We start from the raw sequence: 144,179 nt of genomic DNA, 5'->3' as shown, positions 1-144,179 counted from the left end.
CTGGCTTAGCGACTTTAAAAGGCCCTCCACAGGGATATTAGGCAGCGGTTCCTTAATTACTGTTCAAATGCTATTCATAGGCACAAAATACAAACTCTTAAATCTGCAAATCGAAGTCAAAGTTTTTTTTTAAGGTAGTTTCAACCGCTGAATGAGTGATTGAAGTATAAGCAGAGCGAAGACAACTTGACATGTTTGCAGGGTAAAAATCTTGCATGGTGGGTGTTCCATGGTAGCGGTTGACGGAGCTGTCAGCATCAGCCGCAGTGTCAAGGAGACGCGCCGTCAACTTGAGGGTGTGCTGATTGACAGGAAGCCCACACACTCATGCTTACCAACAAGTAGCTGTTTAGTATCCATTTGCTCAAATATATGTTTGCTTTGACCACAGGTGTAGAAGGTTTTCTGCCGCAAGTCTCAAATGGCAAAAGTACAATTGACTTAAATGTGCAACTCAAACGGAGTAAACTATTTTCCTAAAATATAGAACTTCAGAACCAAAAATGTATCCAACTTTATATACTTAATTAGTAAAGCTACAATTCAAAATATGTAGTCCGTATACTAAATCCTGCATTTTCTGGGAATTAAATACACTGAACATAAATCGGAACGCAACACTTTTGTTTTTGCTCCCATTTTTCACAAGTAGAACTCAAATATCTAAAATTTTTACCATACCGTATTTTCTTGAATTGCCGCCGGGGCGCTAATTAATTTAAAACATCTTCTCACTCCTGCGCTTACCAAAGGCATGCGGTAAAGGTAAGTATGCGATAATTATTTTAAAACCTCTTCTCACTCCGGCACTTACCAAAGGTATGCGGTAAAAAATTGAGTGTGATGTCAGCTTGGACCTTAAATCCTACTGAATAGCTCTTAATCTTCTTCCCTTTATGCAATGTCAAATTACCGGTATTGAAATCAGCCTCCTCCATTTTGAAAATGATGACAAAAGAAGTGTCACTCGTGAAGTCACAAGTTTGACCAGGCGGTAATACTAAGCATGCGCTAATTATTTTGGGAAGCGAGTTTGACCCGGCAGTAATTCAAAGCAGGCGCATACTATATGCCCTGCGGAAATTCAAGGAAATACGGCATACACAAAAGACCTTGTGGAAGGGGATTGTGATCAGTGCGCTGCAGAAGGAAAGGTCAGCGTCTTACAGTTGGTACAAAATGCGGCTGCTAGACTTTTGACAAGAACAAGAAAGTTTGATCACATTACGCCTGTACTGGCTCGCCTGCACTGGCTTCCTGTGCACTTAAGATGTGACTTTAAGGTTTTACTACTTACGTATAAAATAGTACACGGTCTAGTTCCATCCTATCTTGCCGATTGTATTGTACCATGTGTCCCGGCAAGAAATCTGCGTTCAAAGGACTCCGGCTTATTAGTGATTCCTAAAGCACAAAAAAAGTCTGCGGGCTATAGAGCGTTTTTCGTTCGGGCTCCAGTACTCTGGAATGCCCTCCCGGTAACAGTTTGAGATGCTACCTCAGTAGAAGCATTTAAGTCTCACCTTAAAACTCATTTGTATACTCTAGCTTTTGAATAGACCTCCTTTTTAGACCAGTTGATCTGCCGCTTCTTTTCTTTTTTTCCTCTGTCCCCCCCGACACGATATTATCCAACGCTGCCAGGGAAAGGGGAGCCGGCGGGGGCTTTGCAGGAGGTTTCCCTGGTTCCCCAATGGCGCCCCATGGATGATTTTCTACTCGAGCAGTCTCGAGATAACACTCTGCAGGCGACCTGGGACCAAGTGATTTCAATTGATGGACAGTGGATTCGCTCGGGGATAGCGCGGGATTTCCCTCACTTTGCATTGATTAGGGACAGATTATACAGAGTGAATCGTGACACTCAGACAGGGGAGGAAATCACTCAATTGTCAAATGCCCAAAAAATTATTTTCCAGGCGGCACATTTAAACCCAATGGCCAGCCACATGGGGTATGATAAAACACTTAATCAGATAATGGTCCGGTTCTATTGGCCAGGCATTCGGGCAGACGTGCGCCGCTGGACTGTCAACTAGTCAACCCCGCGGCCAATCCGTAGAGCCCCTTTGCGGCCATTACCACTCATAGAGGTCCCATTTGAGTGAATTGGCATGGACCTTGTCGGACGATTTCACCCGAGCACCCAGGGATATCGCTTTGCACTAGTTCTGGTGGAATATGCAACGCGCTATCCCGAAGCAGTACCGCTGCGCTTCATCTCTGCAAAGAGTGTCGCGCAGGTACTTTTATAAGTTATCTCCCGAGTTGGAATCCCGAAAGAGATTCTGACTGACCAGGGCATGTCCTTTATGTCACGCACGTTAAAGGAGCTGTACGTATTATTGGGATCAAATCCATTCGGACCAGCGGTTACCACCCACAGACTGATGGGTTGGTGGAGAGGTTGAATAGAACCTTGAAATCCATGATCCGGAAGTTCACGACGACATACCAAATTGGCATAAATGGCTGGATCCCCTGTTATTTGCAGTGCGGGATGTTCCTCAGGCCTTTACAGGGTTCTCTCTGTTTGAACTGTTGTTCGGCAGGAAGCTGCACAGGGTACTGGACCTAGTTAAAGAAAGCTGGGAGGAAGGTCCAAGCCCCAGTAAGAACCACATTCAGTACCTCATGGACTTGAAAGCAAAACTACTCACATTGGGGCACTAGTCACGTGAGAATTTGCTCCAAGCCTAAGAACGTTAGCAACGCCTGTATAACAAGGGGACGCAACTCAGACAATTTTCACCGGGAGAGAAAGTACTTGTGTTACTCCAAACATCCAGCTCCAAATTACTCGACAAGTGGCAAGGACCCTCCGTGGTCACACGACAAGTGGGTGATGTGGATTACGAGGTTAGGCGGTCTGACCGGGGCGGGCAACCCAAATATACCACCTCAACCTACTAAAAGGTTGGAGGGAAGCAAAGCCTGTCTCCATGGTGATGACGATAGCAGAGAGCGAGGAGCTGGGGCCGGAGGTTCCCCCCTCACCCCTCCCCCCGGCCCTTCCGTCTCCGCTGTGATAATCATCTGACGCCATCACAGAAAGCAGATGTGGCCAATTTGCAGCAACATTTTGCTGACGTGTTCTCCCCCTGCCAGGCCGCACGAACCTCACCCAGCATCACATAGAGACCAGCCCAGGCGTGACGGTGAGGTCTCGGCCCTATAGGCTACCTGGACACAAGTGCAAAGTAGTTCGGGATGAATTAAAAGCCATGCTGGAATTGGGGGTAGTAGAAGAGTCACACAGTGCATGGTGTAGCCCCATAGTTCTAGTAGGGAAGAAATATGGGTCTGTACGATTATGTGTGGACTACCGCAGGGTAAATGATGTGTCACGTTTTGATGCCTACCCGGTGCCCTGAGTCGACGAGCTTTTGGACCGGTTGGGCACTGCTCGTTTTTTCACGACCTTGGATTCAACCAAGGGCTACTGGCAGACTCCCTTGTCTCCAGAGTCTAAGGAAAAAACGGCATTTTCCACTACGGAAGGTTTATACCAATTGGTGACCCTTCCGTTCAGCGTGTTCTGTGCGCCTGCCACATTTCAGACACTCAAGGACCGGGTACTGCAGCCCCACACGGCATATGCTGCCGCCTATCTGGATGATTTCATCATCCAGTGGAACAACTAGGCGGAGCATATGCAGAGAGTGGGGGCGGAACTGAAGTCCCTGAGGCGGGCGGGGCTCACCGCCAACCCGGAGAAGTGCGTGGTTGGCCGAAGGGAGGTACAGTATCTAGGGTACCACTTGGGGGAAGGTCAGGTGCGGCCTCAAATATATAAAACCGCTGCAGTTGCGGCCTGCCCGACCCCGAAGACGAAAGAGGAGGTGAGGCAGTTTTTGGGGCTGGTGGGCTACTACCGGAGGTTCGTCCCCCGGTTTGAGGACCTTGACAAACCCACTAACTGACCTCACCCGAGAAGGTGCTCTAGATCTGGTCCAGTGGACAAAGCAGTGCCAGCAGGCATTTGAGAAGGTGAGGAAAGCACTTTGCGAGGAGCTGGTACTGCACATGCCTGATTTTTCCCTCCCATTTTTTCGGCAGGCGGACGCGTAGGGCAGAGGGCTGGGAGCTGTTTTATCCCAGCAGAAGGAGGGCATCGACCACCCCGTCCTGTATAGCAGCAGGAAATTGTCAGAAACAGAAAGCCGATACAGCACGGTGGAGAGGGAGTGCCTTGCCATCCGGTGGGCGGTCGGTGCCCTCCGATACTACCTGCTGGGATGCCCGTTCGGCCTATGCTTGGACCACAAACCCCACCAGTGGGTCCACCGCATGAAAGATGGCAACGCGTGGATCACCCGTTGGTATCTCGCGTTACAACCCTACCATTTCAGAGTGATCCATAGGCCGGGGGCACGGATGGCCGTGGCGGACTTCCTCTCCCGCTCTCATGCGGGGGGGGGAGTAGGTGTGGCCGGACGATGTCCCGGCCTAAGTCTGGCGGTGGAGGTATGTGGAAGGCGATTGTGATCTGCTGGAGGAAAGGTCAGCTGGAGGAAAGGTCAGCGTCTTGCAGAGCGACATCAGACGGGGGCATGGCATGTGCTCTCGAAGAGACACAGCTGGCAGATGATTAGTTTGCGCAGGTGGTACGTGTTAGAATAATCATCTGTCTTTAACATTCAGAGGCCGGGTGCAGGAGAGGAGGAAGGAGCGGAGAGACTGAAAAGTCAACACAAAAAAAAAACATATTAAAAAGCTGTAAACTCTGAGCAACTGGTTCCCAGTGTGAATCTGTGGACTGTAAGTAGAAAAGCTTACAGACCTATTCCTCTCAATTATTGTTCACATTTCTTCTTTGCCAAAATAATCCATCTCACTGCATAGGTGTGGCATATCAAGGTGCTGATTAAACATCATATTATTGGACAGGTGTGTCTTAGGCTGCAATAATAAATTTAAAAAAACCCTCTGGAATGCGCAGTTTTGCTTTGTTAGGGGCCTGGGGGCAGCAGAAATGCAGTCAGTATCTCAGAATCAGAAATACTTGATTTATCCCTGAGGGGAAATTAAGATTTTCAGCACATCCCATTCAAGATCAGACAAACATTACATGGAGACAAAACAGAATCACTGACGGTTCTACCAATTTATGGCGCCCCTTACAAAATAAGGTGAGAAACAGGTAAACGGTGGGGTGGGGAATTCAGTCAAAGTCAAGGCTGAGGCCAAGAAAAAAAACAACTCATAGCCATAGCACACATAAACGTGTGTGTACGGGGGAAACATCAAAGAACACAAAGGACATTAAAGACATTAAAATAGCAGAGCTGATGCAACCAGCTGCCACTCCAGCAGTGCCACTACTACACACAGTCACAAAAGCAAAACTAAAAAATCAACAAATAATATACATTGCGCACACAAGAATTGCACCATGCATAGACAACCAACCAAACAAAAACATAACTTCAACACCCATATACCCTGTGGTGTCCTCTGCTGTGGTCCACACCATTCTCTGCTGGGGGGGGGGAGGCGCATGCCCAGAGACAGGAGCAGACCCAAGAAAGCAACCAAGAGAGCCGACTCCACCCTTGGCCGCCCACCAACTCTCGGCCAGTGTCCAGTCCGCATGGATGAGCGAGGGTGCGTCCAGGGAGACTGAGGCGTCATATACACGCTCATTCTGCCAAGACACTGTGAAGCTCATCCGTCTCGGCTCCCAGCGACAGCTCCGCAGCCCTATCTCTTCATCCGCATCTCCTCTCCTCCAGTCTCTCCAAACGGACTCCGGTGGGACAGAGACCGAGTAGCTGGTCCGCAGGGTCAAAAGGCTCCCGGGAGGCGGATCCAGAAGCCCACAAAAAAGCACCGCAATGGTCAATGAAGTGCCCCCCCATGTCACACAGGGTCCCGAACCAAAAGGCAAAAAAAAACCCCACATGAATACAAGAAGGGAACACCAGTAACACAAAAGGATGACACAAGAGCACAGAGCTCCGTACTATAACCCCAACCTCACCATGGACCAGTAGTTTACCAATGTTGACATTAGCAAACTGCTACCCCACACGCTGTCTGCCATCTGGGATTCATCCTTGAAGATCACACCTCTCCACAGTGCCGGACGCTATTGAATGTGAGCATTTGCCCACTCAAAGTTTTGACAACGACGTGTAGTCAGGTCGAGACCTCGATGAGGACGACAAGCATTCAGATGAGATTCTCTGAGACGGTTTTTCACAGTTTGTGCTGAAATTATTTGGTTTTGCAAACCAATTGTTGCAGCAGCTGTCCCGGTGGCTTGTCCTCATGGAGGTGCACCTGCTGGATGTGGAGGTCCAGGGCTGGTGTGGTTACACGTGGTCTGCGGTTAGATGTACTGCAAAATTCTCTGAAACGCCTTTGGATATGGCTTATGGTAGAGAAATGAACATTCAATTTACGGGCAACAGCTCTAGTGGACATTCCTGCAGTCAGCATGCCGACTGCAAGCTCCCTCAAAACTTGCGACATCTGTGGCATTGTGGTGTGTGATAAAACTACACATTTCAGAGTGGCCTTTTATTGTTGGGCAGCCTAAGGCACACCTGTGCAATAACCATGCTGTTTCATCAGCATCTTGATATGCCACACCTGTGAAGTGGGATGGATTATTTTGGTAAAGAAGAAATGCTCACTAACACAGATTTAGACAAAATTGTGAACAATATTCGAGAGGAATAGGTCTTTTGTGTATACGGTAAAAGTTTTCAAGTCTTTAAGTTCATCTCATGAAAAATGGGTGCAAAAAAGGAAGTCCACCCATCCATTTTCTACCGCTTGTCCCTTTTGGGATTGCGGGGGGTCACTGGAGCCTATCTCAGCTGCATTCAGGCAGAAGACGGGGTACACCCTGGAGAAGTCGCCACCTCATCGCAGCAAAAAAGGATGTGATGGGCTTATATTTTTGTTAAGTGTATAAATAAAGTAGTACCTTGATTTACGAGTGTCCCAGCTTACGAGTTTTCCATATAAATGCTGTCTCTCGGCTATTTGTATGCTTTAGGTCGTAAGCAAAAGTTTGGGTTACGAGCCTCTCCCCTACCGAAAAGGTTGGTTTACACACCTCTGGAGGTCTTCTGCATGCTGCGGTAATGCAGCCTTGCTGGGCTTGTGGTGGCAGATCTCTGATCTCACTCGCGCAGTCAACACTTTCATGATCACTTCTTTTTGATTACTGAATAAACACATGGCGCAAGATACAATTCTCTTTCACTTGTAATATGCACCTCTACTCGCTGAGTACACCGTTTCTAAAAATGTTGATAAAATGTTGAAGTAATACCTAGTTTATTCAGTTTTTAGTCCAGATGCTTTAAAAAATGTGGGTTAAAAACTCTGAGAAATGTTTTATTTCAATCGGGGTCGGATGATTTTCCATATCACCCCACCGTAGGATCTGATAGTCAGCTTGGAATCATCACAAATGAGGAAGAAATAACACAAAAAATTATGAAGCTAATAAAAAATGTGTTTTTTTCCACATCTTTATTTACACCAATTACATATAATACCAATAAGATTACCGATAAATACTGGTATCAATAAGGAATATCAATATTGTTATCATCCATCCATCCATCTATCCATTTTCTACCTATTATTCCCTTTTGGGGTCACGGGGGGCGCTGGTGCTCAGCAAAAATCGGGTGGAAGGCATTGTACACCCTGGACAAGTCGCCAACTCATCGCAGGGTCACTGCAAAACAATTAAACAATATTCATTCAGAATTGAATCAGTTTAACAAAATGTGTTAATAGGCTGCAAATGTTTTCCTTGTTGCTCGCTTAACAATTGTGTGAGCTGCCTTCTGACATGAATCCTGGAACTAATTGGACTTAATAAGTACACGGTGGACTAATTTGATTCAATTGTGTCTGCTGTCTGTCAATATGTGCGTCCTTCAATTGCTTCCCTTTCCACATTTGGCTTGCGAGCTCTTTACCCTGAGGTCAGCTGATTGATTGGGACTGACAGAAAAGGTGTTTTTTTTCAAATACAGTAAAAAAAAAATATATATATATATACATATGTATGTATATATATGTATATATATATATATATATATATATATATATATATATATATATATATATATATATATATATATATACATATATATATATATATATATATATATATATGAAGACGACATGCATACAAAGCAGCCCAAAACTCTGTTTTAAAAGATAAAGGAGTCCTTTTACGAGTGCCAATATAGCACACACAAACACACACACACACTCACACACACACACACACAAACCCTGCAGAAATCGACTCCAATTAGCAGGTGACTGTTCTCAGCAGTGAGATCTTGATCATTAAGAGACCTGCTTAATGACGGCAGAAGTAACCCTTTGGACTGTAGACCTTCTTTGATAGTCTGGAAAAAATCTTCCATACCTTCAGTGTGCCTCAGTCCATACATCCTTTCTCTCTCTTCTTCAAATCCTCCTTGCTTTGATTGCGTATTCCCTTTTCTACACAGCCACGCATCGCGGTGACTAATATTCCTATTGCACTTTGTTAAGCGACATCTTTGGCGTTTCTCCTCTGGCTGTGATTGATTATTTATACTTCTCAGCCGCCCACATTTGACATGCGCTGCACTAACTCACATTGTTGTGTCCGTGGCAGACATAAATCACATTCTTTCCAGAGAACTTTCCAATGATCCACTGGTGCAAAACACAACGCATTCAAACTAGTTCCATATTCCTTTTTTATTACGTAAGATTGTTTGATCAAAACAAAGTTAATACTACACAAAGAAAATCATAAGCTACCAGTGGTGTCCTGATCTGATATTGATAGCCGATATAAAAAAAGAACTATCGGACGATATGGGCTCGTATGTAAAGTGTGTGAAACATAATCTCCGATACAAGCAGACCGGCAGCGTGTTTATTTGTGCAAACCAGAACAGCCAGAAATATTAATAAGAAATAAACACACAAGTTTGGCCTTTCCTTGTATTTAAGACAAGTCATTTACAAAAAATAAACATGGTAAGCTACTACAGGATATTTTACATGCAAGCCTATAATCATCCAATTTTCCTGACCACAGACTGATATCCGATATCGATACCCATTCGAGATACCCCTAATTAGCATGCCTCCAGTCAACACCTTGGAAACATTTTTAATTCAAGTACCCCCTAATCAGAGTAAGTTGGAAATAAGAGATAAAGAAGTAAGGTTGAAAATAAGGGATAAAGAAGTAAAATACAGCACTATGTCATCAGTTTCTGATTTATTAAATTGTATAACGGTGCAAAATATTGCTCATTTGTAGTGGTCTTTCTTGAACTATTTGGAAAAAAATATATAAAAATAACTAAAAACTTGTTGAAAAATAAACAAGTGATTCAATTATAAATAAAGATTTCTACACATAGAAGCAATCATCAACTTAAAGTGCCCTCTTTGGTGATTGTAATAGAGATCCATCTGGATTCATGAACTTAATTCTAAACATTTCTTCACAAAAAAATAAATATTTAACATCAATATTTATGGAACATGTCCACCTAAAAAATCTAGTTGTCAACACTGAATATTGCATTGTTGCATTTATTTTCACAGTTTATGAACTTACATTCATATTTTGTTGAAGTATTATTCAATACATATATTTATAAAGGATTTTTGAATTGTTGCTATTTTTAGAATATTTTAAAAAAATTGCACGTACCCCTTGGGATACCTTCAAGTACCCCCTGGGGTACGCGTACCCCCATTTGAGAACCACTGGCTTAAAATTCGATTGAACCCTTTCATCAAACATGAGAGCGCGACTACTCTGCTAGATGCAGTTAAAATACAATGATCCTGGGGGTTGTATTTATATAATGAGGACAGGAAGCACTGGTTTCAAAATTTTTTTAAATGTAAAGCACTTTGTGCGGCATTCTATATGTATGAAGATTGCTATAAAAATAGTTACATTTAATTACTAAAAATAGTTTATCTTATTTTGCAACAACGGATGTGATAACTATTAACTTAGGGAGCAGCTACACACTGTATGAGCATTATGTATGACCATAGCTACCAGCCACCAAAAATAAACGAATCCGCCAGAGGGGAACAGTTTTTGTGATCTACCCAGAAATGCATTGGCCGATCTTGTACTTCTTCACAAAAATTGTCCGATACTGATCAGTGGTCGATCGATCAGCGCATCCCTACCACAAATACTGTTTTTTTAAGTATTATCGTCATTTTTGGACCATGAACAGATCTATTTTCATAAATAAGGTGCATCAAAGGAGTCATCTTATTATGTATTTTTTTCTACATTCAAAACAGTCTCTTGTGGTCTACATAACATGTAATTGTGGTGCTTTCGGCAACATTTTGCATAGAATACTTGATGGACTTCCAACTGCTTTCTGATGTGTGATGGGCAGTCTTATTTACGTGCCTCCACTCTGTCAGTGTCTTCTCTAGTGCTTCCACATGTAATCTGGTGACAGATCAAGTTTAAAATAGTGACGACTTTGTATTAAAAAAGGCAACAGCAGAGGATGAATGCCCCTCAACAAGAGGACAGAGAAAAAGAACAAGCTTATTGACTACAATTTTTCGGACTTATGCAGATCCCAAATACAGGTCAGCGGGAACGAACAGGTAGGAAAAGTTGGTATTGCATAATAAGTCAAAACACCAGAACATTTGTCTCTTCACAGTAGGCTTTGGTCCAATAACACATTTTTCTTGATATATTGACCCTACATATTACTGCCGATAAACAATATTATTGCCATAATTTTTATGAGACCAAATGAACCATTTATGTAATGATAATACATAATAATAATGCATCTATGTCCTTTCGAATGCATTAAACTTGTATTTCTCATGTACTTTAACATTGTAATTGGAATAAAAACGTTTAAACATCCAAGTTAATAAAACAAACGAATAACAAAATAAACTTTGTATGTTAGCAAAATGCTGCGATGAGGTGGCGACTTGTCCAGGGTGTACTCGCCTTCCGCCCAAATGCAGCTGACGTAGGCTCCAGCACCCCCCGTGTCTCCAAAAGGGACAAGGGGTAGGAAATGGATGGATGAATGGATGTTAGAAAAATGTTACAATTGTATAAAATATACAACCAAACGCAATATAATATTTTAAGGAAGGGATGGGCTCAAATATACACAACCATAACAATAAGTAAAATAGCCAAATAAAGTATGGACAAAAGAAGTTGCGCTTCAATGTTGAACATGTGGGCAGAGGTAGTGTAATATTCACAGCCAATGAAGACCCAATTTTGGATGAGTGGCATTTTAATCAGGCATCTGTAGGCAACTACATGCTCGAGGTGGCCTGACAGGGATCCTGGCTTGGATTGAGGAAGTCAGTATGGGTTATAGCTAACGGTAGAGAAGTTGGATGGACATGACGTGTTGCAATAAAAACACAACTCAAAGCCTGAAAAAATCGTCCTGCAGTTTATTCAATACATGGGAATATTACATTGTGTCAGAATAGAGGAGCAGAACCGACACTAACATGGAACCGACAGGAGTGCCGTCGCCCCGCATGGATTTGGACTCTCTCGATTTACCGGGAGAATGGAGAAAGTTCAAGCATCATGTTGGACTGATGTTTTCCAGCCCGCCACAAAGTAAAAGTGAAGTGGAATGAAGCAGATATTTACTCCTGTGGGTAGGAGAGAAAGGGGGAGACATTTTTAATACATGGGTCCTGACTGCGGAGGAAGTAAATGTACTGACAGGGTACTACGACCGTTTTGAAGCATATGTAACACCCAAAAAGAATACAATATTTGCTAGGTATAGGTTCCAGGAAAGAGTGCAGGGACCTAGTGAATCATTTGAGCAATTTGTGACCAGATTGAAGCTGCTAGCAAAGGTTATGCGAACAGGGATGAGATGGTCAGAGGCCGCATTGTGTTTGGGATACATTCAGCTAAAGTGAGAGAAAAGCTTTTAAACGCTGGATCCGAGTTAACGCTAGACAAAGCCATAGATATAGCTAGATCACACGAGCTAACCCAGACGCAGACTAAGGCTCTCAGCTGAGTCACCAGTAGCCCGCGTGAAGAGCAGCTAGTACATGCAGTACACTGGCGCGCATCAAAAGGTGCCGCAGAGAAAACGGAAAACATGCGAGTGAGTGATAGAGGTGCAAAACGGAGAAGGAACTGTGGCTACTGTGGTAATAAATGGCATAGGAACTTAGACGACTGCCCAGCTAAAGGAAGACAGTGTGCTAAAAGCTCAAAACTAAATAATTTTAGTGCCGTTTCTAAATCTAGCCAGTACACCAGGAAGACAGTGCATGAAGTAAGCCAAAGCCCTGAGTCACATACAGACACATTCTTTGTATATGCAGTGCAGAGAGAGCGTGTTGCAGAACTAGAGCAGGCTTTTGCATGTATTTAAATGGGCAAGCAGGGAACAGAGCTAAGGTTTAAGCTAGATACTGGGGCCCAGGTGAACATAATTCCTCTGAGCGAGCACCACAGCCTGAAACAGGAGTCCAAGCTTCAACCCACCACACGCAAGCTACGGGGGAGAACAGCTAAAAGTAAAAGGCACATGATCAATAAATTGTAAATATAAAGCATGCTGCAGGATGTTGAACTTTTACATCGTAGAAACGCAAGTGCCCCCTGTGCTAGGTCTCCAAGCATGCCTGGACATGGATCTCATCAAGTTAGTGCTGTCAGTCACTGCGCCGCCGCCGCTTGAGAAAAAGACAGTGATGGAGGAATTTAGTAATGTGTTCAATGGGATCAGATTATTTCCCGGGGAATGCAAAATCCACAAGGACCCGAATGCAATACCCGTGGCGGCCCCTTCAAGAATGCTTCCACACAAGCTACGCTGTCAACTGAAAGTAGAGCTACGAGAGATGGAGAACACACACATCCTCGCCAATACAACTGAACCAACAGAGTGGGTAAATCAGCTAGTGGTCGTCGAATAACCACGGACAGGCAAGGTCAGGGTATGCCTGGACCCTAGAGAATTGAACAAGGCCATTATGCGCCCGCACTACCCACTACCAACACTGGAGGACATCATGTCTGAGCTAGCCAGAGCGCGCTACTTCAGCGTAATGGATGCCCGCTCAGGATATTGGGCCATCAAACTGTCAGAGGAATCGTCCAAACTCACAACGTTCTGCACGCCTTTCGGGCGTTACCGATTCCCGCGGTTACCATTTGGACTCATCTCAGCACAGGACGAATTTCAGCAGAAAAATAGACAAAACCTCTGAGGGCCTTGACGGCGTACTCGCAATCGTTGACAACATCTTCATTTACGGCGCGGCCAGGGAGGAGCATGACATGGGAGTTCAGGCACGTCACATCGAGCCCATTTTTCCCACAAGTAATGGCCTCTCATAGAAATCAGTACAGACCGCTATGCTGCAGAGGTCACGGGAGAGAGGAGTCCGGTTCCATCCGGAAAAGAGCACAATCGGAGCCATTGAAGTAAGTTACTTCGGGCATCCGCTCACAGCAGACGGTCTCAAGCCAGATCCAGAGAAAGTATCTGCCATCAAGAACATGGAGCAGCCAAAGAACCGGGCAGAGCTAGAGACTGTGCTAGGCATGGCCAACTACCTGGCCAAGTTTGCCCCCTGCCTCCCCGAGGTGAAAGTGCCCATGCGGCACCTGCTGAAGCAATCCAGCGAGTTCCTGTGGGAGAAACAACAGGACGCAGCGTTCCAGAAGATGAAAGACGTGCTCACCATAGAACCTGGCCTAGTCTCGGCCTATTTCGATCCGGAGAAACCTCAGTCTACAAGTGGATGCTTCGAAGTACGGGCTAGGACCCGTCCTGTTCCTAGAGGGCAAACCCATCAGCTATGCGTCCAAATCCCTTACAAACAGAGAGATCAACTATGCGCAAATAGAGAAAGAAATGTACACAATACTATTCGGCTTCAAACGTTTCCACCGATACGCCTACGAACGCCACATCCTGGTGGAATCGGACCACAAGCCACTCGAGTCGATTCTGAAGAAGCACCTTGCTGCAGCCCTTCCGAGGCTACAAAATATGATACTCCAGCTCCAAAAGTATAGCTTCACAATCGAACACCGTCCTGCGAAGGACATCCCGGTCGCCGACACACTCTCCAGAAAATCCCTAAACCCCCATTGCAACGACAACCTTAGTAAAGCCGCATTTTGTACCAACCGCACATCGTGTACCACAGCTTGCCGGTGAGTGACCCTAAACTGAAAGAGATTGCAGCAGCTACGGAGAATGACACACAGTTCAGGCAGCTGAGCCAGGTGATACTGGACGGATGGCTGGAGAAAAGAAAAGAATGTTCCCAGAGTGTGTCTGCGTTCTGGAACCACCGGGACGAGCTGTCAAAATCGAATGGAATTTTTTCAAGGGAGAGAAGATCGTCATTCCAGCCAGCCTAAGAGAGGAGATGCTGTCCAAAATCCATGCTGGACATATGAGAATGGAGAAATGCAAACATAGAGCCAGGGACATCATGTTTTAGCTAGGGATGAGCAAAGACATAGAGGTCCTTGTGGAGCAATGCTCTGTCTGCCAAGAACGACACCCAGCAAATACCAAGGAACCCATGATACCACACCGTATCCCGGACCGGCCCTGGCAAGTAGTTCGTACGGATTTCTTCATGTGGAACAACCAGGACTACCTGGTAACTGTCGACTATTACAGTCTTTTCTTTGAACTAGACAAAATCACCAGCAGCAGGTCAACCGCAATCATTCACAAGCTCAAGGCAAATTTCGCTAGACACGACATCCCAAAGACCTTGGTCTCAGATAACGGCCCCTAGTATACGTCCAGGAGTTTGAGTCCTTCACAAAGTCATGGGAGTTCAGGCACGTCACATCGAGCCCATTTTTCCCACAAGTAATGGCCTCTCATAGAAATCAGTACAGACCGCTAAAGCTCTCATGGACAAAGGCCAAGACTGATGGACACGACTTTTACATCAGTCTTTTAGAATATCGAAACACACCAGTTGACAATTTCAAATCACCAGCACAGTTGCTGATGAGCCGCAGGCTACGCTGCGTCCTGCCAATCACCGACCAGCAGTTGCAACCAGAGATTGTCAGTCACCAAGAGGCACATGCAACGCGAGTACACAGACAACAACACCAAAAGAGATACTTGGAAAGGTCAAGCAGGCCACTACCACCACTACACAGTGGCAAGCTCATCAGAATCCAGGAACAGGGGCATTGGAAGCCAACAGTGGTCGTGCAGCCTGCTAACACCAAACGATCATACATCATCCGCACTCCAGAGGGACAGGTGTATCGCAGTAACCAGAGACACCTCCGAAGCACCAAGGTACACCACTCTCACCCACCTGAACCGACCTCATACTCACCTGACGACAACACACCGGAAGAAAACCACACACTTTTTACTCACACAAGCGAAGAAATGGACTTGCCTGCTTTGCATGCACCAGAACTGTCATCTGATTCAGAAGCAGAGGCTTCATACCGCACCAGGTCAGGCAGAGAGGTAAAGCCTTGAGCCATTTTGGACCTATGAATTGTAAAGGGTGTACACCAAAAGCTGCCCTGAAGAAAGAAAAAAAATTAACCTTATATGTGTAAGCTGAAACCGTCATATTTATCTGCGATTCTGATTATTTGTTGTGAATTTACAGTCAAGACTTTTCACAAATGTGCTTGATATGTTCATACGATATCTTCTATTACAGTGCAATGCATACTGCATATGGGTTAACTACCGCGCTAAAATGTTGAATGATGCATTCTGGTATTGAGACACTTTAGGCCGATACCTGTGTAAGTTCTACACTACGTTCCAGTCTTTTTATAGTACCGTTTTGCACTAACCAGGTACCTCACACAGAATCTGTCTATTGTGCCATGTTTATTCATTTAATATTTGTTCCCAGTCTACTTACCTGATATGATGCTATTTTATGCATACATGGTACAGGCAGCACTTTACTATTTTGTTTTGTTTGTTTCCATAAAAAGGGGGATTTAAAATTCATAGCCAATGAAGACCCTATGTTGGATGAGTGGCATTTTAATCAGGAATCTGTTTAGGCAACTACATGCTCAAGGTGGCCCGACAGGGGTCCTGGTTTGGATTGAGGAAGTCAGTATGGGACACGGCTAAGGTTAGAGGAGTTGGATGTAGATGACCTGTTGGAATAAAAACACAACTCAAAGCCTGAAGAAATCTTCCTGCAGTTTATTCGATACATGGGAATATTACAGGTAGAGTTGTACATTACAATACGGACAATCAGGTTAGGACCTTCTTAAAGAAAAGTGTAAAGTAACAATATAAACACTACTAAAGACGCCGAGATCATTATCCATGCGTTTGTTACGTCTCGTCTCGATTACTGTAATGTATTATTTTCAGGTCTCCACATGTCTAGCATTAAAAGATTACAGTCGGTACAAAATGTGGCTGCTAGACTTTTGACAAGAACAAGAAAGTTTGATCACATTACGCCTGTACTGGCTCACCTGCACTGGCTTCCTGTGCACTTAAGATGTGACTTTAAGGTTTTACTACTTACGTATAAAATACTACACGGTCTAGCTCCAGCCTATCTTGCCGATTGTATTGTACCATATGTCCCGGCAAGAAATCTGCGTTCAAAAGACTCCGACTTATTAGTGATTCCTAGAGCCCAAAAAAAGTCTGCGGGCTATAGAGCGTTTTCCGTTCGGGCTCCAGTACTCTGGAATGCCCTCCCGGTAACAGTTCGAGATGCTACCTCAGTAGAAGCATTTAAGTCTCACCTTAAAACTCATCTGTATACTCTAGCCTTTAAATAGACCTCCTTTTTAGACCAGTTGATCTGCCGCTTCTTTTCTTTCTCCTATGTCCCCCCCTCCCTTGTGGAGGGGGTCCGGTCCGATGACCATGGATGAAGTACTGGCTGTCCAGAGTCGAGACCCAGGATGGACCGCTCGTCGGGACCCAGGATGGACCGCTCGCCTGTATTGATTGGGGACATCTCTACGCTGCTGATCCGCCTCCGCTTGGGATGGTCTCCTGTGGACTGGACTCTCGCTGCTGTCTTGGATCCGCTTGAACTTAACTCTCGCGGCTGTGTTGGAGCCACTATGGATTGAACTTTCACAGCATCATGTTAGACCCGCTCGGCATCCATTGCTTTTGGTCCCCTAGAGGGGGGGGGTTGCCCACATCTGAGGTCCTCTCCAAGGTTTCTCATAGTCAGCATTGTCACTGGCGTCCCACTGGATGTGAATTCTCCCTGCCCACTGGGTGTGAGTTTTCCTTGCCCTTTTGTGGGTTCTTCCGAGGATGTTGTAGTCATAATGGTTTGTGCAGTCCTTTGAGACATTTGTGATTTGGGGCTATATAAATAAACATTGATTGATTGATTGATTGACCATTGAAACAGATGTATTAACAGGTCATATGCAAAACAAAATTAAGTTGGGCAGATTCCGAATGAGGAACACTCACATGACATGATAACGTGACAGCACTTTTGAAAAATGCTAGTTTTATAACAGTGTTAAATGGCAGCATGTCTTTGGCGATGTATTTAACCACACTTTCTGTAAGCACATACTATTTTGCACCGTTTTGTTTACACTGACCTGGCTTGTTCATCAAACTGGTTTAAGTAATGCTTGCTTACTTGCTCGCGCCATTTATTGAACAGGCGTCAACCTGCAGTCCTCATGTATCGCTTATGTGTGACTGCCATCTCGGCAACACAACCAGAGTTAATACATTCTCAAGATGCACCAGTTTTTAAAGCACTCTGATGATTTTTGAGGAAAAAAATACGATTTTAAGTGTGCCTTAAACTACAGCTCAGTGGCCTTGTGGTTAGAGTGTCCGCCCTAAAACTGGGAGGTCGTGAGTTCCAACCCCGGCCTAGTCATTCATACCAAAGACTACAAAAAATGGGACCCATTGCCTCCCTGCTTGGCACTCAGAATGAAGCGTTGGAATTGGGGGTTAAATCACCAAATGATTCCCGAGCGCGGCGCACACTGCTGCTCACTGCTCCCCTCACCTTCAAGGGGATGAACAAAGGGGTGGGTCGAATACAAAGGATAATTTCACCACACCTAGTGTGTGTGTGACAAGCATTGGTACTTTAACTTTAACTTAATTTCAACCAATAAATGGAAGGTGTGAATTTTGTGTTTTTTTAGCTTCCTCGTTGTTTGAAAAAAGCATCAATTGGTGGAAAAGGGCTGTAACCACGTTTTCATAAGGCACCGTCTTACTCTCGGTTTAATAGTTTTTTACTTGTAGCCCATTCTTCATTCCCCTTTGAGTTTTGTATAAAAAAAATAAAAATACAAATATTTGTGTAAGCGTGCTGAGCAGCAGATGGGAAAACAAACAAAGCAGGAAGTGCCTGATAACACGACCTCAGCGGGGAGGACAATAAAAGGCTGAAAGGATGAATTGTTTAAAATGTGTGACTGATTTTAACTGAATCATTCAGGCTGAGTGCGACACTGTTGCAGACACGCAGACGCGTTTGGTTTCTAAGCTGCAGGAGAAACATGGGTTGTTGCTCCCTTAGGGCTCATGAAGCTCAATAAGTTCAACGTTTTGGTTGTGGAAACATATCCAAGGTTGCCCCCTTGCCTTGGATGTGTTTCAGTCTGCAGAATAAAGATTAGTTCCTTGATGCTTTAAGTTAAAGAAGCAATCATACTTAAACATCGTGTCATCGTTTTGTACATAAGATTAGTGATGTGCAAGTCATGAATGAATCATTCCGAACTTGGTAGTTTTTTACTGAAAATAAGAGAATAACCACACATATTTAAATAATTATGCCCCAGTTAGTCAAACTGCATTTTTATAAATATATTAGTCCCACAAAAAAAGATCCAAATATGTTTTTTTGCGTCTGACCAGTCTTCCTCTGAGGGAATAAAACACACTGGTCAATCCCAAATTATTTCGGATGACATATATGTTGAGTAAGAAGGACCACCAATATAATATAAATATAAACCTACTCAGTGGCCTAGTGGTTAGAGTGTCTGCCCTGATATCGGTAGGTTGGGAGTTCAAACCCCGGCCGAGTCATACAAAAGACTATAAAAATGGGACCGATTACCTGGCTGCTTGTCACTCAGCATCAAGGGGTTGGAATTGGGGGTTAAATCACCAAAACTTATTCCCGGGCGCGGCACCGCTGCTGCCCACTGCTCCCCACTACTCCCCTCACCTCCCAGGGAGTGAACAAGGGGATGGGTCAAATGCAGAGGACAAATTTCGCCACATCTAGTGTGTGTGTGACAATCATTGGTACTTTAACTTTGACTTATTACCAAGTTTTACTAAAGCTTTAGGAGACCAGCCCTTACAAAAGTGGTAATAGCAGCATCAAGAAGCGGTCTGAAAATCAAATGGAAAGATTCAGCTTATTTATTACGAAAACAGCCCCCTCCCGCTCAGAAATAATTACAGCCTTTTTGTTCTAAACTGAGAAGTGTGAAGTGTGAATTATATTTATATAGCGCTTTATTTCCGTGACTCAAAGCGCTTTACATTGTGAAACCCAATATCTAAGTTACATTTTCAAACGAGTGTGGGTGGCACTGGGAGCATGTGGGTAAAGTGTCTTGCCCAAGGACACAGCGGCAGTGACTAGGATGGCAGAAGCGGGGCTTGGACCTGGAACCAGGCCTCCTCCACAAAAAGGGAGTATGTTATTCTCCTACGCCTTCAAGATGAAACAGAGTTTATTAACGGATATAAGGTAAAAACCCAAAGTGTACACATGGGAAAATATTATCTGTTTTAAACTAGACTATGGATGAAGAAAACTCTTAAAAATATGTACAGTCTCCACAGTTTCTTGCTTCAAATCAATTCTCCTTTCCACTACGTGCCCGAGCTGAATCACTCGCTGTGTTAGTTCGTTGGTTGTTGCTACAGGTGCTTGACGACTCACTAAATCACAGATACAGCGTGAACGAACTACGAAGTGTAACGACGGGTCCCCCTGAATCATTGTTCATCACTGAACGATCACGAACGACAATTTACTGACTGGTTATTGGGGGCGGGGCCATCAGTGTCGGCAAATAAGGAAGTTAACTGATGAAATTTGTGCCTGTGTTTTCCTCCAAGTTAGTTATTTTAAGTCCCATCTTAAAATTATTTTTTATACGTTGGCTTTTAAATAGACCCCCCTTTTAGACCAGTTGATCTGCCATTTCTTTTCTGCTCTTTTGATTGATTGATTGATTGATTGATGCTTTTATTAGTAGATTGCACAGTTCAGTACATATTCCGTACAAATGACCACTAAATGGTAACACCCGAATAAGTTTTTCAACTTGTTTAAGTCGGGGTCCACGTTAATCAATTCTGACCCCCTCTCCTGCGTGGTGAGGTTATTAGGTGACCACAGATGAAGCGCTAGCTGTTCAAAGTCGGGACCCAGGGTGGACCACTCATCTGACTTGTCTCCACTCAAGATGATCACCTGCTGGTCCCACTATGGACTGGACTCTCACACTATTAACTAGATACACTATGGACTGGACTCTCACACTATTAACTAGATACACTATGGACTGGACTCTCACACTATTAACTAGATACACTATGGACTGGACTCTCACACTATTAACTAGATACACTATGGACTGGACTTTCACACTATTAACTAGATCCACTCGACATCCATTGCACCGGTCACCCGTGCAGCCCTTTGAGACACTTGTAATTGAGGGCTATATAAATACAATTTGTTTGATATGTTTTAATTAATATTGCACTATTAAAATCTTACTAAAATTATTCATAATAGAGGGGTCCGGATTTTTCTACATTTCCCACAATGCATTGCCGTCGGACATATGAGAAGACTTTGTTTGTATCACGCCCATTGTTGCTGATCATTCAACTAAAGTTAAAGTACCACTGATTGTCACACACACACTACGTGTGGTGACATTACCGTCTGCATTTGATCCATCCCTTTCTTCCACCCCCAGGGAGGTGAGGGGAGCAATGAGCAGCAGTGGTGGCCGCGCTCGGGAATCATTTTGGTGGTTATAGTGATACTAATAATTGCGATGATGTGTGGGCGCCTCAACTGCCACTATCTAATTGGGAGAAATATTACCAGCTTTTATTGCATTCCCTACCGTATTTCTGGACAAAAGGATACGGCGGGAAAGAAGAGTTAACGACAAAGACGAGCATGGATTACTGCAATCAACTGAGATGTGACGTGTAATGGCGACTTTGTTTGTTCGTATCATTTAATTTCAGGTAAATGATGAAATTTTGTAAGCAGAAGTGGATCTGAATACATGACAGCCACCTTATATTAACTTGATGTGCTTGGTCGAAGAACTTTGATAATGGATACTGTACTCATTTCTCTCATCCGGACTATAGCCTCCACATATAAAAAAATAAATTGAAGCGACATGAGAACATCATTCACCCAATCCTGCCTTCCAGTCACAGTGTGCTGAGATGACCTTAGATTAGTTATCCATGAGTATCCAGGGTGTCAAACTTGGGTCGGAGCATTTCAGAGCCTGGCTTGACAACACAATGTCCACTAGGTTTATAGAGATAAACACAAACGTCACAAATCCATCCACAAAACAAAGCGGTCACAGCTTTCTAGACTCAGAATTTCGAAAGTCCTTCAAGGTGTAAAATGGGCTGGAATGAAAAATCCAATAGTTCACCAAGTCCAGGTATAAGACATTGGGGAAGATGCTGTGTTCTCTGCTCAACTCAGACTTCATTATCTTGTACGGATCCTTGCATCCAAATACGGCTGTTTGCTCCTTATAACGACGTAATATCACAGCAAGAGCAGTGTTATTTTCCACTCAATAGTTCGGAAGTATTACATGTAGCGCTTTTGTGAACAGTGACGCTAGCCTTTCAAGATGGCTTCTGGCAATGCATTATAGCAGGGGTCGGGAACCTTTTTGGCTGAGAGAGCCAAGAAGCCAAATATTTTAAAACGTATATCCGTAAGAGCCATATAATATATTTTTTTAACACTGAACACAACTAAACGTGTGCATTTTTTTTTAGAAAAAAAATTTCTAGAGTATAATAAGTCTCTTCTTCTTTGTAATAACATTGTTATTCTGAAGCTAACTGTGGAGGTGGTCTGAAGAACCCCCAGGAGGACAAGCCCCAAACTAACCAATAATAAATAAATTACTTCTTACCATTAACACAACCTCTTGTTCATAAAAAAGCATGAGAATGTTTAATATTTTGAACCTTATTTTTAACACTGTGATTACAAGTGGAATTATTCATTACTTATCGTGTTAGGCAATGTCAGCTCAGATTTATCCGAGAGCCAGATGCAGTCATCAAAAGAGCCACATCTGGCTCGCGAGCCATAGGTTCCCTACCCTTGCATTATAGGATGCTTCAGCCAAAAAAGATCTGGTTGTTTTTTGCATTTTGTTCCAAGAATTCACTTTTATATGTTGTATGATATAGCAACACACCACAGACAATCAGGTGGAATATAGATGTCTTTTTTTACAGTGTCCTGTAACATGTAGAGCACAATAAATAGTGTTGAGTCCACTTTGATTACGGGACTATATTTCAAAAATCTTTAACCATTGTGAGCATTTCCTTTGGTATTTACCACCTTTTAACTAGCAACAGGACAATGCACATTGATGAACAATCGGATGTACAGATTGTAAATGAACCAGATTTTCTAATTTACCTGTCACAAAGTGGTGGTGACAAACCCCAAGATGCAGAGATGACAGGCTTGGAAAATGAAAACATGGTATTATTTTTTTAAAAAAAGGCAAGGGAAACACAAATCAGAAACCATGAAACAGCAAACAGGGACAGGAGTCGGGATCCAGGGAATATCTCTCAGCTTCCAAAAAAAGGCAGTCCACAGCATACAGCAAACATTACTCCAGCACTCACTGGAGGCTAAGGCAGGTTTAAATAATGCCCCTGATTAGTGCTCATGCAGCAGGTGAGCGGGTGAACACTAATCAGAGGCAGGTGGAAAAAATAAGTAACCATGGTAACTGTAACAAACAAGGGTGCACAAAAAACAGGAACCGAAGGAGTCTTAGACTGAAAATAAAAAAAAAACATGATCCAGACCACAGATCATGACATTATCATGTAGTCCCAAAACATAAAAGCAAAAACACAGGACAATAAAACACTACAATGTCAAAAACACAGAAAAAAAAAAATAAACAACAAAATTAGTCAAAATGACGACATGACTGGGAATTTTTTAGAAACAATTTAAAATACTTTTGAATTGTGACATTCTCTAATGTTACTGGGAAGTCCGTTCCAAAAATTACTTCCTTAGACTGACAGAACTGTTCGTCCAAATTATGTTTTTCTGCAGGGAATGTCAATGTCTCCCCTGGAGGAGGCTCTGGTGCCAAGACCTCTGTCAGTTCTCAGCTTAATGTATGTGGAGAGTGGCGGTGGGGCTAGTTCATGAAGAACTTTATAAATTAAAACGGCCATTTCAGAAATAAATAACATTTTCAAAGTTAAGCATTTTACATTTTACCAAAATGTTACACTGATGGAATGACAGAGTCTTTTGATCAATAATTTTTATAGATTTTTCAAATAACATTTCTATGGGTTTTAGTATTGTTTTTCCAGTGAACAACCAGGTTGTGAAGCAGCAATCTATGTAGGAAAATACAAGTGAGTATAAAAAAAATCTTAGCAGCCTTGATTGTCACTGAAGTTCTGATTTGTTTGAAATGATGCAGATTGGAATGAGTTGGATTTGTCTTTTAAAAGAAACTCCTCTACCTCTACAAATTTAGCTCAACATTTCCAAGGAACACAACGCTGGAGTTTAATGTGAACATCATTGAAACAGTTGTGTTTTTCTTCAACAACAAACATGATTTAAGAAGCCAATTCTTGATACTCATTAGGGCTGACAAGAGGATGGATGATGATTCCTGTGTTCTTCTGGCAGGTGTACAAATAACAGTGTCATCAGCATACATTTTAAAGTTCACATTAATGCAAACATTTGGCAGATCATTTATATATAAAGAAAATAATACCGGTCCCATAATAGAGCCTTGTGGAACCCCTACTGGGCACTCAAGATAGGATGACAAGGTACCACCAACCCTCACTGACTGTCTTCTGTTGGACAAGTAAGATTGAAACCAAGCAATGGTATGCTCTGCAAAGTTAAAGTGTAAAGGTTAGACAGGAGACCTTAATGGTTGATTTATCAAAATCCTTTTTTAAGTCTAAAATAACTGCTGATTTTCTGGTAGTTTTATCCAGCAAATACTTCACTGTTTCCACAAAGGCACAGGGTTAGGGTTAGGGTTAGGGTCAGGGTTAGGGTTAACCCTGACCCTAACCCTAACGTGGAGGGATACACCCGAATTGCATCGAGTGTCAAACAGAACGGCAATGGCTGAGATGTTTATTCCAGTGGTTCTCAAATGGGGGTACGCGTACCCCTGGGGGTACTTGAAGGTATGCCAAGGGGTACGTGAGCTTTTTTTTGATTATTCTAAAAATAGCAACAATTCAAAAATCCTTTATAAATATATTTATTGAATAATACTTCAACAAAATATGAATGTAAGTTCACAAACTGTGAAAAAAAATGCAACAATGCAATATTCAGTGTTGACAGTTAGATTTTTTGTGGACATGTTCCATAAATATTGATGTTAAAGATTTATTTTTTTGTGAATAAATGTTTAGAATGAAGTTCATGAATCCAGATGGATCTCTATTACAATCCCCAAAGAGGGCACTTTAAATTGATGATCACTCCTACTGTATGTGTACAAATCTTTATTAGGGTCCGTCAAGCCCATTGCAAAAGGACTCCCAAAGGAGTCCTTTTGCAATGGGCCAAAGGACCCTATTGAAACTGTAAGGTTTTATTATTATTATTATTCTTTATTCCGCACCGACGTGCTGTAATTTGACCCCCTTAACATGCTTCAAAACTCACCAAATTTGACACACACGTCGGTATGGCAAACCTTCCCAACTTATTAAGCAACCAAACCCTATAAATCAAAATTGCGCGCTAGCGCCCCCTAGGAAAAAAAAAACAGACTGCTTGTAACTTCCGTTAGGAATGTCGTAAAGACATGAAACAAAAACGTCTATGTAGGTCTGACTTAGACATTTCCCAATTCAAACTTCAAGGCAAAAATCAACAGGAAGTTGGCAAAAACCCATTCAAAACAACATTTTCGCAAAAAATTCAATTTTTGCCTCTTTGAGCTGAAATTTGACCCCCCTTAAAATGCTTCAAAACTCACCAAACCTGGCACACACATCAGGACTGGCAGAAATTGCGATACAATGAAAAAAAAAAAGCCCAAAACTCAAAATTGCGCTGTAGCGCAATTTTTGAATAAAACACAGAAAAAACTGCTCCTAGGAAGAAAACACAGACAAAAATGTTTGTAACTTCCAGTAGGAATGCCAGAAAGACATGAAACAAAAACCTCTATGTAGGTCTCACTTAGACCTACATTTTAATTTATAATTAAATAACTTGTTTATTTTTCAACAAGTTTTTAGTTATTTTTAAATCTTTTTTTTCAAATAGTTCAGGAAAGACCACTACAAATGAGGAATATTTTGCACTATTATACAATTTAATACATCTGAATCTGATGACATAGTGCTGTATTTTACTTCGTTATCTCTTTTTTTCAACAAAAATGCTTTGCTCTGATTAGGGGGTACTTGAATTAAAAAAATGTTCACAGGGGGTACATCACTGAAAAAAGGTGGAGAACCACTGGTTTATTCAATAACTTGGCAATCCTCTTTTCTGCTACCTAAGACACAAAAGGAAGGATGCTAATGGGGCAATAGTTGGACATAATTGTTTTGTCTCCTGATATATAAACGGAAGAGACTGTGACCACTTTCCATCCTAATGGGACAACTTCTAATCTCATCAATACATTAATCAGATGTTTTATCGGGCAAACAAGTACATCTTTGTGTGTTTTTAAGAAGTGTGTGTCAAGGCCATAGGCATCTTTGGCCTTAGAAAGTTTCATAGACTTAATAGTTTGCCGATTCTAAATCAGTTATTGCTCTAACTAAAAAATTAAAAAACAGCTGTTTTTCCAACGGACTAAACATTTGTCTTATTTCATTGACAGAGTTAAAAAAGAGAGTTAAATGTAATTTGTAATTCTTTTGAATTTTTATCAACTATTATCAACTTTTATTTTTAATCTGGGATCTATTTTAGTTTGCTTTTCGATCAGTTTACAAATTTTGTAGATGTCCGTTTGCATTTCTAATGACATTTTACGCAAGGAATGAGTTGTTTTATTTCCTCCATTCTTCCATCCATGGATCTTTGCCTGTCGATGGCAAGAACAGATTTAAAAGACACTTTGAGTAAATCGTGGCTTTTCTTAGTGAGCTTTTTACAGTTATTATCCCACAATGGCGATTCGAATTTCATTAATATTATAAGTACACAGGTAGATTGAGAGAAATGAGGAGTGGTCGGCAAAAACTAGTAAAGGCTGCAGTTTATCAAGATGAAGTTAACCTGTCTTTAATTATGTTCACAATTTTATATTCAATACTGTTGCCTCTAAAGTTGTGCAGCATTAACTTTTGCAGGTGTTGGGTTAACTTATTATTGTAGTATGTGTGAGTATCTACGCATACGCTTTTTGACAATTGACTAATAATGGCGAGACTTGTGCAGTCTCTAAACATATGCAACGTTTTTTTTCTACACATGTACGCCGTGATAGGTGAATCAAGTGACTTAAGTGGGGGCGAACCTTAAAGTGCAATAATAGTGTGCAAACTTTTGCGCATGCGTTTCATGAGTAAATCAAGTGAATTGATTCACTCGCTGAGTGACTCCTAGGCACCCGAGTCAGTAAAACGAATCACGTTTACTATCACTACTTTAGTGCGTTGTTTTGACTTACAATTTTAATCAGTTCAGTGACAAATTGTAACCCGAAATACTCAAACTAATGTGTAACGCTGAAAATAATTATAATTCATTTAATTTGACTCCAAAACATCATAATTGTAAGATGCCTTTTAAAAACAGAACAAAAAAACTATTAGATTGGAACACCAAAATGAGGCATTGATATAGCGAAGGAAAATACAGAATTTATAATTCATGAAGCATATTTCTGTCATTAATACTCATTATTATGCAGTTTACAAAAACAGCTATAAATATAACCAGTAGTACCGTATTTTTCGGACTATAAGTCACATTTTTTTTCATAGTTTGGTTGGGGGTACAACTTATACTCAGGAGCGACTTATGTGTGAAATTATTAACACATTACCGTAAGATATCAAATAATATTATTTAGCTCATTCACATAAGAGACTAGACATATAAGATTTCATCGGATTTAGCAATTAGGAGTTACAGATTGTTTGGTAAATTGTCCAAAATGTATTTTTGTTTTACCCACCTGGGTTTTTGTGGGTGCAGAAAACGAAATAAATTCTGATGAGGGCAGGGCTTGAGTCCTGGGGGGCGGGGCATGACATTCAGATGGATGTGACTGATTAGACCTAATGTTCAAAAACATGTTCTGATAAGGTTTTGTTATGGACATGGAGTCTTTAGTTGGGAGCGGCTGACAGAAAATAGAGTTGAGGGAAAAAACATCTTCATCTGTGATGTCATCCTCCGGCGACAGCGTAACGTCATCCTGGAGAAGCCGGGCAGGAAGCAGTCTGCTTCCGCCCGGAGGGGGAGGAGCTTGCGGGAATGAAGTGACCCGGCCGCTCGTGGAAGTCTTCCCAAACGTCCTCCGTCTTGGGCGTCGCTTCCGCGTCTGGGAAGACGTGCCAACGTCTTCGGACCAAACGGAGCTCAATGGCACCAGTTGTCCATTTGGCCCCCATATCAGGTCTCTGCGCTCCACGGGGGAAAAATGCTGCAGGACCGCCCACGCTCCAATGTTCAGCTTACCTGTCTCGTCCATCTTGTCCAATCTTGTGGGGAAACTTTTATGCTGGCAACATCTGTCACGACTCGGACTTGGGCGTGGATTGTTTTCTTGAGGTGCAGAGCAATTGGAGTGGACTTTGGGGTTTGTTTTTCCGGAAGGCAAAGGAAAGTTGGCACTGGCAAGACGTGAATGTAAGTACATGATTTATTTTAACACTAATTGAAGAAATAAACAAAAGGCCCACACAATAGCGGAGAACAAACTTGACTAATGAAACAAAACTATGAACATAAAACAAAACACTTGCACAATGGCATGAATAACAGAAAAAAACTTATTTGGAAAAAGACAAGGGGCATGGATCATTGGCATGGATGTGGAGAGAGTGATCGAGGGTGAGAGGTGGTGGTAGAAGGTGGTAGACGGTGTTAGACAGTGGTGGACGGTGGTAGACGGCGGTAGACTGTGATGTTGCCATGACGAAAAACGAAAAACAGACCGCTTAAAGAGGAACATTATCACAATTTCAGAAGGGTTAAAACCAATAAAAATCAGTTCCCAGTTGCTTATTTTATTTTTCGAAGTTTTTTTCAAAATTTTACCTAGCATCGAATATCTCGAAAAAAGGCTTTAAAGTGCCTGATTTTTGATATCTGTAAATCCGGCCGTCCATTTTCCTGTGACATCACATAGTGATGCCAATACAAACAAACATGGCGGATAGAACAGCAAGATATAGCGACACTAGGTCGGTTTCAGACTCGGATTTCAGCGGTTTAAGCGATTCAACAGATTACGCATGTATTGAAACGGATGGTTGGAGTGTGGAGGCAGATAGCGAAAACGAAATTGAAGAAGAAACTGAAGCTATTGAGCGAACCAAGGAATGCATCTTTTGACCACTGGAGACACTTAAATACGTCGATTGGTAAGTGTTTGTTTGGCATTAAATGCGGGTGGAGGGAAAGGCTGGATGCAAATATAGCTACAGATGTACATACAGCTAGCCTAAATAGCATGTTAGCATCAATTAGCTGGCAGTCATGCCGTAACCAAATATGTCTGATTAGCACATAAGTCAATAACATCAACAAAACTCACCTTTGTGATTTCGTTGACTTTATCGTTGGAAATGCATCTGCTTTGAGTGTCGCAGGATATCCACACATTCTTGTTCTCTACCATGCCGTGCTAATCGATGCACACTCTACTTAAGACAACTTGAATCCGGCCCTGATCGTGTTGTTACACCCTCCGACAACACACCGACAAGGCATGATGTCTCCACGGTACGGAAAACAGTTGAAAAAACGGAAAATAACAGAGCTGATTTGACTTGTGTGTATAAGTGTTTGAGAAAATGGTGGATTGCTTCCCATTGTAACGTCACGGGTGAAAGGTCATCGCTCGGACAGCGAACAATTGAAAGGTGTTTAAATCGCCAAATTCACCCTTTTAGAGTTTGCAAATCGATTAAAAAAACATATGGTCTTTTTTCTGCAACATCAAGGTATATATTGATGCTTACATAGGTCTGGTGATAATGTTCCCCTTTAAATAGCAGTGACATAATCAGTGAAAACAGGTGCGAGACATGCTATGGTAACAAAACAAACAAAACAAACCAGGAAGTGCAAAAACAGGATCTGAGCGACCTAAAAACAAACAGAACATGACTAAAACAAAACATGATCATACAGACCAAGCCATTTACTTTTCAGGTGAGATGCATGATTAATGATCTAGAATATATTTAGAGAGCAAAAAAATGAGAAAGCAGCAAAACACTCAATCATAAACATAGGCACACAGGAAGTGATCACGGCGACGCTATTAATAGTTTGTCTGTGTTAGCATTTAGAGGAACAATATCATTACTACTTGATTAATATTCAAGTCACGAAATGTTAATTGAGTATTGTTGGCGCTTTTTGAATAGTTATTTATTGGATTTTTTGGGCGCAATAGTGGAGCTCCCAATGGCTCTGCTTTAAGCAGCCCTTTATTCATAGTTATTAAATGGTAAAAAGAATGCATTAAAAAAATCTACCCGTTGTAATGTCTTTCATAATGATTGTGAACGATAGTCCCATGTGGCAGAAATATGCTTGACACATTCAGTATTTAATAATGCTTAATGGTGTGTACTTTTTACAAACTGTTATCAAGATGTTGTAGTAACAATACAATAGAATGTAATGCAAACAAGCACATTAGTTTTATGAAGCAATGCAGTAGTAATGTACACCATTTACCTTGGAGAGTGGACTTTTACAGTATCTCCTTCCAGCCGCTTCTCTGTCAAACTCACGATTAGCAGCTTCTTCATATTTTCATAGATAAATGTCCGCTGTTTAAATATTTTTTTAATGTCCTTGGCTGGCGTTATTGACTCCTTCTGCTTTATATAGGGCCGACTAGCAGTGTTAAGCTCCAACTGCTTCAACAGGTCAGCTAGTCACACGCTCTGTCACGTTTTTGATCATTTATTTATTTAATTCAATGAATATAATCTGCAAAACCCGTTTCCAGATGATCTCTGGGCCCGAGATCATCTAAGATGGACTGATGCAAAGTGAAAAGTGTTCTGTGGTCTGACGAGTCCACATTTCAAATTATTTTTGGAAATATTCGACAACGTGTCATCCGGAACAAATGAGAACTGAACCATCTATACTGTTATCGACGCAAAGTTCAAAAGCCAGCATCTGTGATGGTATGGGGGTGCATTAGTGCCCAAGGCATGGGTAACTTACCCATCTGTGAAGGCACCATTAATGCTGAAAGGATTAATGCATACAGGTTTTGGAACAGCATATGCTGCCATCTAAGTGCCGTCTTTTTCATGGATGCTCCTGCTTATTTCAGCAAGACAATACCAAGCCACATTCATCATGTGTTACAACAGCGTGGCTACGTTAAAAAAGAGTGCGGGTATTTTCCTGGCACGCCTGCAGTCCAGACCTGTCTCCCATCGAAAATGTGTGGCCCATTATGGAGAGTAAAATACGACAGCGGAGACCCCGGAATGTTGAAGGACTGAAGCTCTGCATAAAACAAGAATGGGAAAGAATTCCACTTTTAAAGCTTCAGCAATTAGTTTCCTCAGTTCCCAAACGTTTATTGAATGTTGTTAAAATAAAAGGTGATGTAACACCGTGGTGAACATGCCCTTTCCCAACTTCTTTGTCACGTGTTGCTGGCATCAAATACTAAAGTGAATGATTATTTGCACAAAAAAAAAGGTTTCTCAGTTTGAACATCAAATATATTGTCTTTGTAGCATATTCAACTGAATATGGGTTGAAAATGATTTGCAAATTATTGTATTCCGTTTATATTTAAATATAACACAATTTCTCAACTCATATGGAAACAGGGTTTGTAATTACATTACTTCATACAACTTTAGCAGTTGTTTGTGTTACATCATACAATGATTTCTTATCTAAAAGTCTGTCTTTTTTAAAAGGCATGTTATTAAGGATCAATGAAGGATCATTCCCAATGGTTGTTTCAAAATAAACATTTTCAATGTACAAGCTGTGTCATCGAACTAGATCATCTCAAATTCCAAGGTACTACGGTACTACCTTCAACAAAGACAAAATAAATATCCACTCATGATTACGCTTCTGAATTGTTTGAAAACAGTAAAACTGGATGAACAAATAAGCGAAGAAAAAGAAGAAAGGGGAACAGAATGCTGCTTTTTGCAAGAAGTCCAGTAATTTACAGTATAAAAAAAAACGTATTGGTCCTTCTTAACCTGCTCTTACAGTGTTTGTGTGACAAGACCAGTGAACAGTCCTGCAGTTTCCTCCTCGTTTCCACCTTATATAATTACATCCAATTATTGTTAATAACTTCAGGCAATACTCCTTTGTTATCAAGGTCAGTGTGGTCTGACAACTTCAGAGCTGCTTCGTCCTCGTCTCTGCACTATTCCGTTAATTATTCCCAACATGCCCGCGACTCCGTTTCTCGTGGTATGCTGCACGCCATACCTGTCTCTTTCATGAGCACCTTCTCATATATTAAATATTTCAAAGGAGTTTTTAGCTGTAAGGCTGGTAATTTTGTCAGACCACAATGAGGTAGCACCGCAGTGATTTTCTAACGCTTATTAATGTGTGTTGGAACTGCTTTTTATATTTTCTTGGAAATGGTGTTAGTTGAGAAATGCACTGAAATAATGTGTTTGAATAACATGTTTGCGGCCTTTGAAATGAGAAACACTAAACGAGGCACACATTACTGGTGCTGCCTTGCTGATGAAAGTCAAGGATGAAATACTGTTAGTGTCATGCAACCCTGACTTATTGCCACCATGGAAACATAAAACTTTGATACAAAGAACATCAAACCTAATCAGTGACATTTCAGTCCCTTCAGGATTTTGCAGGCTTTTTTTTTGTGATTCCTGTGACCTAGAATGCCTGAATTTGTGGCAGCTCTTTCTGGACATTGCTGTAAAAGTTTATTTTATTCAAAATCATATATTTTTATTCAAATCATCCTTCTGTCATTTGTATAAAAACAATCCTAATAATATTTCAAGTGTTATTTGTAAACTTAATCTCAAAAAACACATGATTGAAACAACAACTGGAGGGGAAAAATACTGAATTGATGTTTTACTTGTTTTATACCACACAGACCTAAAAGTAGACACTGAATGGCAGTTAAATCATCAATCCATCCATTCATTTTCTCCTGCAAATTCCTTTCGAAGCCTATCTCAGCTACATCGCAGCAGTTAAATCATATACATATTAATTAATAATGAAGACGGAAAAAAAACACCAGCAAAGGCTTCCTTATTTACAGCTGTCTGCTCTGCTGTCCATTGCAGACATTCTCAGTGTATGTTTTACTCTTAAAAAGAGCTTGTCAAACTTACACGTTCACTTACCTTAAAATTTACCTTAACTATTAAGAGCATTTTGTGATTTGTTGCGCGCAATCTATAGCACCAGTTTTTAAAAACTGCCTTTTTTCTATGTCAGCAATGCACATTAAAAAAAACAACTGTTCTTTTTTTTTTTTTTTACTCTGGATAAATATATAAATACATGTACATGTTTATTTACTACAACAGAGGTGAAATATAACCCTTAAAGGAAAATCTAATTTAAAATATTTGTATGCACGTACAACACTTAAGACCTTTAGCATATCCGTATCCATCCATCCATCCTCCATTTTTCTTCCGCTTATTCCCTCTGTGGGGGTGCTGGAGCCTATCTCAGCTACAATGGGGTGGAAGGCGATGTACACCCTGGACAAGTCGCCACCTCATCGCAGGGCCAACACAGATGTGTATGTGGATTAAAATTTTGGAATGGATTAAACAGGGTAATACAAAATTAATCATATAATCCAATTTAAAGGCCTACTGAAACCCACTACTACCGACCATGCAGTCTGATAGTTTACATATCACTGATGCAATCTTAACATTGCAACACATGCCTATACGGCCTTTTTAGTTTACTAAATTGCAATTTTAAATTTCGCGCAGAGTATCCTGTTGAAAACGTCGCGGTATGATGATGCGTATGATGACGCATGCGCCTGACGTCACGGATTGTAGCGGACATTTTGTTCCAGCTCGATCCCAGCTATAAGTCGTCTGTGTTAATCGCATAATTACACAGTATTCTGGACATCTGTGTTGCTGAACCTTTTGCAATTTGTTCAATTATTAATGGAGAAGTCAAAGAAGAAAGATGTAGGTGGGAAGCGGTGTATTGCGGCTGGCTTTAGCAACACAAACACATCCGCGGTTTCCTTGTTTACATTCCTGAAGGTGAAGCTTAACTATGGAACAGAGCGGTCAAGCGAACATGGTTCTCTACCACACGTCAACCGGCAGGTTTGAGGAGGAAAATTGTGTTAATAATTCGACTTTTACCATAGACATGAGCGGAGCTCGCGTCGTTCCTCGTGCACTTGTCAGAGAGGCAGCTGTGGACTCTCTTGCCTCCTCCGACCGACCGCCCCCGAACGTGGGATGGTTCCACCGTTTCCACTCTCACTACCCTCATCCACAAATCTTTCATCTTCACTCAAATTAATGGGGAAATTGTCGCTTTCTGAGATATGCGGAAGGACGGCAATTGTGTTGTTTGACCATTAAAAAGTGAATGCAACTACAAAATAAGGACAGAAACAAACATAAGTTTTGATTACACAGTTGATGTGCGCATTTGAGCGCTACTCGAGTTAAATTTGATTGGTGATAATTACGCTGATTGACCAACGTATGCGAGGAAGTTGTGGAGATTGGACAAAGTTGCGAGGCCGTGCAGAATTTGCCTGCTACAGATGAGAAGCAGACCATGGTATTATGGTTCGAACAAGGGGAGTGACGGCAGAATGACACCAGGGGGTTTTGATTATTATATATATATATATATATATATATATAGGGCTTCACGGTGGCAGAGGGGTTAGTGCGTCTGCCTCACAATACGAAGGTCCTGCAGTCCTGGGTTCAATCCCAGGCTCGGGATCTTTCTGTGTGGAGTTTGCATGTTCTCCCCGTGAATGCGTGGGTTCCCTCCGGGTACTCCGGCTTCCTCCCACTTCCAAAGACATGCACCTGGGGATAGGTTGATTGGCAACACCAAAATTGGCCCTAGTGTGTGAATGTGAGTGTGAATGTTGTCTGTCTATCTGTGTTGGCCCTGCGATGAAGTGTCGACTTGTCCAGGGTGTACCCCGCCTTCCGCCCGATTGTAGCTGAGATAGGCGCCAGCGCCCCCCGCGACCCCGAAAGGGAATAAGCGGTAGAAAATGGATGGATGGATATATATATATATATATATATATGTATATATACAAACCCCATTTCTATATGAGTTGGGAAATTGTGTTAAATGTAAATATATACGGAATACAATTATTTGCAAATCATTTTCAACCCATATTCAGTTGAATATGCTACGAAGACAACATATTTGATGTTAAAACTGATAAAAAAAATGTTCAGGGACAAATAATCATTAACTTTAGAAATTGATGCCAGCAACATGTGACAAAGAAGTTGGGAAAGATGGCAATAAATACTGATAACGTTGAAGAATGTGAGGAATGCTCATCAAACACTTATTTGGAACATCCCACAGGTGTGCAGGCTAATTGGGAACAGGTGGGTTTCATGATTGGGTATAAAAGCAGCTTCCATAAAATGCTAAGTAATTCACAAACAAGGATGGGGGGAGGGTCACCAATTTGTAAGCAAATTGTCGAACAGTTTTAGAACAATATTTGTCAACGAGCTATTGCAAGGAATTTAGGAATTTTACCACATACCATCCGTAAAATCATCAAAAGGTTCAGAAAATCTGGAGAAATCCATGCACATAAGCGTTGATATTACGGACCTTTGATTCCTCAGGCAGTACTGCATCCACAACCAACATCAGTGTGTAAACGATATCACCACATGGGCTCAGGAACACTTCATAAAACCACTGTCAGTAACTACAGTTGGTCGCTACATCTGTAAAGGTAAGTTAAAACTCTACTATGCAAAGCGAAAGCCATTCATCAACAACACCCAGAAACGCCGCCGGCTTCGCTGGAACCGAGTTCATCTAAGATGGACTGATGCAAAGTGGAAAAGTGTTCTGTGGTCTAACGAGTCCACATTTCAAATTATATTCGGAAACTATGGTCGTGGTGTCCTCCAGAACAAAGAGGAAAATAACCATCCGGATTGTTATAGGCGCAAAGTTCAAAAGCCAGCATCTATGATGGTATGGGGATGTATTAGTGCCCAAGGCATGGGTAACTTAAACATCAGTGAAGGCACCATTAATGCTTAATGGTCCATACAGGTTTTGGAGCAACATATGTTGTCATCCAAGCAACGTTATCATGGACGCCCCTGCTTATTTCAGCAAAAAAATGCCAAGCCACGTGTTACAACAGCGCGGGTACTTTCCTGGCCCGCCTGCAGTCCAGACATGTCTCCCATCGAAATTGGTGGCGCATTATGAACCGTAATATACGACAACAAGACCCCGGACTGTTGAACAACATCAAGCAAGAATAGTAAATAAGTCCACTTTCAAAGCTTCAACAATTAGTTTTCTCAGTTCCCAAACGTGTATTGAGTGTTGGTAAAAGAAAAGGTGATGTAACACAGTGGTGAACATGCCCTTTCCCAACTGCTTTGGCATGTGTTGCAGCCATGAAATTGTAAGTTGAGTAATTTGCAAAAAAAAAAAAAAAAGGTTTATGAGTTTGAACGTCAAATATGTTGTCTTTGTAGTGCATTCAACTGAATATGGGTTGCAAATGATTTGCAAATCATTGTATTCCGTTAATATTTACATTTAACACAATTTCCCAAATCATATCGAAACGGGGTTTGTATATATATATATATATATATATATATATATATATATATATATATATATATATATATATATATAATAATCAAACGGTAGAGTATAAACTATAGAATGGTGTGTGTCAAAAACCCAAAAGTGTGTATGGTGTAAGACTATGTGAAGTATTTAATTGGAGCGTTTTACCATAGGTGTTGGAGACGCGGGGCTGTCAGACAAGTGCGAGGCAGGCAGGATTGTTCAGGGGCGGAAGCGAGGTCAAAAGGCAGGAGAAAGTCATCGTTTTCCGGGGGCGAGCGAGGAGTCGAGGAACTGCGGGGACACGGGAGAAGACAAGGGACACGTCAAGCCACGGAGAAGAAACAAGAATAGCGCATCAAGCCGTCGCTTACGGTACATCATGGAAAAACCAAGTTCCCGCGCCAATCCTTGGGTCCACTGGTCCCTTTATTCAGCTCGCCTTCAACAGTCACAGCTGTGCAGATTGACTGATGGTCTGCAGGCTTGTAGCTATGTGGGTGTGCTGCGCTCAGCGTGAGCGGTGCGTGTCCGAGCGCGCTGTCAGTGGATCCTCCGGGTGGTCCGGCAAAGGAGGGAGACGCAGATTGCGCGTGCGCCGTGACACATGGCAAAGAAAGGTTTTCATAAAAACTACAGTAAATAATAAATACATTTAGAAAAATATGTTAATGAGTTACCACCACTTTGACGCTTCATCCCACGTGGTAGGATGGAAAACGGAGAAGCGCCCCTCGTGGTGGCAGCCTTGGGGCCAGGATGCCCGCCGACTCTCCCTTTTTGTAAATGTCTACAAAACCAATGAAGTTGGCTCGTTGTTTAATTCATAAATAAAAACAGAATACAATGATTTGCAAATCCTTTTCAACCTACATTGGGGCAAAAAGTATTTAGTCAGCCACCGATTGTGCAAGTTCTCCCTCTTAAAATGATGACAGCGGTCTGTAATTTTCTTTATAGGTACACTTCAACTGTGAGAGACAGACTGTTAAAAAAAATCCAAGAATTCACATTGTAGGAATTTTAAAGAATGTATTTGTAAATAATGGTGGAAAATAAGTATTTGGTCAACCATTCAAAGCTCTCACTGATGGAAGGAAGTTTTGGCTCAAAATCTCACGATACATGGCCCCATTCATTCTTTCCTTAACATGGATTAATCGTCCTATCCCCTTAGCAGAAAAACAGCCCCAAAGTATGATTTTTCGACCCCCATGCTTCACAGTAGGTTTGGTGTTCTTGGGATGCAACTCAGTATTCTTCTTCCTCCAAACACGACGAGTTGAGTTTACACCAAAATGGATACATGGATGATACAGCAGAGGATTGGGAGAATATCATGTGGTCAGACGAAACCAAAATAGAACTTTTTGGTATAAACTTATTTTTCACCATAATTTACAAATACATTCTTTAAAATTCCTACAATGTGAATTCGTGGATTTTTTTTCCACATTCTGTCTCTCACAGTTGAAGTGTACCTATGATGAAAATTACAGACCTCCGTCATCATTTTAAGTGGGAGAACTTGCACAATCGGTGGCTGACTAAATACTTTTTTACTATATATCCAGTTGAATAGACTGCAAAGACAAGAAACTTATATATTTTTTTGCAAATAATCATTAACTTAGAATTTAATGACAGCAACACATTGCAAAAAAGTTGGCCCAGGGGCCTTTTTACCACTGTGTTACAGTACATGGCCTGTACATTTAACATCATCCCTAAATTCTTTGCAATAGCTCACTGAGAAATGTTGTTCTTAAACTGTTCATCAATTTGCTCATGCATTTGTTCCCAAAGTTGCGACCCTCACCCCATCATTGCTTGTGAATGGCTGAGCTTTTCATGGAAGCTGCTTTTATACCCAATCATGGCACCCACCCTTTCCCAATTAACCTGTTCATCTGTGGGATGTTCCAAATAAGTGTTTGATGAGCATTCCTCAACTTTCCTCAGTCTTTTTGCCACTTGTGCCAGTTTTTTTTTAAACATGTTTAAACATCAAATTCCAAACGAGCTAATATTTGCAAAAATTTTTTTTTTTTCTCGAATGTTTGCTATCTTGTCTTTGCAGTCTATTCAATTAAATTTAGGTTGAAAAGGATTAGTAAATCATTACATTCTGTTTTTATTTACAATTTACTGGTTTTGGGGTTTGTAGTTGTATGTCATGTAATGTATATGTGCCTTGCCTAAGGTGTGTGTTTCCTGGTCTCTAACCACCCCCACCCCTATGCAGTTGAGTTTGAAGTGTGCTTTTTTTTTTCTCCTCTTCCCTCCATGTTTACCATTATGCATACCTTTTTTTCACAGATCGCCACAATGTTCCCTATACTGTCGACCCTGTAAGTGTATGTCCATTTTTGCATGGGTTTGTTCTGAACATATTGAACTGCTTTTTTAGTGCAATGACAAGTAAGTTTTATCCATCCATACATTCAGATATTGGTGCTGGTATCAGACCTGAGAAGCGTGACAGCATCTGTATTGTTTTGGCTTTGAGAAGAACTATTGTGTGTCCCTAATTAATAAATTTTAATTGCTGGCGACGCCAAGTGATTAAGTGGAATAGTTCGCATACTGTACTTTATTTATGTAAAAGTAATCATCCTTTTTTAGCTTTCTCTGTTTCCCTTTTGACATCTAAATTTCACTTCAGTCTGCACTGCTGGATGCTCATAGTCTTGTCACTGTGACGACCTGTCACATCAGATTTGGACTTAGACTTAGACAAACTTTATTGATCCACAAGGGAAATTGTTGCAAAGGTCAGGTCAGCTCTCACATACTCTAATGTCTCCTTAGTTTGTGTTTATTTCCTGGTCAGTGTTTTAATTATATTTCCACTTCCTGTCTTTCTCCCTTGGCACTTTTTTCCCCCTCACCAGTCGTTGACTGGCAGCCTAGCCACAGAGTGGCGTGTCAAGAGGTTTTTTTTTCCAGGAGTGGCCCCGATAAAACAGTCAGTTTACTTCAGGAGCAGCTGTAGCTACCATCATACTTGCCAACCTTCCCGAATTTTCCGGGAGACTCCCGAATTTCAGTGCCCCTCCCGAAAATCTGCCGGGGCAACCATTCTCCCGAATTTCTCCCGATTTCCACCCGGACAACAATATTGGGGACTTGCCTTAAAGGCACTGCCTTTAGCGTCCTCTAGAACCTGTCGTCACGTCCGCTTTTCTTCTACACAAACAGTGTGTCGGTGTATTAACACAATTTATATGGCTTTTACACACACACACAAGTGAATGCATTTCATTATATGAAATGCAGCCAATATTACATACAGGTAATGTGTCATGAGACATGCAAATATAAATTAAATACACAGAGGATACAAGTAAAGTATATTAAATGAGTTGAAATATACCTACAAATGAAGCATAATGATGCAGTATGTACATACAGCTAGCCTAAATAGCATGTTAGTATTGATTAGCTTTCACTGACCCAATAAGCCAAGTCAATAACATCAGCAAAGTTCACTTTTGTGCGTTCACGCACAGCACAAAACTTTTGGTGGACAAAATGAGACAAAGAAGGAGTGGAAGATTTTACGAGTAAACAAACTGTTGCGTCGCAGTCCACACTATGGTGAGTTCAAGAACCACTGAAATTAGCAGGACAAAACAATTTTCACAATATACTCTTATCAGTGAAGCATACACACAAACAGTGGGCTTTCTAACAATTGGGAAGTTTTGTGTCATGTTTGGCCTTAAACAAAAAACAAACTAAAACAAACAAAAAAAAAATTTCCCCCATCTTTTTCCATTTTCAATCCTTTTTTAAAGAATGCTCCAGGGAGGCACTAGGGCGGCACTTAAGAGCCGCATGGGGCTCAAGAGCCGCAGGTTGATGACCCCCAAATTGTACCATTAATTGGAATAGTTGTCCAAATTAATTTTATGATAGTAATAACAATAATATAATGAGTTTGTGTAACATGTATTTGACTAATGCACATGGCCTATAATAATCGCTGTGGACCTCACCCATCGGGCAGCACACCAAATTTCAATACGGCTTAATTCATTTATTAAATATAAACTTGGGACAATTCGCTGGCTGAGGTTTGGGGTCCCCGGAATTAAGCAATTCTAACCATTAGATAAAGCCCGAGTGTTATAGTACCACCGATAAAAAAAACACTGCTTCAGATTGGGACGGCGTGGCGCAGTGGTAGAGTGGCCGTGCGCAACCCGAGGGTCCCTGGTTCAATCCCCACCTGGTACCAACCTTGTGAAGTCCATTGTGTCCTGAGCAAGACACTTCACCCTTGCTCCTGATGGGTGCTGGTTAGCGCCTTGCATGGCAGCTCCCTCCATCAGTGTGTGAATGCGTGTGTGAATGGGTAAATGTGGAAGTAGTGTCAAAGTGCTTTGAGTACCTTGAAGGAAGACAAGCGCTATACAACCCCGCCTTCCGCCCGATTGTAGCTGAGACAGGCGCCAGCGCCCCCTGCGACCCCGAAAGGGAATAAGCGGTAGAAAATGGATGGATGGATGGATGTTCTGCCTCTGAGTGTGGTGGCACCTGGGATGGCCTATATGTGATTTTAGGTGTGCCACCCCAGGTCACATACTCGACACGCCACTGTGGCCACACTTGGCCATGGTTGCCAATCAGGCTCCTATTAATGCCTGCCTCGCCCTCCAGTTAGGGCTTGAGGATTGTTGTCGAACCGCTCATTTTGTGTTGGTATAAATACTTGTATTACCTGCACATCGTTCTCTTTTCTCCTGCGTCCTGGGGTCCCAACAGTTGCAACAATGCGTGTTCGTGACAGTCGCTTGAATATCGATTTTTACTCATCAAACACAAATTCACAGGGATTAGCCAGGTAATGACATCTTAAACGTGAATGTGTCAGACGAATGCCTCGCTGTAGCGTGTGGAGAATATTCTGGAATATTGGCTGAAATTGGCTGGCGGGGGCATTAAAACCTTGAGAGTGATTGGCAAGTAGGATGAGATCCTGACTTACACGTGAATACACTCAGACAATCTGGCCTTCAATGTTCTTAAGTGAATGGCATCCCATAATTTCAAGTGGTGCATTGAGTTAGTGGTTTACGCGACAGAAGCATCTGGACACAGACTGAAAAGGCGGACAGATGTGTCTTTCGTCAGTGAGGCTCCAGCAGGTTTGCTGAAAATAATGTGTGGAAAAAAAACAAGCCGGCTGGTGCTAATTAAAGCTGAAGTGGTAGCATGTGTGCAGGTGCAGGTAGAAGCTGTCAGTCCAAGTTGAATACACTAAAAAAGATGTCAAAAATAATCGTGTTGGATTCCAAGCCGAATAGGATTATTGTGTCAAAACATATATTGTTAACACCCAGTGATGAGCAAGATACTTGGAAAATGTTGTAAGCTAAGCTACAAGTTATTATCGATTAAATATTGCTAAGCTACAGGGGAAGCTATCCCTGGAGAATTGTAGCAAGCTACATGGCAAAAGCTACATTTGACAACATTTAACATGCACCTGGAGATAGGTTAATTGGCAACACTAAATAGGCCCTAGTGTGTGAATGTTGTCTGTCTATCTGTGTTGGTCCTGTGAACAGGTGGCGACTTGTCCAGGATATACCCCACCTCCCGCCCGAATACAGCTGAGATAGGCTCCATAACAGCCCCCGCCACCCAAAAGGGACAAACGGTAGGAAATGGATGGCGATATCTATGGGCCCACATGTATGATATCAATGTTAATGTGAATGAGAGTGTACAATAACTATTAACTATCATTTAACTGGGGACTACCCCGCACGCCCACTGTATGCGTAACTGCTCTGGGTCGGCACAATGACGAGACTTTTTCAACTGTTCGCAGCTTTATTTCTTTTCCGAAAATTAGACAATGGGCCCCATTCAGCAATAATCTCTCCCCTAGAGGGGGGGTCACCCACATCTGCAGTCCTCTCCAAGGTTTCTCATAGTCATTCACATTGACATCCCACTGAGTTGTGAGTTTTTTCTTGCCCTTATGTGGAGAACCACGGATGTCGTTGTGGCATGTGCAGCCCTTTGAGACACTTGTGATTTAGGGCTATATAAAGAAACCTTGATTGATTGAATGAGTTCCTAACTTTTCCCCTTATTTTTCTTGCTAAGTGAGTTCCTAAGAGGAGTCCATTCAAATTCATGACGTTTTCTTAAACGGGCCAATTGTTCCCACCTGCTGCTAAAGTTGCTGAATTCCAAATGGTTAGCACATGCGTGTCTATCATAAATTGCATATAAACACGCCCTTATTTCCCCAATATGCATAGGTAAAGACCCTTAATTCTGTAATTTGCATAGGTAAACGCCCTTAATTCCCCATATAAGGGCACAATTCCGGTGGAAAAGCCGAACATCAGACACACGGAGAAAACACAAACAGTTTACAAAAGAGAAATTTGTATTATCCCGCGGGAGAAATACATAATGTCAAAACGTAAGTTTAAGAAAGGGGGGACAGCGGAAGTAACCTAAGGCGTTCCAATACATATTTGTCACTTTAGGCCAGGGGTGCCCACACTTTTTCTGCAGGCGAGCTACTTTTCAATTGACCAACTCGAGGGGATCTACCTCATTTATATATATCATTTATATTTATTTATTTATGAAAGAGACATTTTCGTAAACAAGTTAAATGTGTTTAATGATAATACAAGCATGTGTAACACATATAGATGTCTTTCTTTAACAAAGACAAGAATATAAGTTGGTGTATTACCTGATTCTGATGACTTGCATTGATTGGAATCAGACAGTAATGATGATAACGCCCACATTTTCAAATGGAGGAGAAAAAAAGTTGTCCTTTCTGTACAATACCACATGAAAGTGGTTGGTTTTTGGCATCTAATTCATCCAGCTTCCATACACTTTACGAGAAAAACATTGGCGGCAAATTCCGTAGCTTGCTTGATTGACATTCACGGCACCCGAGGGTCTTGTGAGATGACGCTGGCTGCTGCCAGTTCATTATTATGAAAAAATGACAGAGAGGAACGCGAGAAACACTTTTTATTTCAACAGACTTTCGTGCCGTCCCTTCCGTCAAAACTCTAAAGGCCGACTGCACATTTCCTATCTTCACAATAAAAGCCCTGTTTCATGCTGCCTGCGCTAACACAATAAGAGTCTTGGAAAGCTAGCGTGCACAAGTGATGTGCACGCCAGCTTTCTGAGGGATCGCTTGTGCGCGCCAGTTTTCCGAGACTCTGTATTTAGTTAGCGCAGGCAGCATGAAGCAGGGCTTTTATTGTGAAGATAGGAAATGTGCAGTCGGCCTTTAGAGTTTTGACGGAAGGTACAGCGCGAGAGTCTGTTGAAATAAAAAGTGTTTCTCGCCTTCCTCTCGGTCATATTTTCATAATAATGATCTTGCAGCAGCCAGCGTCATCTCACAAGACCCTCCGGTACCGTGAATGTCATTTAAGTGACGTCTTGGTGAAGATTGATGATCACTAATTTTTAGGTCTATTTTTTTTAAAAGCCTGGCTGGAGATCAAATGACACACCCCCCGCGGTCGACTGGTAGCTCACGATCGACGTAATGGGCACCCCTGCTTTAGGCAAATCGGTCTACATGGTCGTGAAATATTCGCTAAAAATCTCCTTTAAAAATTTTGTAAGTGGGCCTAAGAACTACATTTGTTCTTAAGAACGGTTGCTAAATGGGGCCAAATGTCGATATCCCGTCTTTCTTTGGCTTACGCCCCCAGCCATGTAAAACTGTCTGTCCTCATATACATCTTCTAACACTTTACAATGAAAATGACAGATACTAACGGTATGTAAAATATTATTAGTACATTCAATGAATGGTAACCTGGTAAATGGGTTATACTTTAAAAAAATAAAACCACAAACCTGCGGGCGACAAACGAACAATGTTGGTACCCTGTCTTTCCTTGGCTTACACCTAAACACACAGAATAAAAGTCGTACCTACGCACGTAGGCACACTCACACACACACACACATACACACCGCACCAGTCTCATGTAACAAAGAGCAGCCGGTTGGCGCCAAATTAGCAAAGTAAAATATTACCTGAAATCCAAACCTAAAACTAGGGCACAACACAGGTGAACATATTTACATTCTTGGTTCAAACATTCATTAATTAAAGACCTCATTTCCACCGAAAAAAATAAATCAATTTTGTGGGATCACCCGACCGAGACTCACCCTCAGTCATGTAGAACATTTCTGTGAGGGGAAGAAGGGAGGGGCTACACAACCCTGGAGGACTACAGGGGCTTGGGAGGGACAAAACGTTAAGGTAACGTGTGGAGTTCCCCAGGGTTCGGTCCTTGGCCCTGCACTCTTCAGCATCTACATGCTGCCGCTAGGTGACATCATACGCAAATACGGTATTAGCTTTCACTGTTATGCTGATGACACCCAACTCTACATGCCCCTAAAGCTGACCAACACGCCGGATTGTAGTCAGTTGGAGGCGTGTCTTAATGAAATTAAACAATGGATGTCCGCTAACTTTTTGCAACTCAACGCCAAAAAAACGGAAATGCTGATTATCGGTCCTGCTAGACACCGAACTCTATTTAATAATACAACTCTAACATTTGACAACCAAACAATTAAACAAGGCGACACGGTAAAGAATCTGGGTATTATCTTCGACCCAACTCTCTCCTTTGAGGCACACATTAAAAGCGTTACTAAAACGGCCTTCTTTCATCTCCGTAATATCGCTAAAATTCGCTCCATTCTGTCCACTAAAGACGCTGAGATCATTATCCATGCGTTTGTTACGTCTCGCCTCGACTACTGTAACGTATTATTTTCGGGTCTCCCCATGTCTAGCATTAAAAGATTAAAGTTGGTACAAAATGTGGCTGCTAGACTTTTGACAAGAACAAGAAAGTTTGATCACATTACGCCTGTACTGGCTCACCTGCACTGGCTTCCTGTGCACTTAAGATGTGACTTTAAGGTTTTACTACTTACGTATAAAATACTACACGGTCTAGCTCCATCCTATCTTGCCGATTGTATTGTACCATATGTCCCGGCAAGAAATCTGCGTTCAAAGGACTCCGGCTTGTTAGTGATTCCCAAAGCCCAAAAAAAGTCTGCGGGCTATAGAGCGTTTTCCGTTCGGGCTCCAGTACTCTGGAATGCCCTCCCGGTAACAGTTCGAGATGCCACCTCAGTAGAAGCATTTAAGTCTCACCTTAAAACTCATTTGTATACTCTAGCCTTTAAATAGACTCCCTTTTTAGACCAGTTGATCTGCCGTTTCTTTTCTTTTTCTTCTATGTCCCACTCTCCCTTGTGGAGATGCGATGCTGATCCGCCTCCGCTTGGGATGGTTTCCTGCTGGCTCCGCTGTGAACGGGACTCTCGCTGCTGTGTTGGATCCGCTTTGGACTGGACTCTCGCGACTGTGTTGGACCCATTGTGGATTGAACTTTCACAGTATCATGTTAGACCCGCTCGACATCCATTGCTTTCCTCCTCTCTAAGGTTCTCATAGTCATCATTGTCACCGACGTCCCACTGGGTCATTATTGTCACCGATGTCCCACTGGGTGTGAGTTTTCCTTGCCCTTATGTGGGCCTACCGAGGATGTTGTGGTGGTTTGTGCAGCCCTTTGAGACACTAGTGATTTAGGGCTATATAAGTAAACATTGATTGATTGATTGATTGAAAAAGACATCAAACTGTCTTCTCACAGGCGAGCAGAAAATAAAACGATTTAAAAATAAAATTCACAACCAAAATATAATAAATAACAAAGGTAACTCCGTTACACATGTATCCATTTAAGTTGGCCTTTTCTTTGGCCCACCCCTATAATGTTATTCATTTTCTCTGCCTACTTTATGCTAAACGCATACATTTGTCTGAATATGGCCAAGCACAAGCATTTTTGTGGGTTTCCTTGACATCATCTTCATCACCAAAGAAAAATCTAAATCAATCAATCAATGATGACTATGAGAACCTTGGAGAGGAGGAAAGCAATGGATGTCGAGCGGGTCTAACATGATACTGTGAAAGTTCAATCCATAATGGATCCAACACAGTCGCGAGAGTCCAGTCCAAAGCGGATCCAACACAGCAGCGAGAGTCCCGTTCACAGCGGAGCCAGCAGGAAACCATCCCAAGCGGAGATGGATCAGCAGCGCAGAGATGTCCCCAGCCGATACAAAGGCAGGCAGTACATGGCCACCGGATCGGACCGGACTCCCTCCACAAAGGAGAGTGGGACATTGAAGAAAAAGAAAAGAAACGGCAGATCAACTGGTCTAAAAAGGGAGTCTATTTAAAGGCTAGAGTATACAAATGAGTTTTAAGGTGAGACTTAAATGCTTCTACTGAGGTAGCATCTCGAACTGTTACCGGGAGGGCATTCCAGAGTACTGGAGCCCGAACGTAAAACGCTCTATAGCCCGCAGACTTTTTTTGGGCTTTGGGAATGACAAATAAGCCGGAGTCCTTTGAACGCAGATTTCTTGCCGGGACATATGGTACAATACAATCGGCAAGATAGGATGGAGCTAGACTGTGTAGTATTTTATACGTAAGTAGTAAAACCTTAAAGTCACATCTTAAGTGCACAGGAAGCCAGTGCAGGTGAGCCAGTAAAGGTGTAATGTGATCAAACTTTCTTGTTCTTGTCAAAAGTCTAGCAGCCACATTTTGTACCAACTGTAATCTTTTAATGCTAGACATGGGGAGACCCGAAAATAATACGTTACAGTAGTCGAGGCGAGACGTAACAAACGCATGGATAATGATCTCAGCGTCTTTAGTGGACAGAATGGAGCGCATTTTAGCGATATTACGGAGATGAAAGAAGGCCGTTTTAGTAACGCTTTTAATGTGTGACTCAAAGGAGAGAGTTGGGTCGAAGATAATACCCAGATTCTTTACCGTGTCGCCTTGTTTAATTGTTTGGTTGTCAAATATTAGAGTTGTATTATTAAATAGAGTTCGGTGTCTAGCAGGACCGATAATCAGCATTTCCGTTGTTTTGGCGTTGAGTTGCAAAAAGTTAGCGGACATCCGTTGTTTAATTTCATTAGGACTCGCCTCCAGCTGACTACAATCCGGCGTGTTGGTCAGCTTAGGGGCATGTAGAATTGGGTGTCATCAGCATAACAGTGAAAGCTAACACCGTATTTGCGTATGATGTCACCTAGCGGCAGCATGTAGATGCTGAAGAGTGCAGGGCCAAGGACCGAACCCTGGGGAACTCCACACGTTACCTTAACGTAGTCCGAGGTCACATTGTTATGGGAGACACACTGCATCCTATCAGTAAGATAAGAGTTAAACCAAGACAGGGCTGAGTTTGACATACCAATTTGTGTTTTGATACGTTCTAACAAAATATTATGATCGACAGTATCGAAAGCAGCGCTAAGATCGAGGAGCAGCAACATAGATGACGCATCAGAATCCATCGTTAGCAATAGATCATTAGTCATTTTTGCGAGGGCTGTCTCAGTCGATTAATTTGCCCTGAAACCAGATTGAAAGGTTTCACATAGATTGTTAGACGCTAAGTGTTCATTTAACTGCTCCGCAACAATTTTTTGAGGATTTTTGAAATAAAGGGAAGTGAGACACCGGTCGGTAGTTTACCATGAGGTCAGGATCGAGGTTAGGTCTTTTAAGAAGAGGATGAATAACCGCTTTTTTGAATGCTAGGGGAACAGTGCCCGAGGAAAATGATAAGTTTATAATATTTAGCACTGATGGACCTAATAATACAAAGAGCTCCTTGATCAGTTTCCCAGGAAGAGGGTCAAGTAAACATGTTGTTTGTTTTATTCCATTTGCACGTTGTAACAATTCCTCTAATGTTATTTCCTCAAAACGAGAGAAACTATTTTGGAGGGCAGTATCCGCCGTATATACAATCATATCAGTGTTAATAGAACCCCGTTGTAGCTGTTAGAAAATGTTCAAGTATGTGGGTTTTTTTTAGTCGTCCCCCTGTCTCAGCCTTTTCGTCACGTAACATGAGTGTGTGTTATGATTTTGCCTCCTGGGTTCCATGACCCCCCCTTATCTTGGCCAGTCAGTAATGTTTCCTAACCTCAGCCAATTGTGACTCATCATATAAACACCAACCAATCATCATGGATTTTCTTCGTATACATGGATGTTCTCATTCCTCCAGGTCATTGTATTTTCTCTTTATTTATTTTTTGGCTTGGATTCGCAGTCCTTGTTCTTTCTTTGTAGCTTGTAGCTTTTATGTAAGCTAACTATCTCCATCGGTGTATATTTTAGCTAAACTACTCGTTCAAAATGTAGCTAAGCTACCGCCAAGCTGCTGGAAAATGTAGTTAGGCTACGGAGTTTATCTACATGTAGCTAGTTACTGCCCAATGCCCATTACTGTAACACTTGATTTAAAGAAAACATTCATGGACATCTATTATATCTACATGTTGATGATATCTTATGTTCCAGTCAACTTTGGTCACAGAGTAAGCCATGATTACACTGCAAAAAACTTAAATATAAGTAAAATTAAATATCTCAAGTAAGGGCGATATTTGCTTATTTGCTGTCTGATAAGATAACTGTTCTCACTCAGCAGATTTTATGTTAGAGTATTTTACTTGTTCTAAGGGTTTTGTTCCTAAATTATCTCAGTAAGATATTACAGCTTGTTGCTGAGATGTTATGACCTATATTGAGTAAAACCTGCTTGAACCCAGACTATCAACTGTTGCAATGAAGTGATTAACGTGGACCCCGACTTAATCAAGTTGACAAACTTATTTGGGTGTTACCATTTAGTGGTCAATTTTACGGAATATGTACTGAACTGTGCAACCTGGTAATACATTTTCAATCAATCAATCAATCATTCATGCAAAGCTGTGTCATTAACACTCATGTATAAAACTACCATTCTAAAGTAATAATTTCTTATTTCAAGCATGAAAAAAAAAATCCTGACTTTGACACAGATTTGACACAAAATTAAAACGGATGATGGCCAAATGGACTTGTGGTTTTATTTTCAATGAAATAAAAATGTACTCCTATAGTAGTACAGTTGGCGCAGTACAGTAAACTGACAGTGAATATTTAAACATTTAACTTGTGACATTTCTAACAATTTTGAACAGAAATAGTTCTTGCATATTCAGATAAATTCTTCAAAATTACCATTAAAAAAATGTTGGCCAGGGGCCGTTCTGTATATATGCGCACTAATTGACTGAAAAAGCATGTACTTGGCACGATGATGTCATGTTATCGATGGAAAAATGCATTTTTAGACCATATGATTTGCCAGAGCGGCTAGGAAACCCAAAATGTAACAATCCATTAAGAACAATAAATTACCATACATCCATCTTTTTCCGCTTATCCGAGGTCGTGTCGCGGGGGCAGCAGCCTAAGCAGGGAAGTCTCTCCCCAGCCACTTCGTCTAGCTCTTTTCAGGGGATCCCGAGGCGTTCCCAGGCCAGCCAGGAGACATAGTCTTCCCAACGTGTCCTAGGTCTTCCCCGTGTCCTCCTACCGGTTGGACGTGCCCTAAAAACCTCCCTCGGGAGGCGTTCGGGTGGCAACCTGACCAGATGCCTGAACCACTTCATCTGGCTCCTCTCGATGTGGAGGAGTAGCGGCTCTACTTTGAGCTTCTCCCAGATGACAAAGCTTATCACCCTATCTCTAAGGGAGAGCCCCGCCACCCGGTGGAGGACACACATTTCGGCCGCTTGTACCCGTGATCTTATCCTTTCGGTCATGACCCAAAGCTCATGACCATAGGTGAAGATGGGAATGTAGATTGACCGGTAAATTGAGAGCTTTGTCTTCCGGCTCAGCTCCTTCTTCACCACAACGGATCGGTACAACGTCCGCATTACTAAAGACGCCGCACCCATCCGCCTGTCAAGCTCACGATCCACTCTTCCCCCACTCATGAACAAGACTCCTAGGTACTTGAACTCCTCCACTTGGGGTAGGGTCTCCTCCCCAACCCAGAGATGGCACTCCACCCTTTTCCGGGAGAGAACCATAGACTCGGACTTGGAGGTGCTGATTCTCATTCCGGTCGCTTCAGACTCTGCTGCAACCAATCCAGTGAGTGCTGAAGGCCCCGGCCAGATGAAGCCATCAGGACCTCATCATCTGGAGAAAGCAGAGACTTAATCCCGCGGCCACCAAACCGAAACCCCTCAATGCCTCTACTGCGCCTAGAATATCTGTCCATAAAAGTTATGAACAGAATCGGTGACAAAAGGCAGCCTTGGCAGAGTCCAACCCTCACTGGAAATGTGTCCGACTTACTGCCGGCAATGTGGACCAAGCTCTGACACTGATTGTACAGGGAGCGGACCGCCACAATAAAACAGTCCGATACCCCATATTCTCTGAGCACTCCCCACAGGACTTCCCGAGGGACACGGTCGAAAGCCTTCTCCAAGTCCACAATCCACATGCAGACTGGTTGGGCAAACTCCCATGCACCCTCAAAAACCCTGCCGAGAGTATACAGCTGGTCCACAGTTCCACGACCAGGACGAAAACCACACTCTTCCTCTTGAATCTGAGGTTCGACTATCCGGCGTAGCCTCCTCTCCAGTACACCTGAATAAACCTTACGAGGAAGGCTGAGAAGTGTGATCCCACAATAGTTGGAACACACCCTCCGGTCCCCCTTCTTAAAGAGAGGAACCACCAACCCGGTCTGCCAATCCAGAGGTACCGCCCCCGATGTCCACGCGATGCTGCAGAGTCTTGTCAACCAAGACAGCCCCACAGCATCCAGAGCCTTAAGGAACTCCGGGCGGGTCTCATCCACCCCCGGGGCCTTGCCGCCGAGGAGCTTTTTAACTACCTTACCACAGATCCCCCAGGCACTGCTACCTCATAGGAAGACGTTTTGGTGGGATTGAGGATGTATTCAAAGTATTCCTTCCACCTATCCACAACATCCGTAGTTGAGGTCAGCAGAACGCCATCCGTACCATACACGGTGTTGATAGTGCACTGTTTTCCATGGCTTCCCCGAACTTCTCCCATGTCCGAGTTTATGCCTCCGCGATTGCTGAAGCTGCACACCACTTGGCCTGTCGGTACCTGTCCATTGCAGAACAAGGGAATCACCCTGGTAAGCACTCTCCAGTTCCCCCTCGAGTTTACCCCGAAAGGGTGGGTACTCTGAACAGCTGTTTGGTACGTAAGCACAAACAACAGTCAGGACCCGTCCCCCCACCCGAAGGCGGAGGGAAGCTACCCTTTCGTCCACTGGGTTGAACTCCAATATGCAGGCTTTGAGCCAGGGGGCAACAAGAATTACCACCCGCCGCCTCTTACTGCCGGCCACGCCAGAGTGGAAGAGAGTCCAGCCCCTTTCAAGAGAAGTGGTTCCAGAGCCCTTGCTGTGCGTCAAAGTGAGTCAGACTACATCCAGACGGAATTTCTCTACTTTGCGCACTAGCTCAGGCTCCTTCCCCCCCATTGAGGAGATGTTCCACGTCACAAGAGCTAGCTTATGTAGCCGAGGATCGAACCGCCAATAGCCCTGCCTTTGGCTGGTGCCCAGCTCACATCGCACCCGACCTCTATGGCCCCTGCTATGGGTTGTGAGCCTATTGGAAGAGGGACCCACGTTGCCTATTCGGGGTGTTCCTGGCCGGGCCCCATGGGAACAGGCTACCAGGCGCTCGCCATCGTGCCCCACCTCCCGGCCTGGCTCCAGAGGGGGGCCCCGGTGACCCGCATCAAGGCGAGGGATATCTGGGTCCTTTGTTTTTACTTTTCATAGAGGTCTTCAAGCTGCTCTTTGTCTGGTCCCTCACCTAGGACCAGTTTGCCTTCGGAGACCCTACCAGGGGGCTTAAAGCCCCCGGACAACATAGCTCCTAGGATCATTGGGACACGCAAACTCCTCTACCACGATAAGGTGGCAGCTCAGAGAGGAGTTATAATAACACTGGTTCAAAGAAATGTAATGCCAAGCGCATATCAAACAAGTACAATTGTTATTAGTGAAAATATACTTATTTTAAGATATGTTTGGGTTCATTGAAGTTAGCCAATTTTACTTGTTTTGGAAAGTCTTGACAAGCCATATTTTTTTGTTCTATTGGCAGAAAATTTTGCTTAGTTTTTGAACACTGACTTTTTGTAGTGTAGTTGTAGATGTTGACACAAGTAGCGTTTATTGCTGTGAACTCTGAAATTAATGCACCAAGTAATGTTTAAAATGGGCAAAATACTGTAAATACTACATTTTATCATGCATGTGTTGATTACATTACATACATACTCACAGCATGTACAAAACATTAATGGAAGTTTTTTAAGACAGCTTTATAGGCGAAATTTGTGACCTTTACCCGCATTGTTAGCCGGCTTGTGCTATAATAATTATTTTTTTTAATATTGTTTTACTTTTTTACTAATTCAAACACACAAAAAGGGAAAAGTTTCTTGTCACACATAAGGCTGTGGATGAAAAAAAAAATTCCAAAATATTTGCATTTCCATCGGTCCTCCCCTATACACACAATCAAGAGCCGGTATCAAAAATCTTTGGTGCTCTGTATGCATACCTACTTAGTACTCCGTTTTGTTCAATATTTTTTCCGGACTATAAACCTCTACATTTTTCCCAAGATTTGAACCCTGCGGCTTATACAACGATGCGGCTAATCTATGGAATTCTCTTTGCCAACGGCTAAATTACGGACTGAATTAAGCAAGGAAATCAAACAAATTACAAAAATTATCCACTTTAAGAAGCTGTACTAACTCAAAATGTTTACAAAGTACAATGAATAAGAATCCTGATAAACATCTTGAACCTTATTAAAAAAGTAGTAACTCCTATTCATCTAAAAAAGGATGAATAAAGACATTCATGACTTTTCTGTTTAGTAGAGACAGTCGTTTTACTGCCGCGTTGCAGGCATCTTTTGGAAAAAAATAAGGCATTTCCAAATATTTCTGTATAGGTATTTGATTTCCAAACGTATATATCTGCGACATGTAGTCCTTTGCTGCTAACATACTGTGGTTTAGTCCGAAACTGTGATAGTTAAAGTTAATCATCAACAATTTGTATTAATAAAATATGCACCGTATTTTCCGGTCTATATAGGGTGCATCGGATTATAAAGCGCACTGCCGATGAATGGTCTATTTTTTATCTTTTTTCATATATTAGGCGTAGCGGATTATAGGGCGCATTAAAGGAGTCATATTATTATTTATTCTTTTCTAAATGTAAAACACTTCCTTGTGGATCAACAAAACATGTAATGGTGGTTCTTTGGTCAAAAAGTTTCATAGATTGTTTTACAGATCATCTTCAAGCCGCTTTCTGACAGTCGCTTCCGAATTTGCTGTTTTGTGGGCGGTCTTATTTACTCACCTTCGGCAGCGTCTTCTCCCCGCCATCTTTGTTGTAGCGGACGGGAGTGGAAGAAGTGTCAAAAGTTGGAGCGAACTGTTTTAATGACATTCAGACTTTAATTCAATCAATAACGGAGCAGCATTTCCTCATCCGGAAACAACTACACCGGAAATGTGTCCCGTGAAAAGATGCCTCTAATAACTAAAGTTCTTCGGGTGAATAATATAAACTCACTATGCCGGTATGTTTTCGCGCTTTCATGGGAAGTTTACTGACAGATATACGCAATAACTTTACACTACTTTATGTTAGAAATGGCAACAGCGTAGGATGAATCTCATATAACAAGAAGATAGAGAAAAAGAAGAAGCTTATTGACTTGCGGACGCGCGCAATTTCTCCGGACATATGCAGATCGCAAATCCAGATCAGCAGGTACAGGAAAGTAAAAAATGTTGCTTTTGCATAATATTGCGAAACAAAACACCAGATAATATGTCTTACCTTATCGGAGATTAATAAAACACACTATAGTATTACTCATGTGTTTATTGCGACGACAATCCATCAAGCGGAGTGGCTTCATAGCTTAGAAAAGTCGTTCTAAAACATTTTGATTGATATTCTAGCGCCATGTGTAATGTTCTATATTTTCTATGGAACATTTAAAATGTTGGTGTTGTGTACCTGAGAAATCGCAATAATAGTGCTGTCTACACTTATCTCTTATGTTTGACTGCCATCTACTGGTCACACTTATCATTACACCATGTACCAAATAAAATGGCTTCGACGTGAGTAAGTGCAACCAAACGTATTCTTTGCATTAGGCGCACTGGGTTATAAGGCGCACTGTCGAGTTTTGAGAACAAAAAGGGATTTTAAGTACGTTTTATAGTCCGGGAAATACGATAATCCGGTCAAAATATTTTACAGTTTATCATGAATGAATACATGTTATTTGCTGGAGCAACAAACCTATTGCGGCATCCTCACCTCACATTTTTTTACGAGTGTCTGAACTTTTAAGCCGAATTGTTGGTTGTTTTTAGAGGCCGAACTCTTTTCTTCCAGAATATTCTCTTGTCCTCTGTTGGCACGGTGCAATTAGCGGGCTTCTGAGCGATGTAGGTTCTAAACATTACAATTAATAAATTGGCTGCTATTTGTGTGTTTAGGAGAGTAGGAGCAAGGCGCTAAATTAATAGCCGTCGTCTTGCTGGCAAACTTCTGTGCTTTCGACATCTTCTAATGAACAAGAAAGCAGTGTGGTTACTTTGCAACACGCTACTTCTTTTTTTTTTTTTTTTAAGTCTGTGGATGTATTCATGACACAAACACACACTCACTTCTACACAAACAAAGGCCTGAGCTAAAAATGTTGTTTTTAGCACGTATGACAGCCGCTATGTAGTCGCAGCCTTTAGGTCGCAAAAGCACGGTAGGTGCGATGGCGATAATCATGGGGGTCGACTTCACACGTTCTTATTCACACTCACGTGTTGTTGTGTGCCAACAAATAATAACACAAACCTACACGGGTAAACACACAAGTATTAAGTGTTCGGATAGGGCAAGGGTGCATTTTCTGTGAAGATGAACACTCTCCAGCAGTTTGTTGTTTCCCCACTGTCTTCCCACGAGGCTAAGTGTGTGTGTGTGGTGTGTGTGTGTGTGTGTGTGTGTGTGTGTGTGTGTGTGTGTGTGTGTGTGTGTGTGTGTGTGTGTGTGTTGTCCTATTGGCTGAGACGGTGCCAACACCAGGAGATGGATTGGCATAGAAGACCGAGCAGAGGATTTTAGAGTGTAGATGAAAGAGTTTCTTCACACGCACGCACGCACACACACACACACACACACACACGCACACACACACACACACACACACACACACACACACACACACACACAAAGACATTCTTGTATTTGTTGCCTTCATGAGACCTCTGAAAAAGGCCTACCTCTTTAGGACAATCCTTTCTTGATATATAAAGATTTGTATTTACAACATCAATGATATATACAAACTATGCAAATATTAAAAAGGTAAGCTTTTATTTATTTATTATTATTATTATTATTGTTTTTGTAATAGTTTTTTAATGTTCATTATTTTTTACTTCAAGTTATTACAGTATGTGTCTGTACACGTTTTTTTTTTATATTTGTTTTAAATTAATTTTGCCAAAGGGGTGAATTTCAATTTCTTTCACACACTTGTTATTACATATGTTGACCAGAGGGGGTGCACTTTTAAAACCAACACAGTCAATTTGAAAAATCCCTCCTTTTTGGGACCACCCTAATTTTGATCGATTTCCCCACCAGGGGTTGCAAATGAGACGTTCTTTATTATATGCGATAGTTTTCCGTATTGGGTGTTGCGATCCGCTGCTCAGATCTACACATTATTTATTTTTCCATTTTGTATATTTCACCATCTGACTCCCTATTTCCTGTTTGCTCTGTCACCATGGTCACTCATCAGTCCACCTGCTAGTCTCGCCCTGCACACCTGCTACTAATCATCACCCTCCTATTTAAGCCAGCCTTTTCTGTTCATTCGGTCTGGGTCGATAATTTGCTCTCATGCAACAGGTGACGACTGCTACTTTTCCACGTTTATTCTCGCTAGCTCATATGCTAAGCCACTTGCCTTTTCTTAGCTCACATGCTAATTGTTTTTGTTTTTACATTTTTGTGCTTTCATGCCAAGTCTAGTTTTCTGTTTGTATTTCCCAGTTTTCATACTCGCGTTTTTGCTTTGCCTTTTTATTAGCTCCAGTATTTCTGTTCAGAGCTCTCTTTTTGTTAAAATAATATTTTAAGATCTTACCTTTGTTGTGTTCATGTCAACGCAACTTCGAGGGAATCGAACCCGGCACCACAATGCCCACCAGTCCTCACATTGGGACCATGATTTATGTCCTAACTTGTTCAGCAGTCCTCATATGGAAGGTACTTTTCCTTGTTGACGTCTCAAAAAGGGTACAAATACAAGAACATTTACACACGTGCACACACACACACACACACACACACACACACACACACTCTTGTATTCGGTTCCTTCTTGATGAGACCTCCGAAAAATGCCTACCTTTTAGGACCACCCTTTCTAGATGTATAAATATGTGTATTTACAACATGAATAATACATACAACCTATACAAAAGGTAAGCCTTTAGTTGTTTTTTTAATTATTTTTTTTGTTATTGGTTTTTAATCTTCAATATTTACTGTAATTTACTACAGTATGTCTTTATATACATATTTATTTAATAATTTTAAATAAATTTGGGCCAAAGGGGGCACATTTCAATTTCTTACACACACTTGTTATTACATATGTTGGCCAGAGGTGGAGCACTTCATATTTTTACACACACTTGTTATTTCATATGTTGACGAGAGGCACTTGGGTTTAGCTAACACGTGTTCATTTGCAAATACCAAATGGAAAATGGTTGTAAAGCGCTTTTCTACCCCTTTTTAAGGAGCCCAAAGCGCTTTGACATCAACCAAGTAACACCAACCTTCACAATGGGGAACAGGTGGGTGCCATGAGTGGGTATAAAAACAGCTTCCCAAAAAGTGCTAAGTAATTCACAAGTAAGGATGGGGCGAGGTACACCCCTTTGTCCACAACTGCGTGAGCAAATAGTCAAACAGTTTAAGAACAACGTTTCTCAAAGTGCAATCGCAAGAAATTTAGGGATTTCAACATCTACGGTCCATAAAATCATCAAAAGGTTCAGAGAATCTGGAGAAATCACTCCATGTACGCGAAGAGATTCAAACCAACATTAAATGACCGTGACCTTCGATCCTTCAGACGGCACTGTATCAAAAACTAACATCAATCTCTAAAGGATATCACCACATGGGCTCAGGAACACTTCAGAAAACCACTGTCACTAAATACAGTTTGTTGATACCTCTTTAAGTGCATGATAAAGCTCTACTACGGAAAGCAAAAGCCATTTATCAACAACATCCAGAAACGCCGCCTTTTTCTCTGGGCCCGAGATCATCTAAGATGGACTGATGCAAAGTGGAAAAGTTTTCTGTGGTCTGACGAGTTCACATTTCAAATTGTTTTTGGAAATATTCGACATCGTGTCATAAGGAGCAAAGGGGAAGCGAACCATCCAGACTGTTAATAACACAAAGTTCAAAAGCCAGCATCTGTGATGGTATGGGGGTGAATTAGTGCCCAAGGCATGGGTAACTTACACATCTGTGAAGGCACCATTAATGCTGAAAGGTACATACAGGTTTTGGAACAACATATGCTGCCATCTAAGGCGCCGTCTTTTTCATGGACACACCTGCTTATTTCGGCAAGACAATGCCAGCCACATTCAGCACGATTTACAACAGCGTGGCTTCGTAAAAAAAGAGTGCGGGTTTTTCCTGGCCCGCCTGCAGTCCAGACCTGTCTCCCATCTAAAATGTGTGGCGCATTATGAAGCGTAAAATACAACATCGGAGACCCCGGACTGTTGAACGACTGAAGCTCTACATAAAACAAGAATTGGGAAGAATTCCGCTTTCAATGCTTCAATAATTAGTTTCCTCGGTTCCCAAACGTTTATTGAATGTTGTTAAAAGAAAAGGTTATGTAACACAGTGGTGAACATGCCCTTTCCCAACTACTTTGGCATGTGTTGCAGCCATGAAATTCTAAGTTAATTATTATTTGCAAAAAAAAAAAAGTTTATGAGTTTTAACATCAAATATCTTGTCTTTTTACTGCATTCAATTTAATATGGGTTGAAAAGGATTTGCAAATCATTTTATTTCGTTGATTTTTACATCTAACACAATTTCCCATCTCATATGGAAACGGGGTTTGTACATTTGCTGATCTTCCAGCAACATATTTTACCGATATTTTATTACAAGACTATACTAAGAAAGGGATTCATATGGTCCCCTTCCTGGGTGGATCTGGCGTGAGAGAAAGAGGGAGGGCGGTTAATCATTTTGCAATGTAGTCAGCTGAAAATAATGGAAAGCACCACTCTAAGTAGCAACTGACGCTGTGGTCGAAGTTGGAATTGCCACAAAACATATTTTAAGATACTCAACACCCTGCTACCCCTATGGCGGTTAAAGTGGATGTGGCATCCTCCAATTCGTCACGTAAACCGTGTCATGTAAACCGTGACGTATAGGACCATATGAATACACATCGTAGCACCAACACTGTGGACCACAGAGGACAATGAGTATTATTTGGAAAATGTACAATTTATTATGATCAGTGACAGAGCAGGCAGGGGCTGGGAATTCGTTTGCAGTAAAAGTTCATGTGGAGTGCCCTGTCATTAATTAATTGACATTTGACATGAGCTTCTCCCCACAGCAGGTGATCCGCGTATAAAGAGGGGCGGCCCTGGTTCCTGCCATCTTTCTACAGAGAGGCACAACTTAGGTAAGAAGTCTTTTCCGGTCTTTCTCTCCATCTAGTACTCTGTATGTCTGCAAGCTGCTACATTTGATGACACTGAAGCAACCGAGCAGAGGCATTCATTCATTCATTCCGCGTGTCATATATCAAACCAACCAGTTAAAGCTGATAAGAACCAGAATAGAAGGTCATAAACAAGTCTGACAGTTCAGTGAGGACTTTGTCATTGATGTGTCAAAAATTTGAATCTAAATGAGTTTTCTAACTTCAGAAAACGTTTTCAGTGCAGATGTTGGCGACAGCAGCTGTTCTGTTCATGCAGGACACAAATTGCAATGGTGGTGAACATGCAATTACATACAAATGTAGTTGATCGGGAACATGCAATTGCCTCCTGCAAAATATTCATGGCCTGATTACAGAGATTGTTTTGCAAACATCGATCCACTCTTTTCGCTCCCAGTTGTAGATTCAATGACATGTTTGGATGTCGAAGTAGAGCGCTTCATGCTGATCACGCGTAGATAAATGCCAAGCAACATCCACATACATTGTAAGTGGCTGTGAGGGTTCATGTTGTATTCTGTGGGTGCTGATGTGCGTTTGTTTTTGATGGGAGCGTTTTTGATGGGAGCAACGTGTAAATAGCCTCTGATTATCATCCGCTTATGAGCAGCTTCCATGATGATTGCTCAGTTCTTTGACTGGATGACCATGATAAAGAAAAAAAAACATGCAGCCATTTTCTGGAGCATTTTACCTCATTAGAGTAAGCTGGAGCCTATCCCAGCCGACTTTGGGTGAGAGGCGGGGTACATCAGGGACTGGTCATCGGTCAATTACAGGGGACATACACACCAGGGTTGTCACCATACCAGAATGTCGGTAGATGATACCTATAAATGTTCCCAATTCTCGATTCTTCCATCCATCCATCCATTTTCTACCGCTTATTCCCTTTCGGGGTCGCGGGGGGCGCTGGCGCCTATCTCAGCTACAATCGGGCGGAAGGCGGAGTACACCCTGGACAAGTCGCCACCTCATCGCAGGGCCAACACAGATAGACTGACAACATTCACACTCACATTCACACACTAGGGCCAATTTAGTGTTGCCAATCAACCTAACCCCAGGTGCATGTCTTTGGAAGTGGGAGGAAGCCGGAGTACCCGGAGGGAACCCACGCATTCACGGGGAGAACATGCAAACTCCACACAGAAAGATCCCGAGCCTGGATTTGAACCCAGGACTGCAGGACCTTCGTATTGTGAGGCAGACGCACTAACCCCTCTGCCACTGCCACCGTGAAGCCTTCTCGATTCTTATTCTTCCAAAAACATCTTTTACAAATTTCTATCGACACATTCAGTCATGTCGTCTTCCAGCTTCCTGTCGCCCTTCCTCGTTGTCGAGCTGTGTGTCTCGTCTTCCTGGACCACTGGTGGATGTCCTCCTGTCTTCCTGGACTTCGACCTTACACCTGCCCACTGACCACGAGGCCTCACCCCTGTCCTTGACCATCCACCTGCCTTCCGACTCCTATGAATTTTCCCAATTCCAGATTGTTATTCTTCCAAAAACATATTTTACAAATTTCTATCGACACATTCAGTCATGTTGTCCTCCAGCTTCCTGTTGCCCTTCCTCGTTGTCCAGCGGTGTGTCTCATCTCCCTGGACCCCCGGTGGATTTCCTCCTGTCTTCCTGGATTTCGACCTTACGCCTGCCCACTGACCACGGCGCCTCGCTCCTGCCTTCCAACTACTTTGAATTTTCCCAATTATCAAATCTTATTCTTCCAAAAAACATATTTTACAAATTTCTATCGACACATTCAGTCATCTCCTCTCTAAGCTTCTACCTTACCGTGGTAGAGGAGTTTGCGTGTCCCAATGATCCTAGGAGCTATGTTGTCTGGGGGCTTTCATGCCCCCTGGTAGGGTCTCCCAAGACAAACAGGTCCTAGGTGAGTGATCAGACAAAGAGCAGCTCAAAGACTTCTATGGAATTACAACAAAATTAACTCAGATTTTCCTCGCCCGGACGCGGGTCACCGGGGCCCCGCTCTGGAGCCAGGCCCGGAGTTGGGGCACGATGGCGAGCGCCTGGTGGCCGGGCCTGTCCCCATGGGGCCCGGCCGGGCACAGCCCGAAGGGGAAACGTGGGTCATCCCTCCAATGGGCTCACCACTCATAGGAGGGGCCATAGGGGTCGGGTGCATTGTGAGCTGGGCGGAAGCCGAAGGCAGGGCACTAGGTGGTCTGATCCTCGGCTACAGAAGCTAGCTCTTGGGACGTGGAACGTCACCTCACTGGGGGTGAAGGAGCCTGAGCTAGTCCGCGAGGTAGACAAGTTCCAGCTGGATATAGTCGGACTCACCTCGATGCACAGCAAGGGCTCTGGAACCAGTTCTCTCGTGAGGGACTGGACCCTCTTCTACTCTGGCGTTGCTGTGAGTGAGAGGCGACGGCCTGGGGTGGCAATTCTCGTTGCCCCCCGGCTCAAAGCCTGCACGTTTGAGTTCAACCCAGTGGATGAGAGGTTTAGCGTCCTTTCGCCTTCGGGTGGGGGAACGGGTCCTGACGGTTGGAGCTGTGGCCGCAAGGTTGCTGGTGCCTGTCGTGGCGGTAAACCCAGAACCCGTTGTTGGACACCAGCAGTGAGGGATGCCGTCAAGCTGAAGAAGGAGTCCTATCGGGTTCTTTTGGCTCATAGGAATCCGGAGGCAGTGGACGGATACCGACGGGCGAAGCGGTGTGCAGCTTTAGCGGGCGCGGAGGCAAAAATTCGGACATGGGAAAAGTTCAGGGAAGCCATGGAAAACGACTTCCGGACGTCTTCGAAGCGATTCTGGACCACCATACGCCGCCTCAGGAAGGGGAAGCAGTGCACTATCAACACCGTGTATGGTGCGGATGGTGTTCTGCTGACTTCGACTGCGGATGTTGTGGATCGGTGGAGGGAATACTTCGAAGACCTCCTCAATCCCACCAACACGTCTTCCTTTGAGGAAGCGGTGCCTGGGGAATCTGTGGTGGACTCTCCTATTTCTGGGGCTGAGGTCGCTGAGGTAGTTAAAAAGCTCCTCGGCGGAAAGGCCCCGGGGGTGGATGAGACCCGCCCGGAGTTCCTTAAGGCTCTGGATGCTGTGGAGCTGTCTTGGTTGACAAGACTCTGCAGCATCGCGTGGACATCAGGGGCGGTACCTCTGGATTGGCAGACCGGAGTGGTGGTCCTTCTCTTTAAGAAGGGGGACCGGAGGGTGTGTTCCAACTATCGTGGGATCACACTCCTCAGCCTTCCCGGTAAGGTTTATTCAGGTGTACTGGTGAGGAGGCTTCGCCGGATAGTCGAACCTCGGATTCAGGAGGAACAGTGTGGTTTTCGTCCTGGTCGTGGAACTGTGGACCAGCTCTATACTCTCGGCAGGGTTCTTGAGGGTGCATGGGAGTTTGCCCAACCAGTCTACATGTGATTTGTGGACTTGGAGAAGGCATTCGACCATGTCCCTCGGGAAGTCCTGTGGGGAGTGCTCAGAGAGTATGGGGTACCGGACAGTCTTATTGTGGCAGTCCGCTCCCTGTATGGTCAGTGTTAGAGCTTGGTCCGCATTGCTGGCAGTAAGTCGGGCACATTTCCAGTGAGGGTTGGACTCCGCCAAGGCTGTCCTTTGTCACCGATTCTGTTCATAACTTTTATGGACATAATTTCTAGGCGCAGCCAAGGCGTTGAGGGGATCCGGTTTGGTGGCCACGGGATTAGGTCTCTGCTTTTTGCAGATGATGTAGTCCTGATGGCTTCATCTGGCCGGGATCTTCAGCTCTCACTGGATCGGTTCGCAGCCGAGTGTGAAGCGACCGGAATGAGAATCAGCACCTCCAAGTCCGAGTCCATGGTTCTCTTCCGGAAAAGGGTGGAGAGCCATCTCCGGGTTGGGGAGGAGACCCTGCCCCAAGTGGAGGAGTTCAAGTACCTAGGAGTCTTGTTCACGAGTGGGGGAAGAGTGGATCGTGAGATCGACAGGCGGATCGGTGCGGCGTCTTCAGTAATGCGGACGTTGTATCGATCCGTTGTGGTGAAGAAGGAGCTGAGCCGGAAGGCAAAGCTCTCAATTTACCGGTCGATCTACGTTCCCATCCTCACCTATGGTCATGAGCTTTGGGTCATGACCGAAAGGATAAGATCACGGGTTCAAGCGGCCGAAATGAGTTTCCTCCGCCGGGTGGCGGGGCTCTCCCTTAGAAATAGGGTGAGAAGCTCTGCCATCCGGGAGGGGCTCAATGTAAAGCCGCTGCTCCTCCAAATCGAGAGGAGCCAGATGAGGTGGTTCGGGCATCTGGTCAGGATGCCACCCGAACGCCTCCCTAGGGAGGTGTTTAGGGCACGTCCAGCTGGTAGGAGGCCACGGGGAAGACCCAGGAAACGTTGGGAAGACTATGTCTCCCGGCTGGCCTGGGAACGCCTCGGGGTCCCCCGGGAAGAGCTAGACGAAGTGGCTGGAGAGAGGGACGTCTGGGCTTCCCTGCTTAGGCTGCTGCCCCCGTAACCCGACCTCGGATAAGTGGAAGATGATGGATGGATGGATGGACATTCAGTCATGTCGTCCTCCAGCTTCCTGTTGCCCTTCCTCGTTGTCCAACTGTGTGTCTCGTCTCCATGGACCCCCGGTGGATTTCCTCCCGTCTTCCTGGACTTCGACCTTACGCCTGCCCACTGACCACGAGGCCTCACCCCTGTCCTTGACCATCCGCCTGCCTTCCGACTCCTATGAATTTTCTCAATTCTAGATTGTTATTCTTCCAAAAACAAATTTTACAAATTTCTATCGACACATTCAGTCATGTCATCCTCCAGCTTCCTGTCGCCCTTCCTCGTTGTCCAGGGGTGTGTCTAGTCTCCCAGGCCCTTCGGTAGATTTCCTCCTGTCTTCCTCAACTACGACCTTACGCCTGCCCACTGACCACGGCGCCTCGCTCCTGCCTTCCGACTACTTTGAATTTTCCCAATTCTAGATTGTTATTCTTCCAAAAAACATATTTTACAAATTTCTATCGACACATTAAGTCATGTCGTCCTCCAGCTTCCTGTCGCCCTTCCTCGTTGTCGAGCTGTGTGTCTCGTCTCTCTGGACCGATTTCCTCTCGCCTTCCTGGACTTCGACCTCACACTTGCCCACTGACCACGAGGCCTCGCTCCTGTCCTTGACCATCCGCCTGCCTTCCGACTCTCAAGCTGGCTTTGCCCTTTTTGGACTTCCGCCTCGATCACACCCTTTGGTACCCACGCTCATATAATACTCACACATAGTCACACTACATATATTTGGGTTAATCACACACAGCACTCACATATTGTGCTGTCAATAAAGACGCTGACAGCCAACAACGTCATCGCCTCACTGCCGTCTTCTTCTCCCGCTGCACCATCACATAGAGATGAACAATACAGACCTGCTTCAAAAATTCTTCTTTCCAAGTCGTGCACCACGCTACCACGCTGCCAGTTCCCTTAACACCCAACACTGTAAACTGTATTCTCTAGGAAATTGGTTGTCACTTCACTCACGCAGACAAATATATTGGTACCCGTTCGTCTATAAAACACTCAGTAGTGAGAGTCCATTGTGGAGGTTGCCCTTCAGTGGGTTCCTCTGAATGCCAAACATTGCCACAAAAGCCCGGATCAGGGTTACAAAACTGTTTTATTTTTCCCCACAGTGTGCGAGTGTTCTGCTTTTCAGCAAAATGTTTTTCTCAGTGTGTGTCTTGCTGTCTTGCTCCAGCTCCCATTCTAACCAACTCTCTCCTCCCGGCTCCTGCCTTTTAACAGAGCGACAGGTGATTAAATAATCAGGCCCAGGTGGGCCATCTGCGCACCTGTCGCTGACCTCTGAGCTGGTACTGGCACACTCTGGTTTGCTGCAGGTCTGCAGGCCACGCCCCCTCCACATTCATCTCATCTTTGCTCACTGCTCACCATTCAAACTTCCAAACAAGCAGTTTCTAACCTTCACATTCCCCAAAACATGCATTATCAATCAATCAATCAATCAATCAATGTTTACTTATATAGCCCTAAATCACTAGTGTCTCAAAGGGCTGCACAAACCACCACGACATCCTCGGTAGGCCCACATAAGGGCAAGGAAAACTCACACCCAGTGGGACATCGGTGACAATAATGATCCAGTGGGACATCTGTGACAATAATGATTATGAGAACCTTAGAGAGGAGGAAAGCAATGGATGTCGAGCGGGTCTAACATGATACTGTGAAAGTTCAATCCACAATGGATCCAACACAGTCGCGAGAGTCCAGTCCAAAGCGGGTCCAACTCAGCAGCGAGAGTCCCGTTCACAGCGGAGCCAGCAGGAAACCATCCCAAGCGGAGGCGGATCAGCAGCGCAGAGATGTCGAGGCGGATCAGCAGCGCAGAGATGTCCCCAGCCGATACACAGGCAAGCAGTACATGGCCACCGGATCGGACCGGACCCCCTCCACAGGGGAGAGTGGGACATAGAAGAAAAAGAAAAGAAACAGCAGATCAACTGGTCTAAAAAGGGAGTCTATTTAAAGGCTACAGTATACAAATGAGTTTTAAGGTGAGACTTAAATGCTTCTACTGAGGTGGCATCTCGAACTGTTACCGGGAGGGCATTCCAGAGTACTAGAGCCCGAACGGAAAACGCTCTATAGCCCGCAGACTTTTTTTGGGCTTTGGGAATCACTAACAAGCCGGAGTCCTTTGAACGCAGATTTCTTGCCGGGACATATGGTACAATACAATCGGCAAGATAGGATGGAGCTAGACCGTGTAGTATTTTATACGTAAGTAGTAAAACCTTAAAGTCACATCTTAAGTGCACAGGAAGCCAGTGCAGGTGAGCCAGTACAGGCGTAATGTGATCAAACTTTCTTGTTCTTGTCAAAAGTCTAGCAGCCGCATTTTGTACCAACTGTAATCTTTTAATGCTAGACATGGGGAGACCCGAAAATAATACGTTACAGTAGTCGAGGCGAGACGTAACAAACGCATGGATAATGATCTCAGCGTCTTTAGTGGACAGAATGGAGCGAATTTTAGCGATATTACGGAGATGAAAGAAGGCCGTTTTAGTAACGTTTTTAATGTGTGCCTCAAAGGAGAGAGTTGGGTCGAAGATAATACCCAGATTCTTTACCGTGTCGCCTTGTTTAATTGTTTGGTTGTCAAATGTTAGAGTTGTATTATTAAATAGAGTTCGGTGTCTAGCAGGACCGATAATCAGCATTTCCGTTTTTTTGGCGTTGAGTTGCAAAAAGTTAGCGGACATCCATTGTTTAATTTCATTAAGACACGCCTCCAGCTGACTACAGTCCGGCGTGTTGGTCAGCTTTAGGGGCATGTAGAGTTGGGTGTCATCAGCATAACAGTGAAAGCTAACACCGTATTTGCGTATGATGTCACCTAGCGGCAGCATGTAGATGCTGAAGAGTGCAGGGCCAAGGACCGAACCCTTGGGAACTCCACACGTTACCTTAACGTAGTCCGAGGTCACATTGTTATGGGAGACACACTGCATCCTATCAGTAAGATAAGAGTTAAACCAAGACAGGGCTAAGTCTGACATACCAATTCGTGTTTTGATACGTTCTAATAAAATATTATGATCGACGGTATCGAAAGCAGCGCTAAGATTGAGGAGCAGCAACATAGATGACGCATCAGAATCCATCGTTAGCAATAGATCATTAGTCATTTTTGCGAGGGCTGTCTCCGTCGAGTGATTTGCCCTGAAACCGGATTGAAAGGTTTCACATAGATTGTTAGACGCTAAGTGTTCATTTAACTGCTACGCAACAATTTTTTCGAGGATTTTTGAAATAAAGGGAAGGTGAGACACCGGTCGGTAGTTTACCATGAGGTCAGGATCGAGGTTAGGTCTTTAAAGAAGAGGATGAATAACCGCTTTTTTGAATGCTAGGGGAACAGTGCCCGAGGAAAGTGATAAGTTTATAATATTTAGCACTGATGGACCTAATAATACAAAGAGCTCCTTGATCAGTTTCCCAGGAAGAGGGTCAAGTAAACATGTTGTTTGTTTTATTCCATTTACACGTTGTAACAATTCCTCTAATGTTATTTCCTCAAAACGAGAGAAACTATTTTGGAGGGCAGTATCCGCCGTATATACAATCGTGTCAGTGTTAATAGAACCCCGTTGTAGCTGGGACGCATTGTCTTTAATCTCCTTTCTAATGACTTCAATTTTCTTACTAAAGAATTGCATAAAGTCATCAGCTGAGTGGGTGGAGCTACTGGAAGGAGTCCCTTGTTGGGTTAGCGATGCTACCGTACTAAACAAAAATTTAGGATCGTTTTTATTACGGTGGATGAGATTTGAGTAATAATTAGCTTTAGCTAAGGTAAGCATGCGTTTATAAGTTATTAAACCATCACTAAATGCTTGATGGTGCACCTCAAGTTTAGTCGTGCGCCATTTGCGTTCCAGCTTTCTGCATAATAATTTCTGAGCTCTAGTTTCTTCTGTAAACCACGGGGTGCGCTTTTTTGGAGCCTTTTTTAACTTTAGCGGTGCTATGTTATCAATGGTTTCGCGCAGGGCGTCGTTAAAGTTGTTAGTGAGGTTATCAATAGAGCCCACATACTTTGGGAATGGTGCCATTACCGAGGGCAGTAGGTCAGCAAGAGTTGTCGTTGTGGCCGTATTAATGTTGCGGCTGCTATAGCAGTTATTATTATTATTAGTTTGACGAACATGCGTCTGAACCTCGAATTTTATAAGGTAATGATCGGACAATACTTTAGTATACGGGAGTATCGTAACTTTGGAAGCGGTGATACCCCTGACAAGCACTAGGTCTATCGTATTACCGTTGCGATGCGTGGGTTCATTTATTATTTGTGTGAGACCACAGCTATCAATTATAGTCTGGAGCGCTACGCACGGTGGGTCCGATGGGGTATTCATATGGATATTAAAGTCCCCCATTATGATTATATTATTGGCGTGTGTCACTAGATCAGCAACAAACTCGGAGAATTCATTGATAAAGTCCGAACAGGGCCCTGGGGGGCGGTAGATAACAGCCAGGTGTAGAGGCAGCGGTGTGACAGACCTCATAGTAAGCACCTCAAACGATTTATATTTATTATTTATGTTAGGACTAAGGTTAAAGTTTTCGTTGTATATTAGTGCGACCCCCCCACCCCTTTTAAGCGGACGGGCAATATGCGCATGTGTAAAGTTAGGAGGACATGCCTCATTTAGCGCAAAAAAGTCGTTTGGTTTAAGCCAGGTTTCACTGAGACCGATGACGTTAAGATTGTTGTCTCTGATGATATCATTAACTAACAACGTTTTGGGAGACAATGATCTTATGTTTAAAAAACCTATATTATAGGTAGTGGACTGTTTTAGGGAATTTTTGATCAAATTATCCGTAGGAGCAATATTAATAATGTTGTGTTTATTATGCCCAGTGCATTCAGTATAATTACGACCATATCTAGGAATTGATAAGACGGGAATTTTCCGATTGTTTGTTTGTTGCTTTGATAAACTGCACGCATCATAGTTAGCCACCTCAGTAAAACACATGTCCAACTCTGAAACACTCAAAGCAGAAAAAACTTGTTCTAATTTAACTGACTCCTTACCCAGACCAGTAGTCTCGCATCCTTTATTTAAATCCGTCTTCAGGGTGGAGGGGAGTGGTGTTCTGTGGGGATTAGCCTTCTGCTTTGTTTTTAGCCCCGCTCGACATCCGCGTTTCCGATCACACCGCTGGCGTCTGCTCCGTAGACGGCCCCCGCTGCTACAAGACTCCGCTGCTTCACAGGCCGCTGGATGTAGCCGCCGACGTATCCCCATGCTAGTTAGCATGTTTAGCACGCCCGCGTCTATCAGTCCAAAATGGCCCGATATGTCCATATCCAGAAGTGTCTGGCGGTCGTACGTGATCACGGAGTGACCACGATGCGAGCCAGCCATGAAGTCTGCAGAACTGTCCGGCATTTCCGCCAAATGTTCCATCTTTAGCAAGAGCACCGCAGTGTCGCAGCCCGTCCGGGCGCCGCCATCTTGCCAATATCATTAAAGGGGAACCACACTTGTTTGGGGGGCATGTTGCCAATCGTTCACAATCATTATGGAAGACATGACGATGGATGTTTTTTTTTAAATATATTCTAAATATTAAATAAATGCGATCAAAATTAAGCTTTATAGTGCTCTATTCTGCCTATAAAGCCCTTCAAAAAACAACCAAACACCCCTATTAAGCTTTCTAATACATGCTGTGAGTTAAAGTTAAAGTACCAATGATTGTCACACACCCACCAGGTGTGGCGAAATGTGTCCTCTGCATTTGACCCATCCCCTTGTTTACAGTAGTTCACATAGTATTGATAATTAAGATTAATAATATTATCAAAAAATACTTTTTGAGCTTTTTTTGTGATTTTTTGCATGTTTTTATCATATGTTTTTCTATTGTTATTTACTTAGTTATTTTCACACACAAAACTGTTTGAATTTTAGCAGACATTTTATATATATTTGCACAAAGTATCGGTATCTGATGGGTACATCCAATGGCAGTCTGAATATTAGTAGGTGTTGGATTGGAAAGAATATCAGTGGTATTTCACATCACAAACCAAATGTATTCTATTAGCATTCTTATTTTGCGCTGACTCTGCTAAAACGGCGAGAATTGACACGGCTCATTAAGGAAATTGTTGTCCAGTATTGGAACTGACGGTAAAGAAAAAAACATACACATACACAGTCTTGGTCAAAAGTTTACATACACTTGTAAATTGAATTATATTTATATAGCACTTTTCTCTAGTGACTCAAAGCGCTTTACATAGTGAAACCTAATATCTAAGTTACATTTTAAACCAGTGTGGGTGGCACTGGGAGCAGGTGGGTAAAATGTCTTGCCCAAGGACACAACGGCAGTGACTAGGATGGCAGAAGCGGAAATTGAACCTGCAACCCTCAACTTGCTGGCACGGCCACTCTACCAACCGAGCTATGCTAGAACATAATATAATAACATAGTATCTTAAGTTTCCAGTAATTTTTACAACACTTGTTTTTTTGTGATTCAGTGATTGGAGAACATACAAGTTGGTCACAAAAAACATTCATGAAGTTTGGTTCTTTTATACATTTATTATGGTTCAACTGAAATGGTGACCAAATCTGCTGGGTCAAAAGTATACATACAGCAATGTTAATATTTGGTTACATGGCCCTTGGCAAGTTTCACTGCAATAAGGCGCTTTTGGTAGCCATCCACAAGCTTCTGGCAAGCTTCTGGTTTAATTTTTGACCACTCCTCTTGACAAAATTGGTGCAGTTCAGCTAAACGTGTTGTTTTTCTGACATGGATGTGTTTCTTCAGCATTGTCCACAAGTTTACATCAGGACTTTGGGAAGGCCATTTTAAAACCTTAATTCTAGCCTGATTTAGCCATTCCTTTACCACTTTTGACGTGTGTTTGGGGTCATTGTCCTGTTGGAACACCCATCTGCGCCCAAGACCCAACCTCCAGGTTGATGAATTTAGGTTGTCCTGAAGAATTTGGAGGTAATCCTCCTTTTTCATTGTCCCATTTACCGTATTTTTCGGAGTATAAGTCGCACCTGCCGAAAATGCATAATAAAGAAGGAAAAAGTCATATATAACTCGCACTGGAGTATAAGTCGCATTTTTGGGGGAAATGTATTTGATAAAACCCAACACCAAGAATGAACATTTTAAAGGCAATTTAAAATAAAGAATAGTGAACAACAGGCTGAATAAGTGTACGTTATATGACACATAAATAACCAACTGAGAAGGTGCCTGGTATGTTACCGCAACATATTATGGTAAGAGTCATTCAAATAACTATAACATATAGAACATGCTATACGTTTACCAAAAAATCTGTCACTAATAATCGCTAAATCCGATGAAATCTTATACGTCTAGTCTCTTACGTGAATGAGCTAAATAATATTGTTTGATGTTTTACAGTAATGTGTTAATAATTTCACACAAAAGCCGCTCCTGAGTTCAAGTCGCACCCCCGACCAAACTATGAAAACAACTGCGATTTATAGTCCGAAAAATACGGTTCTCTACGTAAAGCACCAGTTCCATTAGCAGCAAAACAGCCCCAGAGCATAATACTACCACCACCATCCTTGACGATAGGATGGTGTTCCTGGGATTAAAAGCCTCACCTTTTCTCCTCCAACCATATTACTGGGTATTGTGTCCAACCAGCACAATTTTTATTTCATCTGACCACAGAACTTTCCTCCAGAAAGTGTTATCTTTGTCCATGTGAAGTCAGATGAAACAATCCATCTGTGTTGGCCCTGCGATGATGTGGCGACTTGTCCAGGGTGTACCCCGCCATACCCCCGAATGCAGCTGAGATAGGCTCCAGCACCCCCCACGACCCCAAAAGGGACAAGCGGTAGTAAATGGATGGATGGATGGATGGATGTATTTTTATGACTACATGAACAACAAATAGTACCAGGAAACAGGTGGTAGAGGTGAACAGCACCATGCACCCCCACCCCCCTCTCAGTAAGCTGTGGAGTCCCCCAAGGCAGTATACTAGGACCTTTACTGTTCCTAATATACGTAAATGACATGCCATCAGCATGCCACTGTGAATTGTTCCTGTTTGCGGATGACTCGGCCCTGCTGGTATCCGGCAAGGACAAGTCACAGGTGGAACAAATCCTCAGTGCTGAACTCCTTAATATTTGCACCTGGCTTGCTGACAATAAACTATCCATACACTTAGGTTAAACGGAATCCATCCTATTTGGGTCCCACATCAACCTTAAGAAAGTCAGTGATTTCACTGTAAAAGTGGGTGACATTGTTATCACCAGGAAAGATGAGATCACCTACCGAGGTTCCATTCTAGAGGCTAATCTTTCCTGTGATAAAATGGCAACCAAGGTGATCAAAAAGGGTAACCAAAGAACGAGATTCCTCTACAGAATCTCCTCTCTGGTCAACAAGAGCACCTTGAAGATTCGAGCGGGAACTCTTATTCAACCCTTTTTCGATTACGCTTGCACCTCCTGGTACCCCAGCACCTCCAAAACCCTCAAATCTAGACTCCAAACATCCCATAATAAGCTAGTCCGGTTACTTTTAGACCTCCACCCCAGATCACACCTCACTCCAACCCACTTCTCCAAAGTGGGCTGGCTCAGGGTGGAGGACAGAGTAAAACAACTTGCACTGAGCCTGCTCTACAAAATCCGCTACACCTCCCTGATACCGAAGTACATGTCAAACTACTTCCTTAATGACCGCCATAACCACAACACTAGGGGAAGCTCCACAAACCACGTTAAACCCAGATTCCGATCTAATAAAGGTATTAACTCATTCTCTTTCTATGCCGCATCATTATGGAAAGCACTCCCAACAGGTGTAAAAGTAAGTGCATCTCTATATTCCTTCAAAACCGCTCTAAAACAACACCTCCTGGCAACTTCAACCCTTTACTAATACCCTCCTCCATTCACATCCTATCTCCCCGGATTATAAATAACCTAATGTTAATATTAAGATGTACTTCTAATGTATTTACTTGCTCTTATGCTATCTGAACTCACTATGTTCTCTGCTGGCTGTACATATCCTACTAAATAAGACCTACACTGTTTCAATGTCCATTTCTTTTTTGATGCAATTATTGATGACTGAAGTACTGATATCAACCAAAGCCCCTCATCCCCCCAACCGACCCTCAGATTGTAAATAATGTAAATAATTCAATGTATATACTATGATGATTAACTTGTGTGATGACTGTATTATGCTGATAGCATATATTTTTGCCATGAATTGATTAATGTGGACCCCGACTTAAACAAGTTGAAAAACTTATTCGGGTGTTACCATTTAGTGGTCAATTGTACGGAATATGTACTGAACTGTGCAATCTACTAATAAAAGTATCAATCAATCAATCAATCAAAAAACATTTTTCAAGACTCGTGTGAGTACCGGTATTGATTCCCAGGTACTAGTAATTGGTACTGTATCAGTTCAAATGTGAACACCAACTTGTGCTCATGTCACATTATTATGCTTAATGTAACTTCTAATATGTGCTGTAAATATAGATTGATTTACCATCACATTTTATAAAACGATAGGGTGATTTATCAGGGTGAATCTGTTGTTTTCCAACGGGGAAAAAAAAAAAAAATACAATCTTTGACAGAAATTACCTGAATTTGCTTTTGTTATATGTTGTTGACCGGTATGTTGTGTTGATACAAAAGTATTGTATAGTCCCAAACTGTGTCAAACGTCCAAATGAGTGCTCAGTGACAAGCTATTATACCCTGCAGAATAGAAGAATATACTTTTCTTCTGAGTTGATGCACCCGGTGGCTCTGGCAGGAATACCACACTTTATACTTGTCATCCCCACTGTAATTTACTGCCACTGAGGAAAGAGCTTCAGCAATCAATCATTGGACTCTGCTGAAGAATTGCTGACCAGCAGTTTAGATCCCTATAATACGACGAGTAGCGGCCATTAAATCTACTCTGCACGGGGGCAGGGCACCTCGTTGATGCCCTCACACTCTTTTTTTTTTTTTAACAGCTACTTCTATCACCACAAAGACAAGTGACACACTTTGGTATTTATAGTAGGGCACAAACGATTGTTCAACCTCTATTGTAAATATTTCTTTCCAAAGTTGATAAACTTGCAGGAGTCTTCAATAAATCAACGACAATAACAGAAAGCACAATAATAATGTTAATAATACAACATTACAGTCATTGTTTGCCTAAAATGGAGCTACTATTAAACATCAGCTGAGGTTAATCATTTGGTTGGAACAACAATTCATGGAGGAACACTAATCTATTTACAGTAAATGTGTTAAGTGTACAGTAGGCAGCGGACTCATATGGCCCCATTCGTCGTGGTTTACCCGACACATGAAACCTGACGAATTGGGTGGGTGCACTTTTCACTTCAGCCACTAGATAGTGTTGAATGTTTTAAAATGTGTTTTTTGGCAGTACCCACTTTGACTGTCCATTATTTTCAGCAAACTGCATTGCAAAATGATTAACCCCCCTTTTCCTCTCACAATAAATCCACCTAGGAATGGGGCCATATGAATCCCTCCCCAAATGTAAGTTGCATGTTTTACATCTTAGCCTTTAAATAAACTCCCTTTTTAGACCAGTTGATCTGCCGTTTCTTGTCTTTTTCTCCTCTGTCCCACTGGAGGGGTCCAGTCCGGTGGCCATGGATGAGTTGCTGGCTGTCCTGAGTGGGGACCCAGGATGGACCGCTCGTACAGAGCCGGGACCCAGGATGGACCGCTCGCCTGTGTAACGGTTACGGACATCCCTGCGCTGCTGATCCGCCTCCGCTTGTGATGGTTTCCTGCTGGCTCCACTGTGGACGGGACTCTCTCTGCTGTGTTGGATCCACTTTGGACTGGACTCTCACGGTTGTGTTGGATCCACTATGAACTTTCACAGTATCATGTTAGACCCGCTCGACATCCATTGCTTTCAGTACCCCTAGTCGGAGGGGGGAGAGGGGGGGGGGTGCTGATGCCCTCATATGCGGTCCTCTCCAAGGTTTCTCATAGTCATCATTGTCACCGACATCCCACTGGGTGTGAGTTTTCCTTGCCTTTATGTGGGCTCTACCGAGGATGTCGTGGTTTGTGTTGTGGTTTGTACAGCCCTTTGAGACGCCGGTGATTTAGGACTATATAAATATTCATTGATTGATTGATTGGTTGATTAACCTATTTTACCATTGAGGCCCAACTTTCCCTCTACAGAGGGGCTCGGTGTCCACTCAAATCCATCAATCAGGAATCAATAAAGTTGATGTATATAACCCTTAATCACAAGTGTCACAAAGGGCTGCACAAGCCACAACGACATCCTCAGTTCAGATCACACATCAGGGCAAGAAAAAACTCAACCCAATGGGAAACAAAGAGAAAGCTTGGAGGGGATCGCAGAGATGATCGTAGACGTCCTTCATAAGCCAGTGAACCCTGCGTTCTCTGCCAGAACGTAGCTACAGCATGCCCTACATGTTTTTAGCTCTCATTGCATATATGAGAGCTCTGTGTTTTCTCTTCCGTGCTCATTGACTTGTGTACTCACTCTTGGTTCCCCTGGATTTGGACTGTGTGTTTTGTCTCTCCTGGATTCCCTCGCTCGTCCACGGACCTCCGTACCTGCCTTGCCCTTCTGGACTTCCTCAACACGTACCTTCAACAGCTAATGGTAACACTCAGCTTAACTTAAACACATAGCCACATCATACATATTGGGTTACTTGCACACGTCATACCCTTATTGTAATAAACATGCCCAAGGCTAAGCGACTGTGGAAGGGGGACGTGGTCCACCGGCATCATGTGGGCAGGGCATGCACAAGAGACGGCTGGAAGCAGATGACAGGTGAGTGGATACCTCAGCTGGAATGAGTTATCTAATCACCTGTCTATTTATTAGCAGCATTGGTGACCGCAGAGGGAGGCTGAAAAGCCAAAAAGGGAAACGGACAGCTGAGCTGAAAAGCACATGAGAAAAAAGGAAAGACTTTGGGAGAGAGAAAGACATCTTGGTGGAAAAAATAAAATACTTTGTAAACTTGGCGGCCAGCCTGACTGTGCTTCATCCGTCCAAAAAGAACCCCACGGCACAAGACGTCCACATTTGGCGCCCAACGAGCAAGGATCGAGGAGGGATGACGGCCCCAAGTCCCCTGGAGGCGCTCGGAATAGTGTTGGCGGAGGTGTCAGCAGCCACCCAACAGCAAATGGAGACGGGCCGCCAACAGACCCAAATCCTTCAAACGCAGGTCAGCCAGACGGGAGGAGCTGCGAAGGTGGCCTCCATGCAGCAAATTACGGATGAAGAAGACCTGGAGGTGTTCCTCGATATGTTTGAGGCCACAGCAGCAGCATATGGCTGGCCAGACCCCAAGTGGGGTGTTAAACTGCTGCCGCTCCTGGCGGGGGAGGCGCAGCGGGCGGCGCAGCGGACGGCACATAGTCTCCCGGTGCACGCCCGGGTGCACTTCCCCAGCCTACATCGTGCAATACTGGACCGGGTCGGGAGCCACCCCGAGGACCACTGACGCCGGGTCCGCGCGATGCGGTTGGGTCCCGAGGACCGCCCATTTGCGCTAGTGCAGCAGCTCCGAGTCACGGCCACCCGGTGGCTCGAACCCCGGGAGGCAGGCAGCAAAATGTTAGAGCGGATCCTTCTGGAACAATTTATCGAGGCTATCCCACCCAGAACGGCAGTTTGGGTGCGGTACCATTGCCCGCGGGACTTGATGGCCGCGGTGGCCCTGGCCGAGGACCACCTGGCGGTCCAACAGGAGCTGAGGCCAAAAACTGCCGAAAGACCCACCCCAGCGTCACGGGCAGTCGAACGGCCCACCCCAGCACCCCGAAGACAGAGCGGGCAGACGCAGGAGGCAGCACTGGAGCCAAGACCCCGCCCCTGGGAGACGACAGCGAACCGCGATCAGGTTCCCGGCCCGGTCATGGACACACATACACACACCATCCAACAGCAACATTGAGGGGGGTGTATGGGAGTTGTAAAAATTCCTCTGTTCCTCTTTTTGTCCAGGATACCTGGGCTGCGCAGAGGGGGCTTCCCCAGCAGACGGCACCTCGAACGCCAGGGCCGGTGAGCTGGGGGTGCGGACAACCCGTTCACGTGAGGAGGGATTGCTCACTGATGGAGGTGGGACAGGTGATGCGGGTTGTCTGACCCCCAGCACCTGCCTCCAATCCAGGGGAGGCGTATTGTGTCCCGGTAAGGGTGCAAGGGAGTACATATGGGACAATGGTGGATTTGGACTGCAAACAGTCCATGATTCACCAGAACCTGGTTCGACCCGGGGTATTGAGGCAGGCAACACGGGGTAAAATTAGCTGTATTCATGGGGATGTGCAGGAGTACCCGATTGTGCCAGTGGAAATTTGTTCAAAGGGTCAAAGCATACTGTCAAGGTTGTCGCAAGCACGCACCTTACGCACCCCATAATTCTAGGAAGGAATCGGCCGGGGTTTAATCATCTAGTAACACAATGTGTGGGGTTGCGTTCGGTAGGAGGGGGAGTATCCGCGCACTTCTCAGTGGCGACGCGGCTGCATCCGGTGCTGCCGAGCGAAAACCGGTGGGAGCTTTGCGGGAGGCCCCCCTGTCCCCCAATGGTAACTTAAGGAGGCGACCAGCCTGACTGTGCTTCATCGGTCCAAAAAGAACACCACGGCACAAGACGTCCACAGCGGCGCTTCTGTCTCAGTGCCTAGTGTTTACAATCTATATGAAATATGATGGATGTATTTTTTTTTAATACATTTTAACTCGTAAGTAAACGTAAACAAAAGTCAGCTTACAGCAGAGTCAATGGGAGGTCCTCTTTTCCGCTCATAAATGATAAATGATAAATGATAAATGGGTTGTACTTGTATAGCGCTTTTCTACCTTCAAGGTACTCAAAGCGGTTTGACACTACTTCCACATTTACCCATTCACACACACATTCACACACTGATGGATGGAGCTGCCATGCAAGGCGCTAACCAGCACCCATCAGGAGCAAGGGTGAAGTGTTTTGCTCAGGACACAACGGACGTGACGAGGTTGGTACTAGGTGGGAATTGAACCAGGGATGCTCGGGTTGCGCACGGCCACTCTCCCCACTGCGCCACGCCGTCCTCATAAAACCCAATAAATAACCATCCAAAAACCGCCAACAATACTCGATTTACATTTCGATAGCGGAATATAACAAAGTATTAGTGATAGTGTTGTACGGCTTTTGGAGAGTGCACAACTGTACACACAACAAGAAGGAGACAAAGCAGAAGAACGAAGAAGAGACAGTCATGGCGACGATGAGTAAGAAAAAGAAGTACGCTTGCTAGTTCCAAAATGATTGGAAAAAAGAATTCAGTTCATCCAGGACAGCTCGAAGGGGAAGGGGTATGCTGCCTGCAAATTTTGTAGGTCAGACCTCTCTTTTGAACACGTTGGCCGAATGGATATCGTCACTCATAAACGGCCAGAGACGCACAATATATTTATATATATATATATATATATATATATATATATATATATATATATATATAGATATATAGATATATATATATATACATATACATACATATATATATATATATATATATATATATATATATATATATATATATATATATATATATATATATATATATATATATATATATACATATATACAAACCCTGTTTCCATATGAGTTGGGAAATTGTGTTAGATGTAAATGTAAACAGAATACAATGATTTGCAAATCATTTTCAACCCATATTCAGTTGAATATGCTACAAAGACAACAGGTTTGATGTTCAAACTGATAATTTTTTTTTTTTTTGCAAATAATCATTAACTTTGGATTTTGATGCCAGCAACATGTGACAAAGAATTTGGGAAAGGTGGCAATAAATACTGATAAAGTTGAGGAATGCTCATCAAACACTTATTTGGAACATCCCACTGGTGTGCAGGCTAATGGGGAACAGGTGGGTGCCATGATTGGGTATAAAAGCAGCTTCCATGAAATGCTAAGTAATTCACAACCAAGGTTCGGGCGAGGGTCACCAATTTGTAAGCAAATTGTCGAACAGTTTTAGAAAAACATTTCTTAACGGGCTATTGCAAGGAATTTAGGGATTTTACCATTTACGGTCCGTAAAATCATCAAAAGGTTCAGAGCATCCGGAGAAATCACTGCAAGTAAGCGATGATATTACGGACCGTCGACCCCTCAGGCGGTACTGCATCAAAAACCGACATCAGTGTGTAAAGGATATCACTAAATGGGCTCAGGAACACTTCAGAAAACCACTGTCAGTAACTACAGTTGGTTGCTACATCTGTAAGTGGAAGTTAGAACTCTGCTATGCAAAGCAAAACCCATTTATCAACAGCACCAAGGAACGCCGCTGGCTTCGCTGGGCCCGAGCTCATCTAAGATGGACTGATGCAAAGTGGAAAAGTGTTCTTTGGTCTGACGAGTCCACATTTCAAATCATATTTGGAAACTGTGGAAGGGGTGTCCTTCGGAACAAAGAGGAAAATAACCATCCGGATTGTTATAGGTACAAAGTTCAAAAGCCAGCATCTGTGATGGTATGGGGGTGTATTAGTGCCCAAGGCATGGGTGACTTACACATCAGTGAAAGCACCAATAATGCTGAATGGTCCATACAGGTTTTGGAGCAACATATGTTGTCATCCAAGCAACGTTATCATGGACGCCCCTGCTTATTTCAGTAAGACAATGCCAAGCCACGTGTCACAACAGCGTGGTTTCGTAGTTAAAGAGTGCGGGTACTTTCCTGGCCCGCCTGCAGTCCAGACCTGTCTCCCATCGAAAATGCGTGGCGCATTACGAAGCGTAAAATACGACAGCGGAGACCCCGGACTGTTGAACGACTAAAGTTCTACATAAAACAAGAATGAGAAATAATTCCACTTCCTAAGCTTCAACAATTAGTTTCCTCAGTTCCCAAACGTTTATTGAGTGTTGTTAAACGAAAAGGTGATGTAACACAGTGGTGAACATGCCCTTTCCCAACTTTTTTGGCACGTGTTGCATCCATGAAATTCTAAGTTAATTATTATTTGCAAAAAAAAATAAAGTTTATGAGTTTAAACATTGCACAACTTTGTAGTGCATTCAACTGAATATGGGTTGAAAAGGATTTTCAAATCCTTGTATTCCATTTATATTTACATCTAACACATTTTCCCAACTCATATGGAAACGGGGTTTGTACCATATGTGAATACCGTGATGTTTGTTGAGGTGCATGTTGGATGTTCAGCATCCAAATCTGAGTGGGAACAAGCCAGGGGAAGTCCAAGGTCCAAGCGCGGGTCAAAGGCAGGAGAGAGGGTCCGAAAGTCCAAAGCTAGATCAAGGATCCGGGAAGGCAAAACGGGTCGAGGAGGGAAACAGCAGTGGTGACTTGAGCGCTGTTGGAAGAGTGGGAAAAACAGGGATCAGGGGAACAAAAGGCAATAAGGAAACGAGCGAGATCAGGAGGTTGTCAGAGACGTGCACCTTACAGGTAGTAGATTACGTTCCAATGTCGATAAGTCAACGCTGGCCATCTTTATAATGCCGTCCTTCATCAATGCCAGGTGTGTCAGACGTGTAATGCCGCCGGCTGCGACGGAGATCGGGCGCGGTCTGCCTGATGAGCGCGGGGGCGTGTCTGGTGTTCCCAGCAGAGCTATTCCGCGGTCCCGCAGCAAAGGGAAGCACAGAGTGTATGTGTGACACAACAGATGTGGTATCTTTTTCGGTCTTATCCCAATTTCAGACTTTCTAAGGAGCAAAGCCTACTTTCCTGATAAATTCCTCAAACTGAAGGTGCCGCAAGCCTGAGGCTAAATAGCTAAGAGGCCAGCTCATTGCGGTTGTTTAGCATCCCCAAGCTACACAGGGAGAATTTAAACACATTTAAAGTGTTGCAGATCACACAAAGTGATCTCTAAGACAGGCTGACACAGCTCTGACTGGCGAAAGGAACCACAATTTTGGAAATAAACACGTCAAAAGTGCAGTTTGTCATCAAAGCGCTTTGAAATGGCCCGATACCAATATTTTGGTACCGGTACCAAAATACTTTTCTAAATCAATCAATCAATCAATGTTTACTTATATAGCCCTAAATCACTAGTGTCTCAAAGGGCTGCACAAACCACCACGACATCCTCGGTAGGAAAACTCACACCCAGTGGGACATTGGTGACAATAATGACCCAGTGGGACGTCGGTGACAATGATGACTATGAGAACCTTAGAGAGGAGGAAAGCAATGGATGTCGAGCGGATCTAACATGATACTGTGAAAGTTCAATCCACAATGGATACAACACAGTCGCGAGAGTCCAGTCCAAAGAGGATCCAAGACACAGCAGCGAGAGTCCCGTTCACAGCGGAGCCAGCAGGAAACCATCCCAAGCGTAGGCGGACCAGCAGCGCAGAGATGTCCCCAGCCGATACACAGGCGAGCAGTACATGGCCACCGGATCGGACCGGACCCCCTCCACATGGGAGAGTGGGACATGGAAGAAAAAGAAAAGAAACGGCAGATCAACTGGTCTAAAAAGGGAGTCTATTTAAAGGCTAGAGTATACAAATGAGTTTTAAGGTGAGACTTAAATGCTTCTACTGAGGTGGCATCGCGAACTGTTACCGGGAGGGCATTCCAGAGTACTGGAGCCCGAACGGAAAATGCTCTATAGCCCGCAGACTTTTTTTGGGCTTTGGGAATCACTAATAAGCCGGAGTCCTTTGAACGCAGATTTCTTGCCGGGACATATGGTACAATACAATCGGCAAGATAAGATGGAGCTAGACCGTGTAGTATTTTATATGTAAGTAGTAAAACCTTAAAGTCACATCTTAAGTGCACAGGAAGCCAGTGCAGGTGAGCCAGTACAGGCGTAATGTGATCAAACTTTCTTGTTTTTGTCAAAAGTCTAGCAGCCGCATTTTGTACCAACTGTAATCTTTTAATGCTAGACATGGGGAGACCCGAAAATAATACGTTACAGTAGTCGAGGCGAGACGTAACAAACGCATGGATAATGATCTCAGCGTCTTTAGTGGACAGAATGGAGCGAATTTTAGCGATATTACGGAGATGAAAGAAGGCCGTTTTAGTAACGCTTTTAATGTGTGCCTCAAGGGCTAAGTCTGACATACCAATTCGTGTTTTGATACGTTCTAATAAAATATTATGATCGACGGTATCGAAAGCAGCGCTAAGATCGAGGAGCAGCAACATAGATGACGCATCAGAATACATCGTTAGCAATAGATCATTAGTCATTTTTGCGAGGGCTGTCTCCGTGGAGTGATTTGCCCTGAAACCGGATTGAAAGGTTTCACATAGATTGTTAGACGCTAAGTGTTCATTTAACTGCTCCGCAACAATTTTTTCAAGGATTTTTGAAATAAAGGGAAGGTGAGACACCGGTCGGTAATTTACCATGAGGTCAGGATCGAGGTTAGGTCTTTTAAGAAGAGGATGAATAACCGCTTTTTTGAATGCTAGGGGAACAGTGCCCGAGGAGAGTGATAAGTTTATAATATTTTGCACTGATGGACCTAATAATACAAAGAGCTCCTTGATCAGTTTCCCAGGAAGAGGGTCAAGTAAACATGTTGTCTGTTTTATCCCATTTACACGTTGTAACAATTCCTCTAATGTTATTTCCTCAAAACGAAAGAAAGTATTTTGGAGGGCAGTATCCGCCGTATATACAATCGTGTCAGTGTTAATAGAACCCCGTTGTAGCTGGGACGCATTGTCTTTAATCTCCTTTCTAATGACTTCAATTTTCTTACTAAAGAATTGCATAAAGTCATCAGCTGAGTGGGTTGAGCTACTGGAAGGAGTCCCTTGTTGGGTTAGCGATGCTACCGTACTAAACCAAAATTTAGGATCGTTTTTATTACGGTGGATGAGATTTGAGTAATATTTAGCTTTAGCTAAGGTAAGCATGCGTTTATAAGTTATTAAACCATCACTCCATGCTTGATGGTGCACCTCAAGTTTAGTCGTGCGCCATTTGTGTTCCAGCTTTCTACATAATAATTTCTGAGCTCTAGTTTCTTCTGTAAACCACGGGGTGCGCTTTTTTGGAGCCTTTTTTAACTTTAGCGGTGCTATTTTATCAATGGTTTTGCGCAGGGCGTCGTTAAAGTTGTTAGTGAGGTTATCAATAGAGCCCACATACTTTGGGAATGGTACCATTACCGAGGGCAGTAGGTCAGCAAGAGTTGTCGTTGTGGCTGTATTAATGTTGCGGCTGCTATAGCAGTTATTATTATTATTAGTTTGACGAACATGCGTCTGAACCTCGAATTTTATAAGGTAATGATCAGACAATACTTTAGTATACGGGAGTATCGTAACTTTGGAAACGGTGATGCCCCTGACAAGCACTAGGTCTATCGTATTACTGTTGCGATGCGTGGGTTCATTTATTATTTGTGTGAGACCACAGCTATTAATTACAGTCTGGAGCGCTACGCACGGTGGGTCCGATGGGGTATTCATATGGATATTAAAGTCCCCCATTATGATTATATTATCGGCGTGTGTCACTAGATCAGCAACGAACTCTGAGAATTCATTAATAAAGTCCGAATAGGGCCCTGGGGGGCGGTAGATAACAGCCAGGTGTAGAGGCAGCGGTGTGACAGACCTCATAGTAAGCACCTCAAACGATTTATATTTATTATTTATGTTAGGACTAAGGTTAAAGTTTTCGTTGTATATTAGTGCAACCCCCCCACCCCTTTTGAGCGGACGGGCAATATGCGCATGTGTAAAGTTAGGAGGACATGCCTCATTTAGCGCAAAAAGTCGTTTGGTTTAAGCCAGGTTTCGCTGAGACCGATGACGTTAAGATTGTTGTCTCTGATAATATCATTAACTAACAACGTTTTAGGAGACAATGATCTTATGTTTAAAAAACCTATATTGTAGGTAGTGGGCTGTTTTAGGGAGTTTTTGATCAAATTATCCGTAGTAGCAATATTAATAATGTTGTGTTTATTATGCCCAGTGCATTTAGTATAGTTACGACCATATCTAGGAATTGATACGACAGGAATTTTCCGATTGTTTGATTGTTGCTTTGATAAACTGCACGCATCATGGTTAGCCACCTCAGTAACGGGGATTTTCCGATTGTTTGTTTGTTGCTTTGATAAACTGCACGCATCATAGTTAGCCACCTCAGTAAAACACATGTCCAACTCTGAAACACTCAAAGCAGAAAAAACTTGTTCTAATTTAACTGACTCCTTACCCAGACCAGTAGTCTCGCATTTTCCATCTAAATCCGTCTTCGGGAATAAATAAAGGGAACCACAAAAAATTACATTATTGGCTTTATCCATCCATCAATCCATCCATTCATTTTCTACCGCTTGTCCCTTTGGTGGGGTCGCTGGGGGTGCAGTAGCCTATCTCAGCTGCATTCAGGCAGAAGGCAGGGTACACACTGGACAAGTCGCCACCTCATCTCAGGGCCAACACAGATAGACAGACAACATTCACACTCACATTCACACACTAGGGCCAATTTAGTGTTGCCAATCAACGTATTCCCAGGTTAAAGTATCAATGATTGTCACACCCACACAAGGTGTGGCGAAATTATTCTCTGCGTTTGACCCATCACCCTTGATCACCCCCTGGGAGGTGAGGGGAGCAGTGGGCAGCATCGGTGGCCTCGCCCAGGAATCAATTTTGGTGATTTAACCCCCAATTCCAACCCTTGATGCTGAGTGCCAAGCAGGGAGGTAATAGGTCCCATTGCTATAGTCTTTGGTATGACACGACCGGGGTTTGAACTCGCAACCTACCGATCTCAGCGCGGACAGTCTAACCACTAGGCCACTGAGTATGCATGTGCATGTCTTCGGAGGTGGGAGGAAGCCGGAGTACCTGGAGGGAACCCACACAGTCCTGGGGAGAACATGCAAACTCCACACAGAAAGATCCCGAGTGCAGGATCGAACCCAGGACTACTTAGGACCTTTGTATTGTGAGGCACATGCACTAACCCCTGTTCCGCAGTGCTGCAAGCTTATTGGCTGTATTAAAACAAAAAATCTCACGGTACATTAACATACGGTTCTTATTGCAATTGAAGAACACTTTTGGCCATAAATAAAATAGTAAACATACTACACCACTTTGCTTTTAGTAGTAAGTAAACAAACAAAGGATCCTAATTTGGCTGCTGACATGCAGTAACTTGGTGTGTCATTTTGTCTTGTGGTAATGGAAAGGCAGCTAGTGTTCGCGGGGCATTGACGTCACATTCACGGTGGGGGCCATTCAGGAGTATAATGATAAATAAGTAATGGGGCCACAAATCAAATATTGTTTAGGGCCTCACAAAGCCTTGGGCCGGCCGTGCTTGGAACGGATACATTTTTAAAATATGTCATTTAAAACAGTGTCAGTTTATTTCTGTAAGGTCTTCAGTGGTTTTATTGGCATCTTTTCACTTATAATTTATGCCCCGAAAAAATATTAACGGCCATTGTCAAATTGTGCCTCTGAATGTCTCTTGTGTTCTTTTTCTTTTTTTTGATGATGATGTATAAATGTCTCTCTGCAGCCGTTCAACTCTGCATGACCCTTGGCGCAATAAACCATGCACAGAGAAGGAGGGGAAGCAAAAGAACCACGATGCCCTCAATATTATCACATTTTCATTTCCATGACTATATCTATTTATGTTGCCGGATGGGTGTGGTTGTTCCAGATTTGTGTGTGCGCGTGTGTTTGGTGTGGGTTCTTGCAACAAACAATAATCCTAAGGAATAACCTTTTCCCATTTTGGTTGGCATACTCAGTGCTATGCAAACACACGCGCACACACTACACAACACACACACACACTGTTGACTGACAATGCCAGCTTGACATTTCTGAGTGTGCCATAGGGATGACTGGTTGAGGCTGGGTGGTGGACTAAGTGTGTGTCTGTAGGCCCTAGATAACGACGGTCACCTCCCTATGTCTTTGCAATCTCACACACACATGAACACATTGCAATACACTTCATTTTCTCATCAGACCATAATGATATCATTCTTTCAGTGTCAGTGAATCCCTCAGAATCTCTCATTCTTCTGTGGGCAGGGGGCTAAAAACACAATCAAACTCGACAAAAAGGGGGATTCAGGCTATGTCCACACTAAGCTGGTTAACCGCTTAAACAAAAAAATATTTAGCCTAAGCCTCGTGTCAGCCACACTAAATCACCGTTTAAAGTCGCCCTCCTCTGACATTTTTTTTTTTAATAAATTAAGTGACCACAGAACTTTCCTCCAGAAGGTCTTATCTTTGTCCATGTAATATCAGATGAAACAAAGATTGAGCTGTTTGGCCACAATACCCAGCAAAATGTTTGGAGGAGAAAATGTGAGGCTTTTAATCCCAGGAACACCAAACCTACCGTCAAGCATGGTGGTGGTAGAATTATGTTATGGGCCTGTTTTGCTGCCAATGGAACTGGTGCTTTACAGAGAGTAAATGGGACAAGGAAAAAGGAGGATTACCTCCAAATTCTTTAGGATAACCTAAAATCATCAGCCCAGAGGTCGGGTCTTGGCCGCAGTTGGGTGTTCCAACAGGACAATGATACCAAACTAGCGATGTCCGATAATATCAAACTGCCGATATTATCGTCCGATAAATGCTTTAAATTGTAATTTCGAAAGTAAACGCTATCGGTTTCAAAAAGTAAAATGTATGACTTTTTTAAAACGCCGGTGTACAGAGTGGTACATGGACGTAGGGAGAAGTACAGAGCAGATGCGTCTCCCAGTCATACTTGCCAACCCTCCCGATTTCCCCAGGAGACTCCCAAATTTTCAGTGCCCCTCCAGGAAATCTCCGGGGGCAACCATTCTCTCAAATTCCTCCTGATTTGCACCCAGACAACAATATTGGGGGCGTTCCTTAAAGGTGCTGCCTTTGCGTGCCGGCCCAGTCACATAATATCTACGGCTTTTCACACACACAAGTGAATGCAAGGCATACTTGGTCAACAGCCATACAGGTCACACTGAGGGTAGCCGTATAAACAACTTTAACACTCTTACTGTTATGCCTTGAGTACGGATTGGACCCCAAGATGCAGAGACGAGAGGCGGGGTTGAATTACAAAAACAAAGATTGTCTTTAATTAGTTCAAAAGGGAAAACTCAAGGCCATGGGGAAAAAAGTGCACACCATGGAAGGGATCAAACTGAAGGAAGACTCAATGGTCAGCAAAAAGGTTCCAACGAAAACTTCTCTCACTTACTGAGAAACTAGGGAACAGAAACACCAGAGGTAAGGAATGGTGATAAGAAAAAGAAAGCTCGAACCGAGGTGGTTGGATGCGAGTCGAGCATGAGCGCATGGAGAGCACAAGTGTCATTAACCGGCGAGGGGCAGCTGACTGTGATGAACTTATATAGAGCCGAGTAGAGAATAGTCCCAGGTGTGCCTCGTTGGAACTAATGGATAGAGGAGAATTAACACAAAGGCAATATGGAGAATACAGGAAAATAACAAATACAGAACACTTACAAATATGCGCCACACTGTGAACCCACACCAAACAAGAATGACAAACACATTTCGGTAGAACATCCGTACCGTAACACAACATAAACACAACAGAACAAATACCCAGAATCCATTGCAGCACTAACTCTTCCGGGACGCTACAATATACACCCCCTGCTACCCCCTACATCCCCCCACCTCAACCCCCCCCCCCCCCTCCCTCTACTCTACCTCGCCCACCTCAACCTCCTCATGCTCTCTCTGTTTTGAGGCATGTTAAAAAAAAATAAGTGACTTTGTGACTTCAATAATAAATATGGCAGTGCCATGTTGGCATTTTTTTCCATAACTTGAGTTGATTTATTTTGGAATACCTTGTTACATTGTTTAATGCATCCAGCAATGCATCACAACAAAATCAGGCATAATAATGCGTTAATTCCACGACTGTATGTATCGGTATCGGTTGATATCGAAATTAGTAATTAAGAGTTGGACGATATTGGAATATCGGCTATTGGCAAACAAGCCGTTATCGGACATTTATACCCCAAACACGCATCAAAAGTGGTAAATAAATGACTAAATCAGGCTAGAATTAAGGTTTTAGAATGGCCTTCACAATGTCCTGACTTAAATATGTGGACAATGCTGAAGAAACAAGTCCATGTTAGAAAACCAACAAATTTAGCTGAACTGCACCAATTTTTGTCTAGAGGAGTGGTCAAAGATTCAACCAGAAGCTTGCCAGAAGCTTGTGGATGGCTACCCAAAGTGTTTTATTGCAGTAAAACTTGCCAAGGGACACGTTACCAAATATTAACATTGCTGAATGTATACTTTTGACCCTGCAGATTTGGTCACATTTTTAGTAGACCCATAATTAATTCATAAAAGAACCAAACTTCTTGAATGTTTTTTGTGACCAACAAGTATGTTCTCTAATCACTCTATCACAAAAAAATAAGAGTTATAGAAATTATTGGAAACTCAAGACAGCCATGACATTATGTTCTTTACAAGTGTATGTAAACTTTTGACCACAACTGTATATTATATTCATGCTGTCGGAATGTAGTAAAAGCACATTCATAATAACCTGTTATATTTAAAGGATTTTAGTGGTTTTATTCTTTCCTGGACGCATTGATTTCATGACATTATGTTCTTCACAAGTGGATGTAAACTTTTGTCGAGCGATTACTCAATGTCTAGTTTTGTACTCCGTAACTATTGTGAAGCCATGAAGTGATTGCGGCTGTCAAGTACGACCGCCAATTTCAGCCTACAAGCACACTTTCCTGTTGTTGGTTTTTATAAAAATGTTCTTTATCACATTGTTTACTTCCACACGTCCATTAAAGGTCTGATTCATGTATGATGGCTCCGGTGTGATTCACTACAATAGTCTAACGGCTGCTGATGGTGAGGCAAGGAAGGTTTACTGTTAAAAGAAATGTGGCATTTATCTCTACATTGAAACACAGGGTGAGGATACACTTCTAGGTCAGAGGTGACTATGACTACTTTTTCTCGCATGCATACTAGGTCGCGTTGCGGCGGCGGACGTTTGTGTGTCGACACAGATAAGGTTAGGTGGGTGTGGAAAGGGATTGTGATCAGGGCGCTGCAGGAGTAAAGGTCAACGCCTCTGTCCAGGGTGCTGAAAACGGAGCACCATCAGACAGGGGCGTGGCATGTGCTGACGGCGAGACACAGCTGGCAAATGATTAGTTTGCACAGGTGGTACGTGTTTAACTAATCATCTGTTGTCTTTAACAGTGAGCGGCTGGGTGCAGGAGGAGGAGGAAGTTGGGAGAAAGACTGGAAAGTCCAAAAAAGAAAGCAAGATTATTTGATGGTGGAGTTGAAAAACGTTAAATCTGTTGTTAACTCGATGCGCGGGGCTACTTTGATGTGCATCTGTGGCACCGCAAGACAGCGATTTCCACATTGGGATTTACCCCGGATAACCTTACCCGGCTTAGTATAGAAGCGGCCTAACTCAGACCACAATGACACAAACACAGAATGTTAGATGTGGAAACGTTGAAATGTTGCAAGCTTTTTAGCCGTTTTTGAGGCCTAAAATGCTTGATATTGCCACAAAATTTTCTTCGTTTTATAGGTTTTTTTCAAAAACTTTACATTAATGTGATTTTACCAATTTTTTATAATTTTTTTATTTTAGAGCTGGTTTGTGTTAAAACTAATGCTGTGACAGTTAACGTTTGAACTCATGCAATTAATCACAAAAACAAGATTGCATTAATCATGTATGAATGCATGAATAAATAGGGACGCAACCCGAGGGTCCCTGGTTCAATCCCCACCTAGTACCAACCTCGTCACGTCCGTTGTGTCCTGAGCAAGACACTTCACCCTTGCTCCTGATGGGTGCTGGTTAGCGCCTTGCATGGCAGCTCCCTCCATCAGTGTGTGAATGTGTGTGTGAATGGGTAAATGTGGAAGTAGTGTCAAAGCGCTTTGAGTACCTTGAAGGTAGAAAAGCGCTACACAAGTACAACCCATTTATCATTTATTTATAATACGCAATATATTTTTAGTGCACAAGCTCCTTTACATTAACCACAGATGTTATCTAAAAGGCGAGCAGGCGGTTTTACGATCTGTGATCAGGTCAATGCACACGTCTTGCAAAGATGAGTAAGGAACCTGCCTTGTCTGTGTGCTTATTTCCTTTGCAGGAGGGTTCACTCTGTGCATTGCTCTCAGGACCTAAGCACACTTAATCCATAGCAGAATTAAATAGGATATTATAGGTCTTTATTGTCATTGCACAAGTACAACAAACTTTGTTATCAGCACAAACCCGTTGAAGATTAGACAAACAGTGTACATGGTTACAGAACAGGAATGCTGATGGGTCGCCACTAAAGATAGGAAAAAGGTAAACGCTGGGGAAGTATGAGTAAAAAAAATACAATCTCGAGTGGGAAAAAACTTCCATAGCAAAGCACATATAAATAACGGAGTAAAGCCTCTGGACAATCATCCACAATCTTTGTGTCAGTAGTAGCACACAGAGGATAGAAAAAAGAAAACTTGCAAAGCCAAATGTCTTGTCCCAATTCAGCTCTAAACTGATTGAGCAACATGAGCCCATCAACACAGATAACTGTGTCATCTGGTGTAAATACCATTTATTTTAGGAATGGAACAATATCAATATCTCATGGTGAGATATTCACACGGTCTTAAGGCCACGCCACAATATCATTGCGGCAATGTAAAAAAAAAAAAGACAAACATGCCTGAGTGTGGAAAATTAAGTGCTATTTTACATATGTTAAGGGTTAACAAATTTACTGTGAATAAACACAAACTTAATGCTGAAATATTGCAATCATATTTACTACTGCCAGGTAGGGTTGTGCGGTATACCTGTATTAGTATAGTACCGTGATACTAATGAATCATTTTAGGTACGATACCGTCTGAAAAAGCAGCGTCGTCGTCAGGTCGTGCCATTGCTGGTTTCCGAGCAGACGAGCATGTTTGGAGGCACACAATCAAAGAGTACTTACAACAGGGGTGTCAAACTCAAACACAGAGTGGGCCAAAATTTAAAACTGAACAAAGCCGCGGGCCGAGGTTGAACACATTAACCTTTTAATAGGGACCCAAACAAGTTTTGCATTGAATATTGAACAAGCAAGGCTTATATAACTTTATAGTGACATGCAAAATCGAGTTTCAAATAATAATAATAATTGAAAAATATCAATCACATATCAAATAAAATTAAAATAAACATTTAATGCCTCTTTTCGGCGGTTGAGTTGAGGTGGACGGGGTTTGGTGATAGCGGGAGGTGTATATAGTAGCGTCCCGGAAGAGTTAGTGCTGCAAGGCGTTCTGGGTATTTGTTCTGTTATGTTTATGTTTTGTTACGGTGTGGATGTTCTCCCGAAATTTGTTTGTCATTCTTTTTTGGTGTGGGTTCACAGTGTTTATCATATTTGTAATAGTGTTAAAGTTGTTTATACGGCCACCCTCAGTGTGACCTGTATGGCTTAATCACTAATCCTGGTCTCCGTGGTGAGAAATAAAGTAAATTTCTTACAAGTATCATCCCTGCAGGACGAGGAATAGCTAAACATGTTTCACTACACACCGCAGCTCACCGGCGTCAAAATGTAAACAAATGCCATTGGTGGATCAATACCTAACATCCACTGTAATGATATCAAGTACGAGCACGTATCGAGTCAATACTACTATGATTATGTCGATAATTTTGGGCATCACAACATCTTCTTTCATTTTTTTAAAATGTATATTATATTTATAAACTCTGGAAATACGTCCTTAGACACATGAAGACTTTGAACACGAACAATGTATGATCCTGTAACAACTTGGTATCGGATTGATACCTAAATGTGTGGTATCATCCAAAACTAATGTAAAGTATCAAACAACTGAACAATAAGTTATTATTACATCTTAACAGAAGAATAGATAGAACATGTTAAGAGAGAAAGTAAGCAAATATTAACAGTAAATGAACAAGTTGATTAATAATTCATTTTCTACCACTTGTCTTTAATAATGTAGACAAAATAATAGAATGATAAAATACACAATATGTTACTGCATATGTCAGAAGACTAATTGGGAGCCTTTGTTTGTTTACTAAGTACTAAAAGACAATTTGTCTTGTATGGTCACTCTTTTATTTAAGGACTTAACTGCAATAAGAATCATATGTTTAATATACTCTAAGATGTTTTGTTAAAATAAAGCCAGTAAAGCAATTTTTTATGGTCCCCTTTATTTAGAAAAGTACCAAAATGTACCGAAATAATTTTAGTACCAGTACCAAAATATTGGTATCGTTACAACACTACTGCCAGGAAGTATTCTCAAAGTGCAGAAAGGAGTGAAGGAAAAATACTTCAAGTAACAAGCAAACATAAAAAAAATGTTGGTTTCCTGTCTTTAAACTGATATAGTAAACCTACTTGATTAAAACACTTCACACATTTATATCTAGCAACATGACTTCTCATTTTGCTTGTATTTCCAGACTTGTAGACGACCACGGTCTGGCAATATCTGCAAACTGCATGTCGGTCAAGTTTTCTCATCTTTATTTTTTTTTGGACTGCAAAAGCCAAAATGCGCGCAAACAACTGACTTAAACTTTGCGGGAGTATCCACTTGAGCTTTCTGCTCTGATCCTCTGTGTTTCCTGCCGTCTTTTACTGAGCTGCACAGGGGATTGTGGGGGATGTGGTTTGACTCAAGAGTGCCAAAAAAAAACCCTACAATGGTGGCTGTACTCCTAGTTCTCATTTACCGTCACACGTCTCAGCAATTTTCTGAGAAATTCGAAACCGCAATACCGCGTCATTCAGAATACCATTACATACCTAGTGTATATACTCCAACTTCCATTTAAACTTGATTTCTACATTTATCACTAAACTATACTACATTGCCAAAAGTATTTGGCCACCTGCCTTGACTCACATATTAACTTGAAGTGCCATCTCATTCCTAACCCCTAGGGTTCAATATGATGTCACTCCATCTTTTTCTGGGAAGGCTGTCCACAAGGTTGCGGAGTGCGTTTATAGGAATGTTCGACCATTCTTCCAAAAGCGCATTGGTGAGGTCACACATTGATGTTGGTCGAGAAGGCCTGGTTCTCAGTCTCCGTTCAAATTTATCCCATTCGGGTTAAGGTCAGGACTCTGTGCAGGCCAGTCAAGTTCATCCACACCAGACTCTGTTATCCATGTCTTTATGGACTTTGCTTTGTGCACTGGTGCACAGTCACATTGGAAGAGGAATGGGACCGCCGAAAACTGTTCCCACAAGGATGGGAGCATGGAATTGTGCAAAATGTTTTGGTATCCTGGAGTTTATTCAAAGTTCCTTTCACTGGAACTAAGGGGCCAAGCCCAACTTCTGAAAAACAACCCCACACCATAATTCCTCCTCCACCAAATTTCACACTCGACACAATGCAGTCCGAAGTGAACCATTCTCCTGGCAACCTCCAAACCCAGACTCGTCTATCAGATTGCCAAATGGAAAAGCGTGATTCATCACTCCAGAGAACACGTCTCCACTGCACTAGAGTCCAGTGGCGAAGTGCTTTACACCACTGCATCTGACACTTTGCATTGGACTTGGTGATGTATGGCTTAGAGGCAGCTGCTCCGCCATGGAAACCCATTCCATGAATTTCTCTGCGTACTGTACGTGGGTTAATTTGATGGTCACATGAAGTTTGGAGCTCTGTAGCAACTGACTGTGCAGAAAGTCGGTGACCTTTTTGCACTATGTGCTTCAGCATCCGCTGACCCCTCCATGTCAGTTTACATGGCCTATTACTTTGTGCCTGAGTTCTTCCATTTTCTTATAATAAAGCCTGTGTTGCCTTTGGAATATTAAAGGCCTACTGAAACCCACTACTACCCACCACGCAGTCTGATAGTTTATATATCAATGATGAAATATTAACATTGCAACACATGCCAATACGGCTTTTTTTGTTTACTAAATCACAATTTTAAATTTCCCGGGAGTTTCGTCTTTGAAACGTTTGGTAATGATGACGTGTACGCAAGACGTCAAGGGTTTTTAGGAAGTATGAGCGCTGCACACACACACAGCTAAATGTTGTCTGCTTTAACGGCATAATTACACAGTATTTTGGAGATCTGTGTTGCTGAATCTTTTGCAATTTGTTCAATTAATATTGGAGAAGTCACAGTAGAAAGATGGAGTTGGGAAGCTTTAGCCTTTACCCACACAAACACACGGTGATTCCTTGTTTAAAATTCCTGGAGGTGAAACTTTCCTATGGATCAGAGCGCGGTCAAGCCAACATGGATCCCTACCAAATGTCAACCAGCAGGTTTCGGTGAGAAAATTGTGGTTAAAAAGTCAGTTATTACCGGAGAAAAGCTGAGCTTGTTCCGTCCTTAGCTGCCGTCGACTCCCCTGCCGTCGACACTGCGCGTCAACACACCCTTGGATACACCCTTCCGACTATCAGGTACTATTTAACTTACTAAAACACTAACAACACAATAGAAAGATAAGGGATTTCCCAGAATTAACCTAGTAAATGTGTCTAAAAACATCGGAATCTGTCCCAATTCAATAGTGTGTTTTTTTTTTACTTTTTTTAATTTATTTGGCTTTTTTTCTAGTCCGTCGCTATCAACATCCTCAAACACAAATCTTTCATCCTCGCTCAAATTAATGGGGAAATTGTTGTTTTCTCTAAATGTTGACATTAGCCAATAACAAAATCTCATAGCTTTGTCGTTATAAAAATGTGTATATATATATATATATATATATATATATATATATATATATATATATATATATATCACCATATCATATCGCAGTAATGTATTGTACCTTGACTCAAGTATTGTATCATAAAGTCAGTGTAAATAAACAACCCTGCAGTGAACGGTGAGGGCATTGAACATTGAAGGTTTGCTAATTGTCAATCATGAGCAGTTGAGGGGACAAGTGATCACACCAGAGGCAAGCTGATAACAATCGCAAGAAAAACAGGAAGTTAAACTATAACATAAGATAGGTGGAACTGAAACAATGACAAAAGGAAGGCAAAAAAAAAATATTTAAGTCCAACAGTCATGTGGAACATGACAGCGATTGTGGAAAGTGTGGTGACTTTGGTGAGAAAGAACACTGGCAATGTTTTCAAACTTTGGCACACAGATTGCAGATTACTTTTTTATTGTGTTGACGGCGCCATTGTGCTTCCATGCATAGGTGTATTCTTCTGTAGAGATAACACACACGCAACTTTCTCTTTCGTTTGCCCTTTTTTTTTATCTGAGGTAATCATTTTGTCTCATTCCTGGCATTAGCGGAGGCAGGCATGGAAGGACAAAAGAGACACACTGAAAGAGTAAATGAGCGTCTCTGGGCTCCTGTGATTACAACAAATGGACACATGTTGTTGCCAGGACCAAAGAGACACAAAATGAACACACATCGGTTTTGTTTGAACTTAAAGGAAAACGGCAATTGTTTCCAATTTTGACCATCATTCACAATCCTGATGTGAGAAAATAACACACAACCCTCTCTTTTCTGCACGTACCAGATAGTAAAAAAACAACTCAAAGCAGAGGCGGCTATCAATGTAGGTAATGGGTCCTCTACTATTTCGTCGATAAAGCCCATTAAAAAAAAAAAAAAAAAAAACTCCAACAACGCTCGCTCTCTTACATGCAGTGAATCACGCTGCAGGGACATTATTCTTATAGGAGCTAACACAGAGGAACTACTTTTCTGGTGTAGTGCGGAGTGTTGAGCTTCTGCTGCATCTGCTTTGAGTTGGCCGTCATACATGCTGATTATGTGAGAAAAGAAGACACATGTCTTTCCATTTTCTCTGTGTTCTGAATAGTGAAAAATAGCTAGCAAAAGGTGATGCGTGGTTTGTTCTCCCAAGAATGCAGACGGGCTTCGGACACAGCGTGCAGGTAGGAAAAATGTATTATTTTAGAAATAAATTAGACGGGAACAAAGAAAAACGTTAAGGCAAAAACTAAAGGAGCTAGCAGGTAAAAAGATGTACAGAAATGTCAGCTTTTGCATGAAGCAAATTAGGAAGCCAGACCGAGTGAGGCCAGGGCATAGACTAATAACCCTCTGATTAGTGCCCGGACAACAGGTGAGTGTCCCGAACACTAACCAGAAGCAGGTGAGTGCAATTTGCCATCATGGCAACTGAAGCAATCAAAATCAGGAAGTGCTGAAAACACAAGTGACTAGACAAAGTAAACAGACTTTAATCCGGGTAGCGGATCATAACAATAAAAACCCTCCAAATATATTATATAAATGCTGTAGGAATGTAGTAACAGCACATTTGTAATATGTTATGTTTACCATACCATACCAACTTTATTAAAGCCCTTTAAAAACAACCACAGTTGAAGAACAAAGGGCTCTGCACCAAGAAGAAATAAGAGGCAAACGACAGACTAAAAAATAACATTTACAAACCCTGTTTCCATATGAGTTGGGAAATTGTGTTAGATGTAAATATAAACGGAATACAATGATTTGCAAATCCTTTTCAACCCATATTCAGTTTAATATGCTACAATGTCAACATATTTGATGTTCAAACTTATAAAACATTTTTTTTGTTGCAAATAATCATTAACTTTAGAACTTGATGCCAGCAACACGTGACAAAGAATTTGTGAAACGTGGCAATAAATACTGATAAAGTTGAGGAATGCTCATTAAACACTTATTTGGAACATCCCACAGGTGTGCAGGCTAATTGGGAACAGTTGGGTGCCATGATTGGGTATAAAAGCAGCTACCATGAAATGCTAAGTAATTCACAAACAAGGATGGGTCGAGGTACACCCCTTTGTAAGCAAATTGTCGAACAGTTTTAGAACAACATTCCTCAACGAGCTATTGCAAGGAATTTAGGGATTTTACCTTCTACAGTCCGTAAAATCATCAAAAAGTTCAAAGAATCTGGAGAAATCACTGCACGTAAGCGATGACATTACTGACTTTTGCTCCCTCAGGTGGTACTGCATCAAAAACCGACATCAGTGTGTAAACGATACCACCACATGGGCTCAGGAACACTTCATAAAACCACTGTCAGTAACTACAGTTGGTCGCTACATCTGTAAGTGCAAGTTAAAACTCTACTATGCAAAGCCAAACCATTTATCAACAATATCCTGAAACACCGCAGGCTTCGCTAGGCCTGAGCTCATCTAAGATGGACTGATGCAAAGTGGAAAGGTGTTCTGTGGTCTGAAGAGTCCACATTTCAAATTATATTTGGAAACTGTGGACGTGGTGTCCTCCGGAACAAAGAGGAAATTAACCGTTTGGATTGTTATTGGCGCAAAGTTAAAAAGCCATAGTGCCATAATATCATCAAAAGGTTCAGAGAATCTGGATAAATCACTCTACATAAGCGGCATGGCCGGAAACCAACATTGAATGACCGTGACCTTCGATCCCTCAGACGGCACAGTATCGTAAACCGACATCAATCTCTAAAGGATATCACCACATGGACTCAGGAACACTTCAGATAACCGCTGTCACTAAATACAGTTTGTCACTACATCTGTAAGTGCAAGTTAAAGCTCTACTATGCAAAGCAAAAGCCATTTATCAACAACATCCAGAAACGCTGCCGGCTTCTCTGGGCCTGAAATCAACTAAGATGGACTGATGCAAAGTGGAAAAGTGTTCTGTGGTCTGACGAGTCCACATTTCAAATTGTTTTCGGAAATATTCGACATTGTGTCATCCGGACCAAAGGGGAAGCAAACCATCCAGACTGTTATCGACTCTAAGTTCAAAAGCCAGCATCTGTAATGGTATGGGGGTGCATTAGTGCCCAAGGCATGGGTAACTTACACATCTGTGAAGGCACCATTAATGCTGAAAGGTCCACACAAGTTTTGGAGCAACATATGTTGTCATCCAAGCAACGTTATCATGGACACCCCTGCTTATTTCAGCAAGACAAGTGTTATAAGTGTGGCTTCGTAAAAAAAGAGTGCGGGTACTTTCCTGACCCGCCTGCAGTCCAGACCTGTCTCCCATGCATTATAGCATAAAATACGACAGCGGAGACCCCGGACTGTTGAACGACTGAAGCTCTACATAAAACAAGAATGGGAATGAATTCCAATTTCAAAGCTTCAACAATTAGTTTCCTCAGTTCCCAAACGTTTATTGAGTGTTGTTTAGGTGATGTAACACATTGGTAAACATGGCCTTTCCCAACTACGTGTTACACCCATGAAGTTCTAAGTTAATTATTATTTGCAAAAAAAAAAATCAAGTTTATGAGTTTAAACATCAAATATCTTGTCTTTGTAGTGCATTCAATTGAATATGGGTTGAAAAGGATTTGCGAATTATTGTATTCCATTTATATTTACATTTAACACAATTTCCCAACTCATATGGAAACAGGGTTTGTAAAACAGAAGTAAATTACACATTGAAAAAGCAAATACAAATTATCCTAACAACAATTTGTTCGATAAAAAGCAGTTAAAAAGTTGAAACAGTTAAAAAAAAGTTAAAAACAGTTGAAAGTCTCATGCTGGGTGAATAAAAATGGGTTTTAAAAGGCATCTTAAAAGTAGCCAAAGAAGGGGCCTGTCTCACATGGAGAGGGAGATGGTTCCAGAGTTTTAAAACAATTTGGTCATTTTATCATCACTGCAACATTTTCCTGGACGCATTTGCCACGTGGGAGTCGCATCCCTCAGGGGGGTCGTTCTTCCAGGATGCAGACGGACAACTCCGGACAAAGCGTGAAGGTAGGAGATGATTTAATCGCCATAAATCATACACAGTCAATCCAAATAGACAGAAAACAAACAAGACACGTGCCGATCGCACGGGAAGCTAAGGCGAGACTTAGCACAGGAATCAAGAAGCATGAATCACCCAAAGTAACTGCCAGACTGAGCGTGGCGACAAAGGTGAATAAATAGCTCGATAAAGTGCCCGACCGCAGTTGAGCGTGCCAACAACAAATCAGAGGCAGATGAACCCAGTTAGTACCCATGGTAACCAAAACAAACCCAGAGGTGCACAAAACAGGAACTAAGGGAGTCCAAAACTAACAAAACATGACTAAACAAAACATGATCCGGGCCACGGATCATGACAACATTGATTTGACTGTGCGCTTCTTCCTTCAATAGCAAATAGTCAATGGTCTGTATTTATAACAACAACATAAAGAGCACTTTTTGCGTTTGCTACCACTAATATCAGACTTAGTGAGACCAGTGGAGCATTATCATGTAGAACTATATTGTTAAACGTTTCAAACAAAAATATAAGTCAATGACATTCCATGTGTGCTCTCATTAAGATGCCAGCTAATGGGTCGTTGTATCTTTCAGAAGTTGATGCTCTCTTTGAGATGCTAAATTCAGAATAATCCTGAATGCTGGGAAGAAATGGGCATCTTGCTTACTCGCGATGTTATTGGATCTTAAGCTGAGTTTCACTTTTTGGGAGCCCAGTTGAGTGCTTCAGTCAGTTTGGATGTTTAGTTGGTAGTGTGTGAAATTTCCCACTTCTCGTTTTTTGGCCACGGGTAATACAGGTGCAAGGTATTTTCTTACCAAGCCAAGCCAATCAGTGGATTGTCTCTAAATTTGGATTTGACAACATCGCTAGGAAAAAGAAGCAAGATGCTCATTTTCTCTCAACATTTCTTACCTGAGGGGTGAGGATTATTCTGAATTTAGCAGCTAAACAGAGAGCATAAGGCTTCTCCTGAAAGATACAGCCATCCCGTCAATTGTAAATAATAGTTGTGTTATGTTGTCGATTACTCATATAGCGTTAGTGCTGAATTCTAACACTAGGACACATGTTTCGGGTTTCATTATTGCTGGTTCTGCTTAGCACCCAGCTTCTAAAACTGTTGCTCATCCTTTGTATATTCAGACTCAAAAACAAAAAGTCGTGGATAATATTTTGTTCCAAAGTAGTTGTTGTCTCATACAAAGTCTACTGGGATGGTTTGCTGGCATTGTGGTGTGTTTTTTGATCTCTTGAGCATGCAGTTGAGATGGACACAGCGTGCAGGTAAGAATGCTAATTTATTTCACTATATAAACAGACTAGGAACAGAAAGACTTGCACAAAGGCACTAAGACAAAACAAACAGAAAGCGCTAGCATGTAAGCTAGGGACATAAACAAGGCAGGAATAGCGTGGAAGCTAACAAGTATCCAACAGTCTTTACCACAATGCAGGAAGAGTGACGTCACCTTTTGCATCAAAGGGCAAATGAGAATCTGAGAGCGAATGGCGAACAAAAGCAGTCTTAAATAGGGACAGAAATCAGGAAGCAGTTGTGCGTCGAAAAACAAGGCATGTGACACATATGCCTTGCTAAGGAAATGGAAACGAAACAGGAAGTGCCACCAGGAACTGAGGACGACAAATACTAGACAGAATGTAATAACAAACAGAACAAAACCAGAACATGCCATGATCCAAGTAGTGGATTATGGCATCTACCAGGATTGGTGTTTGTAGTGTTGGTTGCTAAGCGCTTTCTGAAAGCAATGTGCTCAGGAAAAAGGTAATGCTAACATAATGAGAAAAATACTGTAAAATTGACATGCTAAAATTAATGTATGTGATACTACAAAATCAAAAACCAGTGAAGTTGGCAGGTTGTGTAATTCCTTGATAAAAACGGAATAAAATCATTTGCAAATCATTTTAAACTTGTATTCAATTCAATAAACTGCAAAGACAAGATATGTCATGTTTCAACTGAGAAACCTTTAATTTTTTTGCAAATAATCATTAATTTAGAATTGCAAAAAAGTTGGCACAGGGGCGTTTGTACCACTGTGTTACATGGCCTTTCCTTTTAACAACACTCAGTGAACATTTGGGAACCGAGGAGATCAATTTTTGAAGCTTTTAAGGTGGAGTTTTTTTCCCATTCTTGCTTAATGAGCAGTTTAAGTTGTTCAACAGTCCAGGGTCTCCGTTGTGGTGTTATAGGCTTCATATTGCGCCACATATTTTCAATGGGAGACAGGTCTGGACTACAGACAGGCTAGTCTAGTAACCACACTCCTTTACTATGAAGCCACGCTGTTGTAACACGTAGTTTGGCATTGTCTTGCTGAAATAATCAGGGGCGTCCATGATAACGTTGCTTAAGTAGCAACATATGTTGCTCCAAATCCTGTATGTACCTTTCAGCATTAATTGTGAAGATGTGTAAGTTACCCATGCACTTACAGATGTAGCAACAAACTGCAGTTACTGACAGTGGTTTTCCGAAGTGTTCCTGAGCCCATGTGATGATATCCTTTACACACTGATGTCACTTTTTGATGCATAACCCCCTGAGGGATCAAAGGTCCGTAATATCATCACTTACGTGCAGTGATTTCTCCAGATTCTCCGAACCTTTTGATGATATTACAAACCACAGATGGTGAAATCCCTAAATTCCTTGCAATAGCTCGTTGAGAAATGTTGTTCTTACACTGTTCGACAATTTGCTCACACATTTCTTCACCAACTGGTGACCCTCACCCCATCCTTGTTTGTGAATAACTAAGCATTTCATGGAAGCCTCTTTTATACCCAACATGGCACAGACCTGTTCCCAATTAGCCTGTCCACCTGTGGGATGTTCCAAATAAGTGTTTGATGAGCATTCCTCAACTTTGTCAGTTTTTTGCCACTTGTGCCAGCTTTTTTCAAACATATTCCAGTACGAACGTTAAGTATATTGTTTTTGCAGTCTATTCAATTGAATATAGGTTGAAAAGGATTTGCAAATCATCGTATTCTGTTTTTTATTTACCATTTACACAATGTGCCAACCGGACTGGTTTTGGGTTTTGTACATTAGTGGTAGTACATAAAACATGTTTGCAGATTCTTTTAGAGGGCTTCATGCCAGTAGTGTTTTACTGTTTAGAAAGCAAAAAAAACATAAGGATTGTGAAGGCTTCCAAAAAAAGTGCAGTTTTCCTTGAAGTGTCTGCAACAAAAGGACCGGAAAAAGAAGAGCGACCGTCAGCATAAAAGGAGCATCATTCCTTCCTCAATGTGAGCATTTTTAAGGAGGCTCATACGTCAATGCAGATTGTATTGTGAGGAACAAGGGGGTGGCGGTTATTAAAAGTCAAGCAACCGAAGAAAAAAACAATCAGACACTTAATAAGAGTGCTTGTGAGTGAGCTTCAATGTATGCTAATATATGTGTTGACGTCCATCCAAAGTCAAGGCCAATCTTTTCTTTCGCACTTGTTCCCCATTTGTCTCCGACTGACACTCCTCCTCCTCCATCAGCCACCCCTCCCTCCACGTTCTTTTCCCCGCACCATCCCTCCGTTGCCGTCTTAGTCATCCACAGCCCGTCTGTGCTTATCTTCCCTGCATCCACTCATCCTATTTCATCCTGACGTTCTCAGCGCTACACAGAATACAGAAGCGTCTGGGAACTCTCAGGTGGTTCAAGCCCATTACAAAAAAAACCCACTGTTGGGCTCTTCTGATCGAGGCCTATTAAAATTCATAAGCTGTGGAATAATGCCAGAGATAAAAATGATAATACTAATAAAAGGGGGCGGGGGGGACAGCTGCATGCTTGGAAGATGGAAAAGTGTCGGGAGTGTATTGGTATGCATTTAGCATGAAAAGAGGAAGAATGTGAGGAAGTAATGAAGCTTTGAAGTCTTTAGACATTTTAGAATGATCACTGCGATCGCTCATATTTGACGATCTAGCGCTGCAATTAGGGATGTCACGGTATGAACATTTCTTATCACGGTTGATGTGACCAAAATGATCATGGTTGTCAACAGTGGTGGGATCAATTCATTGTTTTGCAAGTCATAAGTAAGTCTCAAGCCCTCAAGTATCGAGTCAAGACCCGAGTCAAGACTGGAAAGTCTCAAGTCAAGTCCACAGTCCTGCATTTTCACTTATGAGTCCTTTTAACCAGAGACCATACTTGCCAACCTTCAGACCTCCGATTTCGGGAGGTGGCGGGTGGGGGTCGTGGTCGGTGGCGTGGGGCGTGGTTAAGAAGGGAGTAGTATATTTACAGCTGTTGTGTGCGCAGTTGTGCACTGCACTTTCTAAAGTAGATGTTATTGTCACAAATGCATGATTGATTGATTGAAACTTGTATTAGTAGATTGCACAGTACAGTATATATTCCGTACAATTGACCACTAAAGGGTAACACCGCAATAAGTTTTTCAACTTGTTTAAGTCAGGGTCCGCATTAATCAATTCATGGTACAAATATATACTATCAGCATAATCCAGTCATCACACAAGTTAATCATCATAGTATATACATTGAATTATTTACAATCCGGGGGATGGGATGAGGAGCTTTGGTTGATATCAGTACTTCAGTCATCAACAATTGCATTAACAGAGAAATGGACATTGAAACAGTGTAGGTGTGACTTAGTAGGAAATGTACAGCCAGCAGAGAAGTGAGTTCACATTGCATAAGAACAAGTATATACATTAGAAATACAATCGATTATTTCCATTAGGTTATTTACAATCCGGGGTGATGGGATGTGAATGGAGGAGTATTAAAGGGTTGAAGTTGCCTGGAGGTGTTGTGGTGCATCATGTACAGTAGATGGCGGTATTGTCCTGTTTAAGAGTGTCACATGCTGTTTACGGCAGACGAACATTCTTACGGTAGAGTGTTAGACGTAAACGTGACTGTTGTTGTTGTGTGTTGTTACTGCGCAGGGAGGACGTTAATGAAACTGCCTAACAATAAACCCACATAAGAAACCAAGAACTCGCCCTCCATCATTCTACAGTTATAACGTCATTGGGCAGACACGCTCTCAGACACCTCACTCAGGTCCTCATGGAGCTAGGGGGGCGTGGCCTCCAGCGCCGCCTGAATTTCGGGAGAAAATTTGTCCCGGGAGGTTTTCGGGAGAGGTGCTGAATTTCGGAAGTCTCCCGGAAAATCCGGGAGGGTTGGCAAGTATGCCAGAGACTAATATATTTACACAGATTGTGTATGCTTTTAAACCGTTGTATTCATTTATTAAAACAAGTGCATTTGAAATTGCAGGAAAGGACATTCCACTTCATAATAGCACTATTAACCAGTCATTTTAAAAATTTAACCCATTCCTTTACAGAATAAACACTTTTGAAAAAACAAGTGCAACTCTACTTATTCGCACAAATGTGTTAACATTGTATTTCCATGGCATATTGCATTGGAACTAGTTCCACATCAGTTTCTATCCTATTCTTACCTTATCTAATTGATCTCAGCTCATACTGTATATGTGTTGATGTGTGCATAAACATAACAAATACATGAACATAATAAACAGAATTATACTTTTTAGATGTCTGGCCCTATGCTGCATTGCATTTGCAAGAGACCAAATCGGCCAATATTTGACAGTCATTTGTGCACGATGGGGGCGGAGTATAATGCCACCATTGCTGTTGTGAGGTAAACAACCAGCAGTTGGAAAGCTTGCTAAAATGGTACACATATGAAGATGGCGGCGCCCGGAAGGGCTGCGACATCGAGGAGCTCCTGTTAAATATGGAACATTTGGCAGAAATACCGGATAATTCTACAAACTTTATGGCTGGCTCACATCATGGTCACTCCGTGATCACGTACGGCCGCCAGACACTTCTGTTTTGGACTGATAGACGCTTGCTTGCTAGACCTGCTAACTAGCACGGGAATACGTCGACGGCTACATCCAGCGGCCTGTGAAGCAGGGGAGTCTAGTAGCAGCGGGGGCCGTCCACGGAGCAGACGCCAGCGGTGTGATCGGAAACGCGGATGCCGAGCGGGGCTAAAAACAAAGCAGAAGGCTAATCCCCACAGAACACCACTTCCCTCCATCCTGAAGCCGGATTTAAATGGAAGATGCGAGACTACTGGTCTGGGTAAGGAGTCAGTTAAATTAGAACAAGTTTTTTCTGCTTTGAGTGTTTCAGAGTTGGACATGTGTTTTACTGAGGTGGCTAACTATGATGCGTGCAGTTTATCAAAGCAACAAACAAACAATCGGAAAATTCCCGTCGTATCAATTCCTAGATATGGTCGTAATTATACTAAATGCACTGGGCATAATAAACACAACATTATTAATATTGCTACTACGGATAATTTGATCAAAAATTCCCTAAAACAGCCCACTACCTATAATATAGGTTTTTTAAACATAAGATCATTGTCTCCCAAAACATTGTTAGTTAATGATCTCATCAGAGACAACAATCTTAACGTCATCGGTCTCAGCGAAACCTGGCTTAAACCAAACGACTTTTTTGCGCTAAACGAGGCATGTCCTCCTAACTTTACACACGCGCATATTGCCCATCCTCTGAAAAGGGGTGGGGGGGGTCGCACTAATATACAACAAAAACTTTAACCTTAGTCCTAACATAAATAATAAATATAAATTGTTTGAGGTGCTTACTATGAGGTCTGTCACACCGCTGCCTCTACACCTGGCTGTTATCTACCGCCTCCCAGGGCCCTATTCGGACTTTATAAATTAATTCTCAGAGTTCGTTGCTGATCTAGTGACACACGCCGATAATATAATCATAATGGGGGACTTTAATATCTATATGAATACCCCATCCATCGGACCCACCGTGCGTAGCGCTCCAGACTATGATTGATAGCTGTGGTCTCACACAAATAATAAATGAACCCACGCATCGCAACGGTAATACGATAGACCTAGTGCGTGTCAGGGGTATCACTGTTTCCAAAATTACGATACTACCGTATACTAAAGTATTGTCCGATCATTACCTTATAAAATTCGAGGTTCAGACGCATGTTCGGCAAACTAATAATAATAATAACTGCTATAGCAGCCGCAACATTAATACGGAACGACAACTCTTGCTGACCTACTGCCATCGGTAATGGCACCATTCCCAAAGTATGTGGGCTCTATTTATAACCTCACTAACAACTTTAATCACGCCCTGCGCGAAACCATTGATAACATAGCACCGCTAAAGTTAAAAAAGGCTCCAAAAAAGCATACCCCGTGGTTTACAGAAGAAACTAGGGGCTCAGAAATTATTATGTAGAAAGCTGGAACGCAAATGGCGCACCACTAAACTTGAGGTGCACCATCAAGCATGGAGTGATGGTTTAATAACTTATAAACACATGCTTACCTTAGCTAAAGCTAAATATTACTCAAATCTCATCCACTGTAATAAAAACGATCCTAAGTTTTGTTTAGTACGGTAGCATCGCTAACCCAACAAGGGACTCCTTCCAGTAGCTCCACCCACTCAGCTGATGACTTTATGCAATTCTTTAGTAAGAAAATTGAAGTCATTAGAAAGGAGATTAAAGACAATGCGTCCCAGCTACAACTGGGTTCTATTAACACTGACACGATTGTATATACGGCGGATACTGCCCTCCAAAATAGTTTCTCTTGTCTTGAGGAAATAACATTAGAAGAATTGTTACAACGTGTAAATGGAATAAAACAAACAACATGTTTACTTGACCCACTTCCTGGGAAACTGATCAAGGAGCTCTTTGTATTATTAGGTCCATCAGTGCTAAATATTATAAACTTATCACTTTCCTCGGGCACTGTTCCCCTAGCATTCAAAAAAGCGGTTATTCATCCTCTTCTTAAAAGACCTAGCCTCGATCCTGACCTCATGGTAAACTACCGACCGGTGTCTCACTTCCCTTTATTTCAAAAATCCTCGAAAAAATTGTTGCGGAGCAGTTAAATGAACACTTAGCGTCTAACAATCTATGTGAAACCTTTCAATCCGGTTTCAGGGCAAATCACTCCACGGAGACAGCCCTCGCAAAAATGACTAATGATCTATTGCTAACGATGGATTCTGATGCGTCATCTATGTTGCTGCTCCTCGATCTTAGCGCTGCTTTCGATACCGTCGATCATAATATTATATTAGAACGTATCAAAACACGAATTGGTATGACAGACTTAGCCCTGTCTTGGTTTAACTCTTATCTTACTGATAGGATGCAGTGCGTCTCCCATAACAATGTGACCTCGGACTACATTAAGGTAACGTGTGGAGTTCCCCAGGGTTCGGTCCTTGGCCCTGCACTCTTCAGCATCTACATGCTGCCGCTAGGTGACATCATACGCAAATACGGTGTTAGCTTTCACTGTTATGCTGATGACACCCAACTCTACATGCCCCTAAAGCTGACCAACACGCCGGATTGTAGTCAGCTGGAGGCGTGTCTTAATGAAATTAAACAATGGATGTCCGCTAACCTTTTGCAACTCAACGCCAAAAAAACGGAAATGCTGATTATCGGTCCTGCTAGACACCGACCTCTATTTAATGATACAACTCTAACATTTGACAACCAAACAATTAAACAAGGCGACACGGTAAAGAATCTGGGTGTTATCTTCGACCCAACTCTCTCCTTTGAGTCACACATTAAAAGCGTTACTAAAACGGCCTTCTTTCATCTCCGTAATATCGCTAAAATTCGCTCCATTATGTCCACTAACGACGCTGAGATCATTATCCATGCGTTTGTTACGTCTCGTCTCGATTACTGTAACGTACTATTTTCGGGTCTCCCCATGTCTAGCATTAAAAGATTACAGTTGGTACAAAATGCGGCTGCTAGACTTTTGACAAGAACAAGAAAGTTTGATCACATTACGCCTGTACTGACTCACCTGCACTGGCTTCCTGTGCACTTAAGATGTGACTTTAAGATTTTACTACTTACGTATAAAATACTACATGGTCTAGCTCCATCCTATCTTGCCGATTGTATTGTACCATATGTCCCGGCAAGAAATCTGCGTTCAAAGGACTCCGGCTTATTAGTGATTCCCAAAGACCAAAAAAAGTCTGTGGGCTATAGAGCGTTTTCATTTCGGGCTCCAGTACTCTGGAATGCCCTCCCGGTAACAGTTTGAGATGCCACCTCAGTAGAAGCATTTAAGTCTCACCTTAAAACTCATTTGTATATTGTAGCCTTTAAATAGACTCCCTTTTTAGACCAGTTGATCTGCCGTTTCTTTTCTTTTTCTCCTATGTCCCACTCTCCCTTGTGGAGGGGGTCCGGTCCGATCCGGTGGCCACGTACTGCTCGCCTGTGTATCGGCTGGGGACATCTCTGCGCTGCTGATCCGCCTCCGCTTGGGATGTTTTCCTGCTGGCTCCGCTGTGAACGGGACTCTCGCTGCTGTGTTGGATCCGCTTTGGACTGGACTCTCGCGACTGTGTTGGATCCATTATGGATTGAACTTTCACAGTATCTTGTTAGACCCGCTCGACATCCATTGCTTTCCTCCTCTCCAAGGTTCTCATAGTCATCATTGTCACCGACATCCCACTGGATGTGAGTTTTCCTTGCCCTTATGTGGGCTTACCGAGGATGTCGTAGTGGTTTGTGCAGCCCTTTGAGACACTAGTGATTTAGGGCTATATAAGTAAACATTGATTGATTGATTGATATTAACTCAAGTGGACAGATTGCCGTGTTTGCAATCATTTTATAACATTAGCAGTGAGTTTACAGTCTCACTGATTGAAAGACACCGCAAATAAAAGTTATGTTACTTAGCCAATAAACGTTAGCTTACATGCAAAACTTACCCTTCTTTGTGCATCTTTAAATGTCAAACGAAGTTGGAAGTTGTTGTGTCTTTGTCTGTTATCTTCGAACCACATGTTTTGCATACTGCAATTCGTTTTTTTTTGACCACCTCGTAATTTTTGGTATCATCTTTGGTATGATTTTTTTCTCACAGGCGAGCTGTTTGACAACTCTTCTTCGTTGGTTTTCCTGCAATTTGATTGGATGAATGCTGTCGGATGAAAACAACGTGGATCTAATTTGATTGGATGTTGTACTGACAGCACACGCTATGACAGACACACACGAACACAATGAAAGATACAGACCGCTCCTGAATAACATTTTAATTTTTGAGTTTTGGGTAAAGTAGCAAGTCTTGTCAAGTCAAAAGGCTCAAGTCCAAGTGAAGTCACAAGTCATTGATGTTAAAGGCTAAGTCGAGTTGCAAGTCTCTTTACATTTTGTCAAGTCGAGTCTAAAGTCATTAAATTCATGTCTCGAGTCTGACTCGAGTCAAAGTCATGTGACTCGAGTCCACACCTCTGGTTATCAATACTAACGCGGTACTCTTAACCGTGCTCAAAGTTTTCAAAAAAATACTTATACTGAAATCCTTTGACCAAGTTTTATTTAAAAAAAAAACACAACAACACATTCAAAATGTACAAACCCCGGTTCCATATGAGTTGGGAAATTGTATTAGATGTAAATATAAATGGAATACAATGATTTGCAAATCCTTTTCAAACCAAATTCAATTGAATGCACTACAAAGACAAGATAGTTGATGTTCAAACCCATAAACTTTATTTATTTTTTTGCAAATAATAATTAACTTATAATTTAATGGCTGCAACACGTGCCAAAGTAGTTGGGAAAGGGCATGTTCACCACTGTGTTACATCACCTTCTCTTTTAACAACACTCAATAAACGTTTGGGAACTGAGGAAACTAATTTTTGAAGCTTTGAAAGTGGAATTCTTTCCCATTCTTGTTTTATGTAGAGCTTCAGTCGTTCAACAGTCCGGGGGCTCTGCTGTCGTATTTTACGCTTCATAATGCGCCACACATTTTCGATGGGAGACAGGTCTGGACTGCAGGCAGGCCAGGAAAGTATCCGCACTGTTTTTTTACAAAGCCCTGCTGTTGTAACACGTGCTGAATGTGGCTTGGCATTGTCTTGGTGAAATAAGCAGGAGCGTCCATGAAAAAGACGGCGCTTAGATGGCAGCATATGTTGTTCCAAAAACTGTATGTACCTTTCAGCATTAATGGTGCCTTCACAGATGTGTAAATTACCCATGCTTTGGGCACTAATGCACCCCCATACCATTACAGATGCTGGCTTTTGAACTTAGAGTCGATACCAATCTGGATGGTCCGCTCCCCCTTTGGTCCGGATGACACGATGTCGAATATTTCCAAAAACAATTTGAAATGTGGACTCGTCAGACCACAGAACACTTTTCCACTTTGCATCTGTCCATCTTAGTTGATTTCAGGCCCAGAGAAGCCGGCAGCGTTTCTGGATGTTGTTGATAAATGGCTTTTGCTTTGCATAGTAGAGCTTTAACTTGCACTTACAGATGTAGTGACAAACTGTATTTAGTGACAGTGGTTTTCTGAAGTGTTCCTGAGTCCATGTGTCGATATCCTTTAGAGATTGATGTCGGTTTACGATACTGTGCCGTCTGAGGGATCGAAGGTCACGGTCATTCAATGTTGGTTTCCGGCCATGCCGCTGATGTGGAGTGATTTATCCAGATTCTCTGAACCTTTTGATGATATTATGAACCGTAGATGTTGAAATCCCTAAATTTCTTGCAACTGCACTTTGAGAAATGTTGTTCTTAAACTGTTTAACTATTTGCTCACACAGTTGTAGACAAAGGGGTGTACCTCGCCCCATTCTTTCTTGTGAAAGACTGAGCATTTTTTGGGAAGCTGTTTTTATACCCAATCATGGCACCCACCTGTTCCCAATTAGCCCTACACTGTTTTACCTAACATAAAGAACAATGCTGATTAATAATAGTGATTTTATTATTTTCACCTATAATAAAATCACTATTATTAATCAGGATTATTCTTTATGTTAGGTAAAACATTGTAGGGTTGGGAACGTGACGCCATCATGTATTTTGTAATATCTAATAAAATTCTCATCCCGTTCATTTTATACCGCTTGTCCCTTTCAAAAGGCTGTAGATAAACGTTTTCTATATATTTAAAAGACAAATGTTTATGTTTTTGTTCATTACTAAGATCAGCGTGTCGGGTTTTTATTACATAATGCCCGTATCTCTATTTTTAATTTTCATTGAGAGAGGTATTTTTTAAGTTGTGTAAACACATATACATCGAGTCATGTGTGAAAATGTACATGCTGTATCGGGACAGATCCTTTGAGAGTTTGAGCAGAAATCTGTCGTATAGGAATTAATTATACATTATAAGACATTAACAACATGTTATTTCACATGAATTATGTTTAAAGTAATTACTTTGTGGAATGAAAAAAACACAAGTAATGTGAAACAAAAACATGGTGTTTACTTTTTGATATCAATATAAAACACAAAGCAGTTTGGTTAATGAAGATAAAGACAAATAAACAAGCTGTGTTCTTCTACAACAACCATGTATTCAGTGCAACAGTTCGGCCAACAAAAATAAACAGGAATGATACCTCTCAAATACACAATCTTTGTGCCTCACCGACAACTCTGACTGCGTTCAATAACATGAGATGACAAAACATTTGAGCTAGTATTGATGTTATTGGAACACTAACACGATTAAAGGACGAGTGAGCATCCCAGTCAACAAACGAAAAACGTTGTGGCAACGTTCAAGACATATCGCCTCCAGCAGCTGTTGCACGTTCAAAATTAAAACGCAACAATAAATATTTTTCTCCTCCAACAGCATTGTGCTTTTCAACAAAGCCGAGATTCCACGGAAGTAGAAGAGATTGATATAAAGTGAAACAAAGCGATCGGCTCCATTTACTCAGAGGGAACTTTTTCAAAGCAAAGTCTGTGTAGTTGCTGCCACATTTTTTTCGAGCCGAACGACTCTAGTGCACATGCGCATGTGCTTCAATTTCCAAGAAGTAAGCATTAATTAATGATGTTTTTTCGGTAATTAAAAAATTACTAACCGTCTGGAAATTTATCGCGGTTTATCATCATACTGTTTACCGTTACATCCTAGCTGCAACTATCCATCTTTTTTATTGCTCAAGTAATCTATTGATTAGTTTAATAAAGTAATCTGATAAAACACCTTTTAATGCGTATTTTGGAAAAAATTGTGGCAATAGAACATATAATTTTCTGTTTCCCATGACCTTTGTTCTTTTTTTTGAATAACTGCATATCATCATCATCATTGAGATTGATCTTTTCTAAAAATCTAAATCCTAGCTCTTGGCTTCTCCACAGACCACATCACCGACACAGGGCCACCGAAAAGGGGGAGGGGGGGGGGGGGGGTGGCAAAGGAGACGGATTCTAGGGGCCCATGATGGAGGGGGGCCCAGAGAGGCCCCTAATGATGATGAAATTATATGAAATTATGTGTTGGGGGCCCTGTAAAGATTATTTTCATGTGGTCCAAATTCCCTAGCGGCGCCCCTGCACCCACACACCATTGCTGCGGAAACTATATCGGTGTATTTGAAGTTCCGCACACTCCATGCAGTCTGGATGTCATCCCTTTTTTAGTTACACCAATTAAAGGATTAATCAAAGCAATTGAATCTAAATCAAAGATTTTTCCGAATAGATTCATTGTTGGAGGCCTAACTGTATGTTTATTTTTGTCAAACCGCCTCCTATGCATTTATATATACTCATGTATTTTCAGTACCAGCTATTTTCCCTTGTGTGGTATGTACTACTGATCTCCACTGGTTCCAAATTGTGAAGGCCTTTAACTGAATATTATCACACACATTTATACACACACACACACACACACACACACGCACACACACACACACACACACACTTAGTTTCTCCATCTTCGTGGCTTTTAGAGAGCACGCACAGACTACATTAAGGGCGGTTGAATCAATGGAGAGCAAAGGTCAATGGAGAACGCGCACTGACTGATAAAACACAGATTTCGATGGGTGATGCGGACTAGCTTAGAGCTAGCCACCTGCTTCACCTTTTATCATCCGTCTTCTTCTTCCTTGTCTCCTTCCTCTTCTATTATAAACTCAGCCCCGGCCTGAGGAAGATAATCACAGGGTTATAAAGTATTGTAAGCTTGTAGAAAAAGCTTGTAAAAGTCTGGCGAGACAAGTCAACAAAACTGCTTTGCAGCCCGGTAAGCAGTGTCATCCAGTGTCATGGCAACTAAAAGCAGACCTGGGCAATTTAAAGCCCCGGGGGCCACATGTGGCCCGTTTTAAATCTGGCCCCCCGGACATTCCCAAATAGTTTTTTTCGATCTTTATGATGGAAAGTGTATCTGCCATTATGATGTGCAGTGACGTTTTATAATGACCGTAAGTCTTGAACTATACAAAGTATTTCAATGGTTGGAATCTGCGGTTAAGGATGATATATCAGTTACTATGGTAATCTAATTAGGTACTAAGGTCATCTACGTCACAGCAGCTCAGACGAAGCACCAAGTAGTGTGGGCTGGAAGCATTTCCACAGATGCGGAAGGAGATTTTCACAACAAAGTTCTAAAGCTTAGTGATATATAGAATAGAATTGAATAGAATAGAAAGTACCATACTGATCCCTGGGGGCAATTCAGCAAATATCAGATGTATCGGATTGTAGGTGGGTTTGTTTTGTACCCTTTGTGTTCATATTTCACTGTTGGTGGATTTTTGTTGCGTTTCACAAATTGGGTGTGACATTCATATTTTGCCAATATTCAGTGTTTTATCGTTCATAGACAAAATTAATATTCTATTACGTTTTTTAAGGCGGTCTGTCATCACGTTTTTAGCATTCAATCAGACATTATTGTGAGGTTTTGTATTAGTGTTCATAAAAATAGATATTCCGGCCTCCAGACACATTGTTTTCTCTAAATGTGGCCCCCGAGTCAAAATATTTGCCCAGGCCTGCCTAAAAGTCAAGTATTATATTAATTATCAGTCAAGAGTCTGTGTTTTACAAAACCAAATGACTAAAGTATTTTAAAGTCGAATCTGATTTTTTGGGCAAAAGGGGGTTTTGTATGCTGGCATGTAAAGTTTGTAGCAAGGTTTCCGTAGTTGAACCAGCGGTATGATCATTACCTTTGCCAGAGAGTAGCAGTGAGAGAGGCTTTTCTGCCTGACCGAACTGGTCGAAGGTACACCCTGGCCGTGCTGCACCGGGTCCAATTTCCGGCAAGTCTTACCAAGGGAATCCTGTTGTGTGGCAGGTGGTCACTCGGGTAAACCGGTAATCCAACTTGCCTACCTCCCAAAGAGAGGTAAAAGGTTTTCAATGTTTGATGATTTGACTGCAAGGTTGATAGTTGAATCCGACTCCTTCAAATCGGCTATTCTAATACACCCCTAAATTCCATATCTTTTTTTACTTTGAATGTCACACTATGTATGTAGCTGATAATCCTTTGGTTCAACAGTACATCAACACATGGTGATCTGAACCTAGTTGTATCACTTGTACCTATTAGAATAGACTTCTCTGAGATACTGGTCTATTAGCGGTGAATAAGTACATACAGTAGTGGTACCTTAGTTTTTCTAATCTCATTCTAAGGATCAATCACACAGATAATTGTATAAAAAAACCAAAGCACTCGACTGCGCGGAATACTGCGCAGGCAAAGGAGTGATTAATTAGGCCACTGTGGGGCTTTATGATAAACATACAAAAACTAAGGCAAACTTTGGATTAAAATCCATCCATCCATTTTCTACCGCTTATTCCCTGTGAGGTCGCAGGGGGCGCTGGTGCCTATCTCAGCTACAATCGGGCGGAATGTGGCGTACACCTTGGACAAGTCGCCACCTCATCACAGGGCCGGGTCAAAATCAAAAATATACAAAAAATGGGGTTTAGCAATTTACTCTGACCGCCATATTTGTTCATATTTTTTTTTTTATTTCAACTAGGGTTGTCAAACAATTACAATATTTAATCACAAATAATTGCATTTTGTTAAAAGTTAACTCAAAATGTATTGCAAATCATCATATATATATATATATATATATATTGTCACATCTATGGGATCATGTTTTGTTTTGGTCATGTTCGGTTTTGTTTTTTGGACAATCAGTTCCTGTTTTGCTTTGTTACCATAGGAACTCATTAGTTTTCACCATGTCCTCATGTCACGCCCCTGTCCTCATGTGCCACACCTGTTTGCACTAATCATGTCCATATTTTAAACCTGTAGTTGACAGGTGGTCAGCCTGGTGATTTTACCTTCACTTCCTTCATGCCATGCCATGTCTATTTAATCATTCTGTCCACTTTCCCTCCTGCCCATGCCACATAAGTTTTTGTTTTTTTATGACACAGTTATTGAGTTTTGTGTTTTGTCCATCGTCATGCCATAGTGCTAGTTTTTGTTTTCATAGTCAAGTTTGTTCTCCGCCATTGTGCGGTTTTTTTTTGCCTTTTTTTTTTTGTAAGTATAGTGTTAAAAATAAAGGATGTACTTATATTCACATCTTGCTTGTGCCAACTTTGTCAAACTTGAACTTGGTTCTTGGGTTGTTTTCCCGAGGTGTAAAGCGAATGGAGTGGAAACGGTGTGAAGGTAAAGACATCTTTATTTTAACACTAAAACTAAAGAACAGGAATAAACAAAAAGCGCGCACAATGGCGGTACAAAAAACTTGGCAATGAAACAAAAGACTAGCACAAAGGCAATTAACTATAAACATGAAACAAAAACTTGCACTGTGGCATAAATAACAGGAAAACTTGCAGTGACACGGGTATGAGAAACGCAGCATGGATATCATGGGTGCAGGGGGTGATGTTGCCAGACTGACTACCTGGTAACTGTGGCTTAAATAATGAACATGATAAGTGCAAATAGGTGTGAGACAAGACAGGTGAACTGATTGGTCGTCATGGTGACAAAACAGGGAGTGAAAAAAAAAGGAACTTAAATAGTCCAAAGGTCAAAAGCACCTGGTATTCCTAGGCAGTCTCCCATCCAAGTACTAACCAGGCCAGACAGTGCTTAGCTTTGAGAACAAACATGACTGGGGATGCTCACGGTACTATGGCCATAAAAACTCATGACCAGACATGACAGATGAAAACTAATGAGTTGGCATGGTAAGAGATCCTACCCCATGGAGAGGAGTTCAAGTACCAAGTTTAGGTAAAAGGGATTTTGTTCACGAGTGAGGGAAAAGTGGATCCTGATATCAACAGGCGAATCAGTGGTTAAGAGGGAGCGGAACTTTAGAGTTGGAGAGACCGTGGGCTTATTTACTAAAATCCAAATACCACATGCTCAACAGCATGTGCAAACTATAAAAGTATGTATATTAAGGTGGCTCAGACCACCTTATTTAACTGAAGTCTTTGCGTGTACTACTGGCATTTCGTGCCCCCCACGTTCATGTTATTGTGCTCTACGACCCGTGTGGGATGTAGTTGAACTATAGTAGCACACATCCACAATATGTAACACCTACTCTGCAATATAGAGTCCCAATCTACGGACGACAGAAATTATTTTTAGCGGACTGATGGTGCGCTCTGCAGGGAGGCCGTGGACTATCACAACATCTCCGCATTCAGACATCTGAAATTATTCAAATGCATGAAAATACATATTTCATATAGGATTGTGGAAGCTCTCTCCCAGTGGGTCCTCCTGACCACCAAGCATTTCTAGGCGAGCCCGTTTCATTGTTTACAAGACAGTTTTTATTCTTAAGAACAAGTCTTTGGTGCTTTTCAGCAGTCGTCAATATTTGTTGCTCTCTCGCTCTCCCCCAGCTCCAACAACCCCTCTCCTCCTGCCCGCTGCTTATGCAGAGCGACAGGTGATTAGATAACAAGGCCCAGGTGGGCCTTCTACGCATCGAATCCGGTCCTGGCACACCCCGCCTCGCTGCAGGCCCGCACGCCACGCCCCCCTCCACAAGGAGATATATAATACCATACTTTGTAAATAAAAAACGAAAAGAAAAAAAACGGCAGCAGACACCAAAAAGAAGCAATTATATTTATTTGAATCAGCTTGTTAAGTTATGTGGCAGCTATAAACTCATAAAAGGATATTGCTAAATGTTTATTATTTTTTTCTCCTGACAACCCTTAATATTTTGACACAAATAACTATTGTTCCAGTCTGTATTTAAAGCGCAATTGATTCTATTCTCACAACTCTAGTAAATTTGCACATACTTTTCAGATGACCTACTGTAAATAGACTCAAAATAACGGCCACATAGCAGTGATCAGCCTTGATAAATCACATTGCGCGTGCTAAATGATTATATTTGCATCTTCTCCTCCCAGTATCGTGAGCCTTTTGATGAACAGCATATATTGTGCATATTAAAAAAGACAGTCACACTCAATGGAGTGCATTCCTTATGCTGCTCATGTAAGAGATGCAACCCTCTGCGCACAAGTTTAGTAGATCAACTTTGCGTGTGCTATCAAGTTTGCACCTGTTTCAGTCCACGAAAACCCTTAGTAAATTGGGCCCTTTGTCTCTCTGCTGGCCTGGGAACGCCTCAGAAACCCTTGGAAGGAGTTGGACAAAGTAGCTGGGGAGAGAGGAACTCTGGCCTTCTCTACACACTAAAAAATGTTGGCTAAGAAATAACCCAATTTTAACCCAACTCCTGGTTCAGAAAAGGACAATCCCCTTATTTGGATGTTGGGTTAATTCTTTCAACCCAATTTTTGCGTTTAATTATTTAACCAAAAAGTTTAGTTACAATACCTTATTGTTGGGTTATTCCCAACCAAACTATTGGGTTCAATTATTCAACCCAAAATTTGAGTTATGCTAACTCAATGTCGGTTGATTCGTAACCCTAGTATTGGGTTGAATTTATTTAACAGAAAAGTTGAGTTATGCTCACTACAGTGTTGGGCAATTTAGTGCTCCTTGACCCAATAGTTGGATACAATTTATAACTTTTACTGCTGATTTGTCCTACTCCTTCCCAACTACCGATCAAAATTATTTGTATTCCATTAAAATATACTCAAAATCAAGACATGAGAGACATTTTTTTTTTTTTTACAAGAATTGCCATGTATGGTCATAGTTTTCACGGCGAAGTCACATTTTACTGCTGAATCGTTCTCCCAGGATGCAGACGGGACTTCGGAGGCAAGGTGCAGGTAAGGAAATTATTATCATGCAGGATACAAACAAAATAGTACCAGCATGCCGATAGCACGGTAAGCAAACCCACAAACCCTGAGGTGCTCAAAACAGGAACTGAGGGAGTCAAAAGCTAAACAAACATGACAGCTCATAAAAACATCCATCCATCCATCCATCATCTTCCGCTTATCCGAGGTCGGGTCGCGGGGGCAGCAGCCTAAGCAGGGAAGCCCAGACTTCCCTATCTCCAGCCACTTCGTCTAGCTCTTCCCGGGGGATCCCGAGGCGTTCCCAGGCCAGCCGGGAGACATAGTCTTTCCAACGTGTCCTGGGTCTTCCCCGTGGCCTCCTACCAGCTGGACGTGCCCTAAACACATCCCTAGGGAGGCGTTCGGGTGGCATCCTGACCAGATGCCCGAACCACCTCATCTGGCTCCTCTCGATGTGGAGGAGCAGCGGCTTTACGTTGAGCTCCTCCCGGATGGCAGAGCTTCTCACCCTATCTCTGAGGGAGAGCCCCGCCACCCGGCGGAGGAAACTCATTTCGGCCGCTTGTACCCGTGATCTTATCCTTTCGGTCATGACCCAAAGCTCATGACCATAGGTGAGGATGGGAACGTAGATCGACCGGTAAATTGAGAGCTTTGCCTTCCGGCTCAGCTCCTTCTTCACCACAATGGATCGATACAACGTCCGCATTACTGAAGACGCCGCACCGATCCGCCTGTCGATCTCACGATCCACTCTTCCCCCACTCGTGAACAAGACTCCTAGGTACTTGAACTCCTCCACTTGGGGCAGGGTCTCCTCCCCAACCCGGAGAGGGCACTCCACCCTTTTCCGGGCGAGAACCATGGACTCGGACATGGAGGTGCTGATTCTCATTCCGGTCTCTTCACACTCGGCTGCGAACCGATCCAGTGAGAGCTGAAGATCCCGGCCAGATGAAACCATCAGGACTACATCATCTGCAAAAAGCAGAGACCTAATCCCGTGGCCACCAAACCGGATCCCCTCAACGCCTTGGCTGCGCCTAGAAATTCTGTCCATAAAAGTTATGAACAGAATCGGTGACAAAGGACAGCCTTGGCGGAGTCCAACCTTCACTGGAAACGTGTCCGACTTATTGCCAGCAATGCGGACCAAGCTCTGACACTGCTCATACAGGGAGCGGACTGCCACAATAAGACATTCCGATACCCCATACTCTCTGAGCACTCCCCACAGGACTTCCCGAGGGACACGGTCGAATGCCTTCTCCAAGTCCACAAAGCACATGTAGACTGGTTGGGCAAACTCCCATGCACCCTCAAGAACCCTGCCGAGAGTATAGAGCTGGTCCACAGTTCCACGACCAGGACGAAAACCACACTGTTCCTCCTGAATCCGAGGTTCGACTATCCGGCGAAGCCTCCTCTCCAGTACACCTGAATAAACCTTACCGGGAAGGCTGAGGAGTGTGATCCCACAATAGTTTGAACACACCCTCCGGTCCCCCTTCTTAGTCATAAAAACATCAGTAGTTCTATACAGCATGCTCAAATATTTTCATGTACATAAGATGTTTGATTGTAAATAATGTTAATAAGATTAATCCTTAATAAAATACCCTTTAAGAAAAAAGTACATTTTTAATTAAAAAAAAAAGTATTTTACCCAAAAATGCGTCACTCATTGAAAAACAACCCACACAAGGTTCGCAGTTTTGGAAACCCTGAAATTGAGTTAAAAAAAGACCCTTACAACTAAAGATGTTATCCGATATTCCGATATTGTCCCACTCTTAAATACCGATTCCGATATCAAACGATACCGATATATACAGTTGTGGAATTAACACATTATTATACCTAATTTTGTTGTGATGCCCCGCTGGATGCATTAACCAGGTTTAGCAAAATAAATCAACTCAAGTTATGGAAAAAAATGCCAACATGGCACGACCATATTTATTATTGAAATCACAAAGTGCAATATTTTTTTTTAACATGCCTCAAAACAGCAGCTTGGAATTTGGGACTTGCTCTCTCTGAGAGACCATGAGGAGGTTGAGGTCGGCAGGGTTGGGGGGGTGGGGTTGAAGTGGGGGTGTAGGGGTTAGCGGGGGGTGTATATAGTAGAGTCCCGGAAGAGTTATTTTTGCAAGGGGTTCTGGGTATTTGTTCTGTTGTGTTTATGTTTTGTTACGGTGTGGATGTTCTCCCGAAATGTGTTCGTCATTCTTGTTTGGTGTGGGTTCACAGTGTTCATCATATTTGTAATAGTGTTAAAGTTGTTTGTACCGCCACCCTCAGTGTGACCTGTATGGCTGTTGACCAAGTATGCAAAGCATTCACTTGTGTTTGTGAAAAGCCGTAGATATTATGTGACTGGGCCGGCACGCAAAGGAAGTGCTTTTAAGGTTTATTTGCGCTCTGTACTTCTCCCTATGTCCGTGTACACAGTGGCGTTTTAAAAAGCCAAAAATTTAACTTTTTGTAACCGATGCAGATAATTTTGAAACCAATACCGATAATTTTCGATTTTACATTATAAAGCATTTATATTATCGGACATCTCTACTTAAAACCCCAAAAATGGATTGATCTTCATAAAAATAACTCACAAATTAGGTAATCAAAATAATCCAGCATTTTTTTAGTGTGTGCTTAGGCTGCTGCCCCCGTGATCTGACCTTGAATCAGCCAGAAATGGATAGATAGATTCATAGTTTTAATCCTTTTTTTGTACCACAAGAGCACAAAATCTCCACGGATTGTTCAGAACCCTTTTGAAAAAGAATAACGGGAGGTAAGATGGAGCATTTATTGGAAGGGTAAAGACAACTGAGCAAGACTTAATTGATAGAGAGTTCACTAAAAATGTCAAAATAAGGAATAAGGGCGTAACATAGCAAGTGCGAGGCAATTGAGATGAAAACACACATGCTGCTTTGTATGCCACGTCAATCTTTACATTCTAAGGTCATCCTAATATTACTTGCTCAGTGTGTGTTTGTGGATGGCTTTGCCTCTGACGATGACAAGTCTTTCCTCAAGCAACATACATATTCAAAGCAATCATGCCCCCTCCATCATCCCCCGTCTCTGTGGTTTTGTAAGATTGTTACCCATGACACTCTTGATGCATGTATGTGTGTGTGTGTGTGTGTGTGTGTGTGTGTGTGTGTGTGTGTGTGTGTGTGTTTTGTGCCCAACATCTTGAAAAATAACAACTGAAAATAACTGAACATTTATTTGCACCTGTGCTTGTTGTAAGAATCACCTTGAGAACACGCACGACTTTAGCTGATAAATACCAAGCAATCTAGAACAAGAACGGCTAAGGGCGAGTGCACAAAAGGCAAAAGAAGAATAAAGCAATGTTAAAAAAAAAAAATCCCATTTAGTTTTAAACTCCACAAAAAAAAAGTTTATTTTCTGAAATAATCCAATGCTCGATATTTAATGAAAAATCAAGTCTTCATTACACACTTTAGTCATAACTCATAATACATCGTAAACCTTGTACAAACCCCGTTTCCATGTGAGTTGGGAAATTGTGTTAGATGTAAATATAAACGAAATACAATGATTTGCAAATCCTTTTCAACCCATACTCAGTTGAATGCACTACAAAGACAAGATATTTAATGTTCAAACTCATAAACTTCATTTTTATTTTTGCAAATAATAATTAACTTAGAATTTCATGGCGGCAACACGTGCCAATGTAGTTGGGAAAGGGCATGTTCACCACTGTGTTACATCACCTTTTCTTTTAACAACACTCAATAAACGTTTGGGAACCGAGGAAACTAATTGTTGAAGCTTTGAAAGTGGAATTCTTTCCCATTCTTGTTTTATGTAGAGCTTCAGTCGTTCAACAGTCCGGAGTCTCCGATGTCTTATTTCACGCTTCATAATGCGCCACACCTTTTCGATGGGAGACAGGTCTGGACTGAAGGCGGGCCAGGAAAGTACCCACACTCTTTTTTTTACAAAGCCTTGCTGTTGTAACACGTGCTGAATGTGATTTGGCAATGTCTTGCTGAAATAAGCAGGGGCGTCCATGAAAAAAAAGGTGCTTGGATGGCAGCATATGTTGTTCCAAAACCTGTATGTACCTTTCAGCATTAATGATGCCTTCACAGATGTGTAAGTTACCCATGCCTTGGGCACTAATTCACCATCATACCATCACAGATGCTGGCTTTTGAACTTTGCGTTGATAACAGTCTGGGTGGTTCGCTTCCCATTTGGTCCGGATGACACGATGTCTAATATTTCCAAAAACAATTTGAAATGTGGACTCGTCAGACCACAGAACACTTTTCCACTTTGCAGCAGTCCATCTTAGATGATCTCGGGCCCAGAGAAGCCGACGGTGTTTCTGGATGTTGTTGATAAATGGCTTTCACTTTCCATAGTAGAGCTTTAACTTGCACTTACAGATGTAGCGACGAACTGTATTTAGTGACAGTGTTTTTTTGAAGTGTTCCTGAGCCCATGTGGTGATATCCTTTAGAGATTGATGTCGGTTTTCGATACAGTGCCGTCTGAGGGATCGAAGGTCACGGTCATTCAATGTTGGTTTGAATCACTCCGCTTACGTGAAGTGATTTCTCCAGATTCTCTGAACCTTTTGTTGATATTATGGACCGTACATGTTGAAATTCCAAATTTTTTTGCAATTGCACTTTGAGAAACTTTGTTCTTAAACTGTTTGACTATTTGCTCATGCAGTTGTGGAAAAAAGAGGTGTAGCTCGCCCCATCCTTTTTTGTGAAAGACTAAGCATTTTTTGGGAAGCTGTTTTTATACCCAATCATGGCACCCACCTGTTCCCAATTAGCCTGCACACCTGTGGGATATTCCAAATAACAGTTTGATGAGCATTCCTTAACTTTATTAGTATTTATTGCCACCTTTCCCAACTTTTATGTCACGTGTTGCTGGCATCAAGTTCTAAAGTTAATGATTATTTGCAAAAAAAAAATGTTTATCAGTTTGAACATCAAATATGTTGTCTTTGTAGCATATTCAACTGAATATGGGTTGAAAATGATTTGCAAGTCATTGAAGTCCGTTTATATTTATATCTAACTCAAGTTCCCAACTCATATGGAAACGGGGTTTCCCCAAACTGAACAGCAGAGGTTGATGCACGTGTTAGTTTGTCAGCATGTATTAATTGTGTAAGCCTAACAAGTGAGAGTGCTGACAAGAACATGGTTAACAGCAGATAGACGTTCATTAATAAACATGACGAGATAACATCTGCTGGGGAAGACGACGATTAGAGGCAGACGGATGTGGAACAGCTGTGCGATTCGATTTTCCATGTAAAATGTATGAAAAAAAATACACTGTGAAAACTTAAAAATAACTTAATTGTTATGTTCCGCGGAGAAATACACTGTTTGGCCAAAATTACAGCCCTCATTTTCTAGGTCATTGTAGTCACAAGCTCCTGCAATGTCACAACAATTATTTCTACTTATATATTTGTGGCTTGTTCTTGGACAGTGCTTAGAACTTCAATGAAATAAAAACATATAACTTACAGCACATATACAAAAAAATGGTATTCAAATTTATATTTATAACCTGAAATATTGGTATTGGTACATGGAAAGGCGGGATTTGGGGGAACAGTCGCCCGGATCTTAACCTGATTGGTGTTTTGTTATTGAACTTTTGTGCTCTTCACAGATTATAATAATAATAATAATGGATTTGATTTATATAGTGCTTTTCTAGACACTTAAAGCACTTCACAGAGAAGTGGGAACCCATCATTAATTCACACCTGGTAGTGGTAAGCTACATTTGTAGCCACAGCTACCATGGGATAGACTGTGTCATGACTTGGACATGGGTGCGGTTTGTTTTCCCGTGGTGCAAAGCGATTGGACTGGAAAAGGACGTGAAAGTAATGACATATATAATTTTATTTAAAAAAAAGGAACAAATGAAAAGCGCTCGCAGGGGAGGTACAAAAACTTGGCTCTAAAAACAAAAACTTGCACTATGGCATGAATAACAAAAAAACTTACTTTGAACGAGATATGGACACCGATCATCGGCATAGATTACGAGGGTGGTAGAGGGTGATCGAGGGTGATGTCGCCAGGCTGACTACCTGGCAACTGTGGCTTAAAGGCCTACTGAAACCCACTACTACCCACCACGCAGTCTGATAGTTTATATATCAATGATGAAATATTAACATTGCAACACATGCCAATACGGCCTTTTTAGTTTACTAAATTGCAATTTTAAATTTCCGGGGAGTTTTGTTTTGAAAACGTTGTGTAATGATGACGGGTATGCAAGACGTCACGGGTATTTTAGGTAGTATGAGCGCTGCGCACACACACAGCTAAAAGTCATCTGCTTTAACGGCATAATTACACAATATTTTGGAGATCTGTGTTGCTGAATCTTTTGCAATTTGTTCAATTAAATTGGAGAAATTGAAGTAGAAAGATGGAGTTGGAAATCTTTAGCCTTTAGCCACACAAACATACGGTGATTCCTTGTTTAAAATTCCTCGAGGTGAAACTTTCCTATGGATCAGAACGGTCAAGCGAACATGAATCACGACGGAATGTCAACCACCTGGTTTCAGTGAGAAAATTGTGGTTAAAAAGTTGCTTCTTACCGGAGAAAACCTGAGTTTGTGCCGTCCATAGCTGCCGTCGACTCCCCTGAGACATTAGAGTCAAGACACCCGTGGACGTACACCTCCGACTATCAGGTACTTTTAAACTCACTAAAACACTAGCACACAATACAAAGATAAGGGATTTCCCAGAATTCTCCTAGTAAATGTGTCTAAAAACATCGGAATCCGTCCCAATGCAATGACGTTTTTTTTTTTATTTGTTTTTTTTTCTAGTCCGTCGTTATCAATATCCTCAAACACGAATCTTTCATCCTCACTCAAATTAATGGGGAAATTGTCGTTTTCTCGGTCCGAATAGCACTTTTTGTTGGAGGCTCCCATTAAAAACAATGTGAATATGTGAGGAGCCATCAACATGTGACGTCATTGTCTGCGACTTCCGGTAGAGGCAGGGCATTTCTCTTAGCACAGAAAGTTGCGAACTTTATTGTGGATGTTCTCTACTAAATCCTTTCAGCAAAATATGGCAATATCGCGAAATGATCAAGTTTGACACATAGAAAGGACTTGCTATCCCCGTTTAAATAAGAAAATCTCATTTCAGTTGGCCTTTAAATAATACTGTGGTGATTGAACAGGTGCGTGAGTCAAAACAAATCAGGTGTGTGACATGACAGGTGAAACAAATGGTTAACCATGAAAACAAGACAAGGGGGTGAAAAAGAAGGAACTAAAAAGAGTCCAAAAACCAAACGGGACACAACTTAAACAAAACATGATCCCAGACATGACAGACTGACGGAAGCGTGGCTGCCAGTTTGCGCCTAGGGCCCCCCGACCACCACTTATCATTCATTCACCAGTGTGAACAGCACTGGGGGAAAGGGTGAAGTGTCCTGCCCAAGGACAAGAGGCCGGGAGCGAACCTGCAACCCTAATCCAACTATATATACTGTAGTGTGACTATGTAAAGCGATTATATATAGTGTTACCAGGTGGTGTTGAAAGTGCGTGTTGAGTTCGGTGCGTAAGTCCAGAAAGGGCAAGGCAGGCTCAGAGGTCCGGGGACAGGCCTGTGGTCAGGGGCTGGAGCGAGGCGTCATTGTCCGAGGGCAGGCGTGAGATCGAGATCTGATAAGGCGGCAAGAGGTCCAGAGAGAATCCGGGGAGACGAGACACACAGCTCGAAACCAGGGAATGACGAAGGGTTGCTGGATGACTGTGGGGGGGTGTGGCCTGCGGTCCTGCGGCGAAGCGGGGCGTGTCAGTACCGGTTTCGAGATTAGCGGCAGGTGCGTCGATGACACTGCTGTGAGTGTTTGTCTGATCACCTGTTGCTCTGTTAAAGGCAGCAGTCGGGAACGAGAGAGGGTTGTTGTTAATTGTGATGGCGGTCGGTGACACATTGACATGAATAAGAGCGAGAGCCAGAACCAGACAGTTCTTGGGATGCAACTCAGTATTCTTCTTCCTCCAAACACGACAAGTTGAGTTTATACCAAAAAGTTCTATTTTGGTTTCATCTGACCACATGACATTCTCCCAATCCTCTGCTGTATCATCCATGTATCCATTTTGGTATAAACTCAACTCGTCGTGTTTGGAGGAAGAAGAATACTGAGTTGCATCCCAAGAACACCACACCTACTGTGAAGCATGGGGGTGGAAACATCCTGCTTTGGGGCTGTTTTTCTGCTAAGGGGACAGGACGATTGATCCGTGTTAAGGAAAGAATAAATGGGGCCATGTATCGTGAGATTTTGAGGCAAAACCTCCTTCCATCAGTGAGAGCTTTGAACGGTTGACCAAATACTTATTTTCCACCATAATTTACAAATAAATTCTTTAAAATTGTTACAATGTGAATTCCTGGATTTTTTTTTTCACATTCTGTCTCTCACAGTTGAAGTGTGATTACAGACCTCTGTCATCATTTTAAGTGGGAAAACTTGCACAATCGGTGGCTGACTAAATACGTTTTTGCCCCACATTTACTCTAATAGTGACAAATGTCATTGAAGCTACATGTCTGGCAAAACACAGCTGACCGGATAAGCTTAGCCAATTTACAGCACCTATGTTTGCAGAAGACTTATAGGATACTTGGTAGAGTTTCAAGCTTGATGTTGAGATGTGTAGCAAATCCTTCTTTTTGTGTGTGTGTGTGTGTCGTGTTTCACATATAGCTTTCCTTTGTGAAGCGGTGTGCATGCCCAGAAAGTGCGTCAGCGGTTGTATCACGCCCAAGAGGAAGGAAATTATCGCTTATGACTTCATGAAAACTTGTTTGAGAGCCTCTTCTCTCCAAAGTGCAGCAAAGAAGTGAAGGGGGTGATAGATTTTTCACACATTTGTAGATCATAAATGGGCTTTAGGGACACCTATTGCTGTGACAACCTCATTAAAAAGTCAATTTTGCAGAATACGAGACCTTTATTATTTTGGAGCAGACATCCCTAACTTCTACAACAACACCATGCAATACGAGACGCTCTCAGTCGCTCCACAATTCAACAAAAGCAAATGATTAACTCATATTTTTACAAAATGAGAAGAGCATAATAATGATTTTAAAAGCCTGATTTATTGGGTGTTTTTTTTATTTTATTTTGTATTATCAGACAACAATGTAGGTATGTTCTTTTGTTTAAAACAGGGGTCACCAACGCGGTGCCCGCGGGCACCAGGTCGCCCGTAAGGACCAGATGAGTCGCCCGCTGGCCTGTTCTAAAAATAGCTCAAATAGCAGCACTTACCAGTGAGCTGCCTCTATTTTTTTTTTTTTTTTAATTTCCTAGCAAGCAGGTCTCGCTTTGCTTGACATTTTTAACTCTAAGAGAGACAAAACTCAAATAGAATTTGAAAATCCAAGAAAATATTTTAAAGACTTGGTCTTCACTTGTTTGAATAAATTCATTTATTTTTTTTACTTTGCTTCTTATAACTTTCAGAAAGACAATTTTAGAGAAAAAATACAACCTTAAAAATGATTTTAGGATTTTTAAACACATATTCCTTCCTCTTCTTTCCTGACAATTTCAATCAATGTTCAAATAAATTAATTTTTTTTATTGTAAAGAATAATAGATACATTTTAATTTAATTATTCATTTTAGCTTCTGTTTTTTTTACAAAGAATATTTGTGAATTATTTCTTCAAACTTATGATTAAAATTCCCCAAAAATATTCTGGCAAATATAGAAAATCTTTAGAATCAAATATAAATCTTATTTCAAATTCGTTTAAATTTCTTTAAAAATGTTTGTTCTGGAAAATCTAGAGGAAATAATGATTTGTCTTTGTTAGAAATATAGCTTGGTCCAATTTGTTATATATATTTTAACAAAATGCAGATTGGGTTTTAACCTATTTAAAACATCTCATCAAAATTCTAAAACTAATCTTAATCAGGAAAAATTACTAATGATGTTCCATAAATTATTTTTTAATTTTTTTCCAAAAGATTCGAATCAGCTAGTTTTTCTCTTCTTTTTTTCGGTTGAATTTTGAATTTTAAAGAGTCGAAATTGAAGATAAACTATATTTCAAAATTTAATATTCATTTTTTTGTGTTTTCTCCTCTTTTAAACCGTTCAATTAAGGGTTTTTTTCATCAGTTATTCTCTACAAAAAACCTTCCGTAAAAGGAAAAAAATGTACGACGGAATGACGGACAGAAATACCAATTTTACATATACATATATATATATATATTATATATATATATATATAAATTTATTTATTAAAGGTAAATTGAGCAAATTGGCTATTTCTGGCAATTTTTTTAAGTGTGTATCAAACTGGTAGCCATTCGCATTAATCAGTACCCACGAAGTAGCTCTTGGTTTCAAAAAGGTTGGTGACCCCTGGTTTAAAGACATGTGGGTGTCTTGGTAAGGTTCCTACATAGAAAGATGGAGCCGACACCATGAAGTTGTTGCAAGTAAAGAAAGTGCAAGAAGTCTGAAGAGGAAAGAAGACAAGAATTTGAAAGGGATTAGATGTGAAATCTGTGGTAAGACTATAATCGGAGATGAGAGCGGGGAGGAGTTAAGAAGAGGTGAATGCGGCACACAGTTCAGGAACGAAGAGTCGGGAATAATTACAAGTGGAAGAAGAAAGAGAAAATTATGCATCTTTTCTTTATTTGGTGTCACTTTTGTTTTGTTCACACCAACTTCAGTGAGCAACCCACACGAGAACTACTACATGAGAACTATTACAAGAGTATTACTACATGTGTACTAAGACATGATTATAACTACAGCATTACTACTACTAGAGGAGTACAATTACAAGAGTACTACTACATGAGTACTAATGCATGAATATAAATACAGCATTACTACTACTAGACTAGTACTGTTACAATAGTATTTTCACATGAGTACTAATACATGATTATAACTACAGTATTACTACTAGTACAGGAGTATTACTACATGGGTACTACTACATGATTATAACTACAGTCGTACTACCACTAGAGGAGTACTATAACCCGAGTATTACTACATGTGTACTAATACATGATTATAACTACAGTATTACTACTACTACTACAGGAGTACTATTACAATAGTATTTTACATGAGTGCTACTACATGATTATAACTACAGTATTACAACCACTACAGGAGTATTACAAGAGTATTACTACATGTTTATAACTACAGTATTACTACTAGTACAGGAGTACTATTATAAGAGTATTACTACATGAGTATTACTACATGATTATAACTACAGTATTAGTACTACTACAGAACTAGTATTAAAAGAGTATTACTACATGAGTACTACTACATGATTATTAACTACAATATTAGTACTACTGCAGGACTAGTATTACAGGAGTATTACTACATGAGAGCTAATACACGATTATAAAATAGTAATTCTACTGCTACAGGAGTACTATTACAAGAGCTTCACTACATGAGTAGTAATACATGATTTTAACTACGGTATTACTATTACTACAGGAGTACTAATACAGGAGTATTACTACATGAGTACTACTGCATGATTAGAACTACAGTATAACAACTACTACAGGATTACTAGTACACGAGTATTGCAATATTATTATAACTATAGTATCACTACTACTACAGGAGTACTTTTACAAGAGTATTACTACATGAGTACTAATAAATGAGTATAACTACAGTATTACTACTACTACAGGAGTACTATTAGAAGAGTATTACTACGTGTTTATAACTACAGTATTACTACTAGTACAGGACTACTGTTACAAGTGTATTACTACATGATTATAACTACGGTATTACTACTACCACAGGAGTACTATTACAACAGTATTACTACATGAGTACTACCACATGATTATAACTACAGCATCACTACTACAACAGGAGTACTACCACTGGAGTACTAATACAGGAATACTACTACTATTACAGGAGTACTACCTCAGGACTGTTACTACTGGACTACTACGCCCACTACAAAAGTAGTAACAGTACCACATGAGTACTACTACAGGAGAACAATAGCATAGCCACTACTACAAGAGTACGAGTCTATGAATAATACTGCAGGAACACTACTACTAAAGAAGTACTACAAAACCCAAAACAAGTGAAGTTGGAACATTATGTAATTCCTAGATAAAATCAAAATACAATGTTTTGCAAATTATTTTCAACGTATATTCAATTGAATAGACTGCAAAGAAACGATGCTTGACATTTGAAGTGAAAAACTTTGTAATTTTTTTGCAAATGTTAGCTCATTTGGATTTTGATGAATGCACCATGTTTCAAAAAACCTGGCACAAGTGGCAAAAGAGACTGAGGAAGTTGAGGAATGCTCATCAAACACTTATTTGGAACATCCCACAGGTGGACAGGCTATTTGGGAACAGGTGGGCGCCATGATTGTCTATGAAAGCAGCTTCCATGAAATGCTCAGTCGTTCTCAAACAAAGATGGGAAGAAGGTCACCACTTTTTGAACAAATGTGTGAGCAAATTGTTTAAGCAACGTTTCTCAGCGAGCTATTGTAAGGAATTTTTGGGATTTCAACTTAACTTTATAGGAACATTATGCCTCTTTTGTCAATAATTTTTTGCACAATTATTTTCTTTTTTGTACATGGTTTTTGAATACCCCCAGTAAGCCAGGGTTTTTATGGTTTATGGTTCATTACTTTTTTTATTAGCTAGAGGGGGGTGTTTTGTCATAGAAGGTGATAAATATTTTCAAGAAATGCATCATATGCAATATTTGCATCATCTACATAGACATTATCTCAATTTTATTCCATTAATTATTTCTTGAGTCTAGAAAATAGCCACTTGAGAGTTTAGCCTTTCTACTGCAAGTTTTTTTTTGTTTTCTTTTACTGATTTGATTACTGCCTTTATCACTGTTAAAACTAGTAAATGGTCAGATAGGTCAGTAATTAAAATTCCACTCCTTACTTCACTTTTTAGAACATTAGTGGATATAAATCAGGATTTCACTCATTTTTGTTTTTCAAATTGGTCTTGTTACGGATGGATACAAGCATAAACTGTACATGGAATTAATACATTCTGTAACGGTATTTTGTTTTTGAGGATTGAACAGGTCAATATTAAAATCTCAGACGAACACCATTTTATTATTGATATCTTCATACAGATCAATCATTATTTCCGAATACTTTTTAATACGAGACCGTGTTTTATCGTGGCATCTCTTGATTTTTCAATCTCAATCTCCACATTCCATGATTTTGTCAAATTAAATATTTACTACTGTCGAGTTTGCTTCTCAAGTTCTGATTAATAAACAATGCTACTCCCCGCTATATGACAGTTTCTACTAGATAGCATCGTATCCTTTTTTAAACAAGGAGGTTCCCTCTGGGTAGTCCGGCTTCCTCCCACCTCCAAAGACATGCACCTGGGGATAGGTTGATTGGCAACACTAAATTGGCCCTAGTGTGTGAATGTGAGTGTGAATGTTGTCTGTCTATCTGTGTTGGCCCGGCGATGAGGTGGCGACTTGTCCAGGGTGTACCCTGCCTTCCGCCCGACTGTAGCTGAGATAGGCGCCAGCGCCCCCCGCAACCCCGAAAGGGAATAAGCGGTAGAAAATGGATGGATTGCTCTTCATAGTCAAGCCACATGCCAGTACAAAGATGAGTGACAAGACTCCGACTGGTGTGCTCACTGGCAAATTTCAGAGCAAAATACAACATGACTGGACTGTATATGTAATAATGTGATGTTGTTGCGCTATATTATGAACGAGACAGGGTGTTATGCTTTATTTTGAAGTATTGATTTTATTTTGAAGAACCGGATGTCCGGTGCAGGAAGTGACTTTGCTGTTTTTTTCAGATATTTACTTCCTTTTTTTTCGGACTTTTGATGAGGAGGTATCACTCCGCCAGAAAGTAGAGACCTGTGTATGTGTTTCCAACACAGGACTGTCAGGCTTTCCCCTGACAGTTTGTCTATGTTTTAGTTTTTTCCTCTGCATTTGCCTGTTTCCTCTGTGTTTAGTATTTCCTGTCTAGTGCTCTTATTTTGGTTCAGCTTCCTGTTTGTCTCCCTGTGTCCTGTTTTCACTCAGCTGCGGCTGATTGGCATCTGGTCACACCTGATGTCAATCGGCCAGCTCCTAGTTTACCTGCTTTGTTCCCCCAGTCAGTGCTGGATCATTCTATTGTATTACATCGTCGTTGCCACATGTCGCTCTTGTCGTGCTACCTGTCGTGTCATGTTGTTACAGCTACTACCTGTCGTGCTACATTTTGTCCTGGTCGTCTTAGCGGTAAGCTGTTTCTGTTAGCATTAACTATTTCCAGTTTTTCTGTTTGTTTTCCACTACCTTCCATGCTAAAGTTCCTTTTTGTTTTTCTAGCTCCCAGTGCTAGCTCCCTTAGTTTGTTATCCCGCCCATGTGCGTGCTTTTTGTTTGTTCTTGTTCTATTATTCATATTAAATCATGTCTTTATATCCAATGCCTGCCTCCATCTCTGCATCATGGGGTTCATCCCCAACTAACTGTGACAAGGACGTGGCCAATAAATGATCAAACCATGGAATGGTGGAGTGTCTCTTACTTAAAAAACTACACAACGCAGAATAAGACTTACTGCATATATACTGTAACTCTGTTACCAAGTTTTGAACACATTAATGATATGCTTTCTGTCACATTTGGGACACATGGCTGTGCTTGTTGTGTTCCCTCCAATGCAGAAAACAAGCTGGAGAAGCGTGCAGGTAGGATTAAGCTTTTAATTCTCAAACGGCAGGACACAAACAGAAAAACTGAGGACGCAAAACAAGCTTTGAGTCAAAAGGAACAAAATGTCACCCCCCGGTGAACAGCTAGGAATACTAGTGTGCAGACAAAACACTATAGAACGAGGTACAAAACCAGGAGAATGTAATTGTTGCGTCTGGCAAACATTGACCTAGGCCCTCGTGCAGGGTGACAGAAAAGTATAAAGGGGAGTGATCAACGAAAACACCTGGTGAGAACACTAATTCCTAAACTAAGACAGGTGAGGACAATCAGTGCCAATGGAACCCAACAGTAAATAAACAAAAGGAAAGAGGGTGAACCAAGGAAACAGACTAAAACATCGGAAACTACCAAACATAAATCATGCCATGACCCGGGTAATGGATCATGACATAACTCCATCCCCTTAGGGAATGGATACCAGACGTCCCAAGGCAGAAACCCCTTTCCCTAAAAAAATACAGAATAAGTCCAAAGTTACGGGAGGGCGGAGGGACACCAGAAAAGTGTCCACGAGTCGGCGGCGAGTTGAACGTCGCCGCTATTGGCGAGGTGGGCGACCTCGGAACGGCCACGTTTGTGGCCCTTGAGGAGACGGACGTGACTGGCGCCAGAACATCAGCAATCTGTGAGTCCTGCTCACAAGTCCCGGGCGTCGCTGTTGTTGGCGCCAAAGGTGTCCATGAATAGACCTGAGACGGTGAGGAGGACGGCGCCGTGGTGCGGCCCGCCAGAGATGAGGAGGTGGGCGGCACCATGGTCCGGCCAGCCGGAGACAAGGTGGTAACGATGTCGTCAGAGGCTCGGAAGAAGTCGTCGTCTGAAGCTCAGAAGACGCCGTCGTGGAAGACGTCGTCTGAGGCGAGGAAGACGTCATCCTGGAAGTCGTCCTCAGAGGCGAGGAAGACGGACGCACCTGTGGAGCTTGAGCGGCAGGCAAGCGAGGCTGCCGTGGTGCTGGCGCAGGGAAAAGCCGTGGAGCAGACCAGAAGCTTGCCAGAAGCTTGCCAGAAGCTTGTGGATGGTTACCAAAAGCGCCTCATTGCAGTGAAATTTGCCAAAGGACATGCAACCAAATTCTAACATTGCTGTATGTATACTTTTGACCCAGCAGATTTGGTCACATTTTCAGTAGACCCATAATAAATTCATAAAAAGAACCAATCTTCATGAATGTTTTTTGTGACCAACAAGTATGTGCATCAATCACTATATCACAAAAAAATAAGAGTTGTAGAAATTATTGGAAACTCAAGACATTATGTTCTTTACAAGTGTACAGTGGGGCAAAAAAGTATTTAGTCAGCCACCGATTGTGCAAGTTCTCCCACTTAAAATGATGACAGAGGTATGTAATTTTCATCATAGGTACACTTCAACTGTGAGGGACAATGCGAAAAAAAAAAAAACAGGAATTCACATTGTAAGAATTTTAAATAATTTATTTGTAAATGATGGTGGAAAATAAGTATTTGGTCAACTATTCAAAGTTCTCACTGATGGAAGGAGGTTTTGGCTCAAAATCTCACGATACATGGCCCCATTCATTCTTTCCTTAACACGGATCAATCGTTCTGTCCCCTTAGCAGAAAAAAATCCCCAAAGCATGATGTTTCCACCCCCATGCTTCACAGTAGGTGTGGTGTTCTTAGGATGCAACTCAGTATTCTTCTTCCTCCAAACACGACGAATTGAGTTTATACCAAAAAGTTATATTTTGGTTTCATCTAACCACATGACATTCTCTTAATGCTCTGCTGTATCATCCATGTATCCATTTTGGTATAAACTCAACTCGTCGTGTTTGGAGGAAGAAGAACACTGAGTTGCATCCCAAGAACACCACACCTACTGTGAAGCATGGGGGTGGAAACATCATGCTTTGGGGCTGTTTTTCTGCTAAAGGGACAGGACGATTAATCCGTGTTAAGGAAAGAATGAATGGGGCCATGTATCGTGAGATTTTAAGCCAAAACCTCCTTCCATCAGTGACAGCTTTGAATGGTTGACCAAATACTTATTTTACACCATAATTCACAAATAAATTCTTTAAAATTCTTACAATGTGAATTCCTGGATTTTTTTTTTCTCATTCTGTCTCTCACAGTTGAAGTGTACCTACGATGAAAATTACAGACCTCTGTCATCATTTTAAGTGGGAGAACTTGCGCAATCTGTGGCTGACTAAATACTTTTTTGCCCCACTGTATGTACACATTTGACCAAGACTTTACATGCATCCAAATCAACAACTCTTTATGTATATTTCCAGTACATCATTATGGAGAGGCGGAGCCGGCAGTCCGACAGCAAGGCAGGGCATGCCAGAGCCCAGTCCAAGATGGCGGCGTAGACGGCGAGCGATTGGCGGGGCGCGGCTCGGCGGGAGCGACGCTGCAGTCGTTATCAAGTATGCAGTCACCCAGCTGGGCACAATTAAATAATCATCTCGCACTTCATAAAAGGGCGGCAGCCGTGAACGTGGGGAGAGATATGGAGAGAAGAGACAGAGCAAGAGAGAAGCAGATGCCGAACGAGAGAGACGGAGAGCCCAAGAAAGAAGACGACGCAAGAAGCTGAAAAGCTGGAGCGGAAGAGAGAGCAGTGGAGAAGGAAGGAGCTGAAAAGCTACCCGACCTCCATGGGGGTTTATTTGAGAAAATAAACAAGTCACAAACTGCTCGACGTCATGTCCCTCTTTGGTGGTAAGCGGAACACGGACGGCTTGAGTCTGTCACAATCATATTTGTGTTATTATGTGGATCATTTTAAGCAACAACTTATCGTCTGTAATGCAATTTAAAGAAATCTTCACAGCCAAATGTTAAAAGTACGACGTGCCATGATGTTGATTTGTTTTATTATTTTTATCTCTAATTGGATTTCATCACTACTTTCAAGGGGAACATTATCACAATTTCAAAAGGGTTAAAAACAATAATCAGTTCCCAGTGGCTTGTTTTATTTTTCGAAGTTTTTTTCAAAATTTTACACCTCCCGGAATATCCCTAAAAAAAGATTTGAAGTTCTTGATTTTCGCTATTTGCGATGCGACTGTCCATTTCCCTGTGACGTCATACAGGGCTGCCAATACAAACAACATGACGGTTACCACAGCAATATATAGTGACATTAGCTCGGATTCAGACTCGGATTTCAGCGGCTTAAGCGATTCAACCGATTACGCATGTATTGAAACAGATGGTCGGAGTATGGAGGCAGATAGCGAAAACGAAATTGAAGAAGAAACTGAAGCTATTGAGCGAATAGCTATTGACGCTATTCGGCCATAGCATGGGTGTACCTAATGAAGTGGCCCATGGCATGGCTGCCTTATTAGCATCGCCGGTAAAATGTGCATCTTGTGACACTGGAGCAACTTAAATCCGTCGATTGGTAAGTGTTTGTTTCGCATTAAATGTGGGTATTTAGTTTGAAATGTACATACAGCTAGCGTAAATAGCATGTTAGCATCGATTAGCGTAGCATTTTAGCATCGATTAGCTGGCAGTCATGCTGCGACCAAATATTTCTGATTAGCACATAAGTCAACAACATCAACAAAACTCACCTTTGTGATTTCGTTGATTTAATCGTTGCAAATGCATCTGCAGGTTATCCATACATCTCCGTGCCATGTCTGTCATAGCATTGCTGGTAAAATATGCAGACACTCTGGCACATTTAATGGGGTCTGGTGGCAGATTTCTTGCCAGTGGTGCAACTTGAATCCCTCCCTGTTAGTGTTGTTACACCCTCCGACAACACACCGACAAGGCATGATGTCTCTAAGGTTCCAAAAAATAATTGAAAAAACGGAAAATAACAGAGCTGAGACCCGGTGTTTGTGATGTGAAAATGAAAATGGCGGGTGTGTTACCTCGGTGACGTCACGTTCTGACGTCATCGCTACAAGACCGATAAACAGAAAGGCGTTTGATTCGCCAAAATTCACCCATTTAGAGTTCGGAAATCGGTTCAAAAAATACATGGTCTTTTTTCTGCAACATCAAGGTATATATTGACGCTTGCATAGGTCTGGTGATAATGTTCCCTTTTAATGTTGACACTTCACTCGGCAAGGTTGTAGATCAGACACCCCAGGTGCTTGAGCACTTTCAGCTTTAAAGACAAAAACTTCTCATTATTGTCTGCTGGTTTATGATCTTCCTCTTAATACTGCAAAAGCCTAATAAGCAAATGTAAAAAACAATACTAGAAGACAATTGCCACTGTTTAGTGGTTAATGATGCAAAATATGAAAAACATCACGTCGTGTTCATCAAAGAGCCAAGAACACCACTGCGGAATGAATTCAACTTTCTTCTTATCTTCTTTTACCTCCACCGACCGTGAGGAGCATTTCAAACGTGAAACCCTCCCATCCCCACCCCCACCTAACCCAATTAAGTCCTTCTTCAAAAGAGTGTGTTAACTCCTTTAGAAGGGGCAATAATGGAGCTTCTCTCCTGACCCTCAGCGCCGTCTTACACGCTTGTTATTCCGGGAAGGAGATAAGCTACATGAAAACCAACAGTAAGGAATAATACAGAGCGAGCAATTATCAACACTGCCTCGCATGTTGGATGAGGTTTGTTTGGAAAATGAATACTTTATGTTTCAAATAAAAAGGCACACATGTTTTGCTATTGATTTGATCAATAATAATGGTTGGTATCTCGGTTTAAAAAAAAAAAAAAGATATTTTTAGTCAGTGTGTCCCGATCTGATATTGATCTTTGATATTGTTGAATGATTCAGAAAACAAATTATTGTCATAATGGGGGGGGCTTGTTGCGGGGTCGTTCTCCCAGGAAAGCAGACGGACTACTTGGGACATGGCGTGCAGGTATGAACATGATTTAATTTTAACTAAAAAAAAGTTACAAACAACACTTTGACGTAAACTATAAACATAGAACAAAAACACTGTGGCTTGAAAAGAGCAGCATTGACTTTGACAAGAAAAACTAGCATGGGCAGAGCATGAAAAGAATGACGCCCGAAAAACTGACTGGAAATGACAAGCTTAATTACTGCCTCTGATTAGTGCTCGGGAAGCAGGTGACCGGGCGAGCACTAATCAGAGACAGGTGAACACAATAAGTAACCATGGCAACAAAACAAGGGAGTGAAAACAGGAAGCAATGGAGTGTTAAACAAAACCGAACATAACTAAACAAAACACGATCACAAGACATGACAATTATGGAGTGATATTAGCATGCATGTAAAATGTTTGATTTAATCTCCGATACAAACAGTCTTGCAGCGTGTTTACTTGTGCAAAGCTGGACAGTTGTTAACACTTCAAAGTCCTCCGATAAGCACAAACATTTGGTCTTTTCTGTTATTTTACTGAAGTCATTTCCAAAATCTATATAGTAGGCTATAGTCTACTAGGAGCAATATTGCAAATTTGGGTATCGATACCCATCCGAACCGATACCGGCCAGTATCGCCGATACCGATACCGGAAGTGTCGTCATCTGATGGGGGGGGCTTCGGGTATCGATACTTTTGAAAAACAAATTTGTACTTTTGCCTTTATTAATTGATTTTGATAATAATACAACACAGGACAACGGTTTAAGTCGAAAAATTAAATATTTATTACAAAAATAATATCAATAGCAATAAAGTAATGCAAATAAGGTGCAAACAACTACTGAACCTCGCTTGTCGCCTCAAAACACACAAACACTAAATAACAAAACTATAGTTTTTGAACAAAGTTGTAAACATGAACACAAAACAAAAGAACTGAGAAATTCAAATAAAAAAGTAATAATATCAATTACAGTAAAGTAAATAGTGCAAATAAGGTGAAAACAAATACTGAACTTGGCTAGTCGCCTCACAACACACAAGAACTTAAGTAAAAAAGAAAACACTAGTTATTAAACAGTTGTAAAAATGAACACAAAAAAAAAGAACTGAGAAATTCCTATCGTTATTTTAGTGCAATAAAATACTTTACAGTTTACAACCAAGACATTAAGTCGCAGTGGAAACGCACGCGTGTGTGTGTGCGTGTCCGAGTGAACCTCGAGCGAATTATACTGATGTGTGTGCGCGAACGCACCAAGCGTCATATTAATTGTATTTATTTTATTTTATTTTGGGTTGTAGATGAATTTTTAAAGTGTTTTTAAATCTCGTTCGAGACCCATCACTAGGGAGGAGGGTGGCGTGGTGAGGAGCGCTGCACTGCGCTCACATTTTTTTTTTAAATCGGAGTGATTCGCTTAATTTGGTGAAGTATCGATACCATCACGCCAGTATCGATACGATACCAATACTCACCAAGTATCGATACTTGGTATCGATATGCCCAGCCCTACTACACAACAGCTGGGCACACAATAGCACACAACCGAGCTATCTGTAATAAGTGTCCTAATAGTACTAATATTGCAATCTAAGGCCATGTCTACACTAAGCCTAATAATTCCTTAAACTAATAAATATTTAGCCTAAGCCTCGTTTCAGCCACACTAAACTATTGTTTAAGGCAGTGGTTTTCAAATGAGGGTACGTGTACCCCTGGGGTACTTGAAGGTATGCCAAGGGGTACATGAGATTTTTAAAAAATATTTTAAAAATAGCAACAATTCAAAAATCCTTTAAATATATTTATCGAATAATATGTCAACAAAATATGAATGTAAGTTCATAAACTGTGAAAAGTAATGTAACAATGCAATTTTCAGTGTTGACAGCTAGATTTTTTGTGGACATGTTCCAAAAATGTTGATGTTAAAGATTTATTTTTTTGTGAAGAAATGTTTAGAATGAAGTTGATGAATCCAGATGGATCTCTATTACAATCCCCAAAGAGGGCACTTTAAGTTGATGATTACTTCTATGTGTAGAAATATTTATTTATAATTGAATCACTTGTTTATTTTTCAACAAGTTTTTAGTTATTTTTATATATTTTTTTCCAAATAGTTAAAGAAAGACAACTACAAATGAGCAATATTTTGCATTGTTAAACAATTTAATAAATCAGAAACTGATGACATAGTGCTGTATTTTACTTCTTTATCTCTTTTTTTCAACCAAAAATACTTTGCTCTTATTAGGGGGTACTTAAATTAAGAAAATAATCACAGGGAGTACATCACTGAAAAAAGGACGTGACGTCAGAAAGACGGCACCACAGCCAGCTTTATAATAAATTGGTTTCGTAACTTGGTGCCAACCACTGGAAATATGGAGGCGAGTCATCCTTCCGTCTGTACAGACGCTTGTTGAAATCACACATGAATACCTTAAGAGAAAGCGATTGCAGCTATTTGGGATAGACCACTTCTCCAACGGCAAGAGACCTTTCGAAAGTTCAGGTCAGCTGTGATTCTACTTAGCGAAAAACTTTGTCCATTCGTCGAAGGAGAGTCAACGAGAATGCGGGCTCCCGTGGATGTGATTAAAAAAAAAGGTAGCGTGTGATTTGTACTACCTGGACGACTAAGGAAGACTACAGAAAACGGCGAACGCAGACTGTATCAGTTATTGTCCGCCATGTATGTTGTGGACTCAACGTCTAAGTCCAGAGTATATAAAGTAACCAAAAACAAATGGACATTGAAGGTGAAGGCAAAATAGTGAGGAGTGTCATGACCAGATATCTAGATCCCTAGTTTGATTGTTGTCAAATATTCTTTATCAGATTGTTTACTTTCACATGTTTGTTAAAGGTTTCAATAATTCATGATCCGCGATGAGGTGGCAACTTGTCCAGGGTGTACACTGCCTTCCGCGCGAATGCAGCTGAGATAGGCTCCAGCGACCCCCCCGGAAACCCCAAAAGGGACAAGCAGTAGAAAATGGATGGATGGATGGATAATTTATGAAGGCTCAGGTGTGATTCACTACAATAGGGCCCCACAGCACACTGGATTCTAGTTAATTGAAATACCACAACACTGAATTTTGTTCAGATAAGTTAAATTTAAGGACTTGCACACAAAGCAACACTGGAGGTGACTACGATGTGCGTACTTTCCGCACATGCGTATTAGGTAGCGTTGTGCCGGCAGACGGAGGGGGTCTTAAACGACCATTGTGTGTGTGTGGACAAGGATAAGCTTAGGTGGGATTTACCTCGGATAACCTTAGCCAGCTTAGTATAAACAGTACATTTGTAAAAAAAAATGTATATAATATATACATATATAATACTTGCATATCACTTACACAAACCAAAATATCCAAGGCAGAATGTATTAGAAAGAGTTCAATAACCAATGTGTTTGCATTATTCAATTTACGGCATCATTTGCATAACTTAATTGTGGCCACAAGGTGTCGCTCCGCTTAAACTTAACGACACAATAGGTCCATTCCAGACAGTTAATAATAATTAAGTTAGGGTTTTAGATATGTACCCTTGTTCGCTGTTTGACCAAACTCACTTAGTCAAAAGTTGTCCTATATTCCATGTTGCGTCTAGGTCGCATGGTGATGCGTGCGAATTGTTCTTCCAAGATTGCAGCATGAAATCGGGAGGCAAAGGTGCAGGTAAGACAGTGATGTATTCTTATAAATCAGGCAGGAAAAATCAAACAAAACAAGCATGCCAATAGCACGGGGAGCTAACGGAATAGCTGCCAAGAAAAAAAGCAAAAGGCAAAGCTTAGTTCAGGGATACCAAGGGTTGACCACGTAACTTGTTGCGTGTAAGCAAATAAAAGCACCAGACCGAGTGAGGCCACAGGATGGAATAAGTAGCTCTCTGATTTGTGCTCAGGAACAGGTGAATGTCCCGAACACTAATCAGAGGCAGGTGAACACAATGAATAACCATAGCAACCAAGGAGACACAAAACAGGGGTGCTGAAACAGAACTTAAACAAGTGAATCAAAAACATACATATAATATGATCTGGGAAATTGATTATAACATTCCACACTATAAACAAGGCTGCAATATGTGTATCTTATACGAAGGAAGTGAAAAAGTTGTATCGGGACGCTGTTAGAATAATTATATATATATTATCACACAACTCCTATGCTTAAGGGCCGTTGCCATAGTTATTATCAATTGTGCTGAAGTTGTATTTTTCTATCTTTGCAAAGCTGGCAATCCAAAAGATTGCAAGCCAGTCTCGTATTAGTGTTTGTTTTCAGAATCGGCATGCTGACTGCCAAGGTCGAACATCGAGTGCCATGACGCAGACTGAGCAGAGACAAGGCGATATCCCGAGTCTCAACACATTTGCATTTCATTAATAGTCATATATTGTGTCTTAGTGGAGCTGTCGAGATTACCCCCTTCCCTCAGCGACAGCTTCAATGATGTAACCAGGGACCTCCCAAATAAATAGAGGAGGAACATGGGCTGGACTTTAGAGCGTTTATTGGATTTGTAACTAGAGTAGAGCTTAAAAAAACATCTCTCCTCAATTGAGCAAACTTTAACTCTGTCTCTGCATGATTCCTTGCTTCTTGTCTGTTTAATAGATGCCATCAGTGTTTGAACCTGACAGACACACTTAATATATAGTTTGTGTGAAATTGGACATTTGGAGACATACATTTTATACTTACAAGCAAGTAAGGGGAGAACCACAGGGGAGCCACCTTTATGCTTTAATATAACGTTTCTGCTTATATTTAGTAGTGTCCATCACCTTTTATATCAAGGTCCAAGTAATCTTTATTGTCATTGTGCCGACTCCAATTGAATTTTTTATTTGAACTCTCGGCTTTATAAAATAGACTTAAAAAGAAAAATACAGCAATTTCTCATGACTTCACGTTTTATATAGAGTAGCTGAATTTTTTTCAAGCATATTCCACATATTTTTGGTCTAAATTTAAGGCTTATTTGCGTTTTATATGTATCACAGTGCAGTATTTGTCTTATTTTTGTATTATTATGTTGTCGCAAACAATTTACCAATGCTACCAATGTGAACATTGCTAACAACACGGCAGCTAATCTTGGCGCTATATTTACCGTGACAATCAACTTTTTGATGCACTCTTCAACTACTGCCTCATCAATAACACATCTTCATTTTGGTGGGATGTACCAATACTGGTGCGCTACTTAATGCTAACAAGACTGCTACCAGCAGCTCTCTGGGCGATGCTGAGTCAAGATAAACTCTGTTGATGCAGTTTAGGTCCCATCTTAAATCTAATTTGTATACTCTAGCTTTTAAATAGACCCCCCTTGTAGACCAGTTGATCTGCCATTTATTTTCTGCTCTGCCCTCCTCTCCTTCGTGGAGGGGGGCTCAGGTTCGGTGGCCACGGATGAAGCGCTGGCTGTCCAAAGTCGGGACCCGGGGTAGACCGCTCGCCTATGCATCGGTTGGGGATGATCTCTGCTGACCTGTCTCCGCCCGGGTAGCTCCTCTGCTGGCCCCACTATGGACTGGACTCTCACTATTATGTTAGATCCACTATGGACTGGACTCTCACAATATTATGCTAGATCCACTCGACGTCCATTGCACCAGTCGCCCAGGAGGGGGGAGAGGGTCCTCTCACATCTGCGATCCCCTCCAAGGTTTATCATTGTCCCATTGGGTTGAGTTTTTCCTTGCTCTGATGTGTGATCTGAGCCAAGGATGCCGTTGTGGCTTGTGCAGCCTTTTGAGACACTCGTAATTTAGAGTTATGTAAGTAAACAGTGATTGATTGACATTGGTGATCGAGAACAATGAGAACGTGGGGAACGCAATACTGAGAACACGAAATCCTAACAACAAAGAATGCTAAAAAAAAAAATAATGATCGTAGCTACAACTGTCAAGTTGTCTAAGTTTTTGCAGGACAATTTACACCTGTGGTTTTAGCACATGGAGGCCCAGTTCTTACTCAGAGATATTACCCAGGATGTGTTGAAGTATTTCCACATAGTGGTCGTGTTGTAGTGGCCAGATGAAAACCATAGCAATGATGCTTAGAGGATCTTCCAGGCTACCAGTGACAACTGTCACCTATAGTAGAACACATTCAATGTGACTATATTGGATGAACCGCTTGTTTAGAAGTCTCTAATTTTGTTAAAACAACAAATAACTACAACTTCCTTAAAAGGTTGTAAACCGTTTTTATGCTCCAAAAACTACAAACCCCGTTTCCATATGAGTTGGGAAATTGAGTTAAATGTAAATGCAAATCATTTTCAACCCATATTTAGTTGAATATGTTACAAAAACAACATATTTGAAGTTCAAACTGATAAACTTTTTTTTTTTTTGTAAATAATCTTTAATTTTAGAATTTGATGCCAGCAGCACGTGACAAAAAGTTGGGAAAGGTGGCAATAAATACTGATAAAGTTGAGATATTCTCCTTGAACACTTATTTGGAACATCCCACAGGTGTGCAGGCTAATTGGGAACAGGTGGGTGCCATCATTGGGTATAAAAGCAGCGTCCATGAAATGCTAAGTAATTCACAAACAAGG

This window comes from Nerophis ophidion, linkage group LG01 (assembly GCF_033978795.1).
Source record: "Nerophis ophidion isolate RoL-2023_Sa linkage group LG01, RoL_Noph_v1.0, whole genome shotgun sequence".
Lineage (NCBI taxonomy): Eukaryota > Metazoa > Chordata > Actinopteri > Syngnathiformes > Syngnathidae > Nerophis > Nerophis ophidion.
The sequence above is the reverse complement of the archived record's forward strand: the minus strand, read 5'-3'. Positions refer to the sequence as shown.